The sequence below is a fragment of the Bufo bufo genome, chromosome 1 (genome assembly GCF_905171765.1).
Source record: "Bufo bufo chromosome 1, aBufBuf1.1, whole genome shotgun sequence".
NCBI classification, from domain to species: Eukaryota; Metazoa; Chordata; class Amphibia; order Anura; family Bufonidae; genus Bufo; species Bufo bufo.
Window position 1 is genome coordinate 164,562,066 of NC_053389.1, and position 144,179 is coordinate 164,706,244.

Sequence of the window (144,179 nt, forward strand, 5' to 3'; positions counted from 1 at the left end):
CTCGTTCATCTGAAAGCAGGCTTAAACTGTGTGTAGTCCCCGTTCTTGAAAAAATACTTTAAATGGGTTATCCAGAAAAAGGTATTTGTGACTCATCTTAAGGATAGGTCATCAGTATCAGAACTGAGAGGTCCGACCCCCAGTGATCAGCTCTTAAAGAGGCCTTGAGCGTGCAACCTGTTACTAGGCCAGTGACATCACCGTACATTGTAATATCCAAATAAAGAATGGTGGCCGCATCTGCAATCCAAAAGGTTTATTCACACAGGGTCCATGAGACAGTACTTTCACACTAGCGTTCGGGGCTCCGCTTGTGAGTTCCGTTTGAAGGCTCTCACAAGCGGCCCCGAACGGATCCGTACAGCCCCAATGCATTCTGAGTGGATGCGGATCCGCTCAGAATGCATCAGTCTGGCACAGTTTGGCCTCCGCTCCGCTCAGCAGGCGGACACCCGAACGCAGCTTGCAGCGTTTTCGTGTCCGCCTGGCCGTGCGGAGCCAAACGGATCCGTCCATACTTACAATGCAAGTCAATGGGGACGGATCCGTTTGACGTTGACACAATATGGTGCAATTTCAAACGGATCCGTCCCCCATTGACTTTCAATGTAAAGTCAGGAGTCCCTATTAATATACCATCAGATCGGAGTTTTCTCCAATCCGATGGTAGATTTTAACTTGAAGCATCCCCATCACCATGGGAACGCCTCTATGTTAGAATATACCATCGGATTTGAGTTACATCGTGAAACTCAGATACGACAGTATATTCTAACACAGAGGCGTTCCCATGGTGATGGGGACGCTTCAAGTTAGAATATACTGAGAACTGTGTACATGACTGCCCCCCCCCCCTCCTGTATTTAACTTATTGGTGGCCAGTGCGGCCCCCCCTCCCTCCCCAGTATTAATTGTAACCAGTGCGGCCCCCCCCCCTCTATATTCATCGGTGATGAATAGTGCGGCCCCCCCCCCCCCTAATTAAAATCCCCCCCCCCCCCAATCATTGGTGGCAGCGGAGAGTACCGATCGGAGTCCCAGTTTAAAATGCTGGGGCTCCGATCGGTTACCATGGCAGCCAAGACGCTATTGCAGTCTTGGCTGCCATGGTTACTGAGCAATAAATAGAAGCATTATACTTACCTGAAGAGCTGCGATGTCTGTGTCCGGCCGGGAGCTCCTCCTACTGGTAAGTGAAAGGTCTGTGTGGCGCATTGCCTATAGCACAGACCTGTCACTTACCAGTAGGAGGAGCTCCCGGCCGGTCACAGACATCGCAGCTCTTCAGGTAAGTATAATGCTTCTATTTATTGCTCAGTAACCATGGCAGCCAAGACTGCAATAGCGTCTTGGCTGCGATGGTAACCGATCGGAGCCCCAGCGATTTAAACTGGGGCTCCGATCGGTACTCTCCGCTGCCACCAATGATGGGGGGGGGGGGGGGGGGGGGGGAAGAGGGGAGGCCGCACTGGTCACAATACTTGGAATCCGCACTGGCCACCAATAAATATAGAGGGGGGGGGGGGGGGAAGAGGGGAGGCCGCACTGGTCACAATACTTGGAATCCGCACTGGCAACCAATAAATATAGAGGGAGGGGGGCCGCACTGGTCATATTTAATACTGGGAATCCGCACTGGCCACCGATGAATCAATAGAGGGAGGGGGGCCGCACTGGTTACAATTAATACTGGGGAGGGAGGGGGGGCCGCACTGGCCACCAATAAGTTAAATACAGGAGGGGGGGGGGGGGGGGTCTGCCCGGCAGCAGGGGGCAGTCATGTACACAGTTCTCAGTATATTCTAACTTGAAGCGTCCCCATCACCATGGGAACGCTTCTGTGTTTAGAATATACTGTCGGATCTGAGTTTTCCGAAGTGAAAAATCAGATCTGAAATAAACAGTTATGCAGACGGATCCGTTCTGAACGGATGCAAGCGTTTGCATTATAGGAGCGGATCCGTCTGTGCAGACACCAGACGGATCCGCTCCTAACGCAAGTGTGAAGGTAGCCTAAAGTGTGACCTTTTAGGCTACATGGTAGCCTTTCTCACTTTCTAAAGCTTTATTTGGGCGTTATCGTGTTAACCCTAATGGATCTTGGACTGGCTGATGCATTCCTAGGAAATCTGTGAGCTTCTATAGTGCTGCAGTATTGATACATTTCTTCTCATCACCGTACATTGGTCACATGGCCGAGTTGCAGCTCAGCCCCATTCAAGTCAATGGGGCTTAGCTGCAATACCAAGCACTGCCACTACACGGTGTACGGCGCTGTCCTTGTAAAGCTGGCGGGAGCATGCATCCCTCGCCAGAGCTTCGTTGAGAACAGCGGCTCCCTGAAACAGCTGACTGACGGGGATGCCGGGACTTAAATAGCCGCTTTTCCAGGATAACCCCTTTAACTTAAAGGGGTTGTCTGGCCATATACACTCACCTAAAGAATTATTAGGAACACCATACTAATATGGTGGACCCCCTTTTGCCTTTAGAACTGCCTTAATTCTACGTGGCATTGATTCAACAAGGTGCTGATAGCATTCTTTAGAAATGTTGGCCCATATTGATAGGATAGCATCTTGCAGTTGGAGATTTGAGGGATGCACATCCAGGGCACGAAGCTCCCATTCCACCACATCCCAAAGATGCTCTATTGGGTTGATATCTGGTGACTGTGGGGGCCATTTTAGTACAGTGAACTCATTGTCATGTTCAAGAAACCAATTTGAAATGATTCGAGCTTTGTGACATGGTGCATTATCCTGCTGGAAGTAGCCATCAGAGGATGGGTACATGTTCTCATTCTGTTTACGCCAAATTCGGACTCTACCATTTGAATGTCTCAACAGAAATCGAGACTCATCAGACCAGGCAACATTTTTTTCCAGTCTTCAACAGTCCAATTTTGGTGAGCTCGTGCACATTGTAGCCTCTTTTTCCTATTTGTAGTGGAGATGAGTGGTACCCGGTGGGGTCTTCTGCTGTTGTAGCCCATCCGCCTCAAGGTTGTGCGTGTTGTGGCTTCACAAATGCTTTGCTGCATACCTCGGTTGTAACGAGTGGTTATTTCAGTCAACGTTGCTCTTCTATCAGCTTGAATCAGTCGGCCCATTCTCCTCTGACCTCTAGCATCCACAAGGCATTTTTGCCCACAGGACTGCCGCATACTGGATGTTCAAACACGTAAATGGGAGTTACGGCCACGTTTATCTGTTTCCTTAGTCCTGCTACTTCTGCGCACCACATGCAGGTAGGAGGAGGTCAGAGGCCTATTCTTTTTAAATAGCAATATTCATTCTTTCAAGTTCAAGAAAACATAGTTTCACCAAATATTTTATTTACTTTTTATTTGGAAAAAAAAAATACAAAAGCTTGTGCAAAGAAAATGGAAGCAAAGTTAAAGGGAGGCAGTTACAAGGGTGTCGCTTCCAGCAGATGCCACCATCTAGTCCAAGTCCAGAGCAAAGGGTTATTCTGGTTAAGAGAAATTGTATCGATTGACAGGGACTGGCCACCAGCGTCCCTCTGGAGTAACAGTAGAATATAGGGGGTTCCGAACACCAAAAGAAAGAGAGTGTTTCTATTGCACGGAAGAGAAGAAGCCTCTCGCTGCAAAAGCTATTTCCAAATGTAACCACAGCTGTCTGAGGTCCACCACCACGCCACATGAGGGTTAAAAAAGGGCCCAGAGTACCCGTGCCTACTATTCTGCACTGGCTTTCAGTTCCCGGTGGTGCGAGGTCCTGTGGTCACATCCTCTTTCTGCTCCAGACTGGTTTACTTCTTTTTAAAGAACTGAGATACAGACGGTACTTTCCTTTTCACCCCTGCAATGAAGAATTTCACATCACATCTAATGGTACAGAGTGAATTAGCAAATCATGTGACCGCTGATCAGATGCGATTTCTGGCAATTTGGTGATCATCTATTGCAAACCTATAATCGCGCCCTTATTTTGAAAAGTGCAAGCATTACCCTACGTTCACCATAGACCATGGTGCACAATGTACAGTTATGACAACGTTTCGTGCTAAATGAGAGCCCTTCATCAGGCCGAGAAAGGACCACACATGGGGGCGCTGGCGTCCCATGTGTGGTCCTTTCTCGGCCTGATGAAGGGCTCTCATTTAGCACGAAACGTTGTCATAACTGTACATTGTGCATTATTATGTCCGGCTGAATAAAATTCACTAATCATCTCATCAATCAAACGGAGTGCTGTCTAATTGTATAAATACTAAAAGAGTGGTTCCTGAGGTGGAGCAAGGAACATATCCTTGACGTTCACCCCCAAAACAAGCCAGGCTACTGTTAAGTGCTGTGACAACTTAAAATTACACCATAGAGTATGGCACCTGCCGGACTAGAAGTGACTTGGTCCCGCTGCTGGTGGCCTGACTAGCTAAAGGCCATTCAAGCATATGTTACCACTGAGGCCATTAATTGGCTGCAGCAGTAATGTGCCCAAGTCACTTTTGGTTGAGTGGCCATCAGAAGCCATCACGAATGGTGAGGCTGCAGACAGGTGAATGTTCTTGTGTTTTACTGGGCACCGGTTATGTCCATTGGGGTTTTCAGCTGCTAGGCCAGACAACTACTTTAATATGTATGCTTGCTGCCATGGAATATTAACAACTTTGGCTCAAATCCTTATGTTCAACTGAAAGATGTGCAGGGCTTATCAGAGAGGAGCTCCTATATACTGTGACAAGCCCTGCACCTCTGTGGCCAGGACAAGGTCAGCGCAGTTTTTAGCCTCTGAATGTTAGGGCTCATGCACAGAACAGTGTGTATTTTGCGGTCCTCAAAAAATACATTTGTGTGCATTCCGTATTTTGCGGAACGTAACAGCTGGCCCCTAATAGAACAGTCCTATCCTTGTCAGTTATGCGGACTTGTTCTATTTTTTTTGTGGAACGGACATGCGGAAACAGAATGCACACGGAGTAACTTTAGGTTTTTTTGCGGACCCACTGAAATGAATGGTTCTGCATACGGTCCACAAAAAAAACGAACAAACATGGAAAGAAAATACGGTCGTGTGCATGAGCCCTTAAAGAATGGATGCTGGCCTTCAATGACAGCAAGCACAGATCTTTAAAATAGTGAGGTATCAAACAGATCCACCATAGATAGCATGCATAATAGGTCATCAATGCAAATTGTGTGAAAGCCCCTTTTAAAAGGGAGTCTGTCACCTACATAACATGTTTCAAACTGATGATATAGCTCTGTGGGAGGCAGATCCATAACACTGATGGTACCCATGTTTAGTTTTTCAGAGCCTCCAAAGTACCTAAAATGAAGTTTTAAAAATATGCAAATTACCTATCGCAAGTGCCCAGGGGCGGAGAGTGTGCTGCAAGTGCCCAGTGCTCCCCGCCTTACTTGCTCCTGACTCCTCCCCTCTGTATCGTCCGGCCAGCCCTGTATCCTTGCGGCATCATTCTCATCTCCATTCATAATCTAGTGCCTGTTCGCTTCACCGCCGGGTCCGGGCATGCGCAGTACATTGCCCACTGTGGGCAGAGGCATACTAATATGCCGTGCGCATGTGCCAGTTACGTAACGGGCCCGGCGGTAAAGCGCACAGGCTCTGGATTATGAATGGAGATGAGAATGACGCCGCAAGGATACAGGGCTGACCGGACGATACAGAGGGGAGGAGTCAGCCCTATTTTTACAAAACACATTGCACACGCGCGATAAAAACTGAACAACGGAACGCAATCGCAGTCAAAACTGACTGCAATTGGGTACCTACTCGCGCGGGTTCGCCGCAATGCACGGGGACGCATCCGGACACTCTCGTCTGCAAGGGGCCTAAGGCCTCTTTCACACGAGCATGACGGATTAGGTCCGGATGCCTTCAGGGAAACTCGCACCATTTTGCAAGCAAGTTCAGTCAGTTTTGTCTGTGATTGCTTTCAGTTTTTTCCGCGCGGGTGCAATGCGTTTTAATGCGTTTTTCACGCGCGTGGTAAAAAAAACTGAAGGTTTACAAACAACATCTCTTAGGCCCTTTTCACACAAGCAAGTTTTCCGCACGGGTGCAATGCGTGATGTGAGCGCATAGCACCCGCACTGAATCCTGACCCATTTCAATGGGTCTGTGTACATGAGCGATTTTTTTTCACGCATCAGTTCTGCGTTGCATGAAAAACGCAGCATATTATCTATTTCACGCAGCCCTGGCCCCATAGAAGTGAATAGGGTTTCAGTGAAAAACACATTGCATCTGGAATCAAGTGCGGATGCAATGCGTTTTATTACTGATGATTGCTAAGAGATGTTGTTTGTAAGGCCTCATGCGAATACGCAAAACACGGAAGCCGCCCGTGTGCCTTCCGCAATTTGTGGAACGGAACAGGCGGCCCATTGCAGAAATGCCTATTCTTGTCCGCAAAACGGACAAGAATAGGACAGATTATATTTTTTTTTGCGGGGCCACGGAACGGAGCAACGGATGCGGACAGCACACAGAGTGCTGTCAGCATCTTTTACGGCCCCATTGAAGTGAATGGGTCTGCACCCGAGCCGCAAAAACTGCGGCTCAGATACTGACCAGAACAATAGTCGTGTGCATGAGGCCTAAACCTTCAGTTTTTTTATTACGCGCGTGAAAAACGCATCAAAACGCATTGCACCTACGTGGAAAAAAAATGAACGTAATCGCAGACAAAACTGACTGAACTTGCTTGCAAAATGGCGCGAGTTTCCCTGAACACATCAGTGCCTAATCCGTCACACTCGTGTGAATGAGGCCTAAAGAATGAGAGACAGAGCAGCAGCCTGTGCTCCTGATGAGACAATAAAGCAGAGCTGGAGTCAAGTATTCGGTCATATGGAACGTGTCCTTACCCTGACTTTTAGGAACCTTCTCCCCACCAGTCCCAGACCTCCGGGCGTATGCGGCCTTCATACGCTGGATGTTGCGTTTGCTGACAATCTCATGCTCTACTATTGGTTTAGGGTAGTCCTTCCCAATGATGCAGCCGGCCCGCTCCTGCACGCTGCGAGGGGATTTCCATGGCTCGTATACGTACTCGGGTGGGAACTTCTTTAATATCGGTAAATATTTCCTGCCAGACAGGAAGGACGTGAGAAAGTGACATAATGAGAACACTTTATGACCGACTCCTGTGTGCAGCACTACACAATGGGTTAGTGCTATAAGGGTAATGGTTAATAATGAATAATGCTGGAAACCAAGCGGTTGGTTTCCGGAGGAAAACGGACAACATATGTGATCCACCTGCAATAAAGAACAGACTGTTACTTACCTGGCTGAGGCCACGTCACCACTCAGGTTCTCCCATCCAGGCTCGGTTTACCCGGATGCAGCAGTGATGTCACGTTGACAACACTTAGCTGCTGCAGCCAATCACTGGCCTTAGTAGTGCACCGAAGAGGCCAGTGATTGGCTTCAGCGGTCATGTGTTTATTCAACGTGATAATCACCGCTGCAGCGGATAAACAGAGTCTGGATGGGAGAACCACAAGGGTAGGGCAGGGGATCTGTTAGGCAAGTAATGATTTATTGCTTATTGCATGTGTAGTCTGGTTTCCGCCTGAAACTGGACAACCCCTTTAAAAGGGGTAATTCCATGATTAATGTAAAATATAAAAATCCAAAATCCTATAGTCCATGACTCTTTCTAATAGACATAGTACCAGCCCTGTACCTCACATGGATCCAGTGATCTCCCCATTCATTGCTCCAATGGCTCTGCTTTATTTACTTCAGCTCAATGCGCGTGTCGTTTCTCAAGGGGTGTGACCTTTTTACTGCAGCTGGTGGCAATTGAAGGATGGAACTGAACATGTGCTTCCATCTCAGTGAGTGGAGCACAGAAATGAGAAAAAGAGCAAACAGCAGGTGGCGCTATACAGATAGATTTCATTGAAAAACTCAGTGGCTATAATAATTTTTTTATTACATACAATTATTAATGTATTCAGATCTGGAACTGGTTTGAAAAATGTAGAATATTTTTTGTAGGACAACCTCTTTAAAGGGGTTCTCCGGGAATTAACCCCTTAAGGACACGGCCATATTTCACCTTAAAGGGAACCTGTCACCTGGATTTTGGGTATAGAGCTGAGGACATGGGTTGCTAGATGGCCGCTAGCACATCCGCAATACCCAGTCCCCATAGCTCTGTGTGCTTTTATTGTGTAAAAAACCTGATTTGATACATATGCAAATTAACCTGAGATGTGTCCTGTACGAGAGATGAGTCAGGGACAGGACTCATCTCAGGTTAATTTGCTTATGTATCAAATCAGTTTTTTTACACAATAAAAGCACACAGAGCTATGGGGACTGGGTATTGCAGATGTGCTAGCGGCCAGCTAGCAACCCATGTCCTCAGCTCTATACCCAAAATCCCGGTGACAGGTTCCCTTTAACCCCTTAAGGACTCAGCCCTATTTCACCTTAAGGACTAGGCCATTTTTTGCAAATCTGACCAGTGTCACTTTAAGTGCTGATAACTTTAAAACGCTTTGACTTATCCAGGCCATTCTGAGATATTTTATGTTTTGGGGATGTTACAAGGCTTAGAAGTTTAGAAGCAAATCTTGAACTTTTTCAGAAATTTTCAAAAACTCAATTTTTAGGGACCAGTTCAGGTCTGAAGTCACTTTGCGAGGCTTACATAATAGAAACCACCCAAAAATGACCCCATTCTATAAACTACACCCCTCAAGGTATTCAAAACTGATTTTACAAACTTTGTTAACCTTTAGGTGTTCCACAAGAATTAATGGAAAATAGAGATACAATTTCAAAATTTCACTTTTTTGGCAGATTTTCCATTTTAATAATTTTTTTCCGGTTACAAAGCAAGGGTTAACAGCCAAACCAAACTCAATATTTATGGCCCTGATTCTGTAGTTTACAGAAACACCCCATATGTGGTCGTAAACCGCTGTACGGGCACACGGCAGGGCGCAGAAGGAAAGGAATGCCATACGGATTTTGGAAGGCAGGTTTTGCTGGACAGTTTTTTTTGACACCATGTCCCATTTGAAGCCCCCCGATGCACCCCTAGAGTAGAAACTCCAAAAAATGGCCCCATTTTAGAAACTACGGGATAGGGTGGCAGTATTGTTGGTACTAGTTTAGGGTACATATGATTTTTGGTTGCTCTATATTACACTTTTTGTGAGGCAAGATAACAAGAAATAGCTGTTTTGGCACCGTTTTTATTTTTTGTTATTTACAACATTCATCTGACAGGTTAGATCATGTGATATTTTTATAGACCAGGTTGTCACGGATGCAGCCATACCTAATATGTATACCTTTTTTTTTTATTTATGTAAGTTTTACACAATGATTTCATTTTTGAAGCAAAAAAAAAAAATCCTGTTTTAGTGTTTCCATAGTTTGAGAGCCATAATTTTTTCAGTTTTTGGGCGATTACCTTGGGTAGGATATGATTTTTGCGGGATGAGATGACGGTTTTATTGGCATTATTTTGGGGTGCGTGTGACTTTTTGATCGCTTGCTATTACACTTTTTGTGATGTAAGGTGACAAAAAATGGTTTATTTAGCACAGTTTTATTTTTTACGGTGTTCATCTGAGAGGTTAGGTCATGTGATATTTTTATAGAGCCGGTCGATACAAACGCGATGATACCAAATATGTATACCTTTATTTTATTTATGTAAGTTTTACACAATAACAGCTTTTTTCAAAGAAAAAAAATGATGTTTTAGTGTCTCCATATCTGAGCCATAGTTTTTTTTATTTTTTGGGCGATTGTCTCATGTAGGGCTCATTTTTTGCGGGATGAGGGTGACGGTTAGATTGGTATTATTTTGGTATTATTTTGCTGTTATACTTTTTGTGAATTTGAAATGGTTTATTTAGCACAGTTTTTATTTTTTATTTTTTTACGGTGTTCATCTGAGGGGTTAGGTCATGGGATAAGTTTATAGAGCCGGTCGATACGGACGCAGCGATACCCAATATGTATACTTTTTTTTTTTTCCCTATTTTCTACCAATTTTTTTTAACTTATTTTGGGGAAAATTACTTTTTTTTTTTTTTTTTTTTACTTGAAACAACTTTTTGGGGGGAAACTTTATTTTTTAAACTTTTTTTTTCACTTTATTTTTTGTCCCACTTTGGGACTTGAACTTTTGGGGGTATATTCCTTTACAATGCATTCCAATACTTCTGTAATAAGTTTTGCGGAATTCCTGAGGAAATTATGCCAAGAGACCTGCCCTCTTATCTGCAAGGCCTCATGAAATCTCTTATCCCAGGACTTTCATCCCATGACATTATTTTAGACAGAGCGCACAGAGTACAGCGCCCAAAACACCCTTCCAGATACTTCTCCAAGAGATGTATTGGCGCATGTTCATTTTTTTTCATACCAAAGAAGAGCTGATGGCGGCAGCCAGAAAGGCAGGATCTCTACTTGCCCCCTATGATCAGATCAAAATGTTTGCATATTTATCTGCGGTTACCCTTCAGCACAGAAGGTCCCTCAGCGCATTCACATCATCCCTGCGGGCAAAATAACATCCCATACAGATGGGGATTTCGACCAAAGTCCTGATTCAACACCAAGGGACTCTTCATGTTATCAGGTCACTGGAATCCGGGAAGAAGCTATTGGACTCCTGGAACGTCACCATGGAAGATAAGGCGCCAGAATCCAAATCATCCCCCCCACCTGCCTTCAGAGTGGCAACCAGTATCCCAAAGAAGAAGATCTCACACTGACTGTGTGGTTGTATGGTATCATTACTACTGTAATTAGGCGCTATGCAGCCTTCCTCGGACATGAGCCATGATTAGTGCTCACTGTGTTTGCCGGCATACTCTGCTGATTTGCTTTTCTACTTTCTATTATGTTCCCTTTTTTACCTTCCAGTTAGATTTCACTGGTTTTATTCCCCTTTCTGTACACTTCACAAAAGCTGCCTTTGCTCATGTTGCTGTTCTGATTTTCCTAACAGTTGATTTATATTGCCTTGTCTCAGTCATTCAATGTTTAAACATCAAATATAGCCCCACTTACATAGCATCAGGGGCGTACCTAGAGCATTTGGCACCCGGGAGCGAACCCTTTGTTTGGGCCCCCCCCCCCCCCCCCCCCCCCCCCAAGAAAGTTAAGAAAACATGCACAAACTTTTTTCAATGTTTTCAATAATATTTATTACAAATTTGTAAGTCTATATCAACTTGAAAAAACTATAACTGTGAAAAATAAATTAACTTGGAAATAAATCAAACTTAAATAATTACTGAACAGCTTTCTAGAAACAAAAAAAAAACACAGATCCAAAGTGACCACTCAGTCTATTAGGCCGAGGTAATTTGAAAGGATTTACATCAAAGCTAATCTGCTAATCGACAACAAATTTATCGATTACTTCATCAAAGCTAATCTGCCTTGCATATTCATGCTCAATGGAAAGTATGGCCAGATTTGTCAACCTTGTCTCACTCACGGTTTTTTATCAATTTTAATTTGGAAAAACTTCTTTCACATGAAGCAATAGACACACAGAGAGTCAAAAAGAATCTTAAACACAGTGACAAAGTTGGCAGAGATTCACAAAATCCCATTTAACAATGAACTCCAGGAACTGCAATACCGTCCATTTCTTTGCTTCTTCCACACTGATTTTGGCAGCTTCCAAATGCCTCGAAGACGTTCAATTTCCATAAAGATGTCTTCATTGGAGAATTCGTCAAAAATCTCAGTCAATTTTGGTGTATACTTCCGAATATCTTCCTCTGTTGCAACTACCAGAGTGTTTGGCTGAATAACAGCAAATATGGAAAGGATTTTTTCAATTGCCTTAGAACGAATTTCCAACTCGTGATGAAAACGATCAAGGCACTCAAACATAGCCCTTTTCATTTCCTCTGGCAATGTGAGACCAGCGTCCTTTGCCTTCTCTCCTGGCATTGATTCCGGAGCTTTACTCTCCCTCTCCTTTCCATAGAAATGTCCATTTCTTCACACGTAGTAGTTGCATAACAAAATGGCCTTCTCCACTATTTCACTGCACTGATCTGCAAGAAAAGCTTTCAGACCTTGTACTAGTTTCACAATGACTTTTCAAGAGTGAGTCCCACTGTTTGCAAATACTTCTGTGTGATATTAACTTCTAGAACTTCACACCAGAAGCAAGGTAACAAAAAAGAAAAATCACTACGGCAGAGAGCAACATCTGACGCCGATCCTCTTGTGTCCACATTTTCTTCGGGATTACACAGTTTTTCAAGGGTTGAAGTCAGTTTTTCGAAATTTGCCCTCACTGGCTTCACAGCATCATAATGAGCGCTCCATCTTGTTTGGGAAAGTCTTTTCACTGTCACACCTAAGTTCTCATCAGCAATTCCCAACGATGTGTAGAAACCGAAAAAAAGGAATACACTCTCTCCAAATGTTCCAAAAAAGGTCACACAGGAAGCAACACTTCCAAATGAGTGCACCCCACAGAGGTTCAGGGAATGATTTGCACATGGCATAAACAAGCCTTGGGATTAATCTCTTTTATTTTTGCCTGCACACCACCATGAATCCCTGCCATAGTTGCAGCATTATCATATCCTTGACCACGGCAAAGACTTATGTCTAGTCCATCTTCCTCCAGATGTTGCAGGATATTTTCTGTGAGCTCAGCAGCAGTCTTTCCAGCAATAGGAAAGAAGCTCAAGAATGATTCTTTTACTTCAACCTTGTCACCTTCAATATGAACATATCTGATCACTTCACACATCTGATCAGTGTGGGACACATCAGGGGTGCTGTCAAAAAGAATCCCAAAGTATTTTGCTTTCTTGATATAAGCCACTATTTTGTCCTTCACGTGATTCCCCAAAAGACAAATTAATTCATTCTGAATTTTTGGAGAGAAATAGGAAGTCATTCTCTTTCCAGATGCAACAGCATGTTTCAGTCGCATGGAATGTTCCTTTAAAATGGGATCATAGTTTGAGAGCAAATCTATCAATTCCAGGAAGTTTCCTTTGTTTGCTGATGACATGGTCTCTCTATGACCACGAAAAGGAAGATTCTGGTGAGCCAGAAACAAAGTTACATCCAAGAGGCGATGCAAAATATCCCTCCATTTCCTTTTCTCTCTGTCCACTGTTGTTGATGGACATGATCAAGGCATTTTTGTAGCTTCAATCCTGCTCTCAAGGTCTTCCATTTCTCCAAGCATGTAAGATGCTGCTCAGAAGCCTCATGATCAAACACCTTTGGGTTCAGCTTCCACCACAATTGAAACCCAGTAACAAAACTAGATGTACCTGTTAGTTTGTCATCTACAGCCAAAAGTCTGCAGCAGAAACAAAACAAACTCTGTTTTGATGGAGAGTACACCATCCACGTTCTAAGAATTTTTTCGCCATTAGCAGAGCCTTATAGAACCATGCAGTGGTCAGCTGTCGACTCTTCCCTTTTGATTTCTCTCCTTGTCTTTCAACAGGATTGAATGGCCCATCTCTATTTTGGAAAGGTTCACTTCCCCTCTTAATAAGGTCCACTCTTAAGACATCTGGAACTGGAACTGGCCAAGCAGCAACATCAGAATAAACTGACAGTCGTACAGTCTCCTTCTTTTTCTTCTTCATCATCATCAGATTCTTGCCGATGCAGGCTTTTGCTGGCATCTCCTTCGTCTACATCACTTTCACCGCTTGAAGCTAAAACGATCTTCTCCAATTCTTGCGCGTTCACATAGAAATTTTCTTGAGAAGATACTTCAGGCATTTCACCTCTGGATTCACTAGACTGAATGTCTTCAGCACTTTCTTCTACTGCGGTAGATGTTGAAGGTGCAACATCACCAGACTGAATGTCTTCAGCACTTTCTCCTACTGCGGTAGATGTTGAAGGTGCAACATATTTTAACATTGATCCAGACATCGCCTCAGCTGACTTTTCTCTTGCCTTCTTAATTTTTCGCTGCTGAGACCCGCTTGGTCGATTTCGCTTCATATTGGTGTTTTCTGCAAAAAAAAAATCTAATATATTTTGGTTCTAGCCAGGGTTGGTTAGTGCGATATCAGTCTTAAATTTCCCATCTTGACATGCCATTTGTAAAAGTAAACAATCTAGGGTATTTAAAATTATCCACTATTTTTTAGTAGTCACAAACCGTGGGCATAGTTAGTGTTCACATTTTTTATTTATTTTTTTGCATTCTGACAAAAACTGCACTTTTCACTGGTATCAAAATCACACATTTTTACGGTTTTCAAAACGCTCATATTTGTGTTTGGCGATGTCCCCCGACTCGAGTACAGCAGTATAGTACATTAATAATTAAAAACACCTGCACACCCCCTTAATAAAAATAAATCCCGGCTGCACCCACTCCTTAATAAAAACACCTGCACCCCCTTAATAAAATAAAACCCTGCCCCCTCTTAAAAAAATAAAACCCTGCACCCTCCTTAATAAAATAAAACCCCTGCTCACCCCCTTAACTAAATAAAACCCATTAACCCCCCTTAATAAAACCGTTAACCTCCCTAATAAAGTAAAACCCTGCACCCCCTTAATAAAATAAACCCCTGCACACCCCCTTAACGAAATAAACCCATTAACCCCCCTTAATAAAACCCATTAACCACCCCTTAATAGACCCCTTAACCTCCCTTAATAAAATAAACCCCTGCACACCCCCTTAATGAAATAAACCCAAAACCCCCCTTAATAAAATAAACCCCTGCACACCCCTTAACAAAATAAAACCCCTTAATAAAATAAAACCCCTGCTCACCCCCTTAACTAAATAAAACCCATTAACCTCCCTTAATAAAGTAAAACCCTGCACCCTCCTTAATAAAATAAACCCCTGCACACCCCTTAACAAAATAAAACCCCTTAATAAAATAAACCTCTGCACACCCCCTTAACGAAATAAACCCATTAACCCCCCTTAATAAAACCCATTAACCACCCCTTAACCCTTCCTTAATAAAATAAAAACCTGCACCCCCTTAAAAAAAATCACTTTCCATCTGCACCAAAAAGAAAAAAATCCAAATCCCCATCAATAAAATGAACAAATCCTGCACCCCCCCTTAATTACACCCTCTCTTCTCCCCTTAATTACACCCCCTCCCTCCCCACCTTAATTACACCCCCTCCCTTAATAACACCCCCACTTAATTACACCCCCTCCCTCCCCACCTTAATTACACCCCCCTTAATTACACACACCCCCCCTTAATTACACCCCCTCTCTTCTCCCCTTAATTACACCTCCTCCCTTAATTACACCCTCCCTTAATTACACCCCCCCCCCTTAATTACACCCCCCCCCCCTTAATTACACCCCCCCCCCTTAATTACACCCCCTCCCTTAATTACACGTCACCTCCTCCCTTAATTACACCCCCTCCCTCCCCACCTTAATTACACCCCCCCTTAATTACACCCCCTCCCTCCCCACCTTAATTACACCCCCCCTTAATTACACCCCCTCCCTCCCCACCTTAATTACACCCCCTCCCTTAATTACACCCCCTCCCTCCCCACCTTAATTACACCCCCTCCCTTAATTACACCCCCTCTCTTCTCCCCTTAATTACACCCCCTCCCTTAATTACACGTCACCTCCTCCCTTAATTACACCCCCTCCCTCCCTACCTTAATTACACCCCCTCCCTTAATTACACCCCCCCTTAATTACACCCCCTCCCTCCCCACCTTAATTACAAACCCCTCCCTTAATTACACCCCCCCTTAATACACCCCCTCCCTCCCCACCTTAATTACAAACCCCTCCCTTAATTACACACACACATCCCTTAATTACAAACCCCCACTTAATTACACACACACACACACACACACACACCTTAATTACACAATTATTTACTCACATTTTGATGATGCCTCAGGCTCCATCCGACCGCTGGTAATGGATCCTTCCGCTTCTTTAAAAGATCCGTGAAGGCGGCGCGGCGTCAGCGTCGTGTCGTCATGTTGCGCGCCGCCGCAATAATCCTTCCACAGAAGCCGGCGCCTGGCGGAGTCGCGTCGCGGTGCAGCAGTGGATGGAGGGGTGACTCCGTCATGGCACCCCCCTTGTGAGTGGTACCCAGGGCGGGCCGCCCCCCCCCCCTTGGTACGCCACTGCATAGCATATACCTACAGATAGATGGTTCTTAAAGTGGTCGCCCTGAACACTAAGGGCCTTAATAGCCCATTCAAAAGGTCTAATGTTATGGAAGGAGGCAAAAGCCCTTCAGTGTGATGTTCTCTGTGCTACAGAAACACATTTGAAAGCAGAAGACGCTCCTAGAATGAAAAACGCCCACTTCCCCCCACATCTTCCACTCGCACCACTCCAAGAAACTAAGGGGTGTAATGGTAGCAATAAAAGACTCAGTGGCATTCCAACTAGATTCCTTAGCTGTAGACCAAAATGGCAGATATGTCATATTAGTGGCCTCTCTGAATAACGTAAAATATATCCTAGTTTTTATATATGCCCCGAACAAACATCAAGTTTCCTTTATACGGAAACTCATGACCAAGGTAAACAAACTACGACAAGGTCTGGTACTTTGGGGACTTCAATACTGTACTAGACCCCTCTATTGATTCGACTGCCCAAAATAGAGAATACTCCCCTGCACTCGCTCCTCTCCTCCTGAGAGAAGACCTCTATAATGTTTGGAGGTTTCACCACGACAGAGAAAGGGATTATTCGTTTCATTCAACTGACCATAACTCCTACTCCAGGACTGACCTTTTTCTGGTCGACAGAGCTCTCCTATGTAACGTCTCCCAATCTTCAATTGAATTAATTACATGGTCCGACCATGCCCCTATTACCTTGACCATAATGAGACTAACTCCAAACCCCCATACTCCCCTTGGCAAAATAACACTTACCTATTAGAACATTCCAAACACAAGCTATTGATTTCAGAGGCGTTAACAGAATATTTTCAGACGAATGAGAATTCGGTATCTAATCCCTTCTCTTTATGGAACGCCCATAAAGCGTTTATGAGAGGAATATTTATCAAAACAGGTTACAGAGCCAAGAAGGAGAGGGAAGAAAACATTTTGAGTCTATTAGGCCAACGTAAAGCTATGGAGTTGCTGAACAAAACAAATCCATCCACACTAGCCGCGGAACAGCTCCAAATAGTGAGACTCCAATTAAAAGAATGTTTATTATATCGACATGAGAAACATCTTAAGTCCCTTAACGCCTCTTATTACTCCCAAAACAACAAAGCTGGGAAGCTACTAGCACATAGGTTAAAAGACAGAGCTTTTAAATCTAAAATCCCATTCCTGAGATCCCCACGGTCCGGCCTAAAGGTCATAGATCCGACCGGGATTGCCAATTCCTTCAGGGATTATTACGAATCCTTATACAATCTCTCTCCCCACAGACTGAACCTATTCCTCAAATAACAGAAGCTACAAACAAACTCCTATCCTCTTTAAACCTGCCATGTCTATCTAATGAACAACTTAATAGCTTAAATGCCCCCCCTCGATAGAGGAAATTCTAGGAATTATCAAGAAACTCCCCCATAATAAAGCCCCAGGACCAGACAGCTTCTCAAACACATATTATAAAGGTATTTCAAAAAGTTCTCCCCTTACCTGCTCCAGATTTTCCAACAGATAATGAACACAGGGAATCTTTCAAAAGAGATGTTGGAAGCAACTATAGTTACCAACCCTAAATCGGAACAACAAAAAGTACCCCCCGATTTCACTCCTAAATACAGACATCAAAATATACGCCAAACTATTGGCTAACTGCATAGCCCCCTTCATCCCCAGCCTTACCCACATAGACCAAGTGGAATTTGTCAAAGGTAGGCAAATACAGGAAAATTCTAGACACATCTTAAACATAATAGACGTTGTGCAAAAAATAAGATCCAGACTCTTCTGGTCACACTCTATGCCAAGAAGGCATTTGACCGGATAAACTGGTCTTTTACCTTCACGGTCTTGTCACGCTAGGGTTTCTCTGGTACAATCCTGTCAGCTATCACAGCTCTATATACCAGCCCAAGTTCTAGAGTCAGTGTTAATGGGGCGCTCTCAGAGCCCTTCAACATACAGTTGCAAAAAAAAGTATGTGAACCCTTTGGAATTATATGGATTTCTGCACAAATTGGTCATAAAAAGTCATCTGATCTTCATCTAAGTCACAACAATAGACAATCACAGTCTGCTTAAACTAATAACACAAAGAATTAAATGTTACCATGTTTTTATTGAACACACCATGTAAACATTCACAGTGCAGGTGGAAAAAGTATGTGAACCCCTAGACCAGGGGTCTGCAACCTTTAAGACATAAAGAGCCACTTGGACCCGTTTCCGAAGGAAAAAAAAAACTGGGAGCCGCAAAACCATTGCGACATTTAAAACAAATATAACACTGCATATATTGTTTCTTACCTTAATGCTATATACAGGATCGTGCAGTCAGCTGTCAATCTGAAGAAAAAAAGGACTTTTTCACTTAACAATGTAAAATATATTTTTGCAAATTAATAGCTAATTAAAATATTTAATTTACCTTTACCAGACCACCCCCAATCATGTGCCAGTAATACCAGACCCCCCCCAATCATGTGCCAGTAATACCAGACCCCCCCAATCATGTGCCAGTAATACCAGACCCCCCCCCAATCATGTGCCAGTAATACCAGACCCCCCTATCATGTGCCAGTAATACCAGACCCCCCTCCAATCATGTGCCAGTAATACCAGACCCCCCTCCAATCATGTGCCAGTAATACCAGACTCCCCCAATCATGTGCCAGTAATACCAGACCCCCCCAATTATGTGCCAGTAATACCAGACCCCCCTCCAATCATGTGCCAGTAATACCAGACCCCCCTCCAATCATGTGCCAGTAATACCAGACCCCCCTCCAATCAAGTGCCAGTAATACCAGACCCCCCCAATCATGTGCCAGTAATACCAGACCCCCCCAATCATGTGCCAGTAATACCAGACCCCGCTCCAATCATGTGCCAGTAATACCAGACCCCCCTCCAATCATGTGCCAGTAATACCAGACCCCCCCAATCATGTGCCAGTAATACCAGACCCCCCCAATCATGTGCCAGTAATACCAGACCCCCCTCCAATCATGTGCCAGTAATACCAGACCCCCTCCAATCATGTGCCAGTAATACCAGATCCCCCTCCAATCATGTGCCAGTAATACCAAACCCCCCTCCAATCATGTGCCAGTAATACCAAACCCCCCTCCAATCATGTGCCAGTAATACCAAACCCCCCTCCAATCATGTGCCAGTAATACCAGACCCCCCTCCAATCATGTGCCAGTAATACCAGACCCCCCTCCAATCATGTGCCAGTAATACCAGACCCCCCTCCAATCATGTGCCAGTAATACCAGACCCCCCTCCAATCATGTGCCAGTAATACCAGACCCCCCTCCAATCATGTGCCAGTAATACCAGACCTCCCCAATCATGTGCCAGTAGTAATACCAGACCCCCCCCAATCATGTGCCAGTAGTAATACCAGACCCCCCCCCCCAATCATGTGCCAGTAGTAATACCAGACCCCCCCAATCATGTGCCAGTAATTCCAGGGGCCCCCCCAAATTCCCCAATCATGTGCCAGTATAATACCATTATGTGCCAAACTGCCAGTTAAAAAAAAAAAAAGAATTAACACTTATACTTACCTCTTTGGAGCGATGCGATGCAGGCCTCTTCCGGCCTGTGTCCCGACTCCAGCGCTGTACGGCTCAGGTGGCGCGATGAAGTCATCGCGCCGCCTACGCCGGCCTCTGATAGGCTGCCGCCCTAGTAGTGCCGGCAGCCTATCAGAGGAACAGGAAAGGGACACACCTCCCTGCCCTGCTCATCCGCACAGCCTTCTGTTTGTATCGCTGTCCTGAGGACGGCGATGCAAAACAGATCACTATGGAGATGAGCGCTTCGCTTCCACAATGGAAGCGCTCATCTCAGTGCCTGCCCAGCCGCCGCCGCACAGTGCCTGCCCCGCCGCCGCACACACACTGCTCATGCCGCACACACACTGCTCATGCCCATGCCGGAGCCGCGGCAAAGGTTCAAAAGAGCCGCATGCGGCTCCAGAGCCGCGGGTTGCTGACCACTGCCCTAGACTAATGACATCTCCAGAGCTAATTGGAGTGAGGTATAAGCCAACTCGAGTCCAATCAATGAGATGAGATTGGAGGTGTTGGTTACAGCTGCCCAGCCCTATAAAAAACACACACCAGTTCTGGGTTTGCTTTTCACAAGAAGCATTGCCTGATGTGAATGATGCCTCACACAAAAGAGCTCTTAGAAGACCTACGATTAAGAATTGTTGACTTGCATAAAGCTTGAAAGGGTTATGAAAGTATCTCTAAAAGCCTTGCTGTTCATCAGTCCACGGTAAGACAAATTGTCTATAAATGGAGAAAGTTCAGCACTGCTGCTACACTCCCTAGGAGTGGCCGTCCTGTAAAGATGACTGCAATAGCACAACGCAGACTGCTCAATGAGGTGAAGAAGAATCCTAGAGTGTCAGCTAAAGACTTACAAAAGTCTCTGGCATATGCTAACATCCCTGTAAGCGAATCTACGATACGTAAAACACTAAACAAGAATGGATTTCATGGGAGGATACCACAGAGGAAGCCACTGCCGGCCAAAAAAAACATTGCTGCACGTTTACATTTTGCACAAGAGCACCTGGATGTTCCACAGCAGTACTGGCAAAATATTCTGTGGACAGATGAAACTAAAAATGAGTTGTTTGGAAGAAACACACAACACACAACACTATGTGTGGAGAAAAAGAGGCCCAGCACACCAACATCAAAACCTCATCCCAACTGTGAAGTATGGTGGTGGAGGCATCATGGTTTGGGGCTGCTTTGCTGTGTCAGGGCCTGGACAGATTGCCATCATCGAAGGAAAAATGAATTCCCAAGTTTATAAAGACATTTTGCAGGAGAACTTAAGGCCATCTGTCCACCAGCTGAAGCTCAACAGAAGATGGGTGTTGTAACAGGACAACGACCCAAAGCATAGAAGTAAATCAACAGAATGGCTTAACAGAAGAAAAATATGCCTTCTGGAGTGGCCCAGTCAGAGTCCTGACCTCAACCCGATTGAGATGCTGTGGCATGACCTTAAAAAAGCGATTCACACCGGACATCCCAAGAATATTGCTGAACTGAAACAGTTCTGTAAAGAGGTATGGTCAAGAATTACTCTGTTGTGCACGTCTGATCTGCAACTACAGGAAACGTTTGGTTGAAGTTATTGCTGCCAAAGGAGGTTCAACCAGTTATTAAATCCAAGAGTTCACATACTTTTCCCACCTGCACTGTGAATGTTTACATGGTGTGTTCAATAAAAACATGGTAACATTTAATTCTTTGTGTGTTATTAGTTTAAGCAGACTGTGATTGTCTATTGTTGTGACTTAGATGAAGATCAGATCACTTTTTATGACCAATTTGTGCAGAAATCCATATCATTCCAAAGGGTTCACATATTTTTTCTTGCAACTGTAACTAATGGCACCCAACAGGGCTGCCCCCTCTCCCCACTCATGTTTGTATTATCCATTGAACCTTTAGCCCAGGCAATTAGGCAAAACACCACCATTAAAGGCATCACAATAGGGAATAGAAGCCACTCCATAAGCTTATATGCTGACGATATTATTCTTTCCCTGACAGATCCCATCACTTCCCTAAAATCAGCTATGTGCACCATCTCCTCATTTGGAGAACTATCCTTCTATAAACTCAACACTACTAAATCGCAGGCACTTCCCATAAACATATCCACCCAAATTATCAAGACTCTGAAATACTCTTTCACACAAGATTGGCAAATGTCTCAGATAGATTACCTAGGAATCAAACTGACACCCACCCTTTCCAGACTTTACAAAGTAAACTATTTCCCCTTTCTCTCTATAATGGAGAAAGAGCTCCTCAACCTAGCTAAGTATGAAATATCTTGGGTGGGCCGCATTGCAGCTTTCCAAATGTTCACACTCCCCAAACTTCTATACCTTTTCAAAACATTACCAATCACTATACCAGATTCTTTTTTTAAGACCTGCTCTAAACACCTTAATACCTTCGTTTGGAATCGGTGTAAACCCAGAATGGCGACAAACCTTATGCAAAAGACTAAATCCCGCGAAGGGCTCAACCTCCCTAACTTATATGACTATTTCCTAGCTTCACAAATAGTTCAATTGAGAGATTGGTGGCTAGCAGATTATAACAAGCAGTGGGTTCATATTGAAGCCCCCTTAACCCCCCTCTCGTAACCTTAAGGCTCTCCTATTCGCTTCTCTTGTCCCGTCATTTACATGCCCACCTACCCCAACCTTAGTATCCATGGCCCTAACAAACTGGTTACGTTTCCACAAACTATGCCCAAACTCCCCTAGATCTTTAATCTCTACCGTTCCTATTACATTACTAGATTATCTTATTCCTGACCTAAACACCAAATCCTGGATATCCCGAGGTTTAGTCTCTACGTCGCTTCTTTATGAGGCAGGACGTCTGCACTCATTTGAACACTTGCATAATAGTTATCAGATACCCCTTACTGAGTTTTAAAAGTATCTCCGCATCAGACATTTTCTACACACAAACTCCCCTCTTCAAATTCTGGCTAATCCAGAGATATGTAAGGTATGGGCGCTCCCTCCTTGAATCTCCACGTGCCTCTGCCCATTATATTTGGCTTTGAGGGACAAAGAGTCGTTCACTAAAACGGCACTAATAAGCTCATGAGAAAAAAAGATAGGCTTACCATTTTCAGAAGAACAATGGACTAAGGCCCTAACCTTCATATCTAAGAACCTGCAATATGCTCTTCATTATGAATTTTTGATGAAAACTGTATTGAGATGGTATTACACACCAGAACGCTTAAGTTCTCCAGCCTCACACCTGTGCTGGAGGGGCTGCGGCCAGAAGGGCACACTGTGCCACATCCTCTGGTCTTGCCCTTCACTGCAAGGTATTTGGAATGAGGTCTTTTCCTTAGCATCCGACCTACTAGGTTATAAATTGACTCCTAGGCCGGAGATAGCTTTGCTTTTTATTGATAAAGATACTATACCCCGTAACCTCCCCCTTGTCATAGCACATTTATTTTTATCTGCCAAATTGGCTATCACTCGAAATTGGAAATCTCCAAAAATTCCCTGCCTATCGGAAATCCTTCTCAAACTAAATACTACCTATAGATACGAAAAAAAACATCGCTAGAGCCAAGAATTCCTCCTCTAAGTTTACAGTACTGTGGAACTCCTGGGAAAAATCTACACTGGCAATTCAATCCCTTGATTAGACAGTAGCGAAACTATTACATCTGTATGTAATGCATACCCCTAGTGAGGTGTACCCCCCCTCCCTTCCGTTTATTACTTTGTTATAATTTGGTTCTTCTTGCCTGTATCAGTTTCCTAATGTTACTGTATGACATGTGTCAGTGCTGCGAATGTGGCTATGTGAAGCACAGACGTGTTATGCAACTTTGTTGTATCTTTGCTTATATTTTGGAAAACAATAAAAACCTATTAAAAGAAAATAAAATAGCCATTATAACTAATGAAAGGTATTTGGGTATATACTTATAATAAAGGAATATTTTCTTAATTCCCGGAGAACCCCTTTAAGGAGTTTTCCAGCTGAATTTTTTTTTTTACATTTATCACAATACTGATCAAAATAAAAAAGAAACAATTGTCATCTCCTGCCATTCCTGTACAGACGCTGCCTGGTCCAGAGCGGACATCCTGACAGAGGAGTCATTGATTGACTGCAGTGGTCACATGACAACAATTCTTTTGTCCAGAATGTATATATACAATGAGATAACTAAAGAGAACTGGTGCCTAGGACTGACTCCTTTATAAAACAGATGTGATCTCATGGGGGTCAAACTGTGCTGCCATTCACAGCTAATCCTGCTCATTATACACGTGTGGCGCCAGGCTACAGAGAAATGTCGCTGGAGTCAGGAGCCTTCCATACACTGGTGAGAAGCTGGAATAAGTCTAGCTAGGTCTGCGCTTTAAGGGGCAATCTAATGGGTGCATTTTGCCTTGCTACCCCACCTCGATTAGGCTGGTTTCACATGAGCGAGTTCAACGCATTGAACTGGCAGGTAGCGGCTGCGGAAGCTCCTGTACGGACCTCCCTAGCACTGACAGGCGTCCCTCATAGCATTATATTAGTTTATGACGCTATGTATTGTATAACACTGATATAATGCTGTAAGTGTTATGCAATACATTCCAGAACTGTAAGGGTTACACAGCATCATAAATCAATATAATGCTATGTGACCTTGTCAGTGCTAGGGAGGTCAGGACGGGAGCTTCCGCAGATACATGCTGCCAGTTGAACTCACTCGTGTGAAGCCAGCCTTAAAGAGGTATTCTGATAACAACAAATTATTACCTATCCTCTGAATAAGATTTAAAGGAATTATGCCACTAAGATAAATGTATCCCGCCTATCAGATATCCCTCTCCCTAAATACCACCATTTATCAAAATTTACTTATTCTAAAGTTATTAGCCATTGCGCCCCATGGCATATCAGTTTGATTTTGGTTGCTCTTGGTTACGTCCTGCAGTGTAGCCTTCTAATACAGGACGCACATGCTCACAGAGCTCTTTTCCTTTCCTTCAATAACCAATCCTCTATGTGCAGTGTCAGTTACAGTTGGTAGCACGAGATATAAAAGGATTAAAAATGAGAAAAGATCATGCTGCATCTAATTTAAATCCAGAAGAACTTCTTGCACTAGAGGAGTTAAAAACAAATGAAGACATTATAATAAAACCTAGTGACAAGGGGGGGGGGGGGGGGGGGGGGGGGGGGGGGGGGAATATCATCCAAGACTCAGACAATGATATAGATCTGGTTTTAAGGTTACTTAGAGATAAATAAAAAAGACATACAGAGTACTGATCAACATCTCATATAATCCCATATACAACCCCTATGGCTTATTGTCCCAACTCACAAAGATTGTTTATAACATTGCAAGTGATTACAAAGTCACTAGTAACACCCCATGAGAAAAATTGGGAGATAATAGGATCCGCTATTCTTAAATTTTACTTCTATATGCATTTTATTTCATATTTTAATTTTATTATTGGCATTTTAACATTGTATTGTATAAAGGTATTTAATGCACTAAGAATATTGATTTAAAATTATTATAGTTATTATACGGAGTTATAGACATCACATATTATTGTGATGTCAGATTGAAATTGCTCTAACTTCTAAAGGCAACCACTAATCGAAATTCTGTTCATACAAGACATTTATAAGGACATAAGGAGTATTTAGCACAAAAAAACGCATATGCATAAAGAAAACCGCAGCAAAAACGCATGTACAAATAAAAAACGCATGGACATCTTTTCTGGCTTTAAAAGGAAATCCAGTTGTCCACATCTTGGGTGCTCTTCATGGAATAAAAGGCAGAGGCAACAGGTGTTACGGTACCACTGATGAAGGGAAGGCTAGTTCCCGAAACGCGTCTGGGCCGGATCGTACACCAGTAAAGCAGCACCTCCGCAAGTAAAAGCATGGCCATGCTATAAACTGTTCCAAAAGACAGTTGAAAACGATCGGAACCAAGATCAACAAATTAAACAGCTATCTACCTCCCTGTTGTGCCGGATGAGAAATTACATGGACTGGGCATAGACTGCAGTCCCGTCCGAAGTCCCGTTTGAACTCCCGCGAGATCTCGGGTAAGTCAGCTGGAGGAGTAAGGAGCGAGACGCCGGCAGTGTCCCGCGCCGCCCGACCCTCGCCTGAATAAACCGCCAACGCTGGGGAAGGTAAGAGGACTCAATCTACGCTATATGGGATTGCAATATATACAAACAGACATTGTACTGCATTAGCGCAAAAAGACCAGCGCTTGAATACTCATGAGTTTCTAAAGCCAGTGAAACCTTATCTGGCAACCTATATCTATACCTATACTCAATCTACGATATATGGGACTGCAATGTATACAAACAGATATTGTACTGCATTAGCGCAAAAAGACCAGCGCTTGAATATTCATGAGATTTTAAAGCCAGTGAAACCATATCTGGCAACTTATATTTATACCCACACGTGGACTGCCATTTCCACGGGATTATTGAGAACTCTGATATAATTTAGCCATGTGCAAATAAGGAACACTGCGGCAAATAACCTCTATGGATTTTATTGGACTCCTCCAGTTATAGGAGTCTGTATGAAGTGTATTTTATTACTTGTATTTTATTGCATTTTATATTATCAATTCGTTATACACGTGTGGAATTAAGTGTGATTTTATTAAATTTTAGTGTTAGTCCAAATGAAGTGTGCTCGCCCTTTACTACAGCTTTTTTAACCCACAATTTCAGAGGGTGGGTGTCCCTCTCACCAGGGCTAGTAGCACCTGCTCCGCAATCACGTTTGAAGTGAGCCACCATCTTGAATTTCATACAGAGTACTACAAGAAAATCCCACAAGTTATTATTTGGAAGAATTAAAACATCTTTTGACGGAGGCAAAAGAGAATAACTTAATTACAAAAAATGAGTTTTTATACTTGTTTAACAAAAGCCCGACCAGTCTAACATTTTATGTCCTTCCCAGGGTGAACAAGAGGAAGGCCTATAGTCTCTGGTAATAATAGTGTGACACAGGGGATTAGCGTTTATGTGGACCAAATATTAAGGCCCTTTGTTACATCGTTACCCTCATATATTAAAGATACTAAGGATCTCCTTCTTAAGATAAATAATATCACAGTGACATCATATATTCTATTGGCAAGCTTGGATGTCGAATCATTGTATACAAATATACAGCACCATTTTGGGTTACAGGCAGTAAAATCTTTTTTGAGCGCTAAGAGCAGAAATGTTCAACAGCACAATGAATTGGTATTATCTATGTTAGAGTTTATTTTGGAGCACAACTATTTTAAGTTTCAGGAGCACTATTATAAACAAATTAAAGGGACCGCGATGGGGACCGTCTTGTGCCCCATCTTATGCAAATCTTATTTTGGGGTGGTGGGAGGATCACTTGGTGTTCACAGAGGAGTTGTCGTCATATACCTGCCACACATTATTTTGGGGCAGTTACATAGACAACATTCTTATAGGATGGAGGTCATTCACTATTTTATGAATTCGCCCAGGCATTGAACAATAACAATATAGGTATGAAATACACATGAAATTCAGGAGAAGGAGATCTATTTTTTGGATCTAAAAATAATAAAAACAGGGGAGGGTCATTTTGATACAGATCTATACAGAAAATCGACCTCTACGAACAGTTATTTGCTTTTCCTTTAAAAAGGGGGATCCCGATTGGCCAATACTTGAGAGCCCGGAGAAATTGTACTAATGATATGTCATTCATTAAGGAAAGTAACAATCTTTTTCAGAGATTTCAAAACAGGGGATATCCAACTCGCCCTCTTAAAAGAGCCTTTAATAGGGCAAAAAAATATTAAGAAGATCTCTAGATTGCTAAGATCTATTAAACCCCCCCCCCCCCCCCCCCAAAAAAAAAAAAGATAATGACATTATCTGATGTATCGGCACCTTTGATGGATATAATAAGGAAATATACAGGATATTTAAAAAATTGTGGATCAGCAGCATGTGGGAACTGTTCATTTTGTAGATATATCCCACGTATCAAAAAGTTTACAAATCCAAGTGATAAGAAGGATTTATTAATTGTAAGACCCAAGGCATCATTTATTAATGCCACATTAATTTATGTGGCATCATGCCCATGCCCCAAGCTGTATGTCGGAAAGACCACTCAAGAACTCAGACGTCGTATCTCAGGTCATTTAAGTACAATAGAGACAGAGAAGGACAAGTCTATTTCAAGACATATGAGATACGTTCATGGAAAAAATACAAGCCTATTACATTTCTGGGGAAAAGAGAAGATGAAATTGGGACCCAGAGGTGGAAAATTGGACAGGAAATTGTTACAATGTGAGGCTCGCTGGATCCATAGGCTCAATGCAATGAGCCCGAATGGTTTGAATGAGGGATTCTCATTTACGACGTTTATCTAAAAATAAGGGCAAGGGATATACATCATCTATCCCTGTAATAAATCTCTATCTAATTCATCTATGTTGTAATTTCATAATAATTTAGCCCAATAGGGGGGACTACAGGGAGTGCAGAATTATTAGGCAAGTTGTATTTGAGGATTAATTTTATTATTGAACAACAACCATGTTCTCAATGAACCCAAAAAACTCATTAATATCAAAGCTGAATATTTTTGGAAGTAGTTTTTAGTTTTAGCTATTTTAGGGGGATATCTGTGTGTGCAGGTGACTATTACTGTGCATAATTATTAGGCAACTTAACAAAAAACAAAAATATACCCATTTCAATTATTTATTTTTACCAGTGAAACCAATATAACATCTCAACATTCACAAATATACATTTGACATTCAAAAACAAAACAAAAACAAATCAGTGACCAATATAGCCACCTTTCTTTGCAAGGACACTCAAAAGCCTGCCATCCATGGATTCTGTCAGTGTTTTGATCTGTTCACCATCAACATTGCGTGCAGCAGCAACCACAGCCTCCCAGACACTGTTCAGAGAGGTGTACTGTTTTCCCTCCTTGTAAATCTCACATTTGATGATGGACCACAGGTTCTCAATGGGGTTCAGATCAGGTGAACAAGGAGGCCATGTCATTAGATTTTCTTCTTTTATACCCTTTCTTGCCAGCCACACTGTGGAGTACTTGGACGCGTGTGATGGAGCATTGTCCTGCATGAAAATCATGTTTTTCTTGAAGGATGCAGACTTCTTCCTGTACCACTGCTTGAAGAAGTTGTCTTCCAGAAACTGGCAGTAGGACTGGAAGTTGAGCTTGACTCCATCCTCAACCCGAAAAGGCCCCACAAGCTCATCTTTGATGATACCAGCCCAAACCAGTACTCCACCTCCACCTTGCTGGTGTCTGAGTCGGACTGGAGCTCTCTGCCCTTTACCAATCCAGCCACTGGCCCATCCATCTGGCCCATCAAGACTCACTCTCATTTCATCAGTCCATAAAACCTTAGAAAAATCAGTCTTGAGATATTTCTTGGCCCAGTCTTGACGTTTCAGCTTGTGTGTCTTGTTCAGTGGTGGTCGTCTTTCAGCCTTTCTTACCTTGGCCATGTCTCTTAGTATTGCACACCTTGTGCTTTTGGGCACTCCAGTGATGTTGCAGCTCTGAAATATGGCCAAACTGGTGGCAAGTGGCATCTTGGCAGCTGCACGCTTGACTTTTCTCAGTTCATGGGCAGTTATTTTGCGCCTTGGTTTTTCCACACGCTTCTTGCGACCCTGTTGACTATTTTGAATGAAACGCTTGATTGTTCGATGATCACGCCTCAGAAGCTTTGCAATTTTAAGAGTGCTGCATCCCTCTGCAAGATATCTCACTATTTTTGACTTTTCTGAGCCTGTCAAGTCCTTCTTTTGACCCATTTTGCCAAAGGAAAGGAAGTTGCCTAATAATTATGCACACCTAATATAGGGTGTTGATGTCATTAGACCACACCCCTTCTCATTACAGAGATGCACATCACCTAATATGCTTAATTGGTAGTAGGCTTTCGAGCCTATACAGCTTGGAGTAAGACAACATGCATAAAGAGGATGATGTGGTCAAAATACTCATTTGCCTAATAATTCTGCACGCAGTGTATAAGCCAGGAGATTAAGTTCTTGGACAGGTATCTAATGATTATACAATAATATATTTTCTCATGATATAGAAGGGTGGTAGTACTAAATTGAGATGGTATAGAATTACAGGCAACATAGACGATTCAGATATATAGGGTGCAGTATGGGAATATTGAATAAATAACACTTGAAGTGATAAAAAAATTAAGGCAACTAATAAATAGATATACAGTCACTATGATGGATATCACAGGGTATAAATATGAATAGAGTATTATTTAATAAGGTTGGTGCTGGTAAAGAGAATAGGACTCACATATAACTTATTATTAAAAATAGTCATATAAAGAGGAGTATTGTATAAAGCAACATAAATTGAGATATATGGAAATTGATAGTTATTAATTTATATATAGTGTTATCATTATAATATTATTCTTCATTATTTATTATTCGTCACCTTATTCTTTTTAATTTAGAGAGTTTTATCATTTTTCTCAATAATCATGTCTAATAAAAAATTGGACATTATCCAAAGATATCAAATAGATGTAAAATGATAAAAAAGAGTCCGGATCAGGTTGGTTATTGATATTTATCTTTTTCACATGCGCAGGCCGGAAAACCGGATCCGTTTTACCGGAAACTTGGTGCCGGATCCGGCATTAATGCATTTCAATAGAAAATAATACCGGAGTGTTCCGGAATTTTGGACGGAGAAAATACTGCAGCATGCTGCAGTATTTTCTCCAGCCAAATTCCGTAAGAGTGACTGAACTGATGCATCCTGAACGGATTGCTCTCCATTCAGAATGCATTAGAATCAAACTGATCAGTTATTTTCCTGTATTGAGCCCCTATGACGGAACTCAATATCAGAAAACATTAACGCTAGTGTGAAAGTACCCTTAGGCAGTGAAACATGTTGGGGGAGCTGTGTTTACAGTGTTTTTAAAGAGAGTGATCAAGTGAATCCACTGAGATAGCGTTGGGGTGCGCTGCAGGTGCTCTGGCCACTTAGTGATAATCAGTGCAATGGAGATAGCAGCGATGAGTGACAGTTAGTGTGAATGCTAGAAGTTTAGACCTAGCAAGAAAGGTTTAGAATCCGTACCAATAATCTACACAATCTATCGCTTAGGGTACTTTCACACTTGTGGCAGAGGATTCCGGCAGGCAGTTCCATCGCCGGAACGGCCTACTGGATCCGTCAAAACGTATGCAAACTGATGGCATTTGTTAAACGGATCAGGATCCTGATCCGTATGACAAATGCATTGAAATGCCGGATCCGTCTTTCCAGTGTCATCCGGAAAAACGGATCCAGCATTTATTTTTTTCACATTTTTTGCAGTATGAGCATGCGCAGACCACAATAACGGATCCGTTTTGCCGGAACACTCGGCATTAATGCATTTCAATGGGAAAAAATGCTGGATCCGGCATTCCAGCAAGTGTTCTGGAATTTTGGACATAGATAAAACCGCAGCATGCTGCGGTATTACCTCCGTCCTGAAAAGTAAAAAAGACTGAACTCAAGACATCCTAAACGGATTGCTTTCCATTCAGAATGCATTAGAACTGATCAGTTCTTTTCCGGTATTGAGCCCCTAGGACGGAACTCTATGCCGAAAATAACGCTAGCGTGAATGTACCCTTACTCACTGTGTGTTAATGGCAACAACTTAACAAGGATTAGACATGTAGTTGCAACACTGTTGCTAGTCAATTTCAAAGTAAGATATTGATACACTTAAAGGGGTTCTGCACTTTGTTTAAACTGATGATCTATCCTCTGGATAGATCATCAGCACCTGATCGGTGGGGGTCCGACACCCGGGACCACCGCCGATCAGCTGTTTGAGAAGGCAGCATGGCGGAAAAACAATGTTTTTGTCTTTTTTAAATGCTGCACACATTAGGAGCATTGTGGTTGTCTGCTCCTAGGCCGGAAAGCTATGTTAAATTGCTGTGTAATTAGTTCTAGAACTTTCTAATAAACTGTGTGTTTCAATTCCTCACCATTGTCTAGAGGGCTGAAAACCTGTACAGACGTAATACTTCTCATAACTGATGGTTTGTTAGTCTGGTCAGCCAACCACTGAATGCAGTTGTAACAAATCTTCATATTCCAGAAATATTATATTCTAATTTTAAGCCTCTGGGTATATGCAAGAATGTTACTATATGACAGCAAGCAGAGATCTTGAAAATAGCAAGGACTTGAAACCATTAAAAACCCTTTAAAATAAGTCCATCCTGGTGATGAAGTCACCATTAATGCTTATAACGAGATAATTTGGTTACTTTATACCCACTTTATATAATCCCCATTTTTGTCTGTCTTCTTCCCAAAGGCCACCGGGGAGTAAACTCGAAAGAACTGGTGGAAGAAAGCACTGGCCGAGAGCCACTGCCAGTTCCCAGCATTCAGCGACCAGTCAGCATCGAGCAGCAGGTCCTCAAACACCTGCAAGTAGAGAACATGGACATTAGGGATCCTTCCTACCCCACTAGATGTATGTCCGAGGGTCACCGCCCAGGACCATGCTGATCAATCCAACTAAAACCCTTCCCCACAGGAACATTCCCCAAAATGGGCTACCAACCCTCTCTTCAGTCCATCTTGGATGATCTGATCTTACTTCACATTACACAGCTATGCTTATTCTCACCTGCTGACCTTCCTCCCATGATATCCACAGATCTCCACGAGTCAAGAAACAGGCGACTGCGTGTCGAGCAAGATGGTGGATCCAGCCTTCTGTTCTCAGTTGAGTCATGATGGCATCAATGAAGGGGTAACCAGTCCTGGCCTGAGAAAGGTCATAAGACCAAAGATCATCACCATACACAGACCAAGCAAAGATTCCCTCGCCATATGAGCTTACAATGTAAAGCCTTATTCTAACAGGTGCAAGTCACATCTCACCAGAGCTACTGTCTCTGGTGGTCACAGGTCAATGTCCTACATGGATGTATAGACCTCACAGCATCATTCATGTATTGCGCCATCTGAACCAGGTCTAAAGGGAAAAGGATAAAATATCAGTCCTCTCTACATTACTCACTTCACTCCATGCCTTGAGATATTCCTTGTTCTCATCCCAATCCACCTGAACGCACACAGAGTTTCCTTCCATCTTGTTGAAATTGGGAATCCCTGCTCCCGCCGTGTAGAAGAACTCACGCCATAGGAGCTGCCCATGGAGCGACACTGGAGGAGAAGAGTGCTTTTTCTGGACAAATGCAAAAAGAGAAAATGTGGAAAGTGAATAAATCATCTGGTGACTGTGCAGAGAGGTGAAGGATGGTGACCACTGGTCAGTGAGAACCTGTGTAATACAACGGGGCGCCAGGTTTCCTCTTTGTAGTTGTCCTTCTCTCAGGCTAATAGAGGGAGAGTCCTAAAGGGAAACTCCCGTAACCTTTGACTGCAATAAAGGAGAATATGGAAATCGATATTGCTCCAGTGTCCTCATACAGCAACCAGCGAACATCTCACCCCCTGGTAAATCTCAGTCAGTCTCCAGTAAAAGATCCGTGTGGACAGGCAACCAAATTTCATGTAGGGGCTCAGCACCGTCGTACTGGGAGTAAGAGAGTTGGGTTCAGTTTCTGGTTTCTTGAAGTTACACACCCAGGCCTAAGAATGAAGAGACCGGAAAGAAAAGATCATATCTATAGATCATCCTTTTACAGGGTAAGGGTCTTCCAATTCTATATTACTTATTAAGCAATCAGCTGGAATCTGTCCAGTGCAAATAGAATAATGAACGCCTGCATCTGATTGGATGCAGACAATTTGTCATGCATTTCCTCACCGTCCTCTTCATGTTCAGGTCCAGTCGTCGTAGGGCCTCGCTCTCTCCCCCGGGGTACAGGTGAGGTCCCAGCTTGCTGGGGTCTTGTCCTAGCTCTTCTAATGTGGGAACCCCATATATCTCCTCATATGAAGGCTTCCAGGGAGTGCAGCAATCTAAGAAAAATAGTGGATTTAGTGATGGTTTCATCTTCCTTCTTTCAAAGCAATTCACTAGAAGCTGCAGAATACATCTCCAACCAAGTGACAACCATGTGAGCTGCCCTGCCCAAGTACAGGAGCCTTAGCGACCTCCACACTCCTTTTCTCTTCCATTAGCCAAGTTGCCCTGGCTCATGAAGGGAGCAATTGAATTAATAAATATATACGAGAAAAACATTAGATTGCAGCTGGGGGCGCTATTGCACTGGCGTGTATATAAAAAACTTGTCATCTACAATGGTGACATATGGTACTGCAACTCGCTAACAAGAGGATGCAGATACCTCATACCTTCAAATCCAATTAAATTAAATATATTTTATTATATATCTACGAAATATTATTTTATGAAGTCTAACATCAGGCTGTGTACACATTTTAGCCTTGATCCCCCCACTCCTCTTTTCTGGGGATTTTATTCCGGATTTCTAGTTTTGGTTGGATTTTCCTTCAGGAGTATAGTTTGTACCTTTCATGTCTTCTTTAGTTGGTGCTGGACAAGGGCGCTTTGGAGGACCTATAGAGGCCAGGACTGTTTGCAGGCGGACATAGGTTAGAGGAGGCTTGCCATTGTTTTCAGCAATCACTCTGCAGCACAAGAAAAGATGCGACGTGATGAAATTAACCAACCACACGTAGAACATAAGGCATAATAACTCACCAAATGGTCAGTGCCTACATAGCCTATCGAATCTATATCAAAGAGAATAGCATAAAAGCAATGGTGATTACGTTTTTACTGCAGTTGCAGAGAGAGCCGAGCCTCTAGGTGTAATGTCAACGCCCCCATTGCTCCTAGAGGCTCATTTGCATATATTAAAACGTAATTTTTCTCAGCAATGCGGGCAAATATGAACATGGGACCAACACAGATGCCTTCAGCTGCCAAGGGCACATGTAACAGGTCAGCCAGTTTCATAGGTACAAATCTGCTGACAGATGCCTTTAAGGCCTCTTTCACACAGGCGTTGCGGGAAAATGTGCGGGTGCGTTGCGGGAACATCCGCGATTTTTCCGCACGAGTGCAAAACATTGTAATGCATTTTGCACTCGCGTGAGAAAAATCGCGCGTGTTTGGTACCTAAACCCGAACTTCTTCACAGAAGTTCGGGCTTGGGATCGGTGTTCTGTAGATTGTATTATTTTCCCTTATAACATTAAATTTAAAATCTGGCCCAAAATATGTCAAACTAAAATAGATAATAATGCTTGCCTTTTAAAGGACCTGTGTCCACTTTTCTAGTTATCCTCTATCCACAGGATCGGGAATAGCGAAGTGATTCGTGGGGGTCTGAACGCTGGAGTCCCCACGGATCTCTCTTCTTGACTGAGTGGCAGGTCGAGCATATGCCCTGCCTCTCCATACATTCTCTATGGGGTCGCCGGAGATGGCGGAGTACAGCACTGGCTAATTCCAGTGGTCCCAAAGAGAATGAATGGAGCAGCAGGGCATATGTGTGGCCTGCCACACCATAAAAAGGTGGAACAGGACCCGTTCCTGGGATCAGTGGGGTTTGCAGAATCGGACCCCACTAATCATATAGTTATGCCCTATGGTGTGGAGAGGATAACTTGAAAACCTGGACAACCCCTTTAAATCCTCCACCAACAATATCTCTTTACATGGCAGCAGTGATGCCTGTAAATACGGAATATCATCACTACCGCCATGTAAACCATACTGTAATGGCCAGCGTCACGCACAGGGAGGGAAAAGGGAAAGCCCTGCCCAAGGGAGAGGGAAAGGTGGTGACCCCTGACTCACCTTGCGGCTGGCACCTGACTGCCCTGACGTCCCTAGACGGGTTCCTCACCCGTGCGGCGATCACGTGCCTAAACCCTGGCTTTCCCTAAAATGAGCCCTAGATAGTGAACGGGCCGGTGGGATCACTAGTCCGCACCACTGAAACCAAGAGGGAAACACCAGGGAGAGGACAGACAATACAGACAAACACATACACCCAGGTGGGCGACCACAGCAGACCACAAAGGTCCAACAGGGATCCGGAGGGTAACGTTCTGGACAAACAACCAGAGAACGCAGCAACACAGCTCCAGAGGGTCAGAATAGATGTCCAGGCAGGAAGCTCTATATCTGGCAACCAGAGAAGTGTGAGAGGGGAATATAAGGAGGTTTGGGAGTGCTGGACAAGAAACAGCTGAGGAGAAGGAGCTACGGATCCCTGAGTGAGCCAAAAAGGGTTGCAAAGCAAACCCAGAAAGCTACCATAAGGAAACAGCCCTATCTTACATAGAGCGCGCAGCCAACCGCTGCGACTTCCTGACCCCGGGTATAACAGAGTCAGGCGTGGTTCTTGACACCCTCGTGACACATACGTGTCAATACTGGAGAATGTGACGCATGTGCAGAATTTTTTGGGCATAAGTCCAACCCCCTTTGCAGGTCACAACCTTTAACAAAGCCCAAGGGCACAAACGGAGGGTCATAACTGAAGCAGAGACATTAGGGTCACCTGAGGCAGGGTAGTAGTGTGGATCCTGGAGCAGGGGTAACTGGAGAAGAGGCAATATTAGTGGTGCATTTACAGTGGGGGCATCTGGAGCTGGGGCATTTATGGGGGTGCACCCTAAAGCATAGGGTCACCTGAGGCAGGGTAATAGTGGGGATCCTGGAGCAGCTGCAGGGGTATTAGGGGGGCAACTGGAGAAGATTCAATATTATGGGTGGGGGTATTGGGGGACATCTGGAGCTGGGGCACTCATGGGGGTGCACCTAAAGCAGAGGCATTGAGGGGGACCTAGGGCAGAGTCCCCCCAATGCCACTCTGAACTCTGCAGAGAGCAGCACACTTACACAGATCTGTGTCTGCTATAAACAAATCCCCTCTTTCCCCCTTGCAGTCTCTTACAGCTCACTACTGTCACACACCTGAGAAATCAGCCCAGCACCGCAGAGGAGTCCTTATCTCCAGCAGCCAGTTTCCTGACAGCAGGGAGGGCAGGAGGATGGCCAGACATGTTCTCTCCTCCTTCACTACCAGCAGCCCCAGAAGTTTAGAAGATACTGCGGGGCCTCCTGTACAATTTAAAATAGTAGGAGGCTGCATCGCTGTGCGATACTGCCACCTAGTGGCTACAACAATTATCTCTCCTGAGAAACAAGAGAAATAATTACTCCTCCGTCTTGGGCGCAGGAGACTGGGGGCCCACCGAGGAATCCTCCGCCTCCCCGGTGGGCCAGTCCGAGCGTGGTCTGATGTAGCCCAAACTGAAACTAGACTCAACATACAATACCACAGACTCAGACCCAACCAATCAACCTGGCCATTTCATTTTGGGGCTTTGGAACCAATTACCAGTTTTCCATAGAGTTACGGACGTTTATAGTGGTTTCAACATAGAATGGTTGTCCCACTACCAATTAGCATTGTAACTTGAGGGACCACTGGTATATCATAAGCTGTGTTGTTTACAATAGACAAACACCAGGGAGCGCTCCACCCACCTGTCTACATCATACAGGGTGTTTGACACCTTCTGGATGACCTGGACATTGTGCTCAGAGGCCATCTTCTCCACCTCGGCATCCCGCTGCCTGGAGTACGGCTCTGTGTCCACTTCAAATGTCAGACGCGTCACCTTCCACTTCTTGAAAAGCTGAGGGAAGACTTCAGTTGGTTTCCCTCTGACCACAAACAACCTGCACAGAACATAATGAGCGGAGAATGAAGCACCCCTATAAACAGCTAGAGCAGAAACTCTTTCTAGTAAGGGCCTCCCGCTCAGAGGGGCCACAGGGTAACCCCTACAGGGCCACTACGTGCTTTGCCATACCTGGAGTTTATCTTCTTCAGGTTTTCGTCCAGATCCCTCAGAGCCTCGATGAGGAATCTCCAACGGTTGCCGCTGACTTTCATATTCCTAGGGAACCAGGGATCCAGAATAAAGATGGGGTGCAGCTCCTCACAGCCTTTTATGGCGGCCAACAGGGCAGGGTTGTCATGAAGTCGCAACCCCTTCCGGAACCAGTGGATAGACCGTTGCGGCATGGTGGCTGCTGAGCAGAAAGGAGAAGGTTCAGATGGGCTGTGGGGTCAGTAGAGGAAAATACCGGAGAAGTAGAAAAGGCGAGTGTCACTCAAAAGTAAGGGTGGGAGTAGTAGTAGCATAGGCATACTGAGTATCAATATAAGGTCAGAAGAGCAAGTAGAAGATGATGGCAGAAAGAGCAGTCTAAGGTTATTAAAGGATGGTGGGAGTAAGAGTTGTAGTGTAGTATTGCTGGATGTCAGCGGATAATGGGAGTAATGGTAGTATAGCATTACTTGTTATCATTGTAAGATCAGTAAAGGGTTATGGGAGTAATCATAGTAGCTGGCTAACATTACTGGGTATCAGTGCAGTATAATGATGGATGATGAGAGTGGTAGTGTATCACTGCAGAGTCAATAGAGGATCATCGGAGTAAGGGCAGTTTACTGACTATTAGCGTAAAGTTATTAAAGGATGGTGGGGGTAACAGTAGTAGTGTAGTAGTATTGCTGGATGTCAGTGAAGGGTGAATAGTGGATGGATGATGAGAGTAGTAGCATTACTTTGTATCAGTAAAGGGTTATTATGAGAGTAATCATAGTGGCTGGGTATCAGTCCAGTATGATGATGAGAGTAGTAGTCAGTGGAGGGCAGCAGGGCGGTCGGTACCTCGTGTCCCGGTTGGTCCAGCAGAGGGCTCCTTCCAGGATCTCACACGGTTACATCACGTTACCTGAAAAGTTACAAAACAGTGTCTGCCCTCAGGGGGAGGAGCTTCCGCCGGAAAGGCCAATAAGAACGAGCCGCTGTAGTCACACCCCCCAGCCTGTAACCCTCTACTCCCTGGACGGAAATGCTGAAGGGGCGGCGCGACGGGATCGGCCAATGTGATCATCAGAAGCCGCATAGCGCAAGATTCCCCAGGATCTAAAGCGTTATCTTCTATCCGTTCTGGCTGTATCACCCCGAATACAAATCATCCCCTCTCTATACATCCTGGAAAGACGAGGCCTTGTACCCAGGGTGAATGTCAGTCCCGAACGACCCCACAGGCTTTCATTTTCTACCAGGGTTTCGATATATTTAATGGCAAGATTATTGCTGCAGCCAAAAACCGCAAAGCCTAGAACATGGCTGTTTTTTTTCTTTCCAAAAACAGCGCTACTCTTGTCTGTGGGTAGTGTCTGGTATTGCAGGTCAATTTCATTGAAGCGAATGGGTCTGAGCTGCAATACCACTGACATCCTGTGGACAAGTGTGGCGCTGTTTTTGCCATGTTTTTCTAAACCCCTTTAAAGGGGTATTCCTGGTTGTTAAAAAGTTATCCCCCATCCACAGGATAAGGGATAACTATTAGATTGGTGGGGGTCCTACCGCTGTCATGACAATGAGTAACAGATACTCCACAGAGCCCCCCTGAAATGAACGGCGTGGCGGGTCGAGCATACGCATCGCTGCTCCATTCATCTCGCAGAGTATGGCGCTGAGCTATTTCTAAAACTCCCATAGAGATGTATGGAGCAGCAGTTTGCATGTATAATTTGCCACTCAGTTGATTCCAGGGGGGCTCCGAGGTGTATGGGGTACCTGCTCTCATGATCAAAGGGGGTCCCAGCTGTAGGTCCCCCACCGGTATAATAGTTATTCCCTATCCTGTGGGCAGGGGATAGGTCCTCACAAATGGAATACCCCTTCAAGGCAAGAAGAGTGAGAAAGATCTAATGGAGCAAGTCCAAAAGTGCTGTCAACCCCCAGCCACGGTCTCCAAACGGTCAACCCCCCGATCCCAACCCCTCCGCACACAGGGACTGATCCTTGGTGAAGCTCCTCAGGGACATGGCAGCCTGTAGTGCTGCAGTATTAGCGCTCATGCACACGACTATGTATTTTGTGGTCCGCAAAACACGGATCTGCCAAAAAACAAAACAAAGCGGATGACATCCGTATTGCATCCTATTTTTTTGCGGCTCCATTGTAACAATGCCTTTCCTTGTCCACAAAACAGACAAGAATAGGAGATGTTCTATTTTTTGGCGTCATGGACATACCGAAACGGAATGCACAGATCATTTCTGTGTTTTTTTTCGGACTCATTGAAGTGGACCTGTAAAAAAACGGAAAAATATAATGTTTATGTACATAAGCCCTTATGGACTGGTCATACATGTGGTTACCGCCATCCCCTGTAGATGGCAGCACTATAACCACAATGGTTTCTGGCCACCTGACACATGTACATACAGGTGAAACTAAAAAAATTTGAATATCGTACAAAGTTCATTTATTTCAGTAATGCAACTTAAAAGGTGAAACTAACATATGAGACTAATTACAGGCAAAGCGAGATATTTCAAGCCTTTATTTGTTATCATTTGGATGATTATGGCTTACAGCTTATGAAACCCCAAAGTCACAATCTCAGGTCCCCTTTGCTCAGGGGTATGGACTAATTAGCTGACTACAGTGTGACACTTTGAGCCTAGAATATTGAACCTTTTACAAAATTCTCATTTTAAGCTGCATTAATGCAATTCCTTTTCATTTGCATTACTGAAATAAATGGACTTTTGCACAATATTCTAATTTATCGAGTTTCACCTGTAAGTCCTGACAGAGATAAGGAAATCATGAATGAGTCTGGTACGTGGAGCATTTTATTCATGTATTTCCCTCACATTTTACGCCATTCTTAATTTTGTAACTGTAAATTTTTTTTTTTTTTTTTTTTTTTCCAAACAATTTTTATTCAGTTTTCCAATTACCAATACAAGAAGCATATGGAAAATTTTGGCAAGTACAATTGTCATAAATACACAGATACACAAGATATCCATTTACCATATTCAAGTGTAAGTTGCGTTAAATCCCTCAGCCCCCTACCCTCCCCCCACCCTAAAACCCCCTATTCCATCTGGTTATAGCTAGTTCCTCATGTTCCGGTTTACTCAATGACATCTTTTCACCATTTCAGATCCCTATTCAACCTTTAAATTCCCTAATGTTCCTTTTAAGTCCCTAATCAAGTACCATTCAGTACATTTGAAATGACTCATAAGCATGTGGATATCTTCTGCCGATAGATATTTGGAAATATAAATATTCCACTTTTCTAGAAATCTGGAGGACTTGTGGTTTTTATGCCCTTCTGCCTCCAGTTGATCCATCAATAGAAAGTGTCTCATTTGATTTTGAAATTCTGCCTCAGCCGGAATTTGGGGAGACAACCAGCTACGCAACAGGCATCCGAGAGCCACTAGTAACGCTCCATCTACTAACCCTGGGATCCTGAGGTTTTCGGGGAAAATATGAAATAGTAATACTCCCGGATCACAGGGCAGAACCAGATTCCAAGTGTCCTTAACCCACGACAAGACCCATTTCCCAAAAATTTGGACCTTTGGACATAGCCAAATACAATGATCAAGGATAGCTTTTGGAGCGTCACATTTAGGGCATGCAGTCAGTCTATCTTTCTTATCACTGGATCCAGGGATGTTAAATGCATAAATAGCTCTGTGAATTAATTTTAACTGCGATTCCCTCCAACCTTCGCACACAACTGCCTTCCTAGTTCGTTTCAGCCCATGCATGATTTTATCATTTCGGCCTTCTTCTTCACCTATTAACTTCGTCCATCCCCTACATAGTTGACCAAATGTTTTATCATTCTCTCTATCTCTCAAGTTTTTATATATCTCTGATAGTGACACCTTACTACCCATCTGTCTAAGTAGGATATCAAATCTATTAGCTGTAAATTCACCGCTAACGTCTCTCAATCTGCTTTTACAAAAGTGAATGAGCTGATAATATTGAAGTTCATGTCCCCTTGGAATCAAAAATTTCTCCTGAAATTCCTGAAAAGTCAGATATCTGGATTCCTTATCATGAAGAGTATGTCTGAACACCTTCACACCCTTATCTTTCCAAATATGAAATAGTTTATTTTGGCTACCTATTACGAAATCAGGATGATTCCATATAGGCATAAACTTAGACATTAAATAGGATAGGTTATACAGCTTCCTCACCTCCTTCCAAGTAATTATTGTGTCCCTCACTGTAACTGCCGATTTAATGCTTACTGGTAAGGAAGCCAATTTAGTGTGCAAGAGCGCCCCCAAATCCCAACCCTGAACTAATTTCCTTCAAGTTTAGTGTTAGAGTAATGAGAAGTATGTGCAATGTCTAAATAGACTTGCTAAGTTATATCTGCGTATATCTGGAAAACTTACTCCACCTCTATCTACGGGCAAGAATAATGTTTTTAATGTTTGCCCTTTTTTTTGACCACACAAAACAAGAAAAAGCGCCATTTAGTTCTTTTATGTCCTTATGCCGGATCAAAATAGGAAGAGTCTGCATGGGGTATAGTAATTTTGGAAAACTAACCATTTTTATCAAATGGCACTTGCCTAAAAGTGATATAGGGAGATTCTGCCACCTATGTAGTTCTTGGGTAATCTGCTTTATAAGGGGTATGTAGTTTAGGTTGTAGAGTGAATGAGTTGAGTGACCAATTTTAATTCCCAAATAAGTGATATACTGTTTGGCAATTGCAATTGGATATCCTTGTATAACCTTCGGTCTCCTTGGATCAGGGGGCCCAATGTATAGCAGTTCGCATTTGCTAGTGTTAATTTTGAAGCCAGACGACTTCCCAAAGTCTTCTATAGTGTCCATTATTTTGCCGATATCTTTCTGTGGATTAGCCAAAAAGAGAATTATGTCGTCCGCAAAAAGAGATATTTTTATCTCGTAAATTTTAATTCATTTTTAAAACAGCAAACATACAGACGGGTCCAACAAAACGCCTCACCTCTCATGTTACAGTGGGCTCGGGATACAGTATTTTCTACAGACAATGGTATTTCCTAAACCATCGTACCAGTCTGAACATACGACGCCTCAGACACTGCTGATCTGTGGTCGATGTGATTGACTGGAGGATCCAACCAATCAACACGGCCATTAGGCTGGGTTCACACGAGCGAATGCCGTGCGTGGCATCCGCTCCGTGAAAGAGTGCCAAGACCCGATGCAGACTGCAGAGGCACGGAGCATTAACATGACTGATAATGCTCCGTGCCTCTCTGTCACCTCTTCGTAGTAAAGAGGTCACAGAGAGGCACGGAGCATTATCAGTCATGTTAATGCTCCGTGCCTCTGCAGTCTGCATCGGGTCTTGGCACTCTTTCACGGAGCGGATGCCACGCACGGCATCCGCTCGTGTGAACCCAGCCTTACACTGGTAAAACGCCTGTATTAGCCACCTAGTAGCGCCCCTCTGCGGTACTGTGTGGTACTACATGTTCTGTACTGCTCTTTATCTGTGTCAGGATGAGCTTCTCCTTCAGACATAAGGTGAGGACGCCTCCATTTTATTTATTTTTTTGGTACACTGGGAAGATTTATCAAAAGTGGTGTAAAGGAAAACTGAGTTTCCCATAGCAACCAATCAGATTCCACCTTTCATTTTTGAGAGCTCCTTTGGAAACTCAAAGCTGGAATCTGGTTGGTTGCCATGGGCAACTCAGTTATCCTTTACACCAGTTTTGAGACTTCTAGCCGCTAGTAATATGCTTTATCTGTGGTAGTTAAATTTAATCTTAATTTTCTCTTATTTTAGGATGTTATTTTAGGCCTTTGGAACCAATTTCCAGTTTTCCATAGAGTCATGGGCTCTGGTTATAATGGTTTAAACTTACAATGGTCATCTTACAATGGTAAAGCCGTACACATTAAATAGATGTCTGCCACACCACCGATTTCAGCTGGACCGACTGACCATCCAATATGTATGGATGGGGTCTCCTGACTCCCCCCTGATGGCAGATGTCTGAGGAGAACAGGAACCGGCCAGCTGAAGGCACTGAACCATATCTGAAAGTGCACCAGTAAGGTCTCAGTTACACCACCGTCTGGCCGCCGTGCTCGTGTTGCAGACTGCAAACAGCGGGTCCACAATATACGGGCACCAGTGGCGGATTACAATAGGGACGTTCGGGTCGGCAGCCCCGGGCCCAGCACCGCTGGGGGGCCCAGCGCCGACCCGAACGCCCACATACTGCCTGCCGTGCCGGCAGCGAGGAGGCTCCTTGGCTGGTGCAGTATATTACATAGAGTGACTGACAGAGAGAGGAGCCCATCCCCCGGCCCCGCCCCCAACAGCAGGCTCCAGCACAGACATTGCCCGGAGCCTGACTCCTCCCACACATGTGACTGATCACATGGACATGACATCACGGAAGGTCCTTTAGCCTTCTAGCTGCTGCTTGTGCAGAGCTGTCATCCGGCTGTTCAGGGCTGTGTATCAGGTAGGAGGCTGAGTACAGAGGCTGGTGATTTTATCAATAAGGCCCCTTTCACACGAGCGAGTATTCCGCGCGGATGCGATGCGGGAGGTGAACGCATTGCACCCGCACTGAATACTGACCTATTCATTTCTATGGGGCTGTGCACACGAGCGGTGATTTTCACGCATCACTTTTGCGTTGCGTGAAAATCGCAGCATGCTCCTCTTTGTGCGTTTTTCACGTAACGCAGGCCCCATAGAAATGAATGGGGTTGCGTGAAAATCGCAAGCATCCGCAAGCAAGTGCGGATGCGGTGCGATTTTCACGCACGGTTGCTAGGAGACGATCGGGATGGAGACCCGAACCTTTATTATTTTCCCTTATAACATGGTTATAAGGGAAAATAATAGCATTCCTAATACAGAATGCTAAGTAAAACAGGGCTGGAGGGGTTAAAAAAAATAAAAAATCATTTAACTCACCTTAATCCACTTGCTCGCGATGCGGGCATCTCCGTCTGACTCTTTTACTGTATAGGACCTGTGGAGAGCATTAACTATAGTTTAAGGACCTGGGATGACGTCACTTCGGTCATCACATGATCTTTTACCATGGTGATTCACCATGGTAAAAGATCATGTGACGTACCATGTGATGACCGGAGTGACGTCATCGAAGGTCCTTCAGCCAGGTCCTAAAGAAAAGAATACAGAAGCAGATGCCGGCTGCGCTATCAAGTGGATTAAGGTGAGTTAAATTATTTTTTATTTTTTTTAACCCCTCCAGCGCTATTTTACTTTTCATTCTGTATTCAGAATGCTATTATTTTCCCTTATAACCATGTTATAAGGGAAAATAATACAATCCACAGAACACCGATCCCAAGCCCGAACTTCTGTGAAGAAGTTCGGGTTTGGGTACCAAACACGCACGATTTTTCTCACGCGAGTGCAAAACGCATTACAATGTATTGCACTCGCGCGGAAAAATCGCGGGTGTTCCCGCAACGCACCCGCGCATTTTTTAGCAACGCCCGTGTGAAAGAGGCCTAAGAGTTTATCAGTAGGAGAGCGATTGTTTCAGCAGTAAAGAAAGACTTTGCATACAAAGACAGTTATGTGTGTGGTTTAGGACACGAGGGGACATTAATAAAGTAATGCTGTGACACATAGGGCCATGAGAGGGGCCAGCATAATATGCTATATGTGTGTCATTCACACATATAGCATCTTATGCAGGCCCCCCTCATGGCCCTATGTGTCATAGCACACATCCCCTATAACAGTGCATCATCCATAGGTCCCCCATAACAGTGCCATCCACAGATCCCCTCCATAACAGTGTCATCCACAGATCCCCTCCATAACAGTGTCATCCACAGATCCCCTCGATAACAGTGCCATCCATAGATCCCCTCCATAACAGTGTCATCCACAGATCCCCTCCATAACAGTGTCATCCACAGATCCCCTCCATAACAGTGTCATCCACAGATCCCCTCGATAACAGTGCCATCCATAGATCCCCCATAACAGTGCCATCCACAGATCCCCTCCATAACAGTGTCATCCATAGATCCCCTCCATAACAGTGTCATCCACAGATCCCCTCGATAACAGTGCCATCCATAGATCCCCTCCATAACAGTGCCATCCACAGATCCCCTCCATAACAGTGTCATCCATAGATCCCCTCTATAACAGTGTCATCCACAGATCCCCTCGATAACAGTGCCATCCATAGATCCCCTCCATAACAGTGCCATCCACAGATCCCCTCCATAACAGTGTCATCCATAGATCCCCTCCATAACAGTGTCATCCATAGATCCCCTCCATAACAGTGTCATCCACAGATCCCCTCGATAACAGTGTCATCCACAGATCCCCCATAACAGTGCCATCCACAGATCCCCTCCATAACAGTGTCATCCATAGATCCCCTCTATAACAGTGTCATCCACAGATCCCCTCGATAACAGTGCCATCCATAGATCCCCTCCATAACAGTGCCATCCACAGATCCCCTCCATAACAGTGTCATCCATAGATCCCCTCCATAACAGTGTCATCCATAGATCCCCTCCATAACAGTGTCATCCACAGATCCCCTCGATAACAGTGTCATCCACAGATCCCCCATAACAGTGCCATCCACAGATCCCCCATAACACTGCAAATAGACCTCTACCACAATTCCCTTAAAATATCGCATCGCATATCGTTATCGCATCCTGTTTGGGAAAAGCTGGTCTACTGTGATAATATAAACAATGGGGGTTCTACAAAAGAGCTATCGTGGGGCAAAGTTCATATTCGTGTTTACACACGTGTTTTAAAATGAATGCTTTCTCCTATTATAAACAAGTAAATAACGACGCAATGCTGTGGGGCTGGTATGCAACTTTTTCCAGGGCTGGTTTTTATCCCCAGTCCGGCCCTGCGCATAGCTCCCTGTCCCGTCGCCTATCACCGCCATAGGCTTCAGGCCTAGTAGGCCTGAGGCCTATGCGGTAGTGAAATCCCGGCGCAGGCGTGCGTGATGACATCATCACGCGCCTGTGCCGGGACACAGCACATTGACGTGTGCCTGCCTCATCCCGCCTTCGTCTGCGATCAAGTGCCTGGCCCTGGACGGTAAGTATTTAGCTTTTCATTTTTTTTTCCAATTTGAATTTTTTTATTTCATGTGCCTACCTTGGGGGACATGTGGGGGACGAGACACAGAGGAGGACATATTAGGGAAGGGACCTCGAGTACATGGGAGGGGGAATGTGGGGCTGTGTGGGGCTAAATTTTTATGGGAGGACTACTATGTGGGGGCAAATTATTATGGGAGCCGGACTACTATGTGGGGGCAAATTACTATATGGGGCAGTGTGGGGGCAAATTACTATGTGGGGGAAATTACTATGTGGGGGAAATTACTATGTAGGGGCAGTGTGGGGCAAATTACTGTGTGGGGGCAAACTACTATATGGGGGCAGTTTGGGGGTGTGTGGGGGAAAATTACAATGGGGGAATTACTATGCGGGGGCAGTGTGGTGGAAATTACTATATGGGGGTGTTGCTATTGGGGAGGCACTGTAGGGGCAATTCTATTATTTTTGGGGACACTATACAGGGATTATTACCTGGAGCACAATATAGGGTGTTATTATTACTGGGGGTCTCTAGGGGACATTATAATTGCTGTGGACACTATAGGGACATTTGGGGTAATTTATCAAACTGGTGTAAAGTAGAACTGGCTTAGTTGCCCATAGCAACCAATCAGATTCCACCTTTCATATTTGACAGCTCTTTTGGAAATCCAGTTCTACTTTATACCAGTTTGATAAATGACTCCAATTATGTCTATTAGGGTCACTATTTTTTCAGCAGTATAGTACCTTGGACATTGGGGGGCACAACGGGCACAGTATTGGGAGTGGCAGCAGGATGACACTGTGGGGACACCAGGATGAGGAGGAATTGAGAAATCTAACGTGTCTGTGCTACAAACTGTAGAGACGAGATGCGGCTGAAAGAATTTGCCATGGTGGTCTGGGTCAAATGGAGGAGAAGAGGAAAGAGAAGGTCTACATGACAGGAGATGTCACTGGATGTAAGAGGTATGTGGTGCTGTAGTCTCCTCCATGTCTTTTTTATTATAATTATATGTATTTTAAATTTGGCGACCAAATTTTTCAGTTTAGGACCCAATTTGTTTTTGTTTTTTTTTGTCTGAAGATGTCATATGGCCTAAGAAGAGACTGTGGCGCTCATGAAGCACTGCATCCTCTTCATACAAAAAAGGGGGGGGGGGGGCCCAAGTTGATTAGACAGCCCCGGGCCTATCATGCACTTAATCCGCCCCTGACGGGCACTGGTCGTGTGCACTCTGTGCTACAGATGCGGACCCATTGACTTTAAGGGATCCACGATCCGCAACATAGAGCAAAAGATAGGGCATGTCCTTTCTTTTGCCGAGCGGAGGCACGGATTGGAAGCCCACAGAAACACTCAGAAGCTCTTCCGTGGGATTTCGGTTCCATGCCTCAGCACTGCAGAAGATAGGACAGATCTGCAACACGGGTACAGCAGCTTGTGTGAAAAATGGGAGGGATCCGGACGCAATGCATTTTTCACTGATGGCTGCTAGGACATCCTTCATTTGTCCACGTGAAAAACACTTCAAAATCCCTGACTCCTTCCGTATCACTTATGTGAAATGAGCCTAAGGCTTTACGGACACAAACGTATCCTTTTTGCAGTTTGCAGATTTGCAAAATATGTATACCGGCTGTGTGTATACCACATTTTTCTACTAGAAATGACTATTCTTATCTGCAAAACTAAATATACTGTATATAATTTGTGGGAGGGACACATGGATACCGGCAGCACATGGGTGATATCAGTGTGCCGTCTGTTTTTTTATTTTGTGGACCCATAGAAATTAATAAATCTGTGTGCAATCCACACAAAATGTGGCTCGGACACGGACCCAAACTACGGTTGTGTGCATGAGGCTTAAGGCCTTTATGCACACGGCCGTTGCCCGGCGGTACTGCGGCCCGCAAACAGCGGTTCCGCAATATGCGGGCACCAGCCATGTGCTCCCCGCATCACAGATGCGGACCCATTCACTTGAACGGGTCCGCAATCCAGAGGTGCGGAACGGAGGCATGGAACAGTACGGAGTGCTTCCGTGGTGTTTCTGTCCGTGCCTCCGCACTGCCACAAAATAGAACATGTTCTATTTTTTTGCCGTGCAGACGGATCACGGACTCATTCAAGTTGAATAGGTATCGATCCGTCCCGGCCGTGTGCATGAGGCCTAATAGTGAGAACCAGTTCTGTGGGTCAAAGTGGTGCCAACCAGGTGAGAAGGGCCTAACCATTGATGTCATATAGTCTATGCAGGACTTCCAGACAGGGGTGCACCTAGCCTTTCTGCTGCCTGAGGCAAAAACTGAAATGGCGCCACCCCCCCATCCCAATTTCTTAACCTAACTCCTTTACCACAATGAAAGCGCTCAGTGCCCATGGCCCTTCCACTGCCCCTAACTGATGCTGCCTGAGGCGATCGCCTCACCTGGGCTCATTGATGGTGCACCCCTGCTTCCAGAATAAAGAAAAGAGTTGGAAGACTCGAGGGGATGGGGTTCCTGAGAGGGAGGTCACTGAGAAGGCTGCTGAGATGGATTGAGGAGGAAACTAGTCGGGAAAACTCTCATCTGAGAGACAAACAGGAGGTCTAGCAGAGGGAATGTGACTGCTGTAGTCCACCAGGAGCTCAGATCCGCTATTACATGTCTACCTTGCTGTTCAACAGACCGTTAAGCTTCTCATTAACCCAGATAGGTGACTGAGCTCAGGAAAGTCCACCTCTGTTTTTTCCAAGCAAACGCAATGGTTTGTTTAGTGGCCAAAAAATAAAAGTGATAAGGGTTTCAGCTGGTATGGAGATACATAGGATTTTTAGCATTAATTCTTAGCCCTGCTCTTGCCAATGGCGGCTGGAGCAATATCAGCTGCAAGTCATCGGCATTGTGTAAACACCAGGGGTGGATTTAAGGCTAGGTCTACATGACGACATTTGTCGCGCGACAGATAGGGCACAACTACACTGCAACATTTGTCGTGCAACATTTTGTTGCAACGATGTCGCGCGACAATTTTTATAATGGCAGTCTATGGTGTCGCACTGCAACATGCTGCGACTGCGACAGTCGCAGAAAAATCCATCTCAAATGGATTTTCTGCGACTGTTGCGTCCCAGTATGTTGCATGTTGCAGTGCGACACCATAGACTGCCATTATAAAAATTGTCGCGCGACATTGGTGCAACAAATGTCGTGTAGACCTAGCCTAAGGGTGGGCAGTAGGGGGCAGTCATCATTCCCAGATTATTTCACCGCAATTTTGCCTCCTTCCCGGTCCTTGAATTCACTTGCATTCATGTCCTTAAAGAGTAACTAAACCTTTGTAACAATTTTTAATATGATGTCCCTAATGCCCTAATAAAACTTTTTCTAATATCATTTATTAACTAATTTTGTATTTTACTTAGTCTTTTACGTCCCTAAAGCGCACCACTCCCTGTGTGCTTAAAACTCGGTTCTCTGTACACGGCTGACAGCTCAGCGGTGTACGGAGTGTGAAATTTCTGAATGTGGCCGCAGCGCAGGGAGTATGGGCAGGAGCGCATATTGCTGCTCCTGCCCGTGCTCCCGGAGGATTACTAAATCATGGCATAGCACATGGGTACCCTGTACCCATGTACTATGCCAGGATTAGCTGAGCGGAGCAGGCTCCTGCTTCTGCCTGCTCCGCTAAGCTAAGAGAACTGCATGTCAGTTTGGCATCATTTTCAGTGTTTTCACTGGTGTTTGTGTAGTGGTAGCATACACATGAAAAGGTCGACACCTGTTTCTTATCATGTGATTGATAGGTGTTTCTTTTGTGGCAATTGTACTTTTGTGGATTGCTGGTACACATATTTAAAGGGGTTTTCCAGTAATAATTATTTTTTATCAAGTGCCCGCAGCCTGACCCCTGAAAAAAAAAGGTTCATACTTACCTGCTGCACACCGCTCTAGTCCTTCACGCTGCCTCCATCTTCTGGTCCTTTGCGCAAATAAAAAAATCGAACATGTCCTATTCTTGTCCGTTTCTCAAAAAAGAAAAACAAAAAAAACGGATGTAACACGGACGTCACATGGATTTTTTTTGCTGATCCGTGTTTTGCGGACCACAAAATACATACGGTCCTGTTCATGGTGCAATCATTGTATGTTCTGACAATTGATCACTTGTATAATCAATCGTCCCCATACAGCTTACATGGTGCCATATTCAACAATAAATAATTAAATAATAAATAATTAACTCAAACCTCATATGGATGAAAAGGCCGCGGTCTTTATTAAAATCTTGGGGGTTACATAAATCAACCAACTTTAAAATACCAATATAAATACCATTCTGAATAAATAATAAAGTCCATTACTGAATTAATTTAAGTCCACCCAGAATTCTGAGCGACTAACCCCCCCCCCCCCCCCCAAAATAAAACAAAAACCGCGACAAATTGCAGGGAGGGCGGGTGGGACGAGCTTCTTCTTTGTTCTTGACACAGCGACTGAAATCCACAGGTAAGGTGCCTCAATAAATAGGTGACATTCCCGCCACTCCTCTCTGAGAACCAATCCTGAAGCTAGTTAAAATTAGAAACAGGCCCAGCAACTGGACAGCAACCAATTTATCCAATAGCAACGCTGACCAGCCATCCGACTGACCAATCCTGAAGCTGTCCAGAATAACACCGGCTCACTTAATCTGAGGAGAAATAACAGGAGACAAAAAAGGGAGGGGGGAAGAAACACCAAAGACCAAAAAGTACAAGTTTCAATGGCACCATGAGGGGCAAAGCCCATTCAGGCCGTGCCCCTATCATGATTGTTGGCAGCACATCCCTGGTTTCCAAGAAGGCATGTGCTGCCAACAAATGATCATTTATACGTCCACATAAAAGATGTTATCTGCAATACACAAGCGGACGTGAGGAAGGCAATGATCAGGGATAAGTCTGTCTGGTGATAATTTCCCCTTTAAAAAGTACTTGACATCATCAGAAAGCAGCCTGCGGAGATTCAGTAGAATAGGCACGGCTAAAAATATTCTACCTGATAGTTTATGACTCAGAAACCTACAAGGGATGGCAGTAAATCAGACATGAGGATCAGAGGGGAGAAGTCACATGGGAAACCATGGTTCTCACTAGAGTGTCTCTTTAAAGGGGTTATCCCTTCTTAGACAATGGGGGTATATCGCTAGGATATGCCCCCATTGTCTGATAGGTGCGGGTCCTACCTCTGGGACCCGCACCTACAAGGAGAACGGAGCTGAGAAACTTGAGGAGGGCTCACTGCGCATGTGCAGCCGCCCTCCATTCATTTCTATGGAGCCGCCAAAAATAGCCGAGCGCTGGCTCGGCTATTTCCGTCGGCCCCATAGAAATTAATGGGAGCGGTGGCCGCGCATGCGCGGTGCGCTCCTTTTCACTTCAATAGGAGAGGCGGGGAGCTGCGCCTGGTGGTGGACGGACCCCGGGAAACCCGGGGTCCTCCAGCCACAACGCTCCCCGGCTCCGTTCTTGTAGGTGCAGGTCCCAGAGGTGGGACCCGCACCTATCAGACAATGGGGGCATATCCTAGCGATATGCCCCCATTGTCTAAGATGGGATAACCCCTTTAAGGCCTCATGCACACGAACGTATTTTCTTTCCGTGTCTGTTCCGTGTTTTTTTGCGGACCGTATGCTGAACCATTCATTTGAATTTGTCCGCAAAAAAGATGGAAGGTACTCCGTGTGCATTCTGTTTCCGTATGTCCGTATTTCCGTTCCGCAAAAAAATAGAACATGTCCTATTATTGTCCGCATTACGGACAAGGATAGGACTGTTCTATTAGGGGCCATCGGTTCCGTTCCGCAAAATACGGAATACACACGGATGTCATCCGTATTTTTGGCGGACCGCAAAATACATATGGTCGTGTGCATGAGGCCTTAAAGGGTATCGTCCAGCAAAAAAGAACTGAGCGTTACTTACCTGACTGGTATGTTTACCCGGCTGCAGCGGTGATGCCAACACGTGACCGCTGCAGCCACTCACTGGCCCCAGCAGCCATCACCAGTGAGGCCTATGATTGGCCACCGCAGTCATGTGCTCGTGTACAGCAGGTCATGACTTCAGGGAAGTTGACGGGGACCACATGCCCTGTAATTTCAATAATCCTAGACACCAATTTGGGGGAAGTACAGTACACTTTAGGGTTACCTGTAAAGATGGCTAGTCTATGTGGCTTCCACTCTTCCAAGTCACTTTATATCTACATGCTAAGATATTTTGAAGACGTTTTAAGGTGGGGCTACCCAGTCTTCTTCTGCCAAAAGCAAGAGTGAATTAAGAAAAGAGAAGTCGTATCTGTCCTTTATACTTTCTCTCTTTTTATGATACACTCCTGATTTTGGCTTCCAGAACTGCATCAGGAAACCTGATCACATGGCCGTAGCCTTAATGTTTAGTTTAATTGTGATATCTCCTAGTAACCATGAGTAGCATAATGTACAGTATGACAGAGCAGAGGCTGTGCAGGATCCCGACCGTGCATGTCAGCAGGAGGGAGGACATTGTAGGCGTAGTACCTCCCAGTAATGACTTCCTCCTCAAACCGGGCCTCCTCTGCCTCCTGTGCACAAGTGACAAATCTGGCCCCAGGACGAATGATGGAAAAGACTGATGATTCCTGAGCAACAAACAGGTGAAAACTCTGTGCTAGTCTGCAGGATGGGTACACTGTAGGGCAGAGGCTGGCAGGATCAGGATACTGCATGGTAAAGACTGGCAGAGGCAGGAAGAGTTGTACTGCAAAGTGTAGCCTTGCAAGATCAAGACAGCATACAATGTAGGGCGCAGACTGGTATGGGTAGGATAGGGCACAGTGCAGGGTAGTAAATCGCAGGATCAGCCTGCAGGGCACCGACTTGCAGGAGTTAGACAAGATACACTGTAGGGAAAAGACTGACAGGATCAGTACTGGGTATACTGCAAGGTACAGACCGGCAGAGGCAGGACAAGGTGTACTACAGGGTAGAGACTTGTAGGATGAAGACAGGGCACAGACTGGCACAATCAGGGTGCATACTGTCAGGAACAGAACAGAGACTACTTTAGGGTAGAGACTGGCAGAGGAACACTGCAAGGTACAGACTAGTAGGATCAGGATGAAACTCTCTGCGGGGGACAGACAGGCAGGAGTAAGATGGGTTATACTGTAGGGTAGTGAATAGTAGGATTAGGAGTGTGGGCTGGTGATGAATCAAAATGAGTAATTACAATTTCAAGTCCATGGAGAACCTGCGCTGTATAGTGAGAAAACATGGACAGCAATTCCCTAATATCATCCATGCCAGTCCAAAGCTGTGTACCACCCTGTATTCAGGGATGGACATAGACTTGCATCTGGAATGCCATGGAGAACGTGACTATATATTCTGATGATAGAAGAATATTAGGTCATTGCCATATGTGCAGGTCCCTACCTCTGCTCATTCTACACCTTAATTTGCTTCTAATCTGTTGGACCTGGTTTGTCGCTGGTTGCAGTGATAGAGATTTGTCTGCTGCCTGTTCCGATCTCATGACATTTGGAGCTGACTCATCTCAGGCCAAGTGGCAGAACCAGTTCTTGTCCACCTTATTATACATCGGGAACAAAAGAGCACACTTGGTGTGTCATCCTCAGATTGACCATAGAGAACTCCCTAGTATAGGCAAAAGAAAAGCACCCATAGGGTGAAAAATGTTTGACACCAAAGTTCCCGGAGGGATATATAGTGCGCTCACCTATATTACAGTGATAGGTGCGGTGATGTTGTAGACTAGTTTGGTCAGGATGGAAAGGTCAATGCAGACAGTGCTGTTTCCATGAGTTCCTCCAGAAGACGGTCACCAACCCCTTCAGAGCGATACCTCATGGACAGAGGATGGTGTGAGGTGGTGGACTTACTAGGTCCCAACCTACACAATTCAGTAGCGGGCGCAGGACATGACCATCAAGAAAAGGTACCATAAGTACTTAACTGATGAAATTCTTTCAACACAGACAACGCGTTTTGGGGTCCTAGGACCCCTTTATCCAGTCTTTAGATAGATACAAAATATTTAAGGCACTTGAACAGAACACCAGCATTTACACCAGCTCTGATACGAGATGCCCAATGAAATTGGCGTTTGAGCATGCTGAGTGGCGCAGCAGCATTCTTCCAGCCGATTCTCAGCATACTTGCCAGGTTGCAGCCGGGTCGCAGCCAGTCCCCAATATAGCCAATGGGGCCGGACCGAAACTTTTCAAGCTTCTTGCAATGCTGGAATGTAGAAAGATAAGCCCTAGTGTGAAACTAGCCTTAAGGTTTATGTTTCCCCTTTGCAGAGAAGATTACTACATGATAGTGACAACGGATTCACCTGGAATGTTGTTTTTAGGAAATATTTGAATTACATTTGTTAACAATAAAAGAAAAGCCTGCGGGGCCCCAAAAAAATTCCACCAGTTTCTACGAAAGTGGGCCCATGGGGTAACACGCAAAGGGCCCACCACGGCTGTTTGTCCTGGTGTTTTGTGTATTGGAAATAGCTGGTGCCTTTGTATTACAACTATCATTCCTAACTCCACTAAGTATAGATATTTCTATTCCAGAAATAAGAACTCTGCCCATAAGTGGATGCATTTTCTGTTATAGTCATCATCCTGGGGCGGGATATCTACTAGTGTGTTAATATGTAGTAGTTCTCTAGTTCTTACATCTTGGCACTGCCTTATCAGCCAGGAGTCCAGAGTCTTTATCGTATGCGGCCTCACCCCGTCCACTAGACGCTGATTTTCTCCCATTACCGGCCTAGGTGATACTTATCTAATCGTTGGGGTTTGATTGTTGGGAACAGGGGTCCCTAAACCCGCCAAGAGAATGGACTAATGATCACATATGTGTCCTGCCATTCTGTTCATCTCAAGAGGACTGCAGGAGAAAGCCGGGCATTGAACTTGGCTTTTCTTGGGAAGTCCAATAGACCAGAGCTAAGCGGCAGCAGCATGCATGCTTGACCATCACTCCATTGACTCATGATCATGGGGGTCCCAGTGGTTGGACCCACATCAATCAGACACTTATAACTTCTTCTGTGGCTAGATGAAGTTGTTACGGTGGGACGACTCTTAAAGAATGCTCATAGCAACACAGAGTCACCCAGATTTACTAAGACAGCTTAGACCAGCTGTCTAGACCTGCAGCAGATTTATCACAGGGGCCCAGGCTGGATGATGAATGTAGGGCAGGGACCTTTCTTTGACTTTTCTTTGACTCTACACCAAGTATTAGCCGGCTAACGCTTCCATTACAATAATACAACTGCATGCATTCGTCATGAACGGATCTGTTTGTATTAGGCTACATGCACACGACAGTTGTTTTTTGCGGTCCGCAAATAGCAGATCCGTGTTCCTGTTTTTTTTTTTACATCCACATCCGTTCCGTTTGTCCGCAAATTTTGTAGGTTGTGTTTCCGTGTGTCTTCAGTTTTTTTTTGCGGTCCGGCAAAAAAAACTGAAGGCTGTAATTCTTGAAATTTAATATATACAGGTTTCCCAGCAACCATCCGCTAAAAAAAAACTGATGCGAATGACATGCGGATGGCTTCCGTCGGTCATCCGCATTTTTTGCGGACCCACTGACTTTTATGGGTCCGCAAACCGTTTTTTGCGGACAAGAATAGGACATGCCATATTTTTTGGGCGGACGTGAAACACGGACAGCGGACGCGGACAAGAAATGGATGAGTCCACCGCATTTTTAACGGATCCATAGAAATGAATGGGAAACCATCCGATCCGCAAAAATAACGGAACGGAGGCCGCAAAAATCCACTGCCGTGTGCATGTAGCCTTATTTATAACATAGCCAAGACGGATCCATCATGAACTCCATTGAAAGTCAATGGGGGACGGATCAGTTTTTTTTATTGTGTCAGATTGTGTCAGAGAAAACGGATCCGTCCCCATTGACTTACATTGTGTGCCAGGACGGATCTGTTTGGCTCAGTTTCTTCAAGCGGACAACAAAACGCTGCAGGCCTCCAGAGCGGAATGGAGACTGATTGGAGACAAACTAATGCGTTCTGAGCGGATCCTTTTCCATTCAGAATGCATTAGGGCAAAACTGATCAGTTTTGGACCGATTGTGAGGACCCTGAACGGATCTCACAAACGGAAAGCCAAAACGCCAGTGTGAAAGTAGCCTGACTTATCAGGCAAATTTTTACACCAGAATTGTGAAGCAAATTGGCTCAGCACAGACTCCACCCTCTTTAACTTGAAACCCCACCTCTTTTCTGTTAAACCCGCCCCTAGATAAGCATGTATGGAAAAAAGTATAGAAACTCTAGATACGCCAAATTGTGCCACTTTTTGAAATAGATTTTTGGTGCAGAAAAGTTTGTAAATCTGGCCCAGCGTGTTAGGAAATCTTGCATCTATTATAAAATGTAATCAGAACAGGCACAGCATATAAGATGAGAATGAGAGGTGATGTTAGTGGGGAAGGGGCTGCATGTAATGGCAATATCATGATGCATACCTCTCAAACATCCCAGATCCGCTAGGACAGTCTCGGATTTCAGTGGCTGCCCTGTGGTCCCAGCATGGCTGTGGTATGCCCCGCTTTCAACTGTATCTTAATCCTCAGGATGCAGACACAGTTGAATGCAAAGGTGAAGCAGACAGCCCAAGGTCCTCCGGCCACCACTTTCCCCCCTCCATTCTCGGCGTAGGTGCATGTCCCAGAGGTGGGCGATATGCTCCCATTGTCTCAGATGGGATTACCCCTTTAACTCCACCACATTGGGGGCTAGGTATTTTTTTTTATTATTTTTTTTTAGAATGTTTTTCAGGATAAGAGTCTTGTGCTGAACTTGATGACAGTGTGCTGTCCACTGGTGATGATGTTAGTGAGGAGCATATGACCGTACTATAGCATCACATTCACATGTAAACTGACTTTTTCTCGCCTTCATTACTTATTTTACAGTTTAGCTCAGCACTTTTGTAGCTTGTCTGTCATATTTGATGATGATCTAAATAATTTTTTTTATGTTTTTGTTCTTCTGCTTCTTATTCTTCAGAACAGTTTTCATACATGGTTCCAGAAAATTACAGAAAGAGGAATGTCTGGTAAGCTGCAATTGTTTATGTGACAACATACTCCTAGCTGTATTGTCCTGCAGGCCTACAGTACCTATAAATATAAATTATTTATAATAAGAATAAAAAGTTCAATTGTCCCCTAACTTTCTGCTTTCAATTCACCATAATAAAAAAAAGAATGTTAGAAATGTTTTTAAATTTATTAAAAAGGAAAAACTGAAATTGCACATGGACATAAGTATTCAGAGCCTTTGCTATGACATTTGAAATTTAGCTCTGGGGGCCTCCCATGCACGGATGGCCAACCTGCAGCTCTCCAGCTGTTGTAAAATTACAACTCCCACCATGCCCTGCTGTAGGCTAATAGCTGTAGGCAGTGTGGGCCTGCTGGGAGTTGTAGTTTTGCAACAGCTGGAGAGCCACAGGTTGGCCATTGCGGATCCCATGTCTTTTGATCAACTTCAATCAAGGTTTCTATACCTTAATTGAAGTCCACTTGTGGTAAGTTGATTGGATATGATTTAGAAAGAAATACCCCTGTCTATATAAGGATTCACAGCTGACGTATCAGAGTAAAAAAGCGATCTCTTGTGGGGTGGCAGACTAAAGGTAGGCACTCCCCACCATGTACAGGTAGATTCTTAAATAGGCAGTAGAGATCTGTTAGGAGGAGCAGGAAGGTAGTGTTACACAAAAGGTTTTAAAGGGAACCTGTCATCAACTTTATGCTGACCTCACTGAGGGCAGCATAAAATAGTGCCAGAAATGCTGATTTCAGCGGTGTGTCCCTCATGAGCTAAGGCTAGGTCTACACGACGACAAGGAAACTAAATACGGTCGTGTGCATGAGGCCTAACACAGTGATAACTCTCTGAGATAAAGTAGTAGATGTTACTTGCAGTTCTATGTAACACCACAGATAACACAGTGATATCTCTCTGAGTACAGATAATGTAGTGGATGTTACCTGCAGTCCTATGTAACACTACAGATAACACAATGATAACTCCCTGAGTACAGATAATGTAGTAGATGTTACCTGCAGTCCTATGTAACATCTCAGATAACACAGTGATAACTCTCTGAGTACAGATAATGTAGTAGATGTCACCTGCAGTCCTATGTAACACCACAGATAACACAGTGATATCTCTCTGAGTACAGATAATGTAGTAGATGTTACCTGCAGTCCTATGTAACACCACAGATAACACAGTGATAACTCTCTGAGTACAGATAATGTAGTAGATGTTACCTGCAGTCCTATGTAACACCACAGATAACACAGTGATAACTCTCTGAGTACAGATAATGTAGTAGATGTCACCTGCAGTCCTATGTAACACCACAGATAACACAATGATAACTCTCTGAGTACAGATAATGTAGTAGATGTCACCTGCAGTCCTATGTAACACCATAGATAGCACAGTGATAACTCTCTGAGTACAGATAATGTAGTAGCTGCCACCTGCAGTCCTATGTAACACCATAGATAACACAGTGATAACTCTCTGAGTACAGATAATGTAGTAGATGTCACCTGCAGTCCTATGTAACACCATAGATAACACATTGATAACTCTCTGAGTACAGATAATGTAGTAGATGTCACCTGCAGTCCTATGTAACACCACAGATAACAGAATGATAACTCTCTGAGTACAGATATAGTCAGTCAGTCATAGATAGTCAGCTCACTTCAGTCTGTTTCTCCTCAAACTGGAAACCTGAGGGCAAGGAGAAAATCCTGGATCGGAAACAGGTTTCTAGAGAACTTGCAGAAAAATACATCCACTTCTCCAGCACTTCCATAAAACATATCATCTTTATTTAGTTTCGATTAAAAACATCTTTTACAAAAGCAAACAGTAGACACTGGGCTACTGTTTGCTTTTGCCCAAGATGTTTTTAATCGAAACTGAATAAAGAAGATATGTTTTATGGAAGTGCTGGAGAAGTGGATGTATTTTTCTGCAAGTTCTATGTAACTCGAAAAATAACACGGTGATAACTCTCTGAGTTCAGATCATGTTGTATGTGTTACCTGCAGTCATTATGTCACAATGACTTGTGTAAAGCAACCAACTGATTAGTAATCAGTGATGACTAAACTCCGGCACTCCAGCTGTGGTGAAACTACAACTCCCAGCATGCTCCATTCATTTCTATGGAGTTCTGAGAACAGCCAGGCAAGTGTACATCTTGGGAGTCATAGTTTTATCACGGCTGGTGGGCCGGAGGTTAGCCATCACAGGACTAGTTTATTTGATCAGTGTGCCATCCTGCCTGTTCTGCTCTGTGACCTGTACATAGCTGTGGGTGATTCAGACATCTACATATGATAGCTGCCCTCAGTGCGAGGCAATAAGATCCCTTCTGAATGGAGAGATCCACCACAAATCTAGCATGTTGATGGGTGTTACCAGTTGGGGGGGGGGGGTGTACTGTGCTTTGTTTTTTATATTAGAATACATTGCAAGGTGTATACGCTACATTTTCTGCAATCCACCACAAAAGAAAATAGACGGTGTGTGTGTGTGGGGTGGGGGGTTGGGGGGTTCTCATAGACCAGAGTTTTAGGCCAGTCTATGATAGCCCCATGCGTTGCCGTAGACTGCACCTAATTTATGACGAGGCTCATGCACGTAAACTGAAATCTACCCCAGCCCCTAGCTGATGAAGATTTCAGCCTTCTTCTACGCCAGAAAAGTGGTATGAAAGATGATAAATATGACGGGACCACTGGCTCCATTCTCTCCATGCCCCCTTTTGGGAAAGTGGCGAGGGCAGCTGAGAAATGCCACAATGTTTGTGATTTTTTTTTATGCCATAAAACTGGCGTGAGGGGAATGATAAATTACCCCCATGGTGTAGACCAGGGGCGTTGCTAGGGTCTGAAAACATCCGGGGCACAAGCCCACTGTACCGCGCCTCCATCATCGGGGGGGCCTTCACAGTAGTTATTAACGCCTTTCAGCAGTCCCCCCTTCACAGTAGTTATTAACCCATTTGAGCAGTGAACTGCTGAAAGGGGTTAATAACTACTGTGAAGGGCCTAGCCATCTGGGCAACCCCACAGATCATCCCCCCACCCCCCTTGTACTTGTTCCGCTACTTTCCTGCTGCGCCGGCATAATTCAGTCACTTCGGTGGCATCGGTGCGCAATCCTGTCCTGCCTCGCGTGATCCCGCGAGACCCGTGACCTCTCTCGGCAGGTCTTTTGGGATTAAGCGCCGCAGGACCGGATTGCATACCGATGCCACCGAAGTGACTGAACTCATGCCGGCGCAGCAGGAAAGTAGCGGAACAAGTGCAAGGGGGGTGGGGGGATGATCTGTGGGGTTGCCCAGGTCCAATCAATATTAAAGGGCCCTGGAATAGCCAAAAAAATGCTACCAGCATAACATTCGGGGCACTGGACAAAACATCTGTGGCTTAAGCCCCGAATGTTTTGACCTAACGACGCCCCTGGTGTGTACAGAGACTTAACAAGCAGACAACATCAAGATGTAAGGTCCGAAACCATCAAAAATATGAATGCAGTACAAAGTATGGATTGTGAACGCTTTTCTTTGTTCCATAACTTTCAAAAACACTTTTTTTCTTGTAGGTTTTTGGAAATGGGAGCGAAGGAAAGCAAAACCATTTCATCGCCCAAGACTCCTACGAGAACAGATTGTGGGAGCGGAACCAGAACCATTACCAGCAGCCAAAGTGTGCCAAGGAAGTTAATGCAATCAGCCAAAGCCATCCCCGTGTGGCCGGACAACAGTGTGCGCTGGCTGAGGAAGTACGATGTCTACATCTGTCACAGCAGGGAGGAGCCCGACTGCTCTTATGCAGTGGATATGCTTTCATACCTGGAGCAGGAGCCGGAGAAGTTGCGGTGCTTCCTTCCAATGAGGGACATGTTGGCAGGGGGTGCTATAACCTCAGAGATGTGCAGCGGCTTAGAAAGCAGCCACTGCTGGGTGATGCTGCTGACCCCACATTTCCTGTCAGACAGCTGGTGTAAGTACCAGATGCACCAGTTCCTTGCACAGGCACCATGCTCAAATGGACGCTTAATCCCGGTTATGATCGGACTGTCATTTGCACAGTACCCACCAGAAGTGAAGCATATGTACGCATTCAAGGGTGCATTTAATGACAACAGTGTGTTCATCAAAATCAAAGCAGCCATACTGATGTGTAAGTACAGAGTTTCAAATACCCTGCTTCACTTAGCCATAGTTATATGACACAATCTGCCTGCAACCAACACTAGGGGGAGCTCACCACATTCAGATGTATACAGCTCCTATTGAACTCAATAATAAATCCATCTTATTTAAGCTCCTAAGCTCCCTCTAGTGGTGGCAGCAGGCAGACAGAATTCAAAAGGTCTAAAATATTTATTTTATTTTACTCACTTATATAGCGCTGCGCTTTACAGGAATTATCATCACGCTGTCCCCAATGGGGCTACCTGGGGGAAACCCACACAGACACAGGGAGAACATACATACTCCACTTTTAAAATGAAGTTCTATGTAGGTAGTAACTTTTCAAGTAATATTTGTTATTCTTTTACACAGATCTAAAGGAGATGATAACTGTTACAAGTGACAAGATTCCCGCACATACACCACCAAGTAGCAGGACCCCTGAAAGAAGCCAGAGCACCAGTAAGCCTGTAGGAAATAGCCAGGAGGAAAGTTCAGTGACCAAGGAGTCTACAAGTGACACGTCCAGTAGAATATCAATGACTCAGGAGGTCACAAGTGATGTGTCCATGGGAAGCTCAGTGATACAGGAGATCACCAGTGACATGTCAATGAGAAGTACAGTGACTCAGGAGGTCACAACCAGTGGCATGTCCTCAAGGAACCAAATGACTCAGGAGACCACCAGTGACATGTCCATGAGAAGCTCAGTGACACAGGAGACCACCAGAGACATGTCAATGGGAAGCTCATTGATTCAGGAGTTTACTACTGACGTGTCCTCAAGAACCTCAATGACAGAGGAGACTGCCAGTGATGTGTGCTTGAGTCGTTCAGTAACAGAGAAGACCACCAGTGACATGTCCATGACAAGCTCACTGACACAGGAGACCACCAGGGACATGTCCATTGAAAGCTCCTTAAGAAACCCAATGACACAGGAAGCCAACAGTAACAAATCCTTAAGAATCCCAGTGACCCAGGAGGCCACCAGTGAAATTAGATTAAGAAGCTTAGTGTCAGAGAAGCCCTCTAGTGACACATCCACAAGATGCTCTTTTACCAGGCAGGAGACCACTCATGATGTGTCGATGAGCAGCTCTGAGACTTCCTGTCTTTCTTTGTCACCACCAAATATGAAGAATAGAGATGTTTGTACAGATTATAAATGCACCATGGCAGTGACCAAGGACTCAATCAGCGGGGAAACGCCAATAGACACAGGAGACTCAGGTATTTGGTCAATGACTAAGGACCTTCATTCAAACAGTGAACAAGCATACTCATACTGCAGTGACTGTTATACAAGTCGTATGGATGAGCTTGCAGGGCAGAACTCACATCCGCAGGCAGTGAGCAGTGACATCAATACAGTGATCTCAGACCAGAACTCTCTTACATGTCCCAGAAAACACCAATGTTTTCCAAATCGCTGACTATCACACCAAGTAAAGGATGTAACAAGTCCTGAGAGGGACCAGAGGTGTTGATGCAAGCTTAAAAATGTAGTCTAATTAACCTGACTTTTGTTAGATTTTCTGCTTTTCTTGACTCTGCAGTGATTTATGGCAAGTAATTTTTTAAGTGAGCTCATCTTTTAATTGATTATTCTGTACACTACATTATAGAGATGCTGCTCAGGAGAAGAGGATTGTTAATAGTATCCAAGTTCCTGTGTAAGCCACAGAGCTGGAGAATCTGATGTTGGATGTAGATGTCATCAATGGAGGGTCTCGGTCTACTGTGGACACGTTTGTAGAGTCGGGGTGACCAATTTAAAGGGCTTCTGTCACCTCACTAAACTTTTTTTTTTGTGTACTTATAATCCCTATCCTGCGATATATCTATACATTATGTTATTAATCATTTTCGTTCAGTAGATATGTAAAAAAACGTACTTTTATAATATGCTAATTACCTGTCTACCAGCAAGTAGGGCGTCTACTTGCTGGTAGCAGACGCAAAAAAACGCCCCCTCCTCCTGTTGATTGACAGGGCCAGCCGCGATCTCCTCCTCCGACTGTCCCTGTCAGCATTTCAAAAATTGGGATCTTACCTTTGTCTGTGGCTTCATTTCCTTAAAAAACGATCTTTTAAAATATGCAAATCACTTCACTACCAGCAAGTAGGGCGTCTACTTGCTGGTAGCCGCCGCAAAAAACCGCCCCCTCCTCCAGTTGATTGACAGGGCCAGCGAGCGCTCTCCTCCTCCGGCTGGCCCTGTCATCATTTCAAATCCCGCACCTGTCTTCATTCGGCGCAGGTGCTCTGAGAGAAGGAGGCTCGCCTCCTCAGCACTCCCTCAGTGCGCCTGCGCCGATGATGTCTTCTCTTTCGGTGACGTCATCAGCGCAGGCGCACTGAGGGAGTGCTGAGGAGGCCTGCCTCCTTATCTCAGAGCGCCTGCGCTGAATCAACACAGGCGCGCGATTTTTGAAATGCTGACAGGGCCAGCCGGAGGAGGAGATCGCGGCTGGCCCTGTCAATCAACAGGAGGAGGGGGCGGTTTTTTGCAGCTGCTACCAGCAATTAGACGCCCTACTTGCTGGTAGACAGGTAATTAGCATATTATAAAAGTATGTTTTTTGACATATCTAATGAACGAAAATGATTAATAACATAATGTATAGATATATCACAGGATAGGGATTATAAGTACACAAAAAAAAAAAAGAGTTAAGTGGGGTGACAGAAGCCCTTTAAAAAAATGGGAAAATATGTTTTTTTTTTCATTAGTAACATAATATTAAAGTATCAGAACTTCCCCCCCTCATAATTTATACTGCAGTTAATACAGGGGCGGACTGAGAAGCCCCAGGAGAACAGTGACTGATGGTAATTTCACTAGTCCTGGCCGATTGGCCTATGGTTATGCAAATCTGTCCCTGGATTTAAAGGGTTGTTCCAGGGGGAAAAATATATTTAAAATATCTCAATAGGGAGAGAAGAAATATAAAAAAAGGCATGCACACCTCACTGATCGCCTGCTGCTCCTGTTCGGTGGATGCTTGGCCTCCTGTTGTTCTCTACTTCCTGCTGCAGGAATGATGTCCGAATAAAGGGTCCAGTGACTGCTGTGGCCAAACATGGGCTGCAGATATGGAATGGTCATCTGTCCCTGTGTCAAGACGTCAGCAGGAAGTAGGAAACAACAGGGCACTGGCACCATCGGAACGGGAGTGGCGAGAGATCATTGAAGTGAGTGTTTCTGTTTTTGCATACTTCCGATTTTCCCAGAGCCATACCTTTTTTATTTTTCCATTCACATAGCCGTATGAGGTGTTTGTTTTTTGCAGGACTAGTTGCAATTTCTAATTTTATCTGTTATTTATTTTTCTAGAGCGGGCGCCATCTTTAAAGAGATAACATGCATCGTATATGTATGGCGCATGTCATCAAGGGGTTAAAGGGCTGGTCCAATCTGTCAGTGAATCATTGTAAAATTAAAAGTTCTGCAACTTTCTAATATAGTTTGCGTTGCAATTCCTCATCAATTTTAAAGATCTTTGCTTGCTGACAGGTAATGGAAACAATCAGAAGTAAAATAAAACTGCCCTGACCTAAAACTTCACAGCCAAGGGTTTGTTATAATGTGTCCAGTCCAAGCACTCCTGTGAGCTCAAGTCCCAGCTCCTGGCTGACACACTGTAACAGTGTGTCATCTTCACATTATGCAGTGATTAACTTTATGTACATGACTGGAGTAGCCCTTTTAGGCATTTTTTTGTTTGATATTTCATGACTGTATTGACAAAGGTTTATGCTGTAATAAAGCTGCTAGTTACGTATCCGTTTTGTTACCTTGTGACCACATTGATCACTGATGCTGCATATTACTGCAGTGTAGTGTCCATTTAGTGCAAAGGTGTCTTCCAAGGAGCAGTCATAAGATCCAACATAACTTTCATCCAGCTCCACAGGGATCAAAACTTCTTCCTCTTTATTGTATCATATTAAAAGTGACCACGGCATGCAGTAGGTACATTAATGGCTACGTGCAGGGGCAGACTGGCCATAGACCCTACAGCAAAATGTCCTGGTGCGCCGCCCAAGCCCTCCTTACGGTACATAGTCATCTAATGCTCTCAGCATTAATTATCTGGCTGGCGAAGAACAGAGCCATCCTCCATTCAACCATATTGCCATCCTCAGGACTGTGATAGAATTGAATGCTGCGGCAGGGGTGGCAGTATTTTGTGCTGCACTGTGTATTTGGTTCTGCTGGGGCAGTATTTTGTGCTGCACTACGGTATTGCAGGCCCTGCCTACTTATATTGTCCCTGCCTTCTGTCAATTTGGACTCACCTTCAACATGGGGCCACTTTTAGGTTTTTTCCCATGGCCACTTTAAGTTCCTAGTCCACCCTCTCCTACGCGTTTCAGTCACATCTGCAATCTTACTCATGGTATAAATGCAATACATGCTTTTTATGTGAACCCAAGTTCATTCATTAGCTCCTGGGATAACAAGCTACTGTGTGTATTAGACGCCCTTACACGAGGTTAAATTGTGATAAATGGTATTCATCGGTATTTAACCATAGGAAGCATTTTTTTGTGTTCACAGAAAATACCTGGCTATTAGAGACTATTTTAAAAAGCAAATATCGGTACCTATTCACATGAAGTGTTTTTCAAGTGATAGTCCTGCTTTATTAACTCTTGGAATATGCAGCGAGCCTCTGAGAAGCAAGTGCGGAGGATGGGAGTAGTAGTGGCCCTGATGAGGTTAGGGGGCACTTCCTCAGGCTATTGCTCTCAGGGAATTGATGCAGTGAAAGGGTGGTTTGAAAAAACAGGCCAGAAGTAAATGTATAGAAGTATCTCTTTACTTAGTGCAAAATACAACTTTCAGCTGTAGTAGGTACAAAGTGCAGTTTCTGGCACCAGATGAGGAGGGATGGTGGCTGGTTGGATTGCAATTTAATGGCACTCGCACCCTCTTGTGGATATAGGTGTCCACTGTGTGATACAGGCTTGAAGTTAGTATGGCCTGGTGGTTATTCCAGGTGATGGGTGTCTGACCTGTTTTCCCTCCACAGCAGCAGGGTCTGTAAAGCTGAATCTTGCTGGTCACTCTCCTTACTGTATCTACTGTAGCTTTTGGGACAGCTGTATCTTGACTCTCTCAAGCTTACGGGAGTAAGGGTCTCACAGGAGAATTGGATACGGTCCTTTGGAGTAGGAGCTCTGGCATGTGCTTCCTTTCTCTTTGCTGTCTAAGGGTACTTTTACACTAGCGGCAGGGGACTCCGGCAGGCTGTTCCAGTGAGTGAACAGCCTGTCAGATCCGTCCTGCCGCTAGTTCACGTGTGCCCCCAGACTGCCGCTCCGTCCCCATTGATTATAATGGGGGCGGGGGCGGAGTTCCGGCGGCAGCACAGCAGCGGAAGCCGAGAGGCAGCCGGACTAAAAGTACTACATGCAGTACTTTTAGCCTGGCCGCCTCTTGACATGTTTGCCGTCCTGCCGCCGGAACTCAGCCCCCATTATAGTCAATGGGGACGGAGCGGCAGTCCGGGGGCACACGTGAACTAGCTGCAGGACGGATCTGACAGGCTGTTCACCCGCCGGAACAGCCTGTCGAAGTCCCCTGCCGCTAGTGTGAAAGTACCCTTACTGGAACTCTCCCCCCCCCTCCCTGAAAGGAAATCAGACCAGCCCACCCCTACCAAGAGAGGAGGAAGAGGTTGGTTAGTCCTGTTCCTGTCAGCCATTGCTGGAATACACGGCCTAAACATATAATAATACACAATAAAACATTTGCAGATAACTCCAAGTCTGGGGTACTGCAGATATTAGGTTATTACGTGTGGAACTCTTAATAATGTACCATTAGTTTCCCATTACATGTGTTGTATATACAGGGCTTTTTTTCTCAGAGAAAAGGTGGTGGAACTCACCCCCCCTCCCCTGGCCACACCCCTACCCACCCCTAGGACCGCCCCTAAAACCGCCCCTTTAGAGAACAGGGATGCAAGTATAATTTGGGGGGGCTATAAAAGTCCAGCCCAGCAAAGAATCCCCCCAGATGGGGATGGCACTGTTAATGGGGGATCTGGGGATGGCACTGTTAATGGGGGATCTGGGGATGGCACTGTTAATGGGGGATCTAGGGATGGCACTGTTAATGGGGAATCTGGGGATGGCACTGTTATGGGGTGGAGGATCTGGGGATGGCACTGTTATGGGGTGGAGGATCTGGGGATGGCACTGTTATGGGGGATCTGTGGATGGCATCCACAGATCCCCCATCCTATAACAGTGCCATCCACAGATCCCCCCCCATCCTATAACAGTGCCATCCACAGACCCCCCCCACCCCATAACAGTGCCATCCACAGACCCACCACCCCATAACAGTGCCATCCACAGACCCCCCTCCACCCCATAACAGTGCCATCCACAGACCCCCCCCATCCTATAACAGCGCCATCCACAGACCCCCCTCCACCCCATAACAGTGCCATCCACAGACCCCCCCACCCCATAACAGTGCCATCCACAGACCCCCCCACCCCATAACAGTGCCATCCACAGACCCCCCCCACCCCATAACAGTGCCATCCACAGACCCCCCTCCACCCCATAACAGTGCCATCCACAGACATCCCCCACCCCATAACAGTGCCATCCACAGACCCCCCCCCACCCCATAACAGTGCCATCCACAGACCCCCCCACCCCATAACAGTGCCATCCACAGACCCCCCCACCCCATAACAGTGTCATCCACAGACCCCCCATTGCCGCTCCAGTACAGTTATAAAATGTGTAATTAAATTTATAATGATTCATGCTGCCCCCTCTGTAGTATAACATTCAATATATCCTACTCACAGGGCTACTGTTATCGTAATGCAGGCCGGCCGGGCAGACGAGCGGCAGAGTGACTGACTGACGTCACGTGCCTGCCCGGCCTACTTTATGAATGAAGCAGGCGGCGCAGGCACGTGACGTCAGTCAGTCACTCTGCCGCTCGTCTGCCCGGCCGGCCTGCATTACGATAACAGTAGCCCTGTGAGTACAATATATTGAATGTTATACTACAGAGGGGGCAGCATGAATCATTATTCATTTAATTACACATTTTATAAGTCTCTACTGGAGCTGCGGGGCCGAGCACAGTGAACGTACCGGCCCCCATCTCCTCCTCCCAGTCCCTCCCCGCTGATACATCGCAGGCTGCGATGTCAAAAGGTGGCGGAACGCCGTTCCGGTGCGTTCCGCCAGAAAAAAAGCCCTGTGTATATACATTATCTATTTTTCTTGTTGGTGAGTTTATACATGTTTTTATTCGAGCTTTTTGGGTTTATATGCAACCAAATAAGGTATTCGGGTACAACAAGAGCTAATATGGTTGTTAAACATGTTATGTATGGAGACTTGATGTGTTGCCCAATCTGACAGCAGGAGTCTACATTATTAGGGCTTATTCACACCTCCAACGAAAAGCGTACTGATGGTGAAAAACAGACACATCTCCTGAACTTGGAACTTTACAGATGCAAAATGATCCAAGTTTTTGTATCCGCAAAACACACATGGACGTGCACATTTTTTTCCAGGAGTTTTAATAGATGACCCAGCCTCTGTCTAGTGAATGGATGGACTGCATTCTCTGTGATGTCACCACTTCTATCTAGTGAATGAATAGGCTGCATTCTCTGTGATGTCACCACTTCTAACTAGTGAATTAATAGGCTGCATTCTCTGTCATGTCACCACCTCTATCTAGTGAATGAATAGGCTGCATTCTCTGTGATGTCACTGTTGGGCAATATCGACTCTTCTGCCTAACGTGTCCCTGACACATGATTTCGGTGATCAGCTTGAATTAAATCTTATCCGGTACCGGGAGAATGAATCAGATGAACACTGAACACATGTCTAGTTCCAATCCATTCTGGTCTATTTCACAGTTGGCAAACAGTTATAATAGAGCGGGTTGAGCTTCCTTGACATCCAATCATATGTTAGCATTTGTTTGACCTATAGTATGATCACACATGAGCTCTGCATTAACATAATAGATGACTCATAGTAACAGCATTTGACCAATCAGGTATATACACATAGGCCAGCAGGCACTTGAGCCAAGATGACCCTATATGGTAAGACTGTTCAAACTTACAAACTAAGGAATGTATGGGTATCTTGAAACCGCACAGGAAGTTTCTCACATTCCAAAAGGGGGAAGGGAGATTTTCTAAGTGCACTGGCCAAATGTAATGCACGTTGCTGAAAGGACAAAATGGAGTTACTCATACCCCATCAATCCCCTCTAAGAACCTTATATATATCTTATACTATATGGTTCTTTCTCTGCTCTTCCTTTATTTGCTTGTAAGCCTTTAGGTATTCCATATACCCTTCAGGAGTATAATCCTCAGGCTTTGTTGGGGTTGTGTTTGCCTCTTCTACCTCTACCGGAGTATAGAGGAATGTCGAGTGTACCCCTCTTTCGGCCACCTTTTGACATATGGCTAAAAGGGAGGGAACACACTGCAGACAACAGCAGAGACACACTATTGCAGCGATCACGGCGAGTACCACTCCTAAAACATATCTTATTTGACCAAAGTCAGGTATCCAGCCAAAAAGCCAGTCCCACCGACCTTGGTCAACATCTTGTTTTATATGTTTTATCATTTCTTCTAGTTGGCCTATTTTATCTTTTATTCCACGGGAGTGATCTGATAAATTGAAACAACACATCCCTGCGAACGCTGAGCATCCTACACCATGTTGGAGCAATAAATAGTCAATAGTTGCCCTATTCTGCAAGATAGCCTTTTTTATATGATTGTATATCCAGCAGCATATCTTGCAGAACTGCACTAGTGACATTTATCTGTTTTACCATAAAACAGGCAAGTTTTGATATTGTCCTGTGGTTATATATGGACAACCCTGGTACTCCTATCAAAGACATCCCTAAACTCATATATTCTTATCTAGAGAGGAGATTCACATTATAATCACAATTTTCTGGTAACTGTAGGGAAGTGTCTCTCGTGTGTCGTGTCTGCATTGCTGGGAATAGTGGTATCATTGCTAATGTCAACCTAGCTATTGTACAGGGTCCCTCTGTAATATTGGCCGGTATGTATGTGTAACTAGTATTCCCACAGGCCAATACCCATCCTGTTGGTAGAGGTACATGTTTGTCTAGGGATGGTACTGTTTTTGTAATATTACATTGCATATTTTTTTTCCTGATACTATCTTTTTACAACTACCTAAATCTCTATAACAAATATTTGGCTTAGTCTTATTCTGCACTTTTGCTTGTATGCAGGGAGGCAATAGTTCCTCATCACAGGTGAAGTTATAACATATTCCTGCTGCTGTGACAAGACCTGTAATTATTTCTATCATATTACTTTGTAGAGTCTCATATGTAGGACAGTCATAACAAGCATGATAAGGATTTACATATCCATATTTAACATCATGATCCTCCAAGTCTGTGTCATTCCATTGGGAACGTAGGAGCTCCGTCCATAAATCTATTGGGGTGGGGACTGCTACCAGACATGTCTCCAAAATGTTAAATGCAGATAAAGTTGTTCGGAGACAAAAGTCAGTTAAGTTCAGAGTTTTGGCCAGGTACAGCCATAAGTTCTCCTTTGTCTTCCCCTCTGCATTCTGTTTTCAGGTATATCTGTCTGTTCCACAGCCATGGGATAGTAAGTAGGAGACACAAAATTGCAATTATTAAGGCACTGCATCTCAGCCATCTCAAGGAATTCCCCGACTGCGTCATCTCGTTGGGGGTCAAGGCTGTCTGCCTCCGTTAGTACCCCTTCTGTATCTTCTTCGAGGTCAAGGCTGTCTGCCTCCGTTAGTACCTCTGGGCCTCATTGGAGGTCAGGGCTGTCTGCCCCCGTTAGTACCTCTCTTTTCTTCACCAACTTAATCCTTGTGGCGTGGATCCACGTGGGCGACTGTTCAGTGAGGACTGCTGTTCTGGTGATCGCGACTACCTCGGTGGGTGGTCCGTAGGTGAAGCTTCCTGGTTCCTTTCCCTTCTTTAAGATCTTGATCATCACCTGGTCGCCTATCCGGAATGGACGGGTTGGTTCCTGTGAAAGAGAAGGAGACTTACAAGCAACTTATTTTTCAGTTTTACTGAGGACCTTGATCAGATTATTACTCCTCTCTGATCAGGTCCAAGTCCCCTTCCTGCACTACCAGGGGGCGTCTTGCCCATGGTGTGGGGAAAGGCCTACCCATGAGTATCTCAATGCTGTTTATGTCCTACTCTGTGGAAATGTGCTATTAAGATGGAAGCACTGTGTTGGGGAATGCATAACTTCCCCTCTTCGCAGACTAATCATATCTCAGGATTTTTCTGCAATACTGGATAACACCAGTCTTGCTGTTCCTGTTCAGTGGCATACCACTGAAGATCAGTAAGCATTTGCAACATCTCAGGGGTTGGAGGTGCCAAACATGGCATCTCCCAATGGTTACACAAACCTGTGAGGTTGCATTTGGCCACTCATTTCGCCACTTTAACTGCCAGTGCATTGCCCTGTGAGACATGATCCTTACCATCTGCTGCCGTGAATCCTCTCCTCTGCCAGATCATACCATGGTCCCACTGTCACAACCAGACAGCTGAGAAGCTCTGACAGAAACCGTTCAGAACCTCCTCCTTGAGTTTTCTTTGTTTTGGTTTCAGTTCCTCATCTCGTTAGCCTATCTCAGCTGTCATGCAGTTGGACTGATTGCTTCCCTTTAAATTCCTCCCCATAATGCAGTAGTGTGCGGCTTATACAACTTCCTGGAGTGTGTGTGCATGCTGATCCTAGTTCCCAGTCGTTTGCAAGATAAGTGCTGTATATGTATTTGTGATTTTCTGTCTGCTGGATCCAGGTGACCCTGACTCCCTCCGTGTCTGTGTAGGGAGCCGGTGGTCGTGTCCCCTCACTATTGTAGGGTCTTCAGGTGTTAGATAGTCGAGGTACGTGGATATGCGACCATTCACCTTTGGGGTGTTCGCATAGGCTGAGCAGTCAGGGAGAGTCTGCCAGGTCCATGCAGGGCTCTCCCTTTTGTTCCTTAGTTGTGGATCCAGTGAGTCATTGATTATATTGCATTGTCTTGTTTCCTGTACACCATCCGTGACATTATAAGCCGCCAAAACCGTCTCAAGAATAGATCCGGTTTCACTTTTGGCTGAACGCTTCCAGGGTCTTTCATTGGAGGTAGCTGATCTCCGTAAGACTTTTTCTCAGTTTCAAGTGACCGGTTCAGCTTGCGTTCATGGAATTTGTTCTGAGCCTAAGATCTCGCTCCCGGATACGTTCTCCGGGGGTAGTGAGAATTTTGTGCGTTTTAGAGAGGCTTGCAAACTCCATTTTCGCCTTCTTCCCCATTCCTCTGGTGATGAGGAACGGAGGGTGGGGATCATTATATCGCTGCTCAGGGGTAACGCTCAGTCCTGGGCCTTTTCGCTGCCGGAGGGGGCACGGCCCCTCCGTTCAGTGGATGAATTCTTTTTAGCCCTGGGTCAGATATATGATGATCCGGATCGTATTGCTCTGGCTGAGTCTAGACTACGTCTGTTATGCCAGGGTAAACAATCCGCAGAGATATACTGCTCAGAATTTCGGAGATGGGCAGCTGATACTGGTTGGAATGATGCTGCACTCCGAAGTCAATTTTGCCATCGTCTTTCAGAGGGATTGAAAGATGCATTTTCCTTTCATGAGAGGCCTATCTCCTTGGACTCTGCTATGCCTCAGGCCGTTCGAATTGACAGGCGTCTTAGAGAGAGAGGAGAGATCTCTCCTTCCTGTCATACTCAGTCCCGGGACAGTGCAGCGGTCTCATTCTGTGCGCAGGGGTCTCAGTCGTTGTCAGCCCCTTCTGAGCAGGAGCCCATGCAGCTGGGGTTGATTGCCTCTGACAATAGAAGATTCAGCTCACATGGGAGGGTTTGTTTTTGTTGTGGAGGTATAAATCATTTGGCAAATGTTTGTCCCTCTAGGAGATACAGGCAGTTTTCTGGGAGTAATAAAGAAACAAAAAGGAAAAAATCTTTTAAAAATGTTCCGTCTGTTACTATTGGCAGGGTTGAGGCGGAAATTGAAGGTTTTCCGTTTGCTTGTAGTTCTCGTTTTGTCCTGCCTGCTAGGGTGGCGCTAGAGAGCAAGAGCATTTTTTGTGAGATTTTTGTGGATAGTGGAGCAGCTGTCAATCTCATTGATAATCAATTTGCAATAACTCATGGTTTCCAGGTATGCACTTTGGGAAAGGATATTCCTGTTTTTGCTATTGATTCCGCTCCACTTTCTCAGAAATCATTAAAGGGCATAGTTCACAATGTCCGTTTAATTGTGAGTGATGCTCATGTTGAGGATGTGTCATGTTTCGTCCTTAGCGGTTTGCCTACTCCTCTAGTGTTGGGGCTACCCTGGCTCACTAAACATAACCCCACCATTGATTGGCAAGCGAGGCAAATAAATGGTTGCAGTGACTTTTGCAGAGAGAATTGCCTCACGACATCTGTTTCTGAGGTTTCTACTAAGACTGTACCACCTTTCCTCTCTGAATTTTCGGATGTCTTCTCTGAGAGCGGAGTTCAGGATTTGCCCCCGCACAGGGAGTGCGATTGCCCTATTAATCTCATCCCAGGTGCCAAGCTGCCTAAATCTCGTTTATACAATCTTTCCCAACCTGAGAGGGTCGCTATGCGTGCTTATATCTCTGAGAGTCTGAGAAAAGGACACATACGACCCTCGAAGTCACCTGTTGCCGCTGGTTTTTTCTTTGTTAAGAAAAAAGATGGTTCTTTAAGACCTTGTCTGGATTTCAGGGAGCTGAACAGTATCACTATTCGTGACCCTTATCCGCTTCCTCTGATCCCGGACCTGTTTAACCAGGTTGTTGGGGCTAAAGTCTTTTCCAAATTAGATCTAAGAGGGGCATACAACCTGGTCAGGGTCAGAGAAGGAGACGAATGGAAGACGGCCTTTAATACCCCTGAGGGCCATTTTGAGAATTTGGTTATGCCTTTTGGTTTGATGAATGCCCCAGCCGTTTTTCAGCATTTCGTGAACAGCATTTTTTATCATTTAATGGGAAAATTTGTATTAGTGTATTTGGATGACATTTTTATTTTTTCTCCTGATTTCAAAACTCATAAGGAACACCTACGTCAGGTCTTGCTCATCCTGCGGGAGAATAAATTATATGCGAAACTGGAAAAATGTGTGTTTGCGGTTCCAGAAATTCAATTTCTGGGGTTTCTTCTCTCCGCTTCTGGTTTTCGCATGGACCCCGAGAAGGTCCGCACTGTGCTTGAGTGGGAGCTTCCTGAGAATCAGAAGGTGCTGATGCGTTTTTTGGGCTTTGCCAATTATTACAGGAAGTTTATTTTGAATTATTCCTCTGTTGTTAAACCACTCACTGATATGACCAGAAAGGGGGTAGATTTTTCTTCCTGGTCGGTAGAGGCACGTAAGGCCTTTTCTAATATCAAGGAGAGTTTTGCTTCCGCTCCCATCCTGGTACAACCTGATATTTCTTTACCCTTCATAGTTGAGGTTGATGCTTCTGAGGTAGGGGTGGGTGCGGTCTTGTCTCAGGGTTCCTCTCCTGCCAAATGGCAACCGTGTGCCTTTTTCTCGAAGAAACTCTCCTCCGCAGAGAGAAATTATGATGTGGGAGATAGGGAATTGTTGGCCATCAAGTTGGCTTTTGAGGAATGGCGCCATTGGCTAGAGGGAGCCAGACACCCTATTACCGTGTTTACTGACCATAAAAATCTTGCCTACTTGGAGTCAGCCAAGCGTCTGAACCCGAGACAGGCCAGATGGTCTTTGTTCTTTTCAAGGTTTAATTTTGTTGTCACGTTCCGCCCTGGGGTTAAGAATGTGAAGGCAGATGCCCTGTCACGTTGTTTTCCGGGAGGTGGGAATTTTGAAGACCCGGGTCCCATTTTGGCTGAAGGTGTGGTGGTCTCTGCTCTTTTTCCTGAATTGGAGGCAGAGATGCAGGCAGCCCAGTCAGAGGCTCCTGATCTTTGTCCTCCTGGGAGGTTGTTTGTGCCTCTCGCTTTGAGACACAAGATTTTTAAGGAACACCACGATACGGTCCTTGCTGGGCACCCGGGGGCAAGAGCCACACTGGATCTCATCGCTCGGAGATTCTGGTGGTCTGCGCTTCGTAAGTCGGTTGAGGGTTTTGTGGCAGCCTGCGAGACTTGCGCTCGTGCCAAAGTCCCTCATTCACGGCCATCAGGTCCTCTCCTTCCCTTACCCATTCCTTCCCGTCCTTGGACACATCTGTCCATGGACTTCATAACGGACCTGCCTCGTTCCTCGGGGAAGACTGCGATTCTGGTGGTGGTGGACCGTTTTAGTAAAATGGTGCATTTCATCATTTTTCCGGGTTTGCCCAATGCTAAGACGCTGGCGCAGGCATTTATTGACCACATTGTCAAATTGCATGGTATTCCTTCAGACATAGTCTCTGATAGGGGCACACAGTTTGTTTCCAGATTCTGGAAGGCTTTCTGTTCTCGCTTGGGGGTTCGGTTGTCATTCTCTTCTGCTTTCCACCCGCAGTCGAATGGCCAGACAGAGCGCGTCAATCAGAATCTGGAGACATATCTGCGCTGTTTTGTGGCGGAGAATCAGGAGGATTGGTGTACTTTTTTGTCCCTTGCTGAGTTTGCTTTAAATAACCGTCGTCAGGAGTCCTCTGATAAGTCACCATTTTTTGGTGCATATGGGTTTCATCCGCAGTTTGGGACTTTCTCGGGAGAGGGGTCTTCTGGTTTACCTGATGAGGACAGATTCTCCTCGTCTTTGTCATCTATTTGGCAAAAGATTCAGGATAATCTAAAGAGCATGAGTGAGAGATATAAGCGTGTGGCAGATAAGAGACGTGTGCCTGGTCCGGACCTGAATGTTGATGATCTGGTGTGGTTGTCTACCAAGAATATCAAATTGAAGGTTCCCTCCTGGAAGTTGGGTCCTAGGTTTATTGGGCCTTACAAGATCCTGTCTGTCATCAATCCTGTTGCCTACCGTCTTGATCTTCCTCAGACTTGGAAGATCCATAATGTTTTTCATAAGTCCTTATTGAAACCTTATGTTCAACCCATTGTACCCTCGCCTTTGCCTCCTCCTCCGATTATGGTTGATGGGAATCTTGAATTTCAGGTCTCTAGGATTGTGGATTCTCGTCTTGTCCGCGGTTCTCTCCAGTACCTCGTTCATTGGGAAGGTTATGGTCCTGAGGAGAGGATGTGGGTCCCAGTGACGGACATTAAGGCCACTCGTCTCATCAGGGCTTTCCATAGGTCCCATCCTGAGAAGGTGGGCTCTGAGTGTCCGGAGTCCACTTGTAGAGGGAGGGGTACTGTCACAACCAGACAGCTGAGAAGCTCTGACAAAAACCGTTCAGAACCTCCTTCTTGAGTTTTCTTTGTTTTGGTTTCAGTTCCTCATCTCGTTAGCCTATCTCAGCTGTCATGCAGTTGGACTGATTGCTTCCCTTTAAATTCCTCCCCATAATGCAGTAGTGTGCGGCTTATACAACTTCCTGGAGTGTGTGTGCATGCTGTTCCTAGTTCCCAGTCGTCTGCAAGATAAGTGCTGTATATGTATTTGTGATTTTCTGTCTGCTGGATCCAGGTGACCCTGACTCCCTCCGTGTCTGTGTAGGGAGCCGGTGGTCGTGTCCCCTCACTATTGTAGGGTCTTCAGGTGTTAGATAGTCGAGGTACGTGGATATGCGACCATTCACCTTTGGGGTGTTCGCATAGGCTGAGCAGTCAGGGAGAGTCTGCCAGGTCCATGCAGGGCTCTCCCTTTTGTTCCTTAGTTGTGGATCCAGTGAGTAATTGATTATATTGCATTGTCTTGTTTCCTGTACACCATCCGTGACACCCACACTACCCCATGTGTGTACCTACTCTCAGTATAAATGGTGACAGGTCTATCAGTATGTAGAATACATGTCCTAGTGAGTGCAATGAGCTCAGCTGCCTGCTGTGTTGAGTGCGGATGTCCTTGAGTAGGCCTACAACATCATGAGTGGTGTGCAAAATGGTGTAATGTCACATTGTGAAAGAAGTTGCCGACTCTACCAACATAGCACAGGCTGCAAGAGAACACAGACATGCCGGCATCCCTTGAACAGGGGTGGGCATTACCTTTGAGAAAAACACACAAGGACGCAACTTGCCTCCGTTTTCTTGTGTCAGTACACCCGCCATGGTTTTACAATTTTGGCGTGCAAACATGTGGAAGGGCATATTATAGTCAGGGAGGCCCAGCCCTGGACTCGACATGAGTGAACATTTCAGATAATCAAATGCATTGTACATTTTCAGAAGACCATTTAATCAAATCTGGATTTTCTTCCAGAGTGGCTTGCCTCAAAACATTGTCATAATAGGAGCAATCAGGAATCCATTGTCTACAGTAGTTTATCATACCAAGGAAAGATAACATTTCTTTCTTGGTGTGCAGGGTGACCAAACCCAAAATAGACTGGACTCTTTCTGCGCTGATTCTCCGTTCACCTTTTGTGAGGACAAAGCCCAAGTATTCAACCTGCATTTTACACCATTGCTTTTCTTAAGTGTCACTTAGTGACCACATCCTGACAACTATTGTAAACCATCCTGAATGCTGGCCTCCGCTGACATGCTACAACAGTAACAAATCATCGACATATTGCAGCAGCACAGAACCTTGGGGGGGGGGGGGTACCATGGTTTTAACGTGGCTTGGAGGACTATGCTGTACACTACGGGTGAATCAGCATATCCCTGGGGCATTTCTGCACCAGGTCAGTTGACGTCTGTCAAAGGAAAAAGCAAAAAGTAGTCTGGTTATCTTATCAACTGGGATAGAAAAGAATGCATTTTTCAGATCTATCACACTGAACCAAACAGCGTCTGCTGGAATGGCAGATAATAATTAAGTGACATCAGGTACAACAGGGGCTATAGGCACAATGATGTTGTTGATGGCCCCTAAATCCTGTACAAAGCGGGTAGTACCATCTGCCTTTGTCACTGGATTCACGGGCGTGCTGTAGGGTGAAATCACCTCTGCCAGGATTCCCTTTTGTAGGAATTCTTCTATCATTGGCCTAAGTCCATCAAGTTTCTCCTTTTACAGCGGGTATTGTTTCTGGAACACTGAGATGACACCTGGTTTCGCAGTAGCTGTGTAAAGTGTGCAATCTATGATCCTGTGTCATATTCATTTGAAGACCATAATGCAGGGTTAATGTTATTAAGTTCTGGGTGGTCCTGTATGTTTGCAAGAATCAGTGGCACTGGTGTAGAGATTGGAATGAGACCTGAGTGTACTCCTATGCCTTGATTCTTCGCTGATACCTGCAAGTCAAGCTTAATGAACAAATCTCTCCCTAATAGGCTGACTGGGCAATCTAGTATAATGCAAAATACATGATCTGTGATGTATTCCCTGCCCATGGTCTCGAATGGTAGTGAGTCAGTTTTGAAAGTTTTTTTGTTTTTTTTAAAACCCATTAATTCCCATAGAAGGCTCACACTTCCTTCCTCCCACTCTGAGTGATCTAAGTCCACCCCTTTTAGTCGGACGCTGTGGTCCTTCTTCTGTCTGCCATTAGTATCCCAGCTGTCCATAAGAGCAGAGCTCTGATGTTAAGCACAACACTTAACATGTAACATGTAACTGCAAACATTGAAACAAACAGATTTGACAATACAGACATGAACACACAAAGGGCCCATAAAAACTTTTCATTGACTTCAATAAATAAAAATGTACAGCTTGATCAATGCTGTTGGTACCAATAAAAACCAAAAATTTCCAAGAAAAATAAAATAGAATTCTCAAAGCGCATATTATTCACATTTTCATGTACCCATTTTCACAAACAACTCATAACCACGCCCTTACACATAAAAACCGAATTGCACACACAGCTCTGCTACAAACATCTCAGTCTTCGTACATTTTCAATTCCACTTACAACTCAGAGCCACACCCATTCACATTCCACTGAATCATGTATCTTTCACCCAATCACACAATCTCTTTGTTACATTCCAAAATTTGCAGCACAGACAAACACAGCTTTCCTGGAAACAGATAGCCACACCACACCCAGAATTGCTGATGGTCTGTCGCTGTAAAACAATATACATGTTCATGTCATACAGTCATTTTGTTAAAATTCAAATCATCTTATATACCATGTGGTTTTAGTTTAGTGTTACACACATCGCCACTTATTCTATATAATTCCCCTTCCCCCATTTCCTTTGCCTTGCGTCTCTTATTTCAGGAATGTGTAAGCAGGGGAAGTAAAGCAATCCATCACAGGACGTTCAACTGTCCCACATATTCCTCAAACTTTTACTCATATCTGAATAAGGACTTAGAATGGGTGCAACCTTAGATTGATAGGATTGGACACTTCCAATTAGCATCATGGGAATAATCACTGCAGGCACATTTTAAACCATCGGAACATACAATTTGGAAAGGTTATTTTTGCAAACATTATTGGATCTAATCCAATACTGGAGCCCTGTCTGGAAGATCTTATAGATAACACAGGTTAGTATCTTCACAGTCTGCTGATGCATTACCAATTACCAGCCCCCCCCCCCCAACCCCCATATGGAATTCCTGAGCACAGGAGGGGGGTGTGAGATGGGAGGGAGTTCTCTCTGAGAGCACATTTCAGAGAGAACAGGAAAAGTTCCTGTGGAACTATTTGTCACATTTTGGAATTTACAGCAGATGTGGTGGTGGAAGGGATGCCACCTGGCAAACTTCTTTGTTCTCTCTATAGGATTCAAAATCCTCCATCTTGTAATAAGAAATGCTACTCATTTCTCCAACTTCCAATTTCTCCCAGTTACTTCCATAGACACTTTAAACCATAACTCAGTATGCACCAGCCTATTATTATCCTTCAACAACTTCTCTTTTCAATTATCAATACACTTATGCATTAACTGACCATCTTTTAGTGCTGTAATCTCTAATTCTAGGGCTATAGATCGTCCCTATTTAAACACACACATATCATTAGGGCAACAAAACTTAACCAGTTCATTTCTGAACGTTTAACACAAGCCCTTTCTGATTGCAGACACTGGGGCACTTTTTCCTTGCCATCAAATAACTTCCTGACACTGCTGTGTTTTCTCACTCACCATAGCCCCCCCTTCACCATCACAGGAGTTCTGATGTAACCAGTCTGTAAGCTTCTAACTTCACAGATTCTTACAGATTTTCATCCCTGTTGCCAGCCGGGCATAACATTCTGTTTCACATTTTAACTGTCAATTCTCACATGCTGCCAAATTGTCTACCCATGTGTTAACTAGGAAGTAATTTGTGGGACTAGACCGTGCAACATAAAGTTTACATGTTGGCAGTGATGGAAACAGAATGATTTCACAGTGGGATGTGACCGTACACTTACCACCCGGTCAACTTCTCACACAGACAGATAATCTTAATACTTCTAAAATACTTATACTATATATACATAAGAGTTAATCCAAGCTTGTAACCTTCTGTTCCCTGAACAGATATATTCATATAGTGCACTATATCTAATGATACGGACTCCCTGAGCCTCTTATAATCAACTTTTTAAGCTCCCTGAGCTTTTGCGTATGTCCCGGACACTGCAATCCACCGAAATCATAAATAGATGGTTCGACTTACTTGATTCGAGATTTTGGTCAGTGCCTCCAGGTCCGAAGAAGACAAAAATTGATGTCTCTTGCAACAGACCCAAAGATGACCCCCTCGATCTCGAGACGAGCCCCCAAAGCTGTTGGGCAATATCGACTCTTCTGCCTAACGTGTCCCTGACACATGATTTCGGTGATCAGCTTGAATTAAATCTTATTGAATCTTATCCGGTACCGGGAGAATGAATCAGATAAACACTGAACACATGTCTAGTTCCAATCCATTCTGGTCTATTTCACAGTTGGCAAACAGTTATAATAGAGGGGGTTGAGCTTCCTTGACATCCAATTATATGTTAGCATTTTTTTGACCTTTGGTATGATCCCACATGAGCTCTGCATTAACATAATAGATGACTCATAGTAACAGCATTTGACCAATCAGGTATATACACATAGGCCAGCAGGCACTTGAGCCAAGATGACCCTATACACTGCGTGCAGAATTATTAGGCAAATTAGTATTTTGACCACATCATCCTCTTTATGCATGTTGTCTTACTCCAAGCTGTATAGGCTCGAAAGCCTACTACCAATTAAGCATATTAGGTGATGTGCATCTCTGTAATGAGAAGGGGTGTGGTCTAATGACATCAACACCCTATATTAGGTGTGCATAATTATTAGGCAACTTCCTTTCCTTTGGCAAAATGGGTCAAAAGAAGGACTTGACAGGCTCAGAAAAGTCAAAAATAGTGAGATATCTTGCAGAGGGATGCAGCACTCTTAAAATTGCAAAGCTTCTGAAGCGTGATCATCGAACAATCAAGCGTTTCATTCAAAATAGTCAACAGGGTCGCAAGAAGCGTGTGGAAAAACCAAGGCGCAAAATAACTGCCCACGAACTGAGAAAAGTCAAGCGTGCAGCTGCCAAGATGCCACTTGCCACCAGTTTGGCCATATTTCAGAGCTGCAACATCACTGGAGTGCCCAAAAGCACAAGGTGTGCAATACTCAGAGACATGGCCAAGGTAAGAAAGGCTGAAAGATGACCACCACTGAACAAGACACACAAGCTGAAACGTCAAGACTGGGCCAAGAAATATCTCAAGACTGATTTTTCTAAGGTTTTATGGACTGATGAAATGAGAGTGAGTCTTGATGGGCCAGATGGATGGGCCCGTGGCTGGATTGGTAAAGGGCAGTGAGCTCCAGTCCGACTCAGACGCCAGCAAGGTGGAGGTGGAGTACTGGTTTGGGCTGGTATCATCAAAGATGAGCTTGTGGGGCCTTTTCGGGTTGAGGATGGAGTCAAGCTCAACTCCCAGTCCTACTGCCAGTTTCTGGAAGACACCTTCTTCAAGCAGTGGTAAAGGAAGAAGTCTGCATCCTTCAAGAAAAACATGATTTTCATGCAGGACAATGCTCCATCACACGCGTCCAAGTACTCCACAGCGTGGCTGGCAAGAAAGGGTATAAAAGAAGAAAATCTAATGACATGGCCTCCTTGTTCACCTGATCTGAACCCCATTGAGAACCTGTGGTCCATCATCAAATGTGAGATTTACAAGGAGGGAAAACAGTACACCTCTCTGAACAGTGTCTGGGAGGCTGTGGTTGCTGCTGCACGCAATGTTGATGGTGAACAGATCAAAACACTGACAGAATCCATGGATGGCAGGCTTTTGAGTGTCCTTGCAAAGAAAGGTGGCTATATTGGTCACTGATTTGTTTTTGTTTTTGAATGTCAGAAATGTATATTTGTGAATGTTGAGATGTTATATTGGTTTCACTGGTAAAAATAAATAATTGAAATGGGTATATATTAGTTTTTTGTTAAGTTGCCTAATAATTATGCACAGTAATAGTCACCTGCACACACAGATATCCCCCTAAAATAGCTAAAACTAAAAACAAACTAAAAACTACTTCCAAAAATATTCAGCTTTGATATTAATGAGTTTTTTGGGTTCATTGAGAACATGGTTGTTGTTCAATAATAAAATTAATCCTCAAAAATACAACTTGCCTAATAATTCTGCACTCCCTGTATGGTAAGACTGTTCAAACTTACAAACTAAGGAATGTATGGGTATCTTGAAACCGCACATGAAGTTTCTCACATTCCAAAAGGGGGAAGGGAGAAGGGAGATTTTGTAAGTGCACTGGCCAAATGTAATGCACGTTGCTGAAAGGACAAAATGGAGCTACTTATACCCCATCAGTCACCACCTCTATCTAGTGAATGGATGGACTGCATTCTCTGTGATGTCACCACCTCTATCTAGTGAATGGATGGGCTCCATTCTGTGATGTCACCACCTCTATCTAGTGAATGGATGGACTGCATTCTCTGTGATGTCACCACCTCTATCTAGTGAATGGATAGGCTGCATTCTCAGTGATGTCATATACTTTCTCTAGTGAATGGATAGGCAGCATTCTCAGTGATGTCACCGCTGCTTTCTATTGAATGGATAGACTATATTCTCACTGATGTCAGCACTGCACTCTAGTGAATGGATGGGCTGAATTCTTAGTAAATGTCAGTGCTGGTCTCTGGTTAATGGATGTATTCTTAGTGATGTCATAGCCTCTCTCTAATGAATGGATAGGCTGCATCCTCAGTGATGTCAGTGCTGTTCTCTAGTGAATGGATAGGCTGCATTCTCAGTGATGTCAGCACTGCACTCTAGTTAATGGAAAGGCTGCATTCTCAGTGATGTCAGCACTGCACTCTAGTTAATGGATAGGTTGCATTCTTAGTAATGTCAGTGCTGGTCTCTGGTGAATGGATGCATTTTCAGTGATAGCAGTGCTCATCTCAAGTCAATGGATGCATTCTCAGTGATGTCAGCACTGCTCTAGTGAATGGATGGGCTGCATTCTTGGTGATGTCATAGTCTCCCTCTAGTGGATTGATAGGCTGCATTCTCAGACTGTTCTATTAGGGGCCGGACATTCCGTTCTGCAAAATGCGAAATGGACACAGCTGGTATCAATGTTTTGCGGACCGCAAAACATCCAACGGTCGTGTGCATAAGCCCTAACTCTGACATGTTTTCACAGCTGCTGCTCCAGCCATGGCATCCTGTTCTTGGCACGTCTGTATACCCTGGGCCGGCGCTACCATAAGGCAGACCAAGCGGCCGCCTTAGGGCGCGCCCTGCGCAGGGCGGAAGAATCAATGAATGCTTTTTTTTTTTTTGCACTTGACTTACTTGAACCCGCCGCGCCCGCCCTGCGTGTGCCGGCCGGCGGCCGCGGAGCTCGTCTAGTCTAGAGTAGTCAGGGACTCAGGGCAACAGATATCACCCACCCGCCCCCCCAGCCTGCGTGTGCGGCTGTGTGCCGGGCCGCCCGGCCGGACTCGTAGTCAGGGCAACATAGCTAGCTAGGCACTTAGGCAGAGATAGATGATCATAGATGAATGATAGATATTCATTCATAGGCTCAGCGCGCTGCTCTGGCTGCCACTAGTGACAACTGACAAGTCACCTGCACAGGGGGGGCGTGAGTAGACACAGGCAGCCGTGGACCGCGCCCGCCAAGAAATTGAATCAGAGGTGAGGGACCAAGAAATTGAAGCAGGGACTAGAGGTGAGGCGAGCTGACTGTGTCTGTGTTGTGTTTGCGCTCACCGTCCTGGGTTTATTAAGAAAGCAGCTGAGCTGAGTACCGCAGTAAGTCATCACCTGCAGGGGAGAATCCCAGTAATGCATTTGAGATCCCGTCAGATAATTAGTGACTGTGAGGGGTCCGCATGTGAGAACGCTATACAGTAAGCCATGTGTTACGTCCCTTGTGACCCCTTATTTTATACACCGAAGGAGTCAAGGTAGAGATATAACGGTTGCAATGTTGCTTTCTGGGTTCATTGCTGTAAATGAATATGTAATATTTCATCTTAATGTAACAGGGATGAGAATATTCATGATCTGTTGCATCAGCCCAATGGTGTGGTTAGTACTTTATCAATGGAATTAAAGTAAGGGGAAAGGTTCGACCGTCTGAGTCACGCTCCGTGTGGAGAGGCAGATATGGAAGCGTTCAGAGGTGTGGGATGAATGATAATACTTACGGGGGAGGAAGGTGAGATCACTAATGTCCATTTATAAGTGTCATCAGTAAACATCATCATACTGAGTGTCTATGATGGCAGCTAAAGGTCTATACAACCCCGGGGAAACTCATCTCGGCCATCTTCTCAAGATTCAGAATAGACAGGAAGATGACAATGATTCCTTGATTTGTTTTATTCTGCTTCTATTCTCATTCTATTGGGCCATCACCTAGGCATATCTGTTCCTGGGAAAGCTGAGTGGCAATCAATATGGCAAGAGTGAACGTACCATAACTTGTGTCTCGTCTGACTAACAGACACAGCCGTCAGCCAGACTGAAGACGCAGACCAGTGGCATAGGGATCGCCATAGCAACCATAGCAGTGGCTATGGGGCCCTACGCCACTGGGGGCCTGTCCGTGCCGCCTTCTGTTGATTTTTTTCATTTTTTTTTTTTAATTTACACACACACAGGCAGCCAGGCCCGAGCCTGGCTGGGGAGGGGCGGGACGCGGGCGGTCCGAGGGCGGGCCTGGCTGGGGAGGAGTCAGGACTGGAGCAGGGCGCACGCAGGGCCGGGCCCACACAGTGGCTGCGGAGGCTCCAGCCAGGCCACTGAGTAACTCAGAAGATCCGATGGTATATTCTAACCCCCAGGCGTTCCCATGGTGACGGGGACGCTTGCCTGGGGGTTAGAATATACCATCGGATCTGAGTTTTACGAGCTCAGTGAGATCGTAAAAACTCTAATCCGATGGTATATTCTAACCCCCAGGCGTTCCCATGGTGACAGGGACACTTGCCTGGGGGTTAGAATATACAAGGGCCACGCCGCTCACAGCAGTATATTTATAAACTAATCAGTAACTACTTTAACTTTAATCATTGCTCATTGCTGAGCTCTTTACTTGGATTATTTGGATATCTTACTTTGTCTTAGCTCCGGTAATAGCAGGCAGTGCTTCGCTTGTGTTGGCAAAAATCCTTGCACCGGCCCTGTGTATACCGCATGTGACTGGTGCAGCCAATCACTGGCCTTGGTGGTCTCATGCTGTATATGAAAGCCATGATTGACTGCGACAGCCACGTGTGGTATAGGGGTGCATCATAAAGATCAGAATGGAGGTATTTGAACCAGTAAATATAACTTGCTTTATTATTTAAAGACTGTAAAAAATGTAAAAGAAACTGAAAACTCCTTTATCAACAGGTGGCCATATGACCCCCTCCATGGGAAGTCTCCCGAATTCCAGAACTCAAACTCACTTTTTATGTCCATAATACATTAAAGCATCATTCCATTTAAAAAAATGCTAGCTTTTCTTTGGACATTTATATAATAAAACTTCACTGAAATATTTCGTTTTCCGTACACAAGTGTTCATCAGGACTGAGATTGACCAGCTCCACCGGCCAGGGAAGATGACTGCTCTCCCTGCGCCCAGTGTGTTTTACTAGACATGCACTTATAATACCGTGCAGCAGATGGCGCTGTGACCCAGCAGTACTGCGCATGTTCCACACCACAATGGCTCAACCAGGAGAGAAGCGGAAGCGGGAAGATGAAGTTGAGAATGGCGGCTCCGGGGATACTGAGCCCTCACTCGGAACAGAACACCCACTCTCCGGGTTCCAGCTCCAGAGCGTTCTGAGAGAATCTGCGAGGGACAAAACGATCTTTGTGCACGGACAGGTACCGGGCGGAAGGGAACAGGGACAGAGGGGGCTGTACCACTGCTGTAGAGGGAGGGCTGGGCTGTACCATTCTCATATAAGGGGTACAGGGTATATATATGAGCTGCATAAGGTGATACATTGTAACGACGTTATAATGAACGTGATAGACATATATGGACGTGATATATATAATGTATGTGAGTTCTGAGGCACTAAGGTGTTATGTGGGTTCTACTGAGGGGAGCACTACCCCTGCACTCTGCTGTGGCTCCCAGTGTTAATAGTGCTCCCCCAGTAATAGTAATGCTCCTATTAGTGCCACCCATAATTAATAATGCCCCAATTAGTGCTGCCTAGAATTAATCATGCCCCCATTAACACCCCCCATAATTAATGCTGCCCCCATTAGTGCCCCCTAGATTTAATAATGCCCCCATTAGTGTGCCCCAGAATTAGTAATGCCCCCATTAGTGTGCCCCAGAATTAGTAATGCCCCCATTAGTGTGCCCCAGAATTAATAATGTTCCTCAATAAGTGTAATGCTCCCATTAGCGCCCCATTATATGCTTATGAAAAAACCTAAAAAGCACTCGCCTCCTCCATTTGCTCGCGCCGCCAGGAACACTCGCTGCTGACTGGAAGACAGGACCTGCGAGACGTCATCACACCGGAGTGCAGGTTCTGACCTGAGCTTCCAGTCAGCAGTGAGTGTTCACCGCAGCGCGAGCAAATGGAGGAGGCGAGTGCTTTTTCTTTTTTTTTTTTTTTTCTTTTTCTTCTTAACACAGGGGGGGCGGGGGCGCGCTCCACAATGGAAGTGCTCAGTAGTAATGGTCCTTGTAGGAAAATACAGACAATTAATATTGCCGGTAGAAAATAATTAACGGCACCGGCAGGGCCACTAAATTACCAGCTTGGCCAGTGAGATCCCGGCCAGGTGGCAGCCCTAAATACAAGCTATTGTTCTCTGTTATCTACCATTTTCGGCAGGCAGTAGTGTATTGTAAATAGATTTTTATGATTAAAGTGCCATTCATTCCCTGGCGCTGTACATACATAGTACAAGATAATGGTAGGCCAGAAGTGGACCCGGCCCATTCATTTACACTGTAAGGTTTTGCTGCGGAGCTCCTCCTTACCTATGCTGTTTTGTCACCAGGTGAGCGGTGAGGGGCAGATTGCTGAAGATGCAGTGGTCATCCTGGAGAGGGCGCCCTTTCAGGCAGACACAGTCTCTTTCCTCCTCGGCAATAATCCTGAGCTGAAGCTTCAGTTAAAGAACGACATCTACAGCGTTTACCATCTGAATCCGCCGCCTGAGCTGAATGGTGAGCACAATATACCTGGGATCCTGGCCATTGTAAGATGTCTGCTTGCTGTCAGTGAATGTGGACCTTGTTTACACCTGTGCAAATGCGATCCTGAGGATTTGGTACAGTGTGTGCCATTTAGTCTGTGAGCTAAACACAGCAGGACAAATCTCTGTCCTGTGATTGGAAAGGTACAGCCACAAGGCACGGATGTAGAGAGACGAGAACTGCACGTCCCTGCAATCCGTTCCTGTATTCAAGTAACTCGTCAAAATCTTTATTTTAATTTTTTTCTCTTTCGCCTATGACAGCACCCCTGGAGAATCCCAGCAGTCGTGTCTTCAATCAATAGGATATTTATTTCATCAAATTAGAAATGTCCACAGTCCTGGACGCATTGCGGCTAGCATGCCTTCATCAGCAGATACAGGTATACAAAATGACCTGGTTTATATAGAGGGATATACTCCTCCCCTCATGACAACATCTCCCATTACCTGCACAGGTGATGGGAGGGGTGTATAATTAGCAAGGAAAAAACGCCCATTAGTAAATCACAAAAAATGGGTCTATGTCTCAGATTATACTTCACAATCACATGTATGCAAAAAAATTATACTAAATTATATCTATCTATATATCTATATCTATCTATCTATCTATCTAATACATTGCCAGGTATATAAGGCCCCTCACCGAATATTAGAAGTCTGAAAAATAGAACATAAGCATAATATTAGCTTGTTAGATATGCATAATCTCATAATCCCTATTAAGGCCTCTGGGATGTAAAGTATCCAACGTGTGGATCCAATACGCCTCTCTGCGCAGTAACAGCTTCTTCAGATCACCTCCTCTCCTAGGTCTTTTGACTTGTTCCAAAACTTGAAATCTCAACTGAGCAATCCCATGTTTGCACTGTTCAAAATGAGATGGAATAGGTAACAATACATTTTTTGTACGAATGGTCGATTTATGTTTCCCAATGCGATCCCTAATCGTTTGTGTAGTCTCCCCAATATATAATAGGCCACACGGGCACTTTATTAAGTATATCACATTAGTAGATTCACATGTGAAAAAACCTTCAATAGAGAAGGGGAAAAAATGTAGAACCTCTGATTATATGGGAACATTGGGAACAGTGCAAACATGGGAACGTACCCTTGCGTTGCGTCGCTAATACAGATTGTTTCAGGGTCTTCTTAGTACTATTATATATTGGGGAGACTACACAAACGATTAGGGATCGCATTGGGAAACATAAATCGACCATTCGTACAAAAAATTTATTGTTACCTATTCCATCTCATTTTGAACAGTGCAAACATGGGATTGCTCAGTTGAGATTTCAAGTTTTGGAACAAGTCAAAAGACCTAGGAGAGGAGGTGATCTGAAGAAGCTGTTACTGCGCAGAGAGGCGTATTGGATCCACACGTTGGATACTTTACATCCCAGAGGCCTTAATAGGGATTATGAGATTATGCATATCTAACAAGCTAATATTATGCTTATGTTCTATTTTTCAGACTTCTAATATTCGGTGAGGGGCCTTATATACCTGGCAATGTATTAGATAGATAGATAGATAGATAGATAGATAGATAGATATAATTTAGTATAATTTTTTTGCATACATGTGATTGTGAAGTATAATCTGAGACACAGACCCATTTTTTGTGATTTACTAATGGGCGTTTTTTCTTTGCTAATTATACACCCCTCCCATCACCTGTGCAGGTAATGGGAGTGGGAGATGTTGTCATGAGGGGAGGAGTATATCCCTCTATATAAACCAGGTCATTTTGTATACCTGTATCTGCTGATGAAGGCATGCTAGCCGCAACGCGTCCAGGACTGTGGACATTTCTAATTTGATGAAATAAATATCCTATTGATTGAAGACACGACTGCTGGGATTTTCCTTGAATATACGTGGATTTCAGTCCCATCCCGTGCAACGTGCAAACTGAGTGAGTGCCGACTATTTTTCCTGTGAGCACCCCTGGAGAGACCGCTTCCACCTCCTCAGGACAGGAAACCAGAATCAGAACCGCCTTTTAAAAGAGGGACCATCCCCTCTTTCTCCAGTTCTGTTTTCTGTCCTGAGGGACAGGTGGCAATCGGATCTGCTGGGAGTTAACATGGAGCTGAGGGGGCCCTGGCTATGTAATAGTGTGAGGAGGGTTACCCTGTGCGGCATAAGGAGCCACTGCAGAAGACTGGGGGGGGGGGGGGGGTTCGGCCTTCCGCGAACCTCTGCAGCTGTGTTTGCATGTTCGGCCGCCGGCCTGCGTTCTGGAATCCTTTAATTCCGTGTTGCGGCGGTGGGAGGAAGCCGACGCTGCAGACCGGAAGGGGGGGGAGCCGGAATGCGCACGCCGAGGAGAAAAGCCCATCCAGCTCACTGCCATGCTGAGTGGGAGAGGTTGGCAGTTCCTCCATTCTGGCTGGTTTGGCTTTATGAACATGGAGCAGGCTCAGCGCACTGAAACCACCAATGATGCACCGGGTACCACTGTGGGGTAAGGGGTTGTACCCTGGAATGTTTTTATAGTATATGTTCATGGGGTCATGTTTTGTGCTTGGGTGTCTAAAGAGTCTTCCAGGAAGACCTCCAGAGCAAAAGAAAGGGGATGTGCGGTGTGTAAAAAGAAGCTACCTTCTGCCTGTGCAAAACCCCTATGCCAAGTGTGTATAAGCAAGTTAATGGAGGAGGAGGCTCCGTCCCTGATGGGCAGCATTAAACAGATCATCCGTGAAGAAGTCAGTCGTTTAGCGGTTTGATTAAAAGCCGCCCCAGTACTTCTGCAGCTAAAGATTCCCCCTCCAGTGACAGTGATGTACTTTCTGGTTTGGAAGAAGGAGAATGGGTGTCATCAAATGAGTCCTCTAAGGACGAGTCCACAGGGAAGCCACTGTTTCAAAGCTGTTAGAGCTACCATGGGCTTGGATGATCAAAACCCACCGCAGTCAGTCCAGGACTCTGTTTGAAGGTTTAGGTCCCAGAAGAAAGGACTGGGCCCCACAGCAAATATTTGTAAGGGCCCCCCCAGCGCGCTTCGCACCTCCCTCCTCCTGTGTAAACCCCACTCCTTTGGCACAGTGTAGCGGTATATTGTGGGGCACAGTGTATGCTATATGTGTATAACATAAACATATTTCATATGAAAACTTACAATTACTTGGCTTGGCCCTTGGGATCTTGTACACCACTTCAACACTTTGGCCGGGGGCTCAGCGGAGCTGATGATGTGTTTTATCCTAATGAGAAAGATTTCATAATAAGGATTTGGAGAAGGGGCAGAGGGATAGCAGAGCAGGGAGAGGCTGGTGCTGCTACTAGGGGGTCATACCATGGGGGAGTAATAAAGCCCACCATAATTCCCCCCCCCCCCCAGTAGAAATAATTCTCCTTATAATGCGACAGTGCAAAAATACCCCCTTGTAATGCCCCCAGTTGAGCTAATGTCCCCATAGTGCCCCCATAATGTCCCAGTATAAAATACCCCTATATAGTGCCCCCAGTAAATTCCCCCATAGTGCTCCTCTCCCCCCTTCCTGCTAGTGCCCCCCATAATGTACCAGTATAAAATGCCCCATATATAGTGCCCCAGTAGATGCCCCTCAGTGTCCAGCCTCTGATAGGCTGCCGGCCTAGTGTCCCCCATAATGCCCCCCAATAATGTGCCAGTAAGTGTCCCCATAGATGCCCCCCCATCATGTGCCAGTATCAAGTGCCTCTCTCCCCCCCCCCCCACATGTCCCAGTATCATATTGCCATCTTCCCACCCAATGTGCCAGTATCAAGTGCCTCTCTCCTTCCCACCCCCATGTGCCAGTATCATAGTGCCAAACCCCCCCCCCCATGTGCCAGTATCAAGTGTCTCTCTCCCCCCCCCCATGTCCCAGTATCATAGTGCCACCCCCCCCCCCCAAAAAAAGTGCCAGTATCAAGTGCCAACCCCTCTCTTCCCCCCCCCCCCATGAACCAGTATCAAGTGCCTCTCCCCCCCCCCCCCCCCCCATGTGCCAGTATCAGGTGCCAACCCCCCTCCCCCCATGTGCCAGTATCAAGTGCCTCCTGCTCCCCCCATGGCAGTATTAGTCTGGGTATTAAAAAAAATAAACACTTATACTTACCTCCATGTCAGCGATGCGATGCAGCCTCTTCCTGTGTTCCGCCCTGTATGTCCTTTATATATAGTCATTGCTTGTATTTCAGAAAAGTTTCTGCTGGGATTCAAACCCACGACCTTCTGTATCAGAGGCAAAGCATTTACCCACACAGTAGGGATCGACCGATATTGATTTTTTTAGGGCCGATACCGATAATTTGTGAACTTTCAGGCCGATAGCCGATAATTTATACCGATATTCTGGGAATTTTCATTTTTGAGAAAAAATTTATTTCCTACACAAATCTGCTGAAAATTAATATGTTTATTGTTAACGTGTTTTTTTTTTTTTTTTTTTGTAAATCTTTTTCATTTATACATTATTATTATATATATATATATATATATATATATATATTTTTTTTTTTTTTACTAATTTTTAGCCCCCTTAGGGATTAGAACCCTTGTCCTATTCACCCTGATGGATCTCTATCAGGGTGAATAGGACGTCACACTGTCCCTGCTGCTCTGTGCACACAGCAGCAGGGAGCTGAACATGGCAGCCAGGGCTTCAATAGCGTCCTGGCTGCCATGGTAACCGATCGGAGCCCCAGGATTACACAGCTGGGGCTCCAATCGGAGGAGGAGGGGAGAGGGGATCCTGTGGCCACTGCCACCAATGATTAATACTGGGTGGGGCGGGCGCACTGCGCCACCAATGTTTTTAATATTGGGATGGGGGTGGGGGGCGCACTGTGCCACCAATGATTAATACTGGGGGGGGGGGGGGGCGCGCATTGTGCCACCAATAAAGATAAGTCTCTCAATCATTCATATACAGGAGGCGGGAGCTGGCTGCAGAATCACATAGCCGGCTCCCGACCTCTATGAGCGGTAGCTGCGATCCGCGGCACCTAAGGGGTTAACTACCGCAGATCGCAGCTACCGCTCATAGAGGTCGGGAGCCGGCTATGTGATTCTGCAGCCAGCTCCCGCCTCCTGTATATGAATTAATGAAAGACTTATCTTCATTGGTGGCGCAGCGGCCACAGCCCCGCCCCTCCTCTTGTACTTCTTCCTCTCACTGGCGGCAGCGGCATCACAGGGGGAGGAGACACTGCTTCCTTCTCCCCTGTGCTGCTGAGGGAACACAGAGAGCGCTGACAGCAGCGCGTTCTGTGTTCCCAATATGTTATCGGTATATCGGCAAAATAGATGCCGATACCGATAACGTTCAAAATCCTCAATATCGGCCGATAATATCGGTAAAACCGATAATCGGTCGATCCCTACCACACAGCCATATGAGCTGCCTTGCCACTGACTGAAAAAATATGAGACTTCTACTGTTGTAGCTGGCTAAGTGTACATCTATACACATGACAGCTGTCCCAGCACACTCAGCTCTGCTATATCTCTATATATGATAGCTGCCCCAGCACACCCAGCTCTGCTACATCTATATATCTCTAAGTATTGCTATACAGTAGATAGATATATAGAGATATAGCAAAGCTGAGTGTGCTGGGGCAGCTGTCATGTGTATAGATGTAGCAAAGCGGGGTGTGTTTGGGCAGCTGTCATGTGTATAGATGTAGCAGAGCTGGGTTTGCTGGGGCAGCTGTCATATATAGATATAGCAGAGCTGAGTGTGCTGGTGCAGCTGTCATGTGTATTAGATGTAGCAGAGCTGGGTGTGCTGGGGCAGCTATCATATATAGAGATATAGCAGAGCTGAATGTGCTGGGACAGCTGTCATATAGAGATATAACAGTGCTGGGTGTGTTGGGGCAGCTGTCATGTGTATAGATGTACACTTAGCCAGCTACAACAGTAGAAGTCTCATATTTTTTCAGTCAAGGCAGCCTTTATGGCTGTGTGGGTAAATGCTTTGCCTCTGATACATGAAGGTTGTGAGTTCGAATCCCAGACACATCGGGAGACTTCAGGAGACAGTAAGATTAAGATCACATTAGCGAGGGGGCCTTGTCTGCCGCTGCTGCTGTGAAGGGGCCCTGAACTTTAAGACAAGAATCAATCATATTTAACTAACTTGAAAATAAACTGTCACACACGCTTCCCCTGTTTCCCCGGTAGTTACGCCACTGGCCATCATCTCAGAGTTTTTTTTCCTATTAGACAAAAAGGTGTTGGTAAAGGTTTCAGAGCAGGAAGTGACAAAGGGGTTTTATTTGACCCTATTTCCAGTACTTCCCCCATGACAGCACATGGGAGGATGTCCACCCCATCTCTGTAGGGACAGGAAGTGAGATAAGTTTAAAAGGGCCCCCCCCTTCCCAGCCCCAATCTCCAGTGTCTTCTCCAGTGAGCTCCCATAGAAGGGGGACGAAGAAAGAAGATAAAGAAACTACCCCTCCGGGGACCTTTTTGGGGCTAGAGCTGGTCGGTGGATCCCTAGTCTCCCCTCACAGCACAGATTCAATAGCCCTTCTAGCTACCCCTCCGGGGGTTCTCTAGTACCTCTCATCTCACCTGTTGGGCTGTGGTGGATGAGATGCGGATGCTGCTTTCCCTCCGGGGGCTCTCGGCTCAGCAGAACGTTTCCTCCTTCACCCAGGCGGCACACCTGATGGGTGTCTGACGTCCCTGCCGGCGTCGGCGAATCCAAGATGGCGGCGCCCTGCTGGTACGCTTGAGACCCGGAAAATGCGGTCTCGCCCGGGGGGGGGTTGAGTCCCCTTGGAAACGGAGAAGAAGCATCGCGGCTGCAGAGGGAGGGCACGTAAGGTAAGCCCCATAAAAGGGGAGAAACCACTCCAGGTTAGGTCTGTGATTCCTACTATGGAGGCCATGATGTCGTCCAAGACTGAACCAGTCTCTGACACCTCTGCCCAGGGGCATGTAAGTGTTACTTTCGCCTTCATAATTTGGTTACATGGGTGTTCTGTTTTAACTTAAAATGTGGCATCTTTGTTTTTTTTCTTTGGGGGGAAAAAGATGCAGGTTAAAAATCCCTGCCTGAGCCTAGGAAAAGACCGAAGAAGTGTGCAACCTGTGGGAAAAAATTGCAGGAGGCATACAAAAAACAACTATGTTCTGACTGTGTAGCCAGACTTCTTAAGGAAGAGCAACCGTCCTTTTTAATGGATCTCAGAAGCATGATTCGGGAAGAAGTGCAAGCGACTGTGTCTTCCTTAACCCCTCCTCCTCCAATCTCCTCTCCTGCTCCAAAAAGAATGCGAATGCATATAGAATCCGATTCAGATGAACACATGGAAGGTCCATTTTATTCTGAAGGCGAGATAGAAGACGACACATGTCCGCCCTCAGCTACTTCAGACGATTACAAAAAAGTTTTTGTTTTCTTTGGAGGACTTAGACTCTTTACTTTGTGCGGTAAGGGAGACTATGGAGGTAGAGGACGTACAGCCATCTAGATCCATACAGGATAAGATGTTCGGCGGCTTCAGAGGATACACTAACCTGTCTATTTTTATTTCAAACCTGAGATATTGATGGTGGTCCGGATGTATGGGAACATGGTAATACGCATCCATTAAGAGCCAGGAAAAGAAAATTATTTCCTGTTAATTCTAATTTTAAATAAATTATTTTTGAGGAATGGGAGGAGACAGAGAGAAAGTTAACTATCCCAAGGGAGTTAAAAAATCGTCTAGTGTTCGATCCAGAAGATATGAAATTGTGGGACGACATCCCAAAAATAGATGTTCAGGTGGCCAAAGTGGCAAGAAAAACATCTATTACCTTTGAGGACTCCTCACACTTGAAGGATCCTATGAATAGGGAAACCGAAGGCCTCCATTAAAAGAGCCCAGGAATTCTCGTCAGCTTTAATTAACACCAGTATTGCAGCGACGTCTGTAGCCAGAGCGATGGGGTTGTGGTTCAGTCAGTTGGAGAACCACCTTAAACTTAAAACATCCAAGGAAGATATTCTGGATTCTGTTTCCCACTTAAAAATGGCTACAGCCTTCTTACCAGATGCTTCAGCCGAGTCTATCCGTTTTGCAGCAAAAATTGGCACACTAGCCAATACTTCCAGAAGAGCTTTATGGTTAAAAAACTGGTCTGGCGACTGGGCCTCTAAAAAATGTTATGCTCCATTCCCTTTTCGGGCTCCTATGTCTTTGGGACGGTATTGGACACAATTTTAGAGAGTGGCCGACAAGAAAAAAGGGTTCCTGGAAAAAAAAACTAAGAAAACCCAGTCCTTTCGGAAAACTCCTAGACAGAATTTTTCTGGACAAGGAAAGGGTAAGACCGGTAGGTGGAGCTGCCCTAGAGGTGGGAAACTCAGGCGGTTCTTCAGTCACAAATGGACTCCGATTACGCAGAACCCTTGGATACTCCAGACGATCCAAAAGGGCTACAAAATAGAATTCACATCCCTTCCTCCTCAAAAGTTCTAACAATTCTTCAAACAACCTCCTTGAAATGTCAGATGATACAGGACATACAGAAATTATGCAACATGAAGGTCATAATACCAGTTCCAAAGTCGCAACAATTCAGAGGCCACTACTCAAAACTGTTTCTGGTTTAAAAAAACTAACAAAAAAAACAACAGATGGATCCTTCCGGACTATCATAAACCTGAAGTTCCTAAACAAATGGATAAGTTATTAGAAATTCGAGATGGAATCAGTCCAGACTGCAACCCCTCTCATCACACCAGGGGCATTAATGTGCACAATCGACCTTATGAATGCGTATTACCATGTTCCCATACATCCGGACCACCATAAATATCTCAGGTTTGCAATAAAAATAGACTGGTTAGTGTATCACTTCCGGTTTGTGTCTACCCTTCGGGATTTCATCTGCCCCTCGCGTAGTTACCAAGATAGTAGTAGAGATCATGGCCTATCTGATACAACAGGATATTATAATCGTACCATATCTAGACGATTTTATTATAACAGCAGAATCACAGGAACTCCTGAAAATGCATCTTCAGACAACTCTGAATCTACTGTACGACCTAGGATGGCTCGTCAACTAGGGATCGACCGATTATCGGTTTGGCCGATATTATCGGCCGATATTGAGGATTTTGAACGTTATCGGTATCGGCATCTATTTTGCCGATATACCGATAACGTATTGGGAACACAGAACGCGCTGCTCTCAGCGCGTTCTGTGTTCCCTCCGCAGCACAGGGGAGAAGGAAGCAGTGTCTCCTCCCCCTGTGATGCTGCTGCCGCTGCCTCCAATGACAGGACGGAAGACAAGAGGAGGGGAGGGGCTGTGGCCGCTGCGCCACCAATGAAGATGAGTCTTTCATTAATTCAAATACAGGAGGCGGGAGCTGGCTGCAGAATCACATAGCCGGCTCCCGACCTCTATGAACGGCAGCTGCGGTCCGCGGTAGTTAACCTCTTAGGTGCCGCGGATCGCAGCTACCGCTCATAGAGGTCGGGAGCCGGCTATGTGATTCTGCAGCCAGCTCCCGCCTCCTGTATGTGAAAGAGAGGTATCTTCATTGGTGGCGCAGTGCGCCCCCCCCCCTCAAGCAGTGCGCCCCCCACCCCAATAGTAAAAACATTGGTGGCGCAGTGCGCCCCCCCCCCCTCAAGCCCCCTAGTATTAGTCATTGGTGGTGCAGTGCGCCCCCCACCCCCATCCCAATAGTAAAAACCTTGGTGGCGCAGTGCGCCCCCCCCGTTCTAATCATTGGTGGCAGTGGCCACAGGATCCCCTCTCCCCTGCTCCTCCGATCGGAGCCCCAGCAGTGTAAGCCTGGGGCTCTGATCGGTTACCATGGCAGCCAGGACGCTATTGAAGCCCTGGCTGCCATAGTCAGCTCCATGCTGCTGTGTGCACAGAGCACAGGGCAGTAGGGAGAGTGCGAGATCCTATTCACTCTGATAGAGATCTATCAGGGTGAATGGGACAAGGGTTCTAGTCCCTAAGGGGGCTAAAAGTTAGTAAAAAAAAAAAAAACACAAAAATATTAAGTATAAATGAAAAAGATTTACAAAAGAAAATAAAATAATAATACACGTTAACAATAAACATTAATTTTCAGCAGATTTGTGTAGGAATTTTTTTTTTTTCCTCAAAAATAAAAATACCCAGAATATCGGTATAAATTATCGACTATCGGCCTGAAAGTTGACAAATTATCGGTATCGGTCTCGGCCCTAAAAAATCAATATCGGTCGATCCCTATCGTCAACCTAAAAAAGTCAGATCTCCAGATGGTTTACAGGAAAGTATTTTTGGGAACACTCCTGGATTCAATAAAACAAGTCTTCTTTCTTCCAACACCCAAACACAAAGCTTTTATAAAAGAAATATCTTCTTTCCAGAAAAGAAGAAGTTGTACTATCAGGGAAGCAATGCATGTGTTAGGCATAATGACTTCTTGTATCCCCATGGTTCCTTGGGCTCAAATTCATTTCAGACCTCTGCAAAACCTGATCCCCCTCCAGCTGGAACAGAAACCAGAATACCTTGGACAGGAACATTTTTAATACCAAGCAGAATAAAGAATACTCAAGACTGGTGGATAGACCCAGTCAGTCTCCAAAAAGGAGTATTCTGGAACAAAAGTCCACTCATGGTAGTGACTACCGATGCCAGCCGGTAGAGAGACAGTTTTTTCAGGGGGATTGGTCGGCGATGGAGGGTCAAATCTTCAAATGCGAGAGAACTGGCGTCCGTTCTGAAAACCTTTTAAAGATCGCAAGCCAGAGCCTGAGGGGAAAACATATAAAAATCTTATCAGACAATATGACCACAGTCTGCTACCTCAGACACCAAGGGGGAACTCAGAACCCTCAACTTCAGAGGATTGCGGATCAAATTTTCCTCGGAGCCCAAAACAATGTTCTGTGAATTACGGCCTTACACTTAAGAGGGGTGGAGAACATTACGGCAGATTTCCTAAGCAGGAATTTTTTTTTATCCAGGAGAGGGGATGTTAAACAAGCAGGTGTTCTAGGAACTTTGCCACAAATGGAGATTGCCTCAGGTCGATCTCTTCGCCTCCAGGGAAAATACTCAAATAATTATTTCTCTCTAGACTCCAAGGGACCCCCCCCAGGAGTGGATGCTATGTCGCAGAGATGGAATATGAACCTTGCATATGTCTTTCCACCGATTCTGCTTATCCCAGCAGTTCTAAGGAAGATCAGCGAGAGCCCGGGGGAGATCATGTTCATAGGACCAGCTTGGTCAAAAAGAAGTTGGTATCCACTTCTAAAAAAGATGGCCAATATCGCTACCATTAATACCGAACCTACTGTCCCAGGGACCTCTACTTGATCCAGACCTGGAGAAGTTGAACTTGAAAGTGTGGTTCCTGAGAGGCAGATTCTAAAAAGGCAGGGTTTATCTGACACTGTTAATTCCACCCTACAGAAAAGCCGTAAGCCGGTAATATCGGCAATATACAATAAAATTTTGAAAAAATTTGGTTCCTGGTTATCAGTAGTACACAAAGATTGTACTTTCCCTACTGTAGCACAAATATTATTATTATTATATATATATATATATATTTTTTTTTTTTTTTACAGAAGGGATTTGATCTAGGACGAAGACCTAGTACATTGAAAGTACAGATTTCTGCTTTAGCCACCTTTTTTGACTATCCTTTAGCTGAACATTGGTGGATTAAGAGGTTTATAAAAGCTTTAAGCAGATTAAGACCCACCTTGAGACAAACTGTTTCACCCTGGGATCTTTCACTGGTACTTAATTCCCGATGTGAAGCTCCTTTTGAGCCTCTGGACTCCATATCCCGAAAACATTTATCGTGGAAAACCGCCTTTTTAGTGGCAATCACTTCTGCCTGTAGAATAGGGGAGATACAGGCCCTATCTACAAAAGAACCTTATTTAAGAATGTAAGAAGGTAGTAACATATTTTCATAGAGAACAAGAAATAATCCTGCCCTCTTTGTGCTTCTCCTAGAAATCCACAAGAGGCGCGTTTTCACTGCTTAGTCGTCCGAAGGACTGTCCTAAAATATCTACAGGAGACAGAATCGGAAAGGAAAGACTCAAACCTTTTTGTTCAGTTTGGAGAAACATGTAAAGGGGGAAAAAAGTCACCAAAAGGACATTAACCAGATCGATCAAACAGACGATTCAGGAATCCTACAGTCTTCAAAACAAGCCCTGTCCAGTTTCTGTTAGGGCTCATTCTACCAGGGTGGTAGCCACCTACTGGGCAGAAAGAGCATGCGCTACGGTAGACCCAATTTGCCAGGCAGCAACTTGGTCTAGTTATAGCACCTTTTGCAGACACTACAGGTTGGACCTATCGACCAGTCACAAACTGACCTTTGGTCGGAAGGTCCTTCAAGCTGTGGTCCCTCTCTGAGAAATTAATTTGGTAATTCTCCCATGTGCTGTTATGGGGGACGTCCTGGAAATCAGCGATTTAGTCTTACCGGTAATTGTTTTTCCAGGAGTCCAACATGACAGCACTCCTATTAGCCTCCCCTATTATTGTTGGTCACAGTGTGAAGTTAACATTGTATGATGTGACAAAAATGAATAAAATTGAGTTGCATCTATCCGGTGTAGTAATTTAGAAAACACTGGAGATTGGGGGTGGGGAACCTTTTAAACTTATCTCACTTCCTGTCCCTACAGAGATGGGGATGGACATCCTCCCATGTGCTGTCATGTTGGACTCCTGGAAAAACAATTACCGGTAAGACTAATTACATATTTCTTGTCTAAAAACCGAATAGCTCATTTCGAACTATAATGAACTTCGTTTTTGAATCGGTATCTGCTGTACGAGAGATTTTGAATGTTCACAGCCGACCTGATGGATTCCAATCTCTTCACAGACTGCTTAATGGCCACAGTAGACCTGAGGGATGCATACTATCATGTCCCTATCCATCTCAGCTACCAGAGGTTTCTGCGGGTAGCAGTGCAGCTAGAAGGGAAGTTCTGCATCTTCAGTTCCAGGCCTTGCCCTTTGGGCTCTCAAGATCTGAGGGTCTTCACAAAGATTATATCAGAAATGATGGCCCACGTGAGGGAGAAGGAGATCGTCATTGTACCCTACCTGGACAATTTTCTTCTAGTTGTCAGGTCGGGTTCTTCAGAGACAGATTGCCTGGTTGAGGGAGGTTCTGGAGAAACTGGGATGGGAGATAAACCTAGAAAAGTCCAGTTTATGCCCAAGCCAGAGATGCAGCTTCTTAGGAATGATTCTGGACTCCAGTTCTCGGAGGTGCCTGTTACCCCCTTCAAAAAGCTATCCTTATCAAATCAAGGGTTCAGCTCCTGCGCTCGTGTCCATTGGTCACCTTGAGGGAAGGCATGTCTGTGCTGGGTCACATGACAGCCGCTATTCCCGGGGTAGAGTGGGCCCAGTATCATTCAAGGCTTCTACAGCTTCAGATTCTGCAAGATTGGGACAGAGATCTCCTCTCTCTGGACGCGGGGATCTCTCTATCACCCCACACTCGGAATTCCTTGCCGTGGTGGATGGATCTGCGAAATCTGCAGAGAGGGGTTCCTTGGCTCAGAGAGACGGTTCTCCCCTTGACCACGGATGCCAGCCCATCCGGTTGGGGAGCCCATGTAGGGGAGCTGGGACAGCGATTCTCTATCCCAGTCTGACAATTTCAAGGAATTAAATGCAATCAGGATAGCCTTAGTACAGAGTCTCCTGGTTATCAAGGGCAGAAATGTGAGAGTTTACTCGGACAATATGACAAGAGTGGCCTATATTAATCGGTAGGGAGGTACAAGGGCTCAGGGCCTCATGTCTCTCGCTCATCAGATTTTCAGTCTAGCAGAAGCTTCTCTATTATCTCTTTCTGCAGTACATCTAAGAGGTACAGACAATGTAAAAGTGGACTTCCTCAGCCATCATCATCTAAACCAGGGTGTATTCAATCAAATTAAAGCATTATGGGGGATTCCGGAGATAGATCTTTTTGCCACCAGGTCAAACAAAAAGGTAGAGGTCTTCTTTTCCCTGTCTCCAGGAGAGCATCCGAAAGCAGTGGACACATTGGCCCAATCGTGGGAGCAGGGCCTTCTTTATGCCCCCCCCCCCCCCCCCAAAGTTGTTACCAAGGGTTCTCAGGAAGATAGGAGAAGAGAGAGCCACAGTGATGGTTAAGCTTCTTTTTGGCCAAGAAGGGTTTGGTTTTCCCGGCTCCGCAGGATATCGATAGCAACCCACTGGGTGCTTCCAGAAACTCAGGAGCTTCTGTCTCGGAGTCCTATCTTTTACTCAAAGGTGAAGAATCTGCACCTGGTTGTTAAAAGGGAGATTTTAATGAAAAGAGATCTCTCTGAGGATGTGGTTAACACTCTTGGCCAGTCGTAAGACAGTCACTTCTGATATCTAGGAGGGTGAGTCAGATCGCTGTGCTCTCCGTTGACCCTCCCTACTTGGTAATCTTGGAGGATCGGATGGTGATTTCTCCTGATCCTTCTTTTTTGCCAAAGATCTCTTCCCATTTTCACTGTTCCCAAGAGATAGTGTTACCTTCCTTATGTGCCTCTCCTAAAAAAATAAGAAGGAATCGGAATTCCATTGTTTTAGATGTTGAGGTGTATTATGCAATACAGGTCACTCGGCCTTGGAGGTCCTCCTCGCGTCTGCTGCTTTTGTTTCAGGGGGCAGAGAAAGGATCTGCGGCTTCTTCTCAGACTATTGCTAGGTGGATTAGGCAGGCTATCTCATTAGCTTAATCTTCTAGGGGGGTTGTTCTGCCATCGGGATTTGGGGCTCACTCTACTAGATCGGTCTCTACTTCATGGGCAGAGAGAGCTTCAGCTCTCCACATACTTTTTTTAGGCACTATAGACTTCAGATACCTTCTGTGGAATGAGGTGACTGTTAGATTGGTACTATTTTAGGGGGCATATGCCTCTTTGATCGCTTGGTGTTGTACTTTTAGTGATGTAAGGTGACAAAAAATTTTAGCACTGTTTTTATTTTTGTTTTTTTGGACTGTGTTCACCTGAGGGGTTAGGTCATGTGATATTTTTATAGATCCGTGTCTGATCCCTATTTCAATACAGCACAATACACTGTAAGACGCTAACAGAGTGTATGTATGTGTATATATATATATATATATATATATATATATATATATATATATATATATATATATATAATTTTTTTTTTTTTTTTTTATTTATTTTACAATAATCAGGGTGGAATGCATGGCAGAGCGGTTCTGGCCCCTGGATGCAACTGTAGCAAAATCTCAGTTGTAAAAAAAAGTATTAGGTCTACACTGGTTTCCACTATCTGCATGTAAACTAGTGCTTATTTGCTGACTGCAGGCAGAAGCATAAAAATGTATGAGAATTTGAAATACATTGGGGGGAATTAAGCCTTTTGTGCCGGCCTTGTGGCAGTGAAAAGCTGCAAATTATGGTGACCAATGCCATCTTATTTGTCTGCAACTTTTCTGACTTTTTTTTTTTTTTTTTAAAGAGGCCATGATTAACTGGGAGGCAGCAAGGCAAGCAAGTGTCCAACAGATTTATAATTAATAGACAGAAAACTGCACATATTGTAACTCAAATGTACTCATAGGTCAGTAGCGGGACAGAGAAATGGGAATAATAGCACAAATGTGAAGGTATTGCAGTACATTCCATTAAACACCAGGTGGCGACATTGCATCACTGTGCTGCAGTAAAAACTGATCTCCAGCTATATACAACGTAAGGATTTTAACATTTGGTGGAACTACACGTCCCTGACATAGGAGAATCATTTTCGGGATTTTGAGGGTCACTTGTGCCACCTAGTAGCACGCAGCTATGGTTTCCGCCTAGAATAGAATGTGGCACTGTAGCTGGGTTCATGTTGTGTTCTGGTTATCATCTGTATGAACATTGTCTCTGATGAGGGCGCAGTACATGAGTTGTGTAAAATATTAATATATTTCTGCTCTTCTTCCCCCATTATCCAGAAGTGAAAACCACAATCATCCGACCTGCAACTGAAAAACATATCAAGAAATATTTGCGTCAGGAGCTTTACCTTATTCAGGAAACCGGGGAGGATTATAAGAACATCACTCTCCCCTTCATCGAGTCCCAGAGCTTCAGCATCCAGGTAGGTGCTGTCAAACAAAATCCCCACAAAATAGTTGGATCTCTTTCTGGGAAAGCTGGGTGATAACCAACATGGACCGTATTACAGCTTACACCTTGCAAGTGATGCATCCATGCCTCTCATATTGCTGTATATCTAGGCATATCAGCAGTACTGGGAAAGCTGACTGACAACCCCTGTAAAGACGGCCTTAGTTGTCACTCAGTTATCATTAGTTTTCTACATGAACGTAGTGGCTGCATAAAATGTTTAGCATTGGATGACCTCTTTACTACAGATCGGCAGCCATTTTGGAAACTGCTTTGTTACAGAGCTATTCTTGTAGACTATAGCAAGGAGCACCATGATGAATACCTTTGAATGCATGGAGGGCACTGTTGCATTGGTGTTCATGGCCTAAAGTTATACTGGTGGTGAAAAATAATGCTGCAGGTTATGGCCATCACTGGCCTTCAGCTAGAGAGTGTATTCACGTGACCATAGTTTTGGTCTGCAACTGATCCCCATTTTTCGCACACAGACCCATTTATTTCCGCGTGCTGTCTGCATCCTTGCGGCGGTGCTGCAAATTATAGAACATGTTCTAATTGGAATACATTGTATTTTAGAAAAGTGCATGACTTACCTGGTGCCTTTATCTTTTCTGACAGTGGGTCTACAATATCCTGGAGAAGAAAGCGGAGGAGGACCGAATTGTCTATGAGAATCCAGATCCAGCGGTTGGCTTCATCCTTTTACCCGACTTCAAATGGAATCAGAAACAGGTGTGTGGGTCCCATTTGAAAGAAGAGTCAGTATCTTGTACATGAAGTGCAACTGGTTGGGGCTTCGTTGGCTAGGATTTAGAGTCAGGGCTGTTCTTTATAACTCTCCAATTAGGTTCCCCCACCCCACTATTATCTCTATCTTCTGTAAGGCCATATGGAAAGGATTGGTCCAAAAAGCATGAATCTTTTAAACACTGAAAAAAATTTGGAGGATAGCTCCACCTATACCTTTCCCTTGAATAACATAGAAGTTGTCACAACCCCACCTCTATTAGTGTAGTCACTGAATGGTAATATCATTTTGGTTAAAGGGATATTCCCATCTCAGACATTAGTGGCATATCGCTAGAATATGCCTCAGGTGTGTGTCCCACCTTTGGGACACGCTCCTATCTCTGCAACGGGTTCCCCAAAGTGAAGGAAAACACACCGTGCATGCACAGCCTCCCTCCAATCACTGCTGTCACATAGCGGTGAGTGGAGAGGTGGCCATGCGTGTGCTGTGCACTCTCCATTCACTTTTATGGGGCTTCTGAAAATAGTCAAGCACGCTCGCTCTGCTGTTTTAGGAAGTCCCATAGAAGTGAATGGAGAGCATGCAGGGTGTACTCTCCTTCACTTTGGGGGCCCAGTTCTGAAGATAAGAGGGGGTCCCAGAGGTGGATCCCACACCTATTTGACATTGGTGACAAATCCTAGTGATTTGCCACCAGTGTACTGGTGCAAGTGGAGTTGGGTATGTGTCTTGTAATCTGTGTTTGGGTGGCGTTTGCCTTTTAAAAAGTTCATCGGTCAGTGGTATGAGTAACAAATAGTTAATTCTGTCCCTCGAACTGCTGTTATATTTACAATGAGAGGTTATTTTCTCATAGAACCTGCACTGTATATGGTAAGAGAGCTCTGCGAAGACATATCACACGTGATGTATTGCAGTGGGATTTCATGCAAGATTATAGAGCAAACTCTACTGCGATATGCTACCAGTGATAGAAGTTGTTAAATGGGAAGTCTGCTTTTTTTCTACGGCTAGGTCATCAATATCAGATTGGTGGGGACGATTCCCGGCACCCCGCCAATCAGCTGTTTGAAGAGAGGGCAGCGTTCATATGAGCGCTGCATTCTCTTCTCTGTTTACCTGCTCGCTGTCGCAACTGCAGAGGTGAGCAGTGTAATTATAACTATGGCGTCCTTATTCAAATGAATAGGATGGCGCCGTCCCTTAGAAGTGAATAGGAACGCTATCGTTATTACAGAGCATTACAGTGGTTGCGACAGCGAGCAGGTAAACAGAAGAGAAGGCAGCGCTTGTATGAGCTGTGCTTTATCTTCAAACAGCTGATCAGTCAGACCCTTGCCAATCTGATATTGATGACCTTTCCTGAGGATAAGTCATCACTAGAAATAAAGAGGACAACCCCTTTAAGTAGGGGGTGGATCCTCAATTGGTTTTATGTGATTATCCTAAATGTTATGTCATGCGATCCTATAGGAGTTTAGTACATGCAATGCCACAATGCATTTTCCTGGGCACGTGCAATTTTATTGCTTGTAAGTTGCTGTGGAGCTCCGACCTAGTACACAGATTCTGGTTTGCAGTGATCTCATAATTTTTCAGGTTTCCGGTGCACACAGATATATTTATGGTTTCTCCTGGAAGGGAGTCATCTGTTTTTTACGGGTGACATTGGGTTATTGTGCAAACTTAGGGGGTGGGGGAGTTTAGGGTCAGTCCTGTACAAACAGGTGATCGGCATCCCTTTTACACCGGGCCATTGTCGGGAATGAATGTTCATGATAATTGTCCTGATCCTTGGCCCCTATTAAAGGGCCCTTACTCCAGAAACATACTGATGGGTTAATTGACTTCCTATGGAATTCATTTATCAAGCTCTCGTGTTTTTAGGCTTTCAATTAGACAGGCGTATCTGCTTAGTCTTTTGCTGACTATTTATTAAGTCTCACAGCACTTCATAAATTAGACTAGGCGTATTGGCATTAGTCTGACCTCTAGTGGTTCTTTATCAGTACGACAGGTTCATATTCATTAAGACTGATCTAATTAGTAGGCACATGAAAATGTGGATGTGGTGCAAGTGAGCCGAAAGAAGGCGCACGTTTACATGAAAGTGTTTTGTGTTTTTTGTTTTTTTTCCGCAAAATGTGCCGCAGCTCGCCACTCAAAACAAAGAAAAGTACGCCAGCCCTGAAGTGGAGTAGAAGTTAGACTGTTTTTGAAACTAAAACGGGTGCAAAAAAAGGCGCTCTTACATGCCTTCAAAACAGGTGCATTTTCAGTAATAAATGCAACAAAAAAAATGACTGTCTAAAACAGCATTTTTACCCTAAAAACATGCACAGACTCTATAGTAAATGTGCCCCATTGACCTTTGTGAAAGGTTCTTAAAGGGTATAACCGCTTTATTTTAATGACCTAGCTTCAGGATAGGTCATCAATATCAGATCATTGGGGGCCGACACTTTCATCAGCCGTTGGTCACGCACTTGAAACTACACAGACCGCTACGGCCACTAGACAGGAGATGGAGCTTTCTGCTTCCGACTACATCCACTGATTATCAATTATGAAATTATGATTATAAATCATGAAATGTGGATTATGGCATTTGTGAACATAACAATCATGATTCATACAAAAAATTACTTTCTACTAGATCTATTATATTTATATCTATATATCTATTATATTTGTATTCATTAATTCAGTCATTCTTATATTTTCCAAATAAATTATTTTAAATATTTTTTAAACAAATGATATACATGTCTATTTAATCAAGTATTTGATGTCTCCATGAAGCGCCAGATAATGGAGTGCCTTCCAAATTATTGATTTTAGATATACCAAATCGGCAGTGGGTGTGCCGTGGAGAATGCACCTAGTCCATAAGTTCAGTACGGTAGAGCCACTGTAATTAATAACCACTATCCGAGTGCCAAAAACTGCTGATCTGATATTGATGGCCTATCCTGAGTACAGGTCATCAATATAAATAAAGTGGACAACCCCTTTAAAGCATGGGTACTCTACTAGTTCTAGTTGAGCTCCACTTGACAGGCCCTGCAGGCAGGTGAAGGACCAAGCTGAACTGTAAAATGCCATCTTTAGAATTTTTTTTTTTTTTAGAACTGTTTACATCACGATTTATTATTTTGTAGGAGGTAAAACCAATCTAGACCCCAGATCAGGCACCTAAAATTAATTCAGACCCCAGACGTGATAAAAATAAAATAAAAATGTATGATTGCTCCTGCTCCAAGGTCCTCTTCATTTCCAGGTGTCACCACTACCCAGAGGTAGTTCTGCTTCATAGATGCCTTGGAGAAGACACTAGTGCATTTAGGGGTAGGTCTCCAAGGTCCACACACATTTTCCCCTGTTTGGCTTCAAACTGTGGTCTGCTGTTTGAAAGGCTGTGGAGGGAATATTAGCCATTTCTCCACCAACAATGTAGGATTTATGTCTTGGTAGTGAAGGATCTAAATACTGTGGGGGTCATTTATGATAAGAAATATGCCTATATTAGGCATATTTCTTAGCACCGCAATCGGTGACTTTTCCCCGCTCACACCAGGTCTAAATAAAGTTGGCCTGGCATGGGCGGTGAAGGGGATGGATCGGCAGGCCCATCTCATTCATCATTTTCCACGCCTGTTTTAGTTGCATAGAAAATAGCTGGCTTACATTTAGACCAGCGCTGGATATGCCGAAGTTAGGGCGCCGACCTCTACATATCTCTTTATCTGAGGTATTCGCTGTTCTTCAGATAGGAAGTGCAAGGTAAACTTGTAAGTGTAAGGACTCAGTCACATGGTCAGTATTTTGGAGACTATCTAAGACCGTTATGTCCATTAGACTTTTTCGTGTCCACTTCTGGTTTCGACTTGCAAAATACTGACTGTGTAAATGAGTCCTAGGGTATGTCCACCCTAACTGATTTACAGCATTTTTTTTTTTTATAATAATTTTTATTTTTTTACATCAAATCGGCAGTGGCAAATGAGCATCAAATCATGTGTATTCAATGTATAAAATGATGCATCTGAATTGCAATGATGCTGAAGTTTTTGGGGAGAATCTGTGACATGCTTTGGATTAAAAAATCTGCACAGCAGGTCAATTTCTGGATATAAAATGTATGCAGTGCCTGGATGAGATTTCGACGGATCTCATTCACTTTGGTACTGTAATATACAGCAAATCGGTTTGTGTGGACATGCCCTTAGGCCCCTTTCACACGAGAGTTTACCGCCAGGGTGCGATGCGTGAAGTAAACACATAGCACCCGCACTGAATCCTGACCCATTCATTTCAATGGGTCTGTGTACATGAGCGGTTTTTTCACACATCAGTTCTTCGTTGCATGAAAAACGTTCTATATTCTGTGTTTTTCACTCAGCCCTGGCCCCATAGAAGTGAATGGGGCTTCAGTGAAAAACACATTGCAACTGTTTTGTTTTAAAATTATTTTTATTGTTTTTACAACAGAAGGATCGTACATTCGTTGATTGCCCTACTAGGGCGCCAATATAAGAATACAGCTGATACAGTACAATCAGATTGGAAAAACAATCAAAGAATAAAGGGGAGGGGGGGGAGGAAAGTCGGAGGGAGGGAAAGGGAAGGGGGTGAGGGCGCCAATTATGTTGCAGAAAGGTAGTACTTGGATAAGAATATCTATTTAAACATTATCGTACGTGTTCACGATCAATACATCAAAGATTTGTCAGTTCGAAAAACCTCTATATTCTTTCCAGGGTTTCCAAATCACCTCAAATCTGTGTGGTGTTCGGGCCTCCCAGTGAGCCATCTGTTCAAGGCGGTACAATTGATCACATCTTTGAATCCATTGTTTTAATGGGGGTGTCTCTGTTTTTTTCCAGTAAACTGCAATGAGTATTCTGGATGCTGCCAATAAAATCTGACCCAACTTTTGTGTGTCTCTAGGACATCTGAGATCCCCGAACACCCCAAAGAGGCACACCTTCGGAGAGACCGGAAAAAATATTTTACACACCTCAGAAATGACTTTACATATCTTTCGCCAGTAGGTAGCAATCTTAGAGCAGTTCCACCATAAATGGCTGTGAGTGCCTAATTCCATCTCACATATCCAGCAGATCGGGCTGCATTCAGGAAACATACGGTTAATTCTTTGTGGGGTGTAGTACCATTGAGTAAGTACTTTATAGCTATTCTCTTGTAGTTTGACACACCTGGACACCCTATGGGGCGCCTTCAGAACACGATGTATTTCCTTCGCTGAGAACTGGATATTTAGTTCACTCTCCCATTTTGAGATGAAGGGGACTTTTTCCGGGCGTGTTAGGGCCAATAGAAGGCTGTATAGTTTAGATATCTTTCCTTTTGGTTCATTTAATTGAAGGGCTAGTTTCTCAAAAACAGATTGTTCTGAAGTTATATTGAGATTTTTAAGGTGGGATTTCATAAAGTGAATAAAATGAGCTATTTGGAAATTTGAAAGGCAGGCTACTATAGGGTGTTTTTTCAGTTCTTCGAAAATGGGGACATCATTATCCGGACACAGAGACAAAACCGGTGTAGTAACAGCTTTGGCTCTGTCAGATATGGTTTCCCAGAACTTGGTTGAGGAGTGGCAGAGGACATCCCGAACTTGCATCAGGGCGAGATAATTAGTTAATAGGTGGCCTTTCCATTTAGTCTTTCCACATGTCAAAAGTATATTTAGTGATAGTATTATATGTTTGTAATTTAGCGTATTTTGGGGATTGGTCCAAGAAAATTAAAGAGTGGAGTGGGAGGTTTAACATATTATCTTCCGTAATTAGGTCTAGCCGACTTGAGTAAGGTCTTAGCCATTCTAGGCATCTAAGTGCAATTACTGCTTTATGGTAGGTAGATGGGTCCGGAATACCAAAACACATTGCAACTGGAAGCAAGTGCGGATGCAATGCGTTTTTCACTGATGGTTGCTAAGAGATGTAGTTTGTAAACCTTCAGTTTTTTTATCACTCGCGTGAAAAATGCATCAAAACGCATTGCACCCGCGTGGAAAAAAACTGAACGCAATCGCAGACAAAACTGACTGAACTTACTTGCAAAATGGTGCGAGTTTCACTGAACGCATCTGGAGCCAATCCATATAGTTCGTGTGAAAGAGGCCTTAGGGTTAAACTCCGGATTTCACACTACCCATTTTATCATTTTCTTCTGTGTGACCTTAAGGCCTCATGCGGTCCGCAAAAACGGGTTCCGTAGTTCCGTGATCCGTGTCCTTTTTTTCTTCCGTGGGTCTTTCTTGATTTTTGGAGGATCCACGGACATGAAGGAAAAAGTCGTTTTGGTGTCCGCCTGGCCGTGCAGAGCCAAACGGATCCGTCCTGACTTACAATGCAAGTCAATGGGGACGGATCCGTTTGACGTTGACACAATATGGTGCAATTGCAAACGGATCCCTCCCCCATTGACTTTCAATGTAAAGTCAGGAGTCCCTATTATACCATCGGATCGGAGTTTTCTCCAATCCGATGGTATATTTTAACTTGAAGCATCCCCATCACCATGGGAACGCCTCTATGTTAAAATATACCATCGGATTTGAGTTATATTGTGAAAACTCAGATCCGACAGTATATTCTAACACAGGCGTTCCCATGGTGATGGGGACGCTTCAAGTTAGAATATACTAAGAACTGTGTACATGACTGCTGTCTGGCAGCACCCAATCTCTTACAGGGTGCCGCACCTGAGGGGTTTATTGTGCGTATCATAGCCCCCTGTAAGAGATCAGGTGCTGCCAGGCAGGAGGGGGCAGACCCCCCTCCCTCCCCAGTTTTAAATTCATTGCTTTCCAGTGCGGCCTCCCTCCCCTGTATTTAACTCATTGGTGGCCAGTGTGGCCTCCTCCCACCCCCCATCATTGGTGGCAGTGGAGAGTTCCGATCGTCCCAGTTTAATCGCTGGGACTCCGATCGGAACTCTCCGCTGCCACCAATGATGGGGGGGTGGGGGGGGATTTTAATTAGGGGGGGGGGAGGCCGCACTGGCCACCAATGAATTAAATACAGGGGAGGAGGGAGGGGGGCCGCACTGGCCACCAATAAGTTAAATACAGTGGAGGGAGGGAGGGGGGCCGCACTGGCCACCAATGAATTTAAAACTGGGGAGGGAGGGGGTCTGCCCTCTCCTGCCTGGCAGCACCTGATCTCTTACAGGGGGCTATGATACGCACAATTAACCCCTCAGGTGCGGCACCTGAGGGGTTAATTGTGCGAATCACAGCCCCCTGTAAGAGATCGGTTGCTGCCAGGCAGCAGGGGGCAGTCATGTACACAGTTCTTAGTATATTCTAACTTGAAGCGTCCCCATGACTATGGGAACGCCTCTGTGTTAGAATATACTGTCGGATCGTGAAAACTCAGATCTAAAAAGCTTTTATGCAGACGGATCAGCGGATCAGTCTGTGTGAAAGTAGCCTACGGACACAGATGACGGACACGGATGACAATCTTGTGTGCATCCGTGTTTTTTCACGGACCCATTGACTTGAATGGGTCCGTGAACCGTTGTCTGTCAAAAAAATAGGACAGGCCGTATTTTTTTGACGGACAGGAAACACTGATCACGGATGCGGATGAAAAACGGTGCATTTTCCGAGTTTTCAACGGACCCATTGAAAGTCAATGGGTCCGCAGAAAATCACGGAAAACGGAACAACTGACACGGATGCACACAACGGTCGTGTGCATGAGGCCTAAAGCTGCTGCTAATCCAGGCTTCTAGGACAGAATCTGTCTCCTTTCACCTCTGGCAGCTGACATTACAGTGCCTTCTTCCATCCCCAGTATGCTACTGCTGAAGCTCTGCTCCTTTCCCGACAAGCAGAGCAAAAAGCTGTGGGCAGAGTGACTGAGCATGCATGACCAATAGCACTCTGCTCTGAAAATCAGGTCTCCCTGTCACCTATATAATGCCTTTAGCAGTTTTAAGGGGTAAATACCACTGACAGAATCCCTTCTAAATGCATAATATTCTTCTTGGAGTAACCCCTTTAAAGGGGTTTTCCAGTTTGCATCAACATTCTTTAATATTGTTTATGAAGGTAGCAGTAATTTTGTAATGTAATTATTTTACCTTTATTGCTCCTATCTCCTGTTTTGGTCTGTGGTCACGTGACCGTGTCAGTGCAGCCCTTTCCTTTTTCCTGTGATGTTATGTCTATGGGCGGGGCAGTGATAGTGGAGTGTATATGTAACTAGCAGGGTGGGAGGAGCTATAAACTAGCTGGGTGTTAGGGGAGTGTCTATGTAACTAGCTTGTGGGAGGAGCTATAAACTTGCTGGGTGTTAGGGGCAGTGCTGAAGCTGTGACAGAGGAATAAGAAGTGCATCATGGGTTTAGTTGGACACAGCAACAGGAAGTGCTACATACAGGATGGAAACAAACCACAGTGAAGACGGGTCAGGAGAGTACAAATTGGGAAAAAACATGGGGAGATGTACATGAGGTAAGCCACTACATAAGCTTAGGATACTTTCACACTTGAGTTTTTTTTTTTCCGGCATAGAGTTCCGTCCTAGGGGCTCTATACCAAAAAAGAACTGATCAGTTTTATCCCCATGCATTCTGAATGGAGAGCATTCCGTTCAGGATGTCTTCAGTTCAGTCTTTTTGACTGATCAGGCAAAAGATAAAACCGCAGCATGCTACGGTTTTATCTCTGGCCAAAAAAACTAAAGACTTGCCTTTATGCCGGATTCAGCATTTTTTTCCATAGGAATGTATTAGTACCGGATCCGGCATTCAAAATACCGGATCCGTCCTTCCGGCTTGCTCATGCGCAGGCCGAAGTAAAGGTGAAGAAAAATAAATCCTGGATCCTTTTTGCCGGATGACACCGGAAAGACGGATCCGGCATTTCAATCCATTTTTGTGACTGATCAGGCATTTTTCAGACTGATCAGGATCCTGATCAGTCTTACAAATGCAATCAATTGACATACGTTTTGCCGGATCTCTCAGGCAGTTCCAGCAACAGAACTGCTTGCCAGATCACTCTGCCGCAGGTGAGAAAGTATCCTTATCTGTTAAAAACATACATAGTAATCCGGGAACACACCTTTTTAAAGAGGCGCTGTCGGCTCTCCTGACATGCCTGTTTTAATAGCTTCATGCATTCCCCATGTACTAACAATTCTGGAGCATCTATTCTTATGGCTCTGTTGTACCATTCCTTTATTATTTCTACTAGAAGTTATAAATTAATTACTAGCAGTCTGCAGTAAGGGTACAGAGGGTGGTAACCAGTTGGGGGGGGGGGGGGGTGTACCTGCACAGACTCACTCTATTGAATCGGTGTTTCCATTTTCAGACTGTGCAGGTACACCCCGCCCCCCAACTGGTTACCTCCCCTCTGTACACTTACTGCAGACTGCTAGTAATTCATTCATAACTTCTAGCAGGAATAATAAAGAAATGGCACAACATAGATGCTCCAGAATTGTTGTTATATGGAGAATGTATGTAGCTATGAAAACAGGTCTTCTTTAACCACCTCCGGACCGCCTAACGCAGGATTGCGTTCCGGAGGTGGCAGCGCTGCGCAGAGTCACGCATATACGCGTCATCTCGCGAGACGCGAGATTTCGCTCCAAGCCGGCCCGCGCATGCGCATCGCGGGCCGGCAAAATTCAAAGAACAAGTTCGTCACCAGCCTGCCAGCAACGATCATTGGCTGGCAGGCTGGCGATTTTCAAAAAATCCAATCCAAAGTCATATAACAGATCATATTAGTAAATATGATCTGTTATATGGCTTGTCTGCTCCTGTGCTGGTCCTTTTCGTCGGTTGGATCCAGCACAGGAGCAGACTGAACTGTGAGTACACCAACACTACACCTTAGCCCCAGATCACCCACCTGCACCCCAATTAACCCTTTGATCACCCCTTTGATCGCCCCTGTCAATCACTAGTGAAAGGAAAAAAAGTGATCAGTGTAAACTGTCACTTTTTTTTTTTCACTGGTATTGGCTGTTAGGTTTTAGGGATAGTTTAGGCCCCTTGGTTAGGTAGTTAGCGTCAGTTAGCGCCCACCCCACCGCACCGCAGTCACTTTTATTCGCTGTTTAGCGTATCGCTAATCAGCATTTGTACTTTTATAGTATCTGTAAGTGATCAAAACTGATCACGGTCAGATCTATAATAGTATTAGTGTCACCTTAGCTCGCCCTCCACCCAAAACGCAGTGTTTGCCCGATCAGGCCTGATCGGTCGCCCACACGTGCGTTCACCCACGCCCGCCCCACCGCAGTGACAAAAAATTATTATTTTTTGATCACTGCACATTCATTTTACACGCACTGCGGCGATAAAAAAATCAGTTTTGATATTTTTTATCAACCGCAGCGGCCTCCGGTACTTCGCTAGCCTCCCCTTTGTAAGACAGGTTTGCTTTTTTTCTTGGGTAGTCTCAGGGAATACCCCTAAATTTAGTAGTCCAAAATGTCAAACAGGGGGTATTCTTCTGAAGAGGCCTACAGGATTCTGACCCAGTCGGATGAGGAGTGGGAACCCTCATCTGACGAATCTAGCGGGTCAGAATATGAACCTGTGGAAAGCAGTGGCTCTCTGACCCAAAGTTCGGACGAGGAGGTGGAGGTCCCTGGCAGCACCAGGCGTACCCGGCCCCATGTCGCTAGACCACAGGTTACGCAGGATCCGCTTCAAGAGCAGCAGAGTGGGGCTGTCGCTGCCGGATCACGTGGTGAGGCATACACCAGCAGCGCAGCCCTTCCTGGACCTAGTACCAGCACTGCCGTACAACCTGGTGAAGTAGCGAGCACCAGAAGGGCAGTTGAAGCTGGTACGGTGGCACGTGCAATAGTTACCCCGTCGCAGCCACCGCAAAGACGGGCCCGTAGAGCCCCTAGAGTCCCTGAGGTGCTGGCAAATCCTGATTGGCAGTCACCAACTTCAGCCGCACCAGTAGTTCCCCCTTTCACCGCCCAGTCTGGAGTTCGGGTTGAGACGGCTCAAATCGGTTCGGCCCTGGGATTTTTTGAGCTGTTCTTGACTGCGGAGCTCTTGGACTTAGTCGTGGCAGAGACCAACCAGTATGCCACACAATTTATAACCGCTAACCCGGGAAGCTATTATGCCCAGCCTTTCCGGTGGAAACCAGTCCAAGTTTCCGAGCTTAAAATTTTTTTGGGCCTTCTCCTCAACATGGGCCTGACAAAAAAGCATGAATTGCGGTCATATTGGTCAACGCACCCAATTCATCACATGCCCATGTTCTCTGCTGCTATGTCCAGGACACGATTTGAGACCATCCTACGTTTTCTGCATTTTAGCGACAATACCACCTCCCGTCCCAGAGGCCACCCTGCTTTTGACCGGCTCCACAAAATTCGGCCCCTCATAGACCATTTCAACCTGAAATTTGCAGATTTGTATACCCCTGAGCAAAACATCTGCGTAGACGAGTCCCTAATACATTTTACCGGGCGCCTTGGCTTCAAACAATACATCCCAAGCAAGCGTGCCCGGTATGGGGTCAAATTGTATAAGCTCTGTGAAAGGGCCACAGGCTATACCCACAAATTTCGGATCTATGAGGGAAAAGATCAGACCCTGGAGCCGGTCGGTTGCCCTGACTACCTGGGGAGCAGTGGGAAGACAGTCTGGGACTTGGTGTCACCCTTATTCGGCAAGGGGTACCATCTTTATGTGGACAATTTCTACACAAGTGTGGCCCTCTTTAGGCATTTGTTTCTAGAACGGATTTGCGCCTGTGGCACCATGCGAACTAGTCGCGTGGGCTTCCCCCAACGGCTTGTAACCACCCGTCTTGCAAGGGGGCAGAGGGCTGCCTTGTGTAACGAAGAACTGCTCGCGGTGAAATGGAGAGACAAGCGTGACGTTTACATGCTCTCCTCCATTCACGCAGACACGACAATCCAAATTGAGCGAGCAACCCGTGTCATTGAAAAGCCCCTCTGTGTCCACGACTATAATGCGCTCATGGGAGGGGTGGACTTCAATGACCAGATGTTGTCTCCGTATTTAGTTTCCCGCAGAACCAGACGCTGGTATAAGAAGGTGTCTGTATATTTAATTCAATTGGCGCTCTACAATAGTTTTGTTCTCTACAGTAAGGCTGGGAGAACAGGATCCTTCCTCAAATTCCAGGAAGAGATCATCGAGAACCTCCTTTACCCAGGAGGTTCCGTGGCCCCATCCACCAGTGTAGTTAGCCGTCTACACGAGCGACATTTCCCCAGTGTCGTTCCTGGTACCTCAACCCAACCGTCACCCCGAAAAAGATGTCGTGTCTGTAGCAGGAGTGGAATAAGGCGTGACACCCGCTATTTCTGTCCTGACTGTGCTGACCACCCTGCCCTATGCTATGGAGAGTGTTTCCGGAAGTACCACACACAGGTACACCTAGCATAGGGATCACATCTCACCAGGACAGGCACACAGGGCTATTAGAGCCCATTCACTCACAGCTGCTGCAAACCTCTCCTTTCACCTGGGATAAAGTGCATAATGTACTTCGCCGCATCTTTGGGCGATTTGCGCTTTGCACATTGTCCCATGGGGAAGGAGAGGTTTGTTCTATAAAAGGTAAAAAAAACTAAACAAAAAAAAAAATACCGGTAAGTAAAAAAGTTAAATGTTCAGTTAAAAAAGTTTCTATGTTCTGTTCAACAGTTAATAAAGTTATTGCTTTGCGGCCTGGTTTTTTCTTTTTTGTTTTGTTTTTTTTACCTTTCAGGTGGACCAACCGATCGACTAGCTGCAGCACTGATGTGCATTCGGACAGAAGCATTGCGCTGCTGTCAGATTACACGCAAGTCGGTGTATGCGGCGCTGCAAGACGAGATTTCTCCTCTGCAGTAAAAGATACGTTTGCCGAGGCATATGAGCTGAGGAGGTGGCGGTGTTCATATACTTTGGCAAACACTTTGTATATATAAAAAAAAAAATCCCGGCAATGATTTATTCATCCACATCGATTGATGTGAATGGAGAAATCTGGTTTGCCAGGGCATACGAGCTGAAGTGGGTATGGATGTTGGGCGGAGCTCCTATGTCCTGGCAGACGCCTTTCCCCTCCTTTTTCTTTTTTTGGCAGAGATTTTTTCATCCACATTGATCGATGCGAATGAAGAAATCTGTGCCGTTCATTTTTTTCTTTCAGCCCAGAGGCTGAACGGAAAAAAAAAATCTCATTACCCGTATGCTCAATATAAGGAGAATAGCAGAAACTCCTAATGCTGGGCATACATGTAATGATTGCGGAGACCCTCAAATGCCAGGGCAGTACAAACACCCCACAAATAACACCATTTTGGAAAGAAGACACCCCAAGGTATTCGCTGAGGGGCATATTGAGTCCATGAAAGATTGAAATTTTTGTCCCAAGTTAGCGGAAAGGGAGACTTTGTGAGAACAAAATCAAAAAAATCAATTTCCGCTAACTTGTGCCAAATTTTTTTTTTTTCAATGAACTCGCCATGCCCCTCATTGAATACCTTGGGGTGTCTTCTTTCCAAAATGGGGTCACATGTGGGGTATTTATACTGCCCTGGCATTTTAGGGGCCCCAAAGCGTGAGAAGAAGTCTGGTATCCAAATGTCTAAAAATGCCCTCCTAAAAGGAATTTGGGCACCTTTGCCCACCTAGGCTGCAAAAAAGTGTCACACATGTGGTATCTCCGTATTCAGCAGAAGTTGGGGAATATGTTTTGGGGTGTCATTTTACATATACCCATGCTGGGTGAGATAAATATCTTGGTCAAATGCCAACTTTGTATAAAAAAAATGGGAAAAGTTGTCTTTTGCCAAGATATTTCTCTCACCCAGCATGGGTATATGTAAAAAGACACCCCAAAACACATTCCCCACCTTCTCCTGAGTACGGAGATACCAGATGTGTGACACTTTTTTGCAGCCTAGGTGGGCAAAGGGGCCCACATTCCAAAGAGCACCTTTCGGATTTCACAGGTCATTTACCTACTTACCAGACATTAGGGCCCCTGGAAAATGCCAGGGCAGTATAACTACCCCACAAGTGACCCCATTTTGGAAAGAAGACACCCCAAGGTATTCCGTGAGGGGCATGGCAAGTTCCTAGAATTTTTTATTTTTTGTCACAAGTTAGTGGAAAATTATGATTTTTTTTTTTTTTTTTTCATACAAAGTCTCATATTCCACTAACTTGTGACAAAAAATAAAAATTTCCATGAACTCACTATGCCTATCAGCGAATACCTTGGGGTCTCTTCTTTCCAAAATGGGGTCACTTGTGGGGTAGTTATACTGCCCTGGCATTCTAGGGGCCCAAATGTGTGGTAAGGAGTTTGAAATCAAATTCAGTAAAAAATGACCTATGAAATCCAAAAGGTGCTCTTTGGAATGTGGGCCCCTTTGCCCACCTAGGCTGCAAAAAAGTGTCACACATCTGGTATCCCCGTACTCAGGAGAAGTTGAGGAATGTGTTTTGGGGTGTCTTTTTACATATACCCATGCTGGGTGAGATAAATATCTTGGTCAAATGCCAACTTTGTATAAAAAAATGGGAAAAGTTGTCTTTTGCCAAGATATTTCTCTCACCCATCATGGGTATATGTAAAATGACACCCCAAAACACATTCCCCACCTTCTCCTGAGTACGGAGATACCAGATGTGTGACACTTTTTTGCAGCCTAGGTGGGCAAAGGGGCCCATATTCCAAAGAGCACCTTTCGGATTTGACAGGTCATTTTTTTCAGAATTTGATTTCAAACTCCTTACCACACATTTGGGCCCCTAGAATGCCAGGGCAGTATAACTACCCCACAAGTGACCCCATTTTGGAAAGAAGACACCCCAAGGTATTCCGTGAGGGGCATGGCAAGTTCCTAGAATTTTTTATTTTTTGTCACAAGTTAGTGGAAAATGATGATTTTTTTTTTTATTTTTTTTTTCATACAAAGTCTCATATTCCACTAACTTGTGACAAAAAATAAAAATTTCCATGAACTCACTATGCCCATCAGCGAATACCTTGGGGTGTCTTCTTTCCAAAATGGGGTCATTTGTGGGGTGTTTGTACTGTCTGGCCATTGTAGATCCTCAGGAAACATGACAGGTGCTCAGAAAGTCAGAGCTGCTTCAAAAAGCGGAAATTCACATTTTTGTACCATAGTTTGTAAACGCTATAACTTTTACCCAAACCATTTTTTTTTTACCCAAACATTTTTTTTTTATCAAAGACATGTAGAACTATAAATTTAGAGCAAAATTTCTATATGGATCTCGTTTTTTTTGCAAAATTTTACAACTGAAAGTGAAAAATGTCATTTTTTTGCAAAAAAATCGTTAAATTTCGATTAATAACAAAAAAAGTAAAAATGTCAGCAGCAATGAAATACCACCAAATGAAAGCTCTATTAGTGAGAAGAAAAGGAGGTAAAATTCATTTGGGTGGTAAGTTGCATGACCGAGCAATAAACGGTGAAAGTAGTGTAGGTCAGAAGTGTAAAAAGTGGCCTGGTCTTTCAGGGTGTTTAAGCACTGGGGGCTGAGGTGGTTAAAGAGGACCTTTCACTAGAATAAAACATCTAAACTAACTATACAGACATGTAGCGCGGCGCTCAGGGATCTCCCTGCACTTACTGTTCTACCCGGGCGCCGCTCCGTTCGCCTGGTATAGCCTCCGGTATCTTCATAGTTAGGCTCCACCCAGGGGAACCTGCCAGCGTCTCATTCTTCCATGCTGTAGCGCTGGCCAATCGCAGCGCTCAGCTCATAGCCTGAGAGGCTTTTTTTTCTCTCAGGCTATGAGCTCAGCGCTGCGATTGGCCAGCACTACAGCATGGAAGAATGAGACGCCGGCAGGTTAGGTGGAGCCTAACTATGAAGATACCGGAGGCTATAACGGGAGAACGGAGCGGCGCCCAGGGATAACAGTAAGTGCAGGGAGATCCCTGAGCGCCGCGCTACATGTCTGTATAGTTAGTTTAGATGTTTTATTCTAGTGAAAGGTCCTCTTTAAGGTCCACCGGCATCCGTAATCAGGCCTTTATCCTCAGTAGCTCTTGTGTACAGCAGTGAACAAGTATACGCTCTTTATCTCCCCCCGGTCTGTGAATCCTCCCATCCTGGTGTTGGGTTGTCACCGGCTCCTTATTTCATGTAGTTAGTGAGAACCTTTCTGATTCCTCTGCTGTGTACAATGATGCGGTGTTTGGCAAGATCAAGGCCCTGAATTCCTGGGATCCTGTTACTGCACAGTTGTCATATGGGAGATGGAGGATGGAGAGCGCTGACAATGGGAAACCATCAAGATGCAAGGTTTAGTCCAGATCAGGTGTCTGAGTCTTGTGTGTATCTCGACTTGTCTGTTTCAGCATGTTAGTGCAGCCAATACAACCATGTAGCATCCAGCTTTCCTGAAATAGAAAAGCTGGGCGACAGCCTCTTTGGGAGTGGCAACCTTACTGCTAGTCACTAAGCTTTCCCAGAAACAGAAGTAAGACATTGGTATAGAAAGCCTTAAGATCTCAATCCGGAGGACAAGCCGAGGAGCAGGGATGACGTTCCAGCAGTGTATTGGAGAAGTGTCATGGTCTGCTTAGAGTTGACTGGTGCCGACGTCCTGAAGCGTCCTCACGTTTCACTGCAGGCATGAGAGATTTAATATCTTTCTTGTTTTAGTCCTTAAAGTGGATGTTTGTGTTCTCTGGAAATGCCAAGCTTGTCCTTATCGGCGGCCGCGATGATCCATTCACTAATTGTCGTATCACATTCAGCATCCGAGCAATGAGCCAAAGACGAGGCATCCAAGATCCAGCCTCTGCTGAGATTACATTGGGGGTTTATTATTTTGGCACTAGTTTGAATCAGGTGATATATCTGGGAAGCAGCTATGTAATGCAGTATCTCCCTGAACCTTTCCCCCTCCCCTGATCCTAAATAGTGTTAAATTCCCCAAGTGTGTCTTCTGGAGGAGTCCAGTTTTCTGAAACCGAGGAGTAACCTGAAGCTTCTGTGCCCTTATGCAAAATCTGTAACAGGACTCCCACCACGTATAATACCGGTGCCCCCCTTTATGTAGCAAAAGGGCCCTCAGATACCAGGGCCTGGGTTAGATTTCTGTCCCTGCCGACTATAGCCCCCTACTATGAAATGCTTATTATTATTTTTTTACTTTCTTGTTTAATAGGTAGATGATCTGTACCTGATCGCCATCTGTCACCCGCGTGGCATCAAGTCCTTACGAGATCTTAATGGGGATCATCTGCCACTGCTGAAGAATATCCTTCATGAGGGACAGGTGAGAAATGGGAAGGGGGTTGTGTTTACCTAATTTATAGATGCCCTCTCATTTAGATAGGTCACCAATATTACATCGGTGGGGGCTTGACACCATGCACCCTTTCCAATCAGCTGCGGCACCCAGACTACACAGCGCCATGTAGTTGCCGTGTCTGGGTACTGCAGCACTGCTCCCCTTCAAGTGATTTGCAGTCCAAAATAGTAATATCAATTACACTGAGTTTACCTATTCTCTAATGAGTGATGATGGAGAATTACTTGAGACTGAAAGCCCGTCCAGTCTAAATCCTGCTCGCACAGCTGACGGTTTGTGCGCGGCCAGACTGCTCAAAGCGCAGATTTCGTGAACATAATCCTCAAAGGCGTATAATTAGTCCATTGTAGATCACCAGGGAGCAGTTTGGGTGTTTAAAGGAAATGTGTCGCCAAAAATTTTATTTGCCAGTTAAAACTAGATAGCAAATCTGATTTTCTGACTACAGATTGTTTTCTTTTTTTCATTCTATCTTCTGAACAGGATTATGGGGGTCTGCCACAAGGGCAATAGACACAATGGTCATGAGGGCACCTCATTGACTTCTATGATAGAGTATTCTAGGCATGCTCTGTGAAAGCATAGAAAGAATAGATTTGACAATCGCCTATTGTGAATGGTGGATCCTGTCTTATCTATACACAGAGGTAGGGTCGTAGTGGGTATCAAATTATCGATACCCAATCGATACTTTTGTACCTGTATCGATTCGATACCAGGATTTGAGATTTACCGATACTAGGCTGCGCTACAGCGGCTTGTCTTCTTCTTCTTTGAGGACCTGCGCTCATCACATGGTCCATCACCATGGCCAAAAATCTTAGAGTTGTGTCGATGTCCCAATATTTATGGACCTGGCTGTATAAACAATAGATCGTTTTCTGATGACCCATTCCCTTTTAAAGTGCTTAAAGAATACATACACCGTGGGGCTATGAATGTTTCTTTAGAGTACGGTCTGCATATACGCATCATTTATATACTTACACATTCCTCTCTTCCTTGTCTGGGGTCCATCTTTTAGGCAGCCATCTTGAAGCGGTACAACGTCCAGGGTAACCAGCTCCGGATCTATCTTCATTACCAACCCTCATATTACCACCTACATGTGCATTTTGTAGCTCTGGGGCATGAGGCACCGGGGATCACTGTGGAGCGCGCCCATCTCCTGAGTGACGTCATACAGAATCTAGAGTTGGACACTCAGTACTACACAAAGCGTGCCCTGACCTACGCCCTGCGGGCAGACGAACCACTGCTACAAAAGTTTAAAGAAGCTGGGAGATGCTGAGAAGGTGTTTTTATGTATTTTTATTTTTTTTATTTTTATAGTTGCCATTTTTTTTACTTTTTTTTTTCTGTCTTTTTTTAATTTTTTTTTAACCTTCAAATCTTCTAATAGTTTTTGTTTCAGTGATGACCTCACACGTCTGAGCCGCTGTCTGGTCAGTCATGTACCTCAAAAGAGGACCTGTCAGCTCTCCTGACATGTCTCTTTTAGTTCGCCTTCATAATATAACCGCTCTGGATCATCTTTTCTTGGCATTCCACCTTGTTTACTGTTCTTCTGTTTTTCCTTCTAGAAATGTTGAATAAATTGACAGCTGGGTGTTACTTACATAGCCTGACAGTGTTTAGTCAGTGCTGTAGGGGCTCACCTCTTTGATAAAGTGAATGCTAAAGCACAATTGTCAATATATTCATGTATTTCTCGTAGGTGTAACAGAGTGACAACAACAAATTATAAGAAAATTGTTGTTTGAAGGCAAATGAAAAAGGTTTTCTGAGACTTTAGAACTGATGACCTATCCTTTTTGTGACGAGACTTATTGATTTTAATCACAGCTTCAGTCCATATGAATACAATCTTGTGGACTGCAGTTGTCATTCAATACAAAGAGTCGCAGTGTGGCCCAGGCCTTAAAGTTTTCAGGTGTTTTTATAGTTTTTTTTTACTTTTTTGTAAATTGAAGACAATAAACTGGTGAATTTTAACAGGAATGTCACAATAGCTAAAATGCCTCTTCAGATTAAAAAGAAACCTCTCCCCTCCTCCAGCTGCAGAAGTGGAGCAGCCAGAATTGCTGGGTGTAACCTGCAGCTTTTAGGTTTTTGTAAATGTCCATGTTGTCTCTCCACGCCTGCCGAGTGAGCAAGCTCTTCCAGAATCAATGTTGGCGCTTTCCTATGTGCTGTGAACCAAGCAAATGTGTCCTGGTTATCTCCTTCCCTTCATACGGTTTAGGGTCCATTCACACGTCCGTAGTGTATTGCGGATCCACAATACACCCGGCCGGCACCCCCATAAAACTGCAATTGCGGACAAGAATAGAACATGTTCTATTTTTTTCGGGGGCCGCGCTTCGGAAATGCGGATGTGGACAGCACACTGTGTTGTCCACGTCTCTTCCAGCCCCATAGAGAATGAATGGGTCCGGATTCGTTCCGCAACGTTGCGGTTCTACGGACGTGTGAATGGGTGAAAAACTGCAGCTGCATCCCCCTCTCCAGTCATCTGTATGGATTTTTTCATGGCTCGGCAGGTTTGTGAATAAGTTCAGAGATTTTTCATACAGGGAGGGGGGGGGGGGGGGGGTCAGTAATACTGCTGGAAAGTGTGCAGGTGACACTGTCCCGTAAAAACATAATAATGTTAAACCGGTTCACATTAAATGGGTTTTTGCAAAAAGGTGGATGTCAAGACTATCTCTCTCCCCTTGTATCACTCTGAAAGCCTTGGGGCTCATGCACACGGCCATTGCTCGGCTGTTCCATGCATTGGGGATCACAACTTCAAAGCCCTGAAAGGCAGATCTACCTAGTTATAAGTCACACAGCTTTCCCAGAAAGAGATATGACTAAGGCCTCATGCAAACAATGCACACGGCCATTGTGCGGCCATTCTGTGCATTGGGGACCGCAATTTGCGGTCCCCAATTCACAGGCAACATCCGTTAGGCGGCCGGGACGGATCGAGACCCATTCAACTTGAATGGGTCTGTGATCTGTCCGCACCACAAAAATATAGAACATGTTCTATTTTTTTGTGATGCAGAGGCACGGAGAAAAATCCCATGGCAGCACTCTGTAGTGCTTCCGCGCCTCTATTCAGCACCGCTCATTCAGGATTGCGGACCCGTTCACTCGCGAGACTTTGTGTGATAATTAATTATTACTGTAAAAAACCTTGATACTGAACTCATGTTTGGTCCTAAGTGGTACTGAGTTCGGTATCAGTTTTTTTTTTTTTTACAGTAATGGTTAATTCATGAAGATATTACATGAAGCCTCGCGAGACTTCGCAAAGTAATAACTTTGGCTTATTAGAGCCAATACATTTTAATACTGTACAGAGCTCCCACTCCGTACATTATTACAACAAAGTTTTATGCGAGTCGACTTCAGATGAAGCATCCGATGTAGATTCACTCATCCCTAGCTGTGAGTGATTGTGATTTGTTAAAACACCATTTTATGCCTCTATTTGACGTCTAAGTTACAAAAAAAAGGATTAAAAAATGCAGCACACCACGTTCTTGTATCCTGCACAGTCCAGTAAAAAAAACAACTATAAGTTGTTTTTTTTTTAACAATGGAACTCTATGGTTAATGGATGCCGCTGTATGGTATACTTTTTCTGTACATTAAAAGGGATGGGAAAAACGTGATGTGAACCCACCCTTTCTTGGTGGAATCTACAATGGGATTCCAGAGCAAATCCCCAATGTGTCAGGCAACCATTTAACAGAGAAGCTACACAACATGTGATGGCATGCAGAGTCGTCACATTGCAGAGTCTTTTTTTTTTTTTCGGTCAAATCTTTTTATTTGAAGACAAAAAATCTCCATATTTTATGTTTTACAACACAAACAATAAGAACATCACAGAAAAAAACCCTCCCAACCCCCCCTCCCCGAAGTCCAGGTGCAGTTCATCTTGCAGCAAAGTTCAGTATGTGATCAAACCCGCTCTCACACTTCATGCCATCCTGCTCATATACACTCCAGTCATTTAACCAACTAGATCCAAGTTATGCGCGACCTATCATCTTCTCTCACTCTACCTTCACAACATTGCAGAGTCTAATTCTGCTGCAAGTCACTGCCCCGTACAAGGTCAGCATACTCCTGAAATACTCTGTGCTGTAAGGGATCTTTGAAGCATCTTACAGTTTATTTGGTAACCTTCCAATTTTCTTAATTTCCTCTCCTGAAATACTCTGTGCAGCTGAGGAATGATCTTGTTAATTGTATTACGTGGAAATTCCCTGGCTGTGGAAAGGTCCATTAGTTGAATTCATTACAGCAAATAAATACAGAAAGTAATGGTTTTCTATGTTGTCATTCTGGGGGATCATAAAATGGATCAGAAGATTAAACACCCCACCTCCCCCAGAGCAGCTCCAGGAAGAGGCTGAAAGCTTACTGTTAAAATTGTATTTTCCTTTCCATACTGTCTTAAAGGGGCCTTACGATTATAAACACATAGCTCTGTGGTTGATATGGGTACTGGCATATATAGTTGGGTCCATATATATTTGGACACTGACACAAATTTTGTTTTTATTACCTGTTTAATAAAACATATTCAAGTTATAGTTATATAATGGACATAAAGTCCAGACTTTTAGCTTTAATTTGCGGGTATTCACATTCAAATTGGATGAAGGGGTTTAGGAGTTTCAGCTCCTTTTACACGTGGCACCCTGTTTTTAAAGGGACGAAAAGTAATTGGACAATTGACTCAAAAGCTGTTTCATGCGCATGTGTGGGCAATTCCTTCATTATTTCATTCTCAATTAAGCACATAAAAGGCCTGGAGGGAACTTCCGATTCCGGCGCTGGGATGCAGGATGCAGATTGAAGAAGCTATGTGCTCCCCTCTTATGAAACCTGGCTCCGCTCAAGCCCAATCGACAGTAAGGGGATTCCGCAAGTGGGAATTGGTTACCTACATCACCAGACACCCCGGGCGTCACCGGACCGGTATCTCCTACGGAGCGGAAGCCAGAAGGTATTGAGCAGCAAAGTTTCTGCCGCAGGCACCAGGCTTGGCAAGATAGCAGATTCCTGCCCTGCCACTCCCACCAACGGCAAGGATACTGCCCTGACACAGCTCTCGCAGCCTGAAGAGCTCACTGAGCCTCATAGAATTGACTATAAATCACTGGCTATTGAAGTGGCTAAACACCTGGCCCCCAAAATTAGGGAGACTCCATCTAAAACCCTGTCTGTCTTTACGACAACTACATGATGCAGTGGTGCAGCATGATGCGCGCTTTGAGGAAATGGAGCAGAGATTAGCATCAGTGGAGGAAGACACGGCCAAGGCTAACTCTTACAAGACCTCCATAAACAGAATATTATATTGAAAGACCGTCTAGTGGATTTGAAAAACCGATCCAGACTAAATAATCTGCAGCTACTGGGCCTACCTGAAAGTGTGCAACTCCAGGCCCTCAAGGACATCGGTGAGAGGGAGCTGCCAATGGCACTGGGTCTAAAAGGGAGGCACAAAGTAGAGAGAGCTCACCGGGTAGGACCTGCCCTCGCGACGCTACACCATCATAGCGAGGGGACCCAGAGAACCGTATCCAAGCCCCGTCAAGTCATTATGAGGTACCTGGACTACTGCGACAAAGAAGAAATATTGCGAGCATTTAGATCCAGAAAGGCTCTGTTGACAATAAGAGGGCACGCAGTGCTGATATTTGCAGATTACTCAGCTTCAGTGGCTAAAAAACGGAGGGAATTTAGCCGAATATGCTCCGCTTTATACAAAAAAACAAATCAAATTCCAGCTACAATATCCAGCCAAGTTGAGGGTAATCAACAGGGATGGAACAGCAACAACTTGCCATGACCCATCAGCGACGGAGGACTTGCTACAATCCCTTCTGGGCAAAGGGGATGATTCGGACCCAGGACTGATACTGTATGGAACTGCATCATGGCAAGATCCCGCCGAAAGCCCAGAATGCAGAACACCGATGAGACAAAAAGGGAGCAGATCTGAGTGGAAGACACAATCCCGGGACAGACTCGCCTAGAAGTGGCAGGTCTTTCAATAAGCAGCGCTGACGTTTTTCCATTGCCCTATCTTGGAGAGGCTCTTGATATCCTCATCATTGTATTCTGATGATTATAGATATATATACACATAAACAGACGGGGGTGGGTTAGCTTACCAATTGGGAGGAAGATGTATCAATGTTGCGAATAAGAGTTAAGAAAGCAAACCGATAGATGAGCTTAAAGCAAAATGTGTCTACAGCTAGTAGCATTGGAACCATGGGAGAGTTAAAATTTATGGAGAGTCCTAAGGGACGGGAATGTATGAGATACTGTATGTACGATAACTGTAACGTATACTATAATAGACTAAAAGAAAAAGGGTCAAGTGAAGAGGGATAGCTGCAGCCCAGAAAAAAGGAAGTCAGGAAAAGAAAAAAAGAGAAAACAAGAAGAACAGGAGATGTTTATAGGGAGGAGGTTATATTTAAAAGAGGGGGAGGGAGGGAGGAAAGAATTTACAAGTTTTGGGTTTCAATTTTAGGTTTGCAGCATCTCCAGAGTCTCAGGTTTTATCCAAGTTTTCCCAGTGCGATCATACACCAGATATATTTACTACTTTATGAAAGTAATCTGGAACGTTAAGGGCCTGAGGTGGATGGTGCTTCGACATCTTAAAAAACTTAAACCCAATATAGTTCTACAAGAAACTCATTTGGAATCTGGGGATTTTGACCGCATGAAAAAATTGTGGGTAGGACAGGTGTTGGGGGCAGATTCAGTTAAGCGGAAGGTGGGAGTGCTAATCCTGATTAATAGAAAGTTAAATTATCAAGTTCTAGGATCTTCTGCTGATTGTCAGGGACGATGGATACAGGTATCTTTGCAGGTTCAGGAGACCCGATACAGTGTTTATAACCTATATGGTCCTAACTCTAGTAATACTCAATTTTTTTTCAGGACTTGGAAGGAACCCTACTAACAAACTCTTGGGTTCATAAAATTGTGGGGGGTGACTAACTCGGTGGTACAAGGGAAAGAGGATAGAAGACAATCTACACATATAACGGGGGGCCTCAAGACAAGGCCTTAGGCCCACTGATAGGGAGTGTAAGCCTGATAGATCCATGGTGTCTTTTACACCCAGATGACAGAAGTTACACCTTTTACTCTCACACGGGGTTCACGGTCCAGAATTGATTAGATCTTTGTTCACCATTCCTTACAGGGCAAAGTAGATCACACAGAAATAGGCGATTTAGTCATCTCAGACCACGCCCCAGTAACACTAGAACTGAATGACACATATCCTAGAGGTTCAGATTACTTGTGGCATTTCCCGTCACACTTAGTCTCGAAGGCAGATTTTGTTTGAGGGCATAAAGGTAGGAAGCAGACAGGTTAAGGCAGGCATGAGGGACCTGTTTGAGGGCATAAAGGTAGGAAGCAGACAGGTTAAGGCTGCATTGTTTGCCGACGATGTAGTGCTATTTCTGGCGAAACCAGAGGAGCAGGTAGGGAGGATATTTTAGGCCCTACAAAGTTTTGGTGACTAATCAGGCTATAGGGTGAACACTTCTAAATGTGAGCTGATGTCCCTAGCCCCAGGTGATAAACGATCATTCAAATTGGCATCTCGCCTCGCTGTTACACAGGTTAGATCCCACATTACCTATCTAGTTATTAAAGTAGGGAGATCACCACACTCTTTATATCAGCTAAATTTTCCTAACCTGATATACAAAATCCTGCAGGATTTAGACAGGTGACAGTCTGTCACTTTCGCTAGCGCACTTAATTAGAATGATGTGTATATCCAAATTATTATACCCCCTCCAGACTGTCCCACTGCTCTTATGTCATGCAGACATACAATTGTTGGAGAGTAAATTTATTAGATTTATTTGGAATGGCAAAAGATCAAGAATCTCACTGGAGAAGCTAAAACTGAAAAAGGATCATGGCGGGCTAAACTTAACATGTATTAGTTGCCATATCCTTGACTGGGTTAACAATACCTCATATTATTCAAACCTAAAACTGGAACAACAACTGGACAGACCATGGAATTTAGTGGCCCTACTACACAACCAAAATATCGGAAGTCCCACCCCCTGTTAAGAGATCCTTAGTTCTCAGAGATACCATAATTACACGGAAAGTAATTAGGAAGCATTTTCGCCTACCATATCAATTCTCTAAGCACCTCCCCCTGACAAACAATCCAGCCTTTGAGCCTGGAAGAAATAGTAAGATCTTCAGCCATTGGGTGAGCAAAGGAGTTTGAAAAATTGGACACTTATTTAATGAGAAAGAACCATGATGGGCAACATTGCCCAAGGTAGAAAAGAAGTGGGGACTGAGAGGTCCCAACTACACTGCTCAAAAAAATAAAGGGAACACTTAAACAACACAATGTAACTCTAAGTCAATCACACTTCTGTGAAATCAAACTGTCCACTTAGGAAGCAACAATGAGTGACAATCAATTTCACATGCCGTTGTGCAAATGGAATAGACAACAGGTGGAAATTATAGGCAATTAGCAAGACGCCCCCAATAAAGGAGTGGTTCTGCAGGTGGTGACCACAGATCACTTCTCAGTTCCTATGCTTCCTGGCTGATGTTTTGGTCACTTTTGAATGTTGGCGGTGCTTTCACTCTAGTGGTAGCATGAGACGGAGTTTACAACCCACACAAGTGGCTCAGGTAGTGCAGCTTATCCAGGATGGCACATCAATGCGAGCTGTGGCAAGAAGGGTTTGCTGTGTCTGTCAGCGTAGTGTCCAGATCATGGAGGTGCTACCAGGAGACGTGGAGGAGGCCGTAGGAGGGCAACAACCCAGCAGCAGGACCGCTACCGCCGCCTTTGTGCAAGGAGGAACAGGAGGAGCACTGCCAGAGCCCTGCAAAATGACCTCCAGCAGGCCACAAATGTGCATGTGTCTGCTCAAACGGTCAGAAACAGACTCCATGAGGGTGATATGAGGGCCCGACGTCCACAGGTGGGGGTTGTGCTTACAGCCCAACACCGTGCAGGACGTTTGGCATTTTCCAGAGAACACCAAGATTGGCAAATTCGCCACTGGCGCCCTGTGCTCTTCACAGATGAAAGCAGGTTCACACTGAGCACATGTGACAGACGTGACAGAGTCTTGAGACGCCGTGGAGAACGTTCTGCTGCCTGCAACATCCTCCAGCATGACCAGTTTGGCATTGGGTCAGTAATGGTGTGGGGTGGCATTTCTTTGGAGGGCCGCACAACCCTCCATGTGCTCGCCAGAGGTAGCCTGACTGCCATTAGGTACCGAGATGAGATCCTCAGACCCCTTGTGAGACCATATGCTGGTGCGGTTGGCCCTGGGTTCCTACTAATGCAAGACAATGCTAGACCTCATGTGGCTGGAGTGTGTCAGCAGTTCCTGCAAGACGAAGGCATTGATGCTATGGACTGGCCCGCCCGTTCCCCAGACCTGAATCCAATTGAGCACATCTGGGACATCATGTCTCGCTCTATCCACCAACGTCACGTTGCACCACAGACTGTCCAGGAGTTGGCAGATGCTTTAGTCCAGGTCTGGGAGGAGATCCCTCAGGAGACCGTCCGCCACCTCATCAGGAGCATGCACAGGCGTTGTAGGGAGGTCATACAGGCATGTGGAGGCCACACACACTACTGAGCCTCATTTTGACTTGTTTTAAGGACATTACATCAAAGTTGGATCAGCCTGTAGTGTGTTTTTCCACTTTAATTTTGAGGGTGACTCCAAATCCAGACCTCCATGGGTTCAAAAATTTGATTTCCATTTTTTTATTTTTGTGTGATTTTGTTGTCAGCACATTCAACTATGTAAAGAACAAAGTATTTCAGAAGAATATTTAATTAATTCAGATCTAGGATGTTATTTTTGTGTTCCCTTTATTTTTTTGAGCAGTGTATTTCCCCTAGAAGCTTAGTCAGAGACATGACTCGGGAGGGGCCTCCTAATGATTTTGACTCCTTTCTTAAATGTACTGGCTGACCATCTATAACATCATCATTATATCAGACATTGAGCACCAGGATAAGGACCAGAGACCCCAAAGAGTTTTTAAAAAAATGGGGACAGATACTGGTCATCGCAGAGGTTACAAACCTTGCCCGTAAAGGCCTCACGTCTTTATATAAAGCAATAATAAATGAGAACGGGAGGGAAACTCATATTAAAATATTACACCACGCAATTTATGTATTTGACCTCCCCAGGTCTTCCAGGAAACCAGATAGGCTAATAGCATGTCCCAGATGTACACTGTCAAATTCTGACCTGTATCACGGCCTATGGAGCTGCCCAAACCTGTATGGGTATTGGATGCAAAGGGGATACATACTGAATAGGGTCAGCAAATTCCAATGAGTTATTACACAATCTTTAGCTATTCTACATGTAGAGGAGGATGTGAATGAGCATGGAAATGGGGGCAGGGGGTATAGGGGCCTTCCCCCAATAGGACACAAGTTGCTGATGATGGCCAAAAGATCTCTGTTGGCACAGTGGCTGACCTCGGTTATTCCGGATGGATGTAGTGATTGGGCAACTCGGACATATCTTTCATCTCGAATGGCTCGAATCTCTCAAACAACCAGAGATATTTGGGAAAATCTTTTTCCAAACATGGAAACAATTTATGCTAGAATACGTCTCGTGTTCGGAATACCCAAGGCTGTTGGGATCCTTTAAACTTTTGACCTGGTACTTGTTAGAAGATCTGAAAGGCACCCGGGGGAAACTAAAGGTTAGTTAAGCCTCTGGTCCCTTGGTGCTGAGAAAAACGACAGTATAGGGAAAATCTATAGAAACGTAATGGGATGATATCTTAGAAAAGAGAGAGGCTTGTGGGGTGGCTGCATAGGGAATAGTTTCTTTGGGATAGATGGCGGGTGCGGGAGTTGTGAGGGGTAATTCTGGAATTGTTATATCCAAATGAAGAGCACACGTTGTGTTGACTATTGGATCGCTTTATTTGTGTATTAATGTACATCTACTTGGAAATAAAAAGCAATAAAAAGATGTTTAAAAAAAAGGCCTGGAGTTGATTTGAGGTGTGGTGCTTGCATTTTGAAGATTTTGCTGAAAAGTAAACATGCTGTCAAAAAAGCTCTCCATGCAGGTGAAACAAGCCACCCTTCATCTGCGAAAAAAACAGAAAAAACCCATCCGAGAAATTGCTTCACTATTAGGAGTGGCAAAATCTACAGTTTGGTACATCCTGAGAAAGAAAGCACTGGACCTCAAAAAGACCTGGAAACCCACCGAAGACAACAGTTGTGGATGATCGCAGAATAATTACCATAGTGAAGAGAAACCCCTTCACACCAGCCAAGCAAGTGAACAACACTCTCCAGGATATAGGCTTATCAATATCCAAATCTACCATAAAGAGAAGACTGCATGAAAGTAAATACAGAGGGTTCACTGCACGGTGCAAGCCACTCATAAGCCTCAAGAATAAGAAGGCTAGATTGGACTTTGCTAAAAAAAAATCTTCAAAAACCGGCAGACTTCTGGAAGAACATTCTTTGGACAGATGAAATCAAGATCAAACTCTACTAGAATGATGGAAAGAAAAAAGTATGGCGAAGGCATGGTGCAGCTCATGATCCAAAGCATACCACATCATCTGTAAAACACGGCGGAGGCAGTGTGATGGCTTGGGCATGCATGGCTGCCAGTGGCACTGGGTCCCTAGTGTTTATTGATGATGTGACACAGGACAGAAGCAGCCGGATGAATTCTGGGGTTTTCAGAGACATACTGTGTGCTCAAATGCAGCCAAACTGATTGGACGGCATTTCATAATACAGATGGACAATGACCCAAAACATAAAGCAAATAAGTGGAATATTCTTGAATGGCCAAGTCAGTCCCCTGATCTGAACCCAATAGAGCATTTCACTTGTTAAAAATTAAGTTTCAGACAGAAAAGCCCACAAACAAACATAAACTGAAAACCGCTGCAGTAAAGGCCTGGCAGAGCATTAAAAAGGAGGAAACACTGCGTCTGGTGATGTCCACGAGTTCAAGACTCCAGGCAGTCATTGCCAACAAACTGTTTTCAACCAAGTATTAGAAATTAACATTTTATTAACAATTATTTAATTTGTCCAATTACTTTTGAGCCCCTGAAATGAAGGGATTGAGTATAAAAAATGCTTTAGTTTCCCACATTTTTATGCAATCATTTTGTTCAGTCCACTGAATTAAAACTGAAAGCCTGAACTTCAACTGCATCTGAATTGTTTTGTTCAAATTCCTGCTGATGACTGACAGTCTTCTACCTAGTTTTCTCCCTTTCTCTCTAGGAGAGAACTGCCAATCATCAGCAGATGGGCGGGAGAGCAGGAGATTATAATAACCAAGACTCTTCTCAGGTAGATTTGACTCTTCTCAAGGCCTGTGCTGCAATGATTATGAGGCTGGTTCTCGGCAACCACTTTTAGCTCATGAGGGACACACCGCTGAAATCAGCATTTCTGTCACTATTTTATGCTGCCTTCAGTGAGGTCAGCATAAAGTTGATGACTGGTTCCCTTTTTAAAAGTAACATATTTTAGAACATATTAAAATATCATAATTTGTTTATCCCACGAGTCAACTGATTTGCTTATAGAGATAATGTCCCCTTTGCAGATAGTTCACTCTTAATGATACTTATAGGGCTGTTGCTTAGTTCAACAGATTAGATACATTTGATTGTTCATATTGTATCCATTAAGCTTTGCAAGATTCAATCTTATTGGTAGCGTTATTCCGCTCAGCCTTGTTGATAACAATTCTATCTCTCAATGATCAGTGATGCAAATAGGCGTCCGTTACTAGCATATGCCAACCGTTGCGTCCCACGTCCCACGTATACTGACCCCTTACCTCTTTCCTGTAGCTAGTTCGGCTGGTGCAGTCTTTACTTCTGGCAGTTATTTTCTGTAATCCCCAGACTCAGTGCTTGGCGTCCCACGTGGTTTGCTTTGCCGGCACTTGGCGTCCCACACGTTCTAATGCGCCGGTCTTGGGCTTGTAAGGTTTCTTAAACAGATGGAAAATTCTGGGAGGAGGATTTACGGTAGTTGCCTTTGAAGCGCTTCACATCTTTCAATATAAAGATAATTTCTTCATGTATCCATGGATTTTAAATAAAACTTGGGGATTGCAGGTGTATCTCTGAACACCAGACGCGTTTCGGAGTCTTGACTGACTCCTTCCACCACTGAGGAAGGAGTTCATTATGTCTCTGAAATATTAAAAATGAAGGCACAGTCGCAGTTTAGAAATTGCCCTTCATATTTGAGGTGGCTACATTGGAGTTTCAATGAGTGTCAATGGGCGGTGTGAGTTGCAAACAAATGGTCATATTGTAAAAACTATCAGGACTATGGCTTAGCCGTTCACATTTTTTGTGGCAGCTGGGATAGCTAAACGTTTTGATATAATATTTGTGTAGGTGGGCTTGAAAATGAGGGAGTGGTGGCAGTTTAGAAATCATGTCCTGATTTTTCAGCTCCCACTCTAGTTTTGAACATTCCGCCATTCATTCCTATGGGACCAATTTCGCCACAAAAACCCTGATATTTCCTGAACCATTCGGCAAAACGTTCCACAAAAAAATAGTTTCGGTATATTACTGTCTATGTAGTGTAAAAACTGTGGGAGGAGTTAGGGTGGTAAATTTGGCTATAATAATAAGAATATATATGTGAGATAACAGTAAGGGCTCTTGCCATGCAAGAACACTTAAAAGGTTTGTCCAAGTTATATTTATTGAGGACCTATCCTCAGGATAGGTCATCAATATCAGATCGGCTGGGGTCCGACACCCGGCCCCCCCGCCGATCAGCTGTTTGAAGAGAAGGCGCGCGCCGTGCCAGCGCTGCCTCCTCTTCATTGTTTACCTGCTCGCCGTTGTATCTGCAGTGGTGAGCAGGTGTAATTACACCCAAGCTGTCGATTCGTTTCAGTTGGACGGATCGCTCCTATACAAGTGTATAAAAGCGATACGTACCATTGCAATGAATGGGACGGCTTGGGTGTAATTACCCCTGCTCACCGCTGCAGATGCAACGGCGAGCAGGTAAACAATGAAGAGGAGGCAGCGCTGGCACTATTGACATGCATCAAAATGTAGGTCTGGGTCTTATGATTCTCACAATATAAAGCTCTTTGGTGTAGGATTTATAATATTTAAACTACAACCATTTGAACATGGCAACCGCCAGTGAAGTGCGCAGATAGGAGCAGTTTGTTTTTAACCGCTCTTCTCTGCCCTTGCCGTAGAGTGAGTTGCGATAGGAACCCAGGTGTGTGAGCAGCCAGCAGAGTGACAAAAGCTAGAGTGTGAGCTGAAAAGTCAGGACATGATTTTTAAACTGTCACCACTCCCTCATTTTCGAGCCCACCTACACAAATCGGCTGCTAATGTTTTTATAAATGTATGTTTTAATGTAACTGTGAAGCACTTTGGGCTACAACATTGCAATTAAATATGCTATATAAATAAATAAAAGTTGAAATGCATTTCTCACTCTATCAAGCTTGCCTTGTGCACTTTTTAAATTTGATCAATTGGTTAGTGTAATGTTTACTATCTTTACTCACTCCAAACACTCCACACAGTTACTCTGCCCACTCCATAAAATTACTCTGCCCACTTGCCCAGTCCAACCTTTCCATAGTTACTCCAGCCACTCCAACCACACAACAGTTACTCAAGCCACTCCACCCAGTTACTCCGCCCACTCCAGTTGTAGACCACTGGTGGAGGCAAGAACACTTCACACAATTTCCCCAGAAATTGTAGCTTTTCTAGTTCCATCTATTACTGCTGACACCCAGCATCCTATAGAGCATTTGCCACCCAGCTTTTCCTGATACCTGAATAGCATTAGAAAAGCTTGGTAATTGCCCCTGCTTGATCAGCAACGGTGGCCGCATTTTCACACAGCTTTCCAGGAAACATATACTGTAACTAAAGGTCCCTTTTAGATGGGACGATACAGCAGGTGATTGTTGGGAAGGAAGTGTTCCTTCCCGGCAATCGCCTGCTCATCAGTGGAGGCGAGTGCTGCATTTACATCGCTGCGTTCTACACATTCTCCACAGTATGGGAAGGAGTGATCACAAATTCCATTGCTCGTCCCCACAGTGACTCATTCTTTGTCGAAAGCGGATGCTGTTTACACAGCGCGATCTGCTGCTGGCAAACAATTATTTCTGTGTCCGCACAGACAATTACCCGATGAACAAGCGTTTTGCTTGTTCATCTGGTAATCGGCGGTATATTTACACTGCCAATTAATGAGTGTTTCTATGAGAGCTCGTAGGCGATTATCTGGCGGACGGATTTTTGGCATGTGTAAAGGGCCCTTAAGAAATGGCTAACCAGAATTTTTGACTCTGGAGATGACTCAAGGACTTGGGTACCTGCACATGTTGCATATTACGTTGAAAATCTGTATAAAATGCATTGCCTTGTGCATGTGGCCTTATATTTACTACTGATTTAGAGGTAAAATTAATTATGTATTGTAGACGGGATTTAGCCGTGTCTGCAACTAATGGAAACTTTGTAAATGGAGCAGGAAACCTAGCGCTTCCCTCTATGTCCCCATCTCGTATACCTACAGTAACATATATGGTTTACGAGAAATGTATCCTGGCCGTGGCCCAGATATGCGGTAAGATGTTATCAGGTACTGGCTCATTATGTAGTAATTGGCACCAGCCCTATTACTTCCTCATTGACTTAGAGATTAAACTTTAAGAAGTGGATATGGTACTCAAGTCATGGTTAATTATTAATCGGGTGGTATCGCTGTCTCCTTTCCTTGGTATTGTTATCATTGCTCCTTCGGTATCCCGAAGCTTAGCATCAGTTGTAAGATGACTGAATACTTATTGCAGCCAGTGATTAGCAATTTATCTTCATTCTATCGACTGGAAAAATCTGTTTGGAAAGGGCAGAATTGAGTTCATTATAAGGCTACTTTCACACTGGCGTTTTGGCTTTCCGTTTATGAGATCTGTTCAGGGCTCTAATTACATAGAAAAAATTGAACGGGCGTGGACCCGTTCATTCTCTATGGGGCCGAAAGAGATGCGGAGAGCACACTATGTGCTCTCCGCATCCGCATTTCCGGAGCGCGGCCTCAAACTTCCGGCTTCTGCTCCGAACTTCCGGGCTCCGCAAAAAAAATAGAACATGTCCTATTCTTGTCTGCAATTGCGGACAAGAATAGGCAGTTCTATGGGAGGTGCCGGCCGGGTGTATTGCGGATCCGCAATACACTACGGATGTGTGAATGGTCCCCAAAACGTCCTGCATCAGAGATCAAGCGAACAGCCTGATCACGTGGGATGCCACGTTGGACGCCGAACATTGGCGATGCACCGGCTGTGATACGGAGAGTCAGGAGACTCTGTCTGGGAACAAAGCACTGCTCGAATAGAAGAGAGAAACCAACAATGCAGTAAAATCTAATCATTTGTAACAAAGAGTTACACTATTTACATAAGTATCCAAAGCATAGCGATAACAACTGCTTAAGCTATTAATTATATTATTATATTATTATCTACATCTGAAAAGAAAAATAATATATATACAGCGTGAATCATGAACATTGATTATTAATATCTGGATCAAGCTATCTTTTCATGTTTACAATTATGTACATCGATTTATGAATGAAATTTAACTAGCTATAACACCATTTGCACCTTGAGAAGAATATAATCATCTATCATGAGAATTGATTCATAAATCAAATTATATACAACATCTGGATCTAGTAACTATTGTTGTAGAAATATTAATATTAGAAATCCGCTCTCATCAGGCTTTGTGTAAGGAAAGGTAAAAATCTCAACCGCAGTCAGTCAAAGGTGTTTTCATGTTAAGTTCTGATGAGCAACTGCCCTTCCCCCTGCCCAGTCTGTTTCTTTTATTTACTCACAAAAGGTGTAAAAGGGGCTGGCCCATAACAAGGATGCAGGAAGTGATGACATAGGAAGACAAGACACTATCATTTAGAATAACCTAGCCAACAAACACATGCATGCAATAATCTACCATTACCACTGGAGTTAATTTTATTCAGCCTTGCTCAGTGATCAATGCCAGATAAAATTACTATGATCCTCATGCATGTTTATTTACAGGACAACGTCATTATCTCCAGTGCACTAGAGACAACAAACGCACGTTCCTTTCATTATATTGTTCTCTTAACAAATGCATCCACGCCAAGCCAATAAATCTGCGTCTTGCGCGGGGGCCCTAGCCGGCGTCCATACATCAGCCAACAAAACACTGCTCTGCGGAACACATCAGTCTCCCCCGGCCCACAGCCCAGTGCTTAGCACATGGACCATTCGCCGACGGAGACCTCTGCGCCCAGCAGCTGTGACAGGACATACACGGGAAGATATCCCCTCCAATGGTTTACCCTGACACTGAGAGACATGATGACAATACACAATATATTAAATACACATCCTAATAAAATTTCCACAACATTCCCTCCTCTTTGTCATATGCTCCCCAGTGTCCCTCGACGAATCTCGATCTTCTTCTTTGAAAAAAACAGTCTTGTCTACGAAAAGTCCTGAATCCATAAAACAAAACAGATGATGGAAAACAAAGTCAATCTTGACACGTAGCTTAAAACAAATCTTGATTCAGAGATTCTTTTCTTCGGGAGCTGACTCAGGAGGTGGTGTTTCGCGCTGGTCGTCGGCTGGTTTGGAATCCTCTGCATCTGGTCCATGGTTTGGTCTTCAGGGCATCTTGTCTGTTCGGGCTTCGGTAACTCAGTCGATTAGACATCAGGAACATCTCACTCTGGCGTATAGAAGGAATGGAAACAAAAAAACATAAGTACATGTCCTATTTCCTTTCGCCCGGATCCAATGGAAAACCAGTGAGCCCCAAGACCTCCCAAAGCTTTAAAAAGGATTCCGACCCTCACTAGTCATAGCTCCGCCTCTGCCCTGCTCCTGTCAGTATGGGCCTGACCCTTGTCAATGGTGTCTGCTAGCCAGGCATAACCATACCACATCTACGGGTCGCCTAGCTGCTCGGACACCCATACAGGATTAACAAGCGAGGAACAGGAGCCAGAGCTAATATTAAACCTATAGCTGATATTATCCTCTAGGAATGTATCGTTATGTGCTATCAACAAATGTCTCCTTGTAACAAATAAACAAAAGTGATACTCTTCATTCTTTGACTTAGTTGAGCAGCTTCTTGCAATGACTGGTGTGGATCCAGTTGTCTCGTCCCTCGAACTTCAGAGAGGTTGGCGTCATCAGCAGCACCTGGAATGGCCCAAGCTATCTTGTCTCTAGTCCCGTCCTCGGATGTTTCTTTAGCACGACCCAATCACCTGGTTGACTAGAATGAACACTGGTTATTGAGTCTGGGTCCGGGAGAAACTCCCGAACCCGGTGGTGGACATCGGGTGATAACCCGTGGGGCTGCCTGGGGGCATACCTGATGGAATAAAAGGGTTACAGCGGAACATTCAGGCCATGGATCGGCCGTGATTTTTACCTTCTTTGCAAAAATCTGACCCAAGTACCATCAAAGAAAAGGCGTGATGGTTCTCAACGTAATTCCCTACTAGGTTAGAAATTGATTGACATTTGAGAGGTTAGAATGGTTAGTAAAAAGTTTGAAGATCGTTGTTTTCGGCACCACTTTCCCCCCTTTTCATCGTCCTTAAAACCAGGACGAAGAGAAGCTGGATTAAACATGGTGCATCGTCTCAAGGTTAGATGGAGAGATGAGGGAGGGATGAGAGATAGAGAGAGGGAGAGATAGAGAAAGAGAAAAGCGCTTCTCTTGGACTCTGCAGTCTTAGCGGGACGGGAGTACATGACAGTGTTAGTTCGCACTGTCTGGGACTTTTGAATGCCCTGTTGCTGGAGATTGATGGATTCGTGCAGCCACAGTTCTGCTTTCTGGAGGGAACCATGGCTTTGGAGTCTAGTGGGGAATTTACGGATGAACTTTTTCCCAATCCAGACCTCAAAGGTCCCTTCTTTGGGGATGGTCCACTCTGAACCTACAGTCCCTTGGTGCCAATCTTTGAGTGGCTTAACAACTCCTCCTCCATAGATGGATTTCATGTACTGCTTGGCTGTCCTATAGTCAGAAGTGGTACCCTTCTGTTCCCTAAATTTCCCTAAACCCATGCTCGAGCCTTCTAAAAGTAGGTGCGTCCACCTCCAGTGTCCCGCGACACACGCTTGGACGGCTGCTACTCCCCTTCGTTCGCCTCTGAGTTGCCCTAGGGTTTCTGGAACCGACACATGGACTCCGTTCACCCTAGTTAGACCTTAGGAAAAGGAGTAACAGCGTGAGGAAAAGGGCTCTCGCCGACACACGGCGGCCCTCTGAGTCTCCTAATGAGATATACCAGCCTCGGTTTTGGCTCTGGATAGTGACCTGACCACAGGATAGGGCTTCCAATTGACCTGGAGTAGAAAAAGGGGCGCACAGGAAACAAACACACAGTACTCCTGTGGGGAAAGGGGTTACTCGCACAGCTATTGGTATGCCCGGGTGATATATATCACCTTGTCTCCTTAAAAAAAGCTCATCAACTCACTTTCCTTTGCCGATATGATTCTATATAGTCAAGCTGAACAGCACACGAAGCCCTTTTTGCAGTGACTGATCAAAAACCTCTCGCTCAGCAGCAACCCTTGAATTCAGACAGTAGTTCCCACACAATATCATGAGACCCCCAGTACTCCTAACCAAATCTCCAGAGAAGAGAGAGGGAAAGAAAGAGAAAAAGAAAAGTAAAATATGAAAAAGGAAAAAATTTATAATAGACTAAAAATAAAAATGCAAATTACAAATGTGATAGCACTCTGCAACCAGCACTCTGCCCTGCCTCTATGCTGGATGAGGCATTGGTGTACATTTTGGCCAAAGCGTAATAAGCCACTCACCACGTCAAGGTCGCCTCTATTGAGTGGTCCCTAACACTAGTTCCTACCTGTTTATGGGCCATGACAGCCACACAAAGTCCAGGGAATGCAGGTCAGCATGCAAGCCAAGCACACTCTGCTTTTAACCCCGTCCGGTGCCATTACAGCTTTCATCGGATCCAGGGATGCAAGTACCAACATGCACGCTGAGCCCACCATATACTTCTCCTGGAGCCAAATGGCTACTGGTAGGTTCTATATAAGCCCTGGATCCGATGAAAGCTGTAATGGCACCGGACGGAGTTAAAAGCAGAGTGTGCTTGGCGTGCATGCTGACCTGCATTCCTTGGACTTTGTGTGGCTGTCATGGCCCATAAACAGGTAGGAACTAGTGTTAGGGACCACTCAATAGAGGCGACCTTGACGTGGTGAGTGGCTTATTACGCTTTGGCCAAAATGTACACCAATGCCTCATCCAACATAGAGGCAGGGCAGAGTGCTGGTTGCAGAGTGCTATCACATTTGTAATTTGCGTTTGTATATGTATTTCGCCATAGTGATGTGCACCTACATACAGGTTGTGCTGACTCAATCACCCACATTTTTTCTTTGTAGTATATGTTGGAGGTGTGGCGATCTCCATGGAGTCATGCACACCTGACCAGTCAATCTGCCCTGGAGGCTGGTTTTAAAGTCAGTATAAAACTGAGTCTGCTTATATATAGAACCTACCAGTAGCCATTTGGCTCCAGGAGAAGTATATGGTGGGCTCAGCGTGCATGTTGGTACTTGCATCCCTGGATCCGATGAAAGCTGTAATGGCACCGGACGGGGTTAAAAGCAGAGTGTGCTTGGCGTGCTTGCTGATCTGCATTCCCTGGACTTTGTGTGGCTGTCATGGCCCATAAACAGGTAGGAACTAGTGTTAGGGACCACTCAATAGAGGCGACCTTGACGTGGTGAGTGGCTTATTACGCTTTGGCCAAAATGTACACCAATGCCTCATCCAGCATAGAGGCAGGGCAGAGTTCTATCACATTTGTAATTTGCGTTTGTATATGTATTTCGCCATAGTGATGTGCACCTACATACAGGTTGTGCTGACTCAATCACCCACATTTTTTC

At 44.7% G+C, this 144,179-nt stretch overlaps 3 protein-coding genes across 8 annotated transcripts; 2 read left to right on the plus strand and 1 right to left on the minus strand.

Annotated features, from left to right (window-relative positions):
* Positions 1–3,335: 3,335 nt before the first annotated feature.
* On the minus strand, positions 3,336–38,910 carry LOC121000836 (cryptochrome-1-like). Of its 3 annotated transcripts, none has more exons than XM_040431547.1 (11): positions 38,459–38,910; positions 37,592–37,814; positions 37,263–37,457; positions 34,266–34,384; positions 33,597–33,751; positions 33,278–33,418; positions 32,844–33,011; positions 32,448–32,588; positions 32,091–32,242; positions 6,863–7,083; positions 3,336–3,827 (listed from the first exon to the last, which is right to left on the minus strand). In XM_040431547.1, exons 2-11 carry the CDS (start codon positions 37,804–37,806, stop codon positions 3,778–3,780), a joined length of 1,557 nt encoding a protein of 518 aa, XP_040287481.1. In that variant the 5' UTR covers positions 37,807–37,814; positions 38,459–38,910; the 3' UTR covers positions 3,336–3,777. The 3 variants fall into 3 exon arrangements, with proteins under 3 accessions (XP_040287481.1, XP_040287489.1, XP_040287471.1); XM_040431555.1 differs by having other exon boundaries at positions 37,592–37,811; positions 38,459–38,909; XM_040431537.1 differs by having other exon boundaries at positions 3,337–3,827; positions 37,592–37,852; positions 38,459–38,909.
* A 14,369-nt stretch (positions 38,911–53,279) lies between these two features.
* Positions 53,280–66,048, plus strand: LOC121000869 (TIR domain containing adaptor protein). 4 transcript variants are annotated; one of them, XM_040431634.1, is made up of 6 exons: positions 53,280–53,395; positions 57,811–57,859; positions 61,447–62,027; positions 62,414–63,274; positions 63,670–63,815; positions 64,740–66,048. In XM_040431634.1, exons 1-5 carry the CDS (start codon positions 53,374–53,376, stop codon positions 63,741–63,743), a joined length of 1,587 nt encoding a protein of 528 aa, XP_040287568.1. In that variant the 5' UTR covers positions 53,280–53,373; the 3' UTR covers positions 63,744–63,815; positions 64,740–66,048. The 4 variants fall into 4 exon arrangements, with proteins under 4 accessions (XP_040287568.1, XP_040287559.1, XP_040287549.1 ...); XM_040431625.1 differs by lacking the exon at positions 64,740–66,048 and having other exon boundaries at positions 62,414–62,760; positions 62,887–63,803; XM_040431615.1 differs by lacking the exon at positions 64,740–66,048 and having other exon boundaries at positions 62,414–63,803.
* A 21,235-nt stretch (positions 66,049–87,283) lies between these two features.
* On the plus strand, positions 87,284–124,409 carry DCPS (decapping enzyme, scavenger). Its single transcript, XM_040431641.1, has 6 exons — positions 87,284–87,478; positions 88,622–88,790; positions 104,794–104,939; positions 105,590–105,703; positions 122,920–123,030; positions 124,091–124,409. The coding sequence occupies exons 1-6, from the start codon at positions 87,299–87,301 to the stop codon at positions 124,355–124,357; spliced, it is 987 nt and encodes a 328-aa protein (XP_040287575.1). The 5' UTR covers positions 87,284–87,298; the 3' UTR covers positions 124,358–124,409.
* Positions 124,410–144,179: the final 19,770 nt, after the last annotated feature.

Coding starts and splice junctions, on each gene's coding strand:
- LOC121000836 (XM_040431547.1), bottom strand. CDS start 37,806: ATGCCGCAACGGTCTATCCACTGGTTCCGGAAGGGGTTGCGACTTCAT. Junction 33,752..34,265: donor AACTAAAGAAGACATGAAAG/GTACAAACTATA, acceptor TATTTTTCTTAG/ATTGCTGCACTCCCTGGAAG. Junction 33,012..33,277: donor TGACTGAGATTTACCAGGGG/GTGAGATGTTCG, acceptor GCATTTGTCCAG/AAAAAGCACTCTTCTCCTCC.
- LOC121000869 (XM_040431615.1), top strand. CDS start 53,374: ATGATTCCTGAGCAACAAACAG. Junction 57,860..61,446: donor TACAGAAAGAGGAATGTCTG/GTAAGCTGCAAT, acceptor TTTTTCTTGTAG/GTTTTTGGAAATGGGAGCGA. Junction 62,028..62,413: donor CAAAGCAGCCATACTGATGT/GTAAGTACAGAG, acceptor TCTTTTACACAG/ATCTAAAGGAGATGATAACT.
- DCPS (XM_040431641.1), top strand. CDS start 87,299: ATGTTCCACACCACAATGGCTCAACCAGGAGAGAAGCGGAAGCGGGAA. Junction 87,479..88,621: donor CGATCTTTGTGCACGGACAG/GTACCGGGCGGA, acceptor TTTTGTCACCAG/GTGAGCGGTGAGGGGCAGAT. Junction 104,940..105,589: donor CCCAGAGCTTCAGCATCCAG/GTAGGTGCTGTC, acceptor CTTTTCTGACAG/TGGGTCTACAATATCCTGGA.